This window comes from Eubalaena glacialis, chromosome 14, assembly GCF_028564815.1.
Source record: "Eubalaena glacialis isolate mEubGla1 chromosome 14, mEubGla1.1.hap2.+ XY, whole genome shotgun sequence".
Lineage (NCBI taxonomy): Eukaryota > Metazoa > Chordata > Mammalia > Artiodactyla > Balaenidae > Eubalaena > Eubalaena glacialis.
In genome coordinates, this window is record NC_083729.1 from 89,089,553 (window position 1) to 89,233,731 (window position 144,179).

The following is a 144,179-nucleotide window of genomic DNA, read 5'->3' on the forward strand; positions in this document are numbered from 1 at the left end:
TTTGTCAACCTTCACCTAGAGACAAGACTGAGACAACCAGTTTTCTCTGCTCTTTGTCTCTGGGGTTGTCTTTTATGAGTTCATACTTCTGGAAAGTTTTTATCCCTTCTGTGTTCTATCTTTAAGTGTGAGATGCTTTTAATCTTACTCTTCATCCCATGTGGTTTAAATATTTTTCCTCAGTCTACTAGCAGAGAGGTTCCTGAGTCCATTTGGTGGAAATCCCTGGTCACTGGCTTTTGATATAAGCCACTAAATACATCAATATTTGCATATAGGCATATAATTTATATTATATATGATTATATATATAATTTCAACCTTCTAGCATATAAAATGTTAATGATGACTGAACAAATAGTTTCTTTTCTTCCCACCTCTTTAGAAGAAAGATTTTTAAGGCAAAATCAAGCCAATATTCATTGGCTATTTAAAGAATCAAATGTGAAGAAACAATGAGAGTAAAAGAGTTATGATGCCTGTATGGACAGGGCGAGGGGGAGTTAATAATTGTGCCTGGTGATGAGAGTTAGGGGGACATGTGAGTGTGGAGTGAGTCTGTGGGGGGAGCTGGAAGGGGTGCTCAGGTAGCCGAGTTGATTTTGTGCTGATTCCCCGTACCCTGCTAACATTGGACATACATCTCCCACGTCCTCAGGACAGGATTCTGGCCCACATCCTGCTGTCTTTGACTGCAGGGTTCCTGAAAGCAGGGTTTTCAGAGCTGTATTCTCAGGCCAGTGCAGCACTTGACACCAGTTTGCAATAGAGGAATGTTGAACAACCACAGGGGGAAGTGCCCAGGGGACAGGTAAACTTGTCCTGAGCTGGGACAGGAGCCCGGGCTGGAAATGCAATAGCACCCATCTTCCCGGAGGGGGAGGGTTGAGGCAAAGAGGTGGGAGAAGAGCCTCACTTGACTTGGCAGGTGTGATTCCTGAGGAGTCGTGGTAGCTAGAAGTTAGGAGGAAGATGAGGATTCAGAACACAGAAGGAATGTTCAGAGAGGGAGACATAAAACCAGGGTAGAAGGAGATTGTTCACTGAGTCAAATGTTCCCAAAGGCAAATTTTGTTTTAGTTGTACTTATGCGGCACATTGTTTTTTTTAAATAAAAGAACAAAGAAAGTTACAGATAACTAAATAATTGTATACGCCAGGCACTATTCTAAGTGCTTTACATGTATTATCTCACTTAAAATTCTCCATAACACAATGAAGAACATATAAATATTGTTGCTATTTTATAGATGAAAAACCAAGGCACAGAGAGGTTGAGAAACTTGGTCAGGGCCACACAGAGCTGGGCTGTTTGCCTAGAGACAGGCCTCAGAACAATGACCTCACGTCCTAAACATAGGCCTGAGAAGCAAAGGAATCATAGTCTCTGAATTTCGCAGAACCTCTTTCGGGTCATTTCACCCCATGCTTGCCTTACAGAACAGGGTGGTGGGCATGGGGAGAGGAGCCCTGTGGGTAGCTCATGACTGCTGGTGTCCGGACTGCAGTTAGATCCTGGATTTTTCATTCCAGATAAGGGCCTTTCCTCTCCTGGCGATAGAAAGGGGAGAATATCATGAGAATAGCTTGTACAGAACCATCCCTTTAGACAAGAAGCGCTCAGATTTCTTAGGGAGGCAGAGGGAGGGGCATCAGAAAGAATAACTTGAAAGGAAGCATCACTTAGATCAACTTTGGGGAACATGATTAGTGAGGATTTCTCCACAGTGAGGGGTTTGGGGATGAAGTAAGGAGACTGAACTGACTTTTAAGGAGAAATATTTCTTACAAAAGAACGGGGTTTGACATGGAGTAAAAAACTGAGTATAGCCTCACGAGCCCTTTGTTAACCCATAACTATGTTTAGACCTTTTTATTTTTATGATTTCTATAATTGAAACAATATTTGCAGTAAGCTGGAAAATTAATGTGTTTTTTGCTCATGAAATCTTCATCTAGGAGGATATAGGTCTAATAAACATGGGAAATGATGCTTTCTGGCTACGCACACACACACACACGCGCGCGCACACCTCCCAACGCATTTGATGATAAAGGCTGTTAAATTTAAGTGAATCAACATGCTCTGTTGATTTCCTTGCACTGGATGCAGTGGTGTTTGTGGGCCATTTGAGCATCAGCTACAGAAGGGGCAGGAACACCTGCATGTTCCATTTGTAGTCACTGAGTCCGTAATGTCATATTCTATAGATTTTTAGAGTTTCTATTAGAAAGAATGCATACCTTTGGTAAAATATCTATAACATGCAGAAAAATATAACAAAGAAATCAACCCTGCATTATCAACAGTTCCTTCCTTTCCAAACAATCACTGTGAGTGCCATGGACGTGTTGCCCATCCAGACTTTTATGTTTTATTTATTTATTTATTTTAACATCTTTATTGAAGTATAATTGCTTTACAATGGTGTGTTAGCTTCTGCTTTATAACAAAGTGAATCAGTTATACATATACATATGTTCCCATATCTCTTCCCTCTTGCATCTCCCTCCCTCCCACCCTCCCTATCCCACCCCTCTAGGTGGTCACAAAGCACCGAGCTGATCTCCCTGTGCTATGTGGCTGCTTCCCACTAGCTATCTATTTTACATTTGGTAGTGTATATATGTCCATGACACTCTCTCACCCTGTCACATCTCACCCCTCCCCCTCCCCATATCCTCAAGTCCATTCTCTAGTAGGTCTGTGTCTTTATTCCCATCTTGCCACTAGGTTCTTCATGACCTTTTTTTTCCCCCTTAGATTCCATATATATGTGTTAGCATACTGTATTTCTTTTTCTCTTTCTGACTTACTTCACTCTGCATGACAGACTCTAACTCCATCCACCTCATTACAAACACCTCCATTTCATTTCTTTTTATGGCTGACTAATATTCCATTGTATATATGTGCCACATCTTCTTTATCCATTCATCCGATGATGGACACCTAGGTTGCTTCCATGTCCTGGCTATTGTAAACAGAGCTGCAATGAATATTTTGGTACATGACTCTTTCTGAATTATGGTTTTCTCAGGGTATATGCCCAGTAGTGGGATTGCTGGGTTGTATGGTAGTTCTATTTTTAGTTTTTTAAGGAACCTCCATACTGTTCTCCATAGTGGCTGTATCAATTTACATTCCCACCAACAGTGCAAGAGGGTTCCCTTTTCTCCACACCCTCTCCAGCATTTATTGTTTCTAGATTTTTTGATGATGGCCATTCTGACCGGTGTGAAATGATACCTCATTGTAGTTTTGATTTGCATTTCCCTAATGATTAATGATGTTGAGCATTCTTTCATGTGTCTGTTGGCAATCTGTATATCTTCTTTGGAGAAATGTCTATTTAGGTCTTCTGCCCATTTTTGGATTGGGTTGTTTGTTTTTTTGTTATTGAGCTGCATGAGCTGCTTGTAAATCTTGGAGATTAATCCTTTGTCAGTTGCTTCATTTGCAAATATTTTCTCCCATTCTGAGGGTTGTCTTTTGGTCTTGTTTATGGTTTCCTTTGCTGTGCAAAAGCTTTTAAGTTTCATTAGGTCCCATTTGTTTATTTGTGTTTTTATTTCCATTTCTCTAGGAGCTGGGTCAAAAAGGATCTTGCTGTGATTTATGTCATAGAGTGTTCTGCCTATGTTTTCCTCTAAGAGTTTGATAGTGTCTGGCCTTACACTTAGGTCTTTAATCCATTTTGAGTTTATTTTTGTGTATAGTGTCAGGGAGTGTTCTAATTTCATACTTTTACATGTACCTGTCCAATTTTCCCAGCACCACTTATTGAAGAGGCTGTCCTTTCTCCACTGTATATGCTTGCCTCCTTTATCAAAGATAAGGTGACCATATGTGCGTGGGCTTATCTCTGGGCTTTCTATCCTGTTCCATTGATCTATATTTCTGTTTTTGTGCCAGTACCAAACTGTCTTGATTACTGTAGCTTTGTAATATAGTCTGAAGTCAGGGAGCCTGATTCCTCCAGCTCCATTTTTCATTCTCAAGATTGCTTTGGCTATTCGGGGTCTTTTGTGTCTCCATACAAATTGTGAAATTTTTTGTTCTAGTTCTGTGAAAAATGCCAGTGGTAGTTTGATAGGGATTGCATTGAATCTGTAGATTGCTTTGGGTAGCAGAGTCATTTTCACAATGTTGATTCTTCCAATCCAAGAACATGGTATATCTCTCCATCTATTTGTATCATCTTTAGTTTCTTTCATCAGTGTCCTATAATTTTCTGCATACAGGTCTTTTGTCTCCTTAGGTAGGTTTATTCCTAGATATTTTATTCTTTTTGTTGCAATGGTAAACGGGAGTGTTTTCTTAATTTCACTTTCAGATTTTTCATCATTAGTATACAGGAATGCAAGAGATTTCTGTGCATTAATTTTGTATCCTGCTACTTTACCAAATTCATTGATTAGCTCTAGTAGTTTTCTGGTAGCATCTTTTGGATTCTCTATGTATAGTATCATGTCATCTGCAAACAGTGACAGCTTTACTTCTTCTTTTCCGATTTGGATTCCTTTTATTTCTTTTTCTTCTCTGATTGCTGTGGCTAACACTTCCAAAACTATGTTGAATAATAGTGGTGAGAGTGGGCAACCTTGTCTTGTTCCTGATCTTAGTGGAAATGGTTTCAGTTTTTCACCATTGAGGACAATGTTGGCTGTGGGTTTGTCATATACGGCCTTTATTATGTTGAGGAAAGTTCCCTCTATGCCTACTTTCTGCAGGACTTTTATCATAAATGGGTGTTGAATTTTGTCAAAAGCTTTCTCTGCATCTATTGAGATGATCATATGGTTTTTCTCCTTCAATTTTTTAATATGATGTATCACGTTGATTGATTTGCGTATATTGAAGAATCCTTGCATTCCTGGAATAAACCCCACTTGATCATGGTGTATAATCCTTTTAATGTGCTGTTGGATTCTGTTTGCTAGTATTTTGTTGAGGATTTTTGCATCTATGTTCATCAGTGATATTGGCCTGTAGTTTTCTTTCTTTGTGACATCTTTGTCTGGTTTTGGTATCAGGGTGATGGTGGCCTCGTAGAATGAGTTGGGGAGTGTTCCTCCCTCTGCAATATTTTGGAAGAGTTTGAGAAGGATAGGTGTTAGCTCTTCTCTAAATGTTTGATAGAATTCGCCTGTGAAGACATCTGGTCCTGGGCTTTTGTGTGTTGGAAGATTTTTAATCACAGTTTCAATTTCAGTGCTTGTGATTGGTCTGTTCATATTTTCTATTTCTTCCTGGTTCAGTCTTGGCAGGTTGTGCATTTCTAAGAATCTGTCCATTTCTTCCAGGTTGTCCATTTTATTGGCATAGAGTTGCTTGTAGTAATCTCTCATGATCGTTTGTATTTCTGCAGTGTCAGTGGTTACTTCTCCTTTTTCATTTCTAATTCTATTAATTTGAGTCTTCTCCCTTTTTCTCTTGATGAGTCTGGCTAATGGTTTATCAATTTTGTTTATCTTCTCAAAGAACCAGCTTTTAGTTTCATTGATTTTTGCTATTGTTTCCTTCATTTCTTTTTCATTTATTTCTGATCTGATCTTTATGATTTCTTTCCTTCTGCTAGCTTTGGGGTTTTTTTGTTCTTCTTTCTCTAATTGCTTTAGGTGCAAGGTTAGGTTGTTTATTCGAGATGTTTCCTGTTTCTTGATGTAGGCTTGTATTGCTATAAATTTCCCTCTTAGAACTGCTTTTGCTGCATCCCATAGGTTTTGGATCGTCGTGTCTCCATTGTCATTTGTTTCTAGGTATTTTTTGATTTCCCCTTTGATTTCTTCAGTGATCACTTCGTTATTAAGTAGTGTATTGTGTAGCCTCCATGTGTTTGTATTTCTTACAGATCTTTTCCTGTAATTGATATCTAGTCTCATAGCGTTGTGGTCGGAAAAGATACTTGATACGATTTCAATTTTTTAAAATTTACCAAGGCTTGATTTGTGACCCAAGATATGATCTATCCTGGAGAATGTTCCATGAGCACTTGAGAAAAATGTGTATTCTGTTGTTTTTGGGTGGAATGTCCTATAAATATCAATTAAGTCCATCTTGTTTAATGTATCATTTAAAGCTTGTGTTTCCGTATTTATTTTCATTTTGGATGATCTGTCCATTGGTGAAAGTGGGGTGTTAAAGTCCTCTACTATGATTGTGTTGCTGTCGATTTCCCCTTTTATGGCTGTTAGTATTTGCCTTATGTATTGAGGTGCTCCTATGTTGGGTGCATAAATATTTACAATTGTTATACCTTCCTCTTGGATCGATCCCTTGATCATTATATAGTGTCCTTCTTTGTCTCTTGTAATAGTCTTTATTTTAAAGTCTATTTTGTCTGATATGAGAATTGCTACTCCAGCTTTCTTTTGATTTCCATTTGCATGGAATATCTTTTTCCATCCCCTCACTTTCAGTCTGTATGTGTCTCTAGGTCTGAAGTGGGTCTCTTGTAGACAGCATATATATGGGTCTTGTTTTCGTATCCATTCAGCCAGTCTGTGTCTTTTGGTGAGAGCATTTAATCCATTTACATTTAAGGTAATTATCGATATGTATGTTCCTATTCCCATTTTCTTAAATGTTTTGGGTTTGTTATTGTAGGTGTTTTCCTTCTCTTGTGTTTCTTGCCTAGAGAAGTTCCTTTAGCATTTGTTGTAAAGCTGGTTTGGTGGTGCTGAACTCTCTCAGCTTTTGCTTGTCTGTAAAGGTTTTAATTTCTCCATCAAATCTGAATGAGATCCTTGCTGGGTAGAGTAATCTTGGTTTTAGGTTTTTCTCCTTCATCACTTTAAGTATATCCTGCCACTCCCTTCTGGCTTGCAGAGTTTCTGCTGGAAGATCAGCTGTTAACCTTATGGGGATGCCCTTGTGTGTTATTTGTTGTTTTTCCCTTGCTGCTTTTAATATGTTTTCTTTATATTTAATTTTTGATAGTTTGATTAATATGTGTCTTGGTGTGTTTCTCCTTGGATTTATCCTGTATGGGACTCTCTGTGCTTCCAGGACTTGATTAACTATTTCCTTTCCCATATTAGGGAAGTTTTCAACTATAATCTCTTCAAATATTTTCTCAGTCCCTTTCTTTTTCTCTTCTTCTTCTGGGACCCCTATAATTCGAATGTTGGTGCGTTTAATGTTGTCCCAGAGGTCTCTGAGACTGTCCTCAGTTCTTTTCATTCTTTTTTCTTTATCCTGCTCTGCAGTAGTTATTTCCACCATTTTATCTTCCAGGTCACTTATCCGTTCTTCTGCCTCAGTTATTCTGCTATTGATCCCATCTAGAGTATTTTTAATTTCATTTATTGTGCTTTTCATCGTTGCTTGGTTCCTCTTTAGTTCTTCTACGTCCTTGTTAAATGTTTCTTGCATTTTGTCTATTCTATTTCCAAGACTTTGGATCATCCTTACTATCATTATTCTGAATTCTTTTTCAGGTAGACTACCTATTTCCTCTTCATTTGTTAGGTCTGGTGTGTTTTGACCCTGCTCCTTCATCTGCTGTGTGTTTTTCTGTCTTCTCATTTTGCTTATCTTACTGTGTTTGGGGTCTCCTTTTCACAGGCTGCAGGTTCGTAGTTCCCGTTGTTTTTGGTATCCGTCCCCAGTGGCTAAGGTTGGTTCAGTGGGTTGTGTAGGTTTCCTGGTGGAGGGAACTAGTGCCTGTGTTCTGGTGGATGAGGCTGGATGTTGTCTTTCTGGTGGGCTCGTCCACGTCTGGTGGTGTGTTTTGGGGTGTCTGTGGCCTTATTATGATTTTAGGCAGCCTCTCTGTTAATGGATGGGGCTGTGTTCCTGTCTTGCTAGTTGTTTGGCATAGGGTGTCCAGCACTGTAGCTTGCTGGTCGTTGAGTGAAGCTGGGTCTTGATGGTGAGATGGAGATCTCTGAGAGATTTTCACCGTTTGGTATTACGTGGAGCTGGGAGGTCTCTTGTGGACCAGTGTCCTGAAGTTGGCTCTCCCACCTCAGAGGCACAGCCCTGATGCCTGGCTGGAGCACCAAGAGCCTTTCATCCACACGGCTAAGTACGTGGGGATTTTCTTGCCTTTTGGGAGGTCTGACGTCTTCTGCCAGCGTTCAGTGGGTGTTCTGTAGGAGCAGTTCCACGTGTAGATGTATTTCTCATGTATCTGTGGGGAGGAAGGTGATCTCCGCATCTTACTCTTCCGCCATCTTGCCCCTCCCTCCTATGTTTTATTTTTAAATTTTTTCTTTATTTTTTATTTAATTATAGTTAATTTACAATGTTGTGTTAGTTTCAAAGGTACAGCAAAGTGATTCAGTTATATATGTGTGTGTGTGTACATATATATATATATATATATACACACACACATATATATTATTTTTCAGATTCTTTTCCATTATAGTTTATTATAAAATATTGAGTAGAGTTCCCTGTGCTATACAGTAGGTCCTCTTTGGTTATCTATTTTATATATAGTAGTGTGTATATGTTAATCCCAAACTCATAATTTATCCCTCCCCCCATTTCCTCTCATCCAGACTTTGAAAATGTAGTGTGTGGATACAGTCATTTTTCTTTTTAAATGTAAAATGAAAGCAATAGAGTCAAGACTGTGAAAAAGGGGTAATGTGTCAGAATAGGAGGTGATACGCAGTACCTGGCACTAAAAATGATAGTTATAAAAGCCATGGAATAGCATAAAAAACCACTTGTGATGTAATGTTAAATCAGAAGAGATTACAAAGACATATGTGCCTAGAAAAAAAAGAGTAGATGGAAATATTCCAAAATGCCAACAGTGATGGGAATTCGGCTGCAAGATCATGAAGAATGTTTAAGTCTTTTCTTTTTTCCTTCTTATCTTCTGTATCATGGTTATATTTTCCATAACAAAATATTTAAAAAATCTGTACTCATTGGAATGTTTTGAACCTTCCTACAAACTTAGTGACACTAGTTAACTTGTGTCAAAGAACAACCAAAGACAGTGTTTTCATGTAAAATTTAATGGCACAGTAAGTTGGGCACATTTATTGAGCTGTTACTCATATTTAGAACTTGACACATAGTAAATATATCATCTTACCTTATTAAAAAACAGTGACTTCCACATTCACTGAAAGAGCTGAAAACCGCACCCAAAGTTCACAGATATATACAGTGAGGCTCTGTGAATAGAGTAACCAAGAAAGGTGTTGAAGTTTGCAGATGTGAATTCTAGTTTTGGATTTGTCCCTACTGGCCCTGGTTTCCTGTTTCAGCATCTCTGGGGTAGAGTCTACGGTAGGGTCCCTCGGCCTGATGGCTTCCAGGTGTACAGATATCAATCCCCTCGACCTACGGGCAGGGTGGAGGGCTTGGCTGGTCTTCTCTGGCCAAGAGCAGCCCTTGTTCTCATTTTCTCTGAGTGCCATGGTGGGAGAACATTTGGAAAACATTGCTCTGGAGGACAATCTCGAGAGTGACCGCCCTCCTTGTATGAGAAGTTATGCTTCTACCAGGGCAGCTGAATTCGCAGTCTACCATCACACTTAGGGTTCACAGAGGACATCTTAGTCAATTGAGACCCTGACATTTGTTTGGTTTTGTCCTCCACCCATGCTTTTGCTTTTTGTGTGCCTTGTCCTGTACTTACAAAATGAGGTTTGGGAAGTAAGAATAGGACTTTAGATTTGTCTCTTGTTACATTTCCTATTGTTAGATTTGGCCATGGCTCCATCCTCATGGGATCTTTTGGGATCCTGATTTGCTCACTCCGTGAATTCAAAGTCCATTTTAAGTGCTGGTCTCCCATCACGTGGTGAGCTGGGCCCTCATGTTGTAGAACTCACCCTGCAACTCCCAATTCCCTTCCCAATCTCTGGCTTGGGTTTGTGGCCCTCTGTTGTCCTGCACGCGTGACCCCTGGAAATATTACCACTTCCACACTCTCTGGGGTTTTTTTGCCCATGCTCACTTGGTAATTTTTTTTGGCTTCAGATTTCAGTTTTGCTTTTTAATCCTGAATTTGCTTTTTTTGGCAGGGGGGGGAATATATCCCTTCCAACCACCCTTACCTCCTCTACTCTTGACTTGCTGCAGCTGGAGGGTGACCGTGAACTTGTCCACATCCATCCTAGCTGCCTCTTTCCTGGGGGGGACCAAGTATGGCACCCGAGGTTGTCTACTGGTGACCACTCTTCACATTAACCCATTTGTCATGGAGTATGGGCGTTTAGGAGAGTGTCCAACTCTACTAAGTGTATTCTTCATCTTGCTTACAAGAAAGAGGTTTGAAATGCTTTCATGAAATCCTGATTCATTAAATTCACAGTATTCTGCCTAATCTCCACCTCTCTAACCCCATCGAATACAAGATTAAATGAGCTTCACCAGACTTGGTTCATTCTTAGTCACTTCATGCTTTCTCTTAGTGATCATGGCTTCATTGAGTGCTAAAGACGATCGCTGTAATAATTCATCTAGAATCTTTCCTGTTCACTAATCTGTGCTTGCACAACCCCTCAGACCCAGTGATGGATGTGAGAGCTGTCTGGAGGTAGGCAGTATTAAGGGTTAAGTATTAAGTATTCTCCTAAGAGGCTTGGTAGGAAGCTGGAAGACAGAGTGTGACTTAGTGGTCTGGGAGAGTCATGGAGATGATCTGATCTGTTTATGTGTCATTGCCTGGAACAGGAGTGAAATCAGCCAGATCCTCCCGGGGCATAACCAAAAGGTCACAAGGCAGCCATTGTGTATAGCATGTTAACTCTTTAGCTGAAAGGGACAAGGGTTAAACTAACAAAATGTGCCCCTGGAAGGCACTTCAGAGAACATTTAGATCAGTGCTCCTCAAACTTTACCGCTCACATGAGTCACGTGGGGAATCTTATTAAAATGCTGATTCTGATTCAGTCGTTCTGGGGTGGGGCCTGAGAGTCTACATTTCTAGTGCATTCCTTGATGATGTCTCTGGCCTGTGGGCACACTTTGTGTAGCAAGGATTTAGATTATACTGTATTTTTTTCCAGATGTAGAAACTGAAGTGCAGAGAGGCAAAGTGGTTTCCCCAAAGCCACATCCGTGAAGTTAGAGCAGCCTCTTTCATCCAGGTCTCCCGGGGCCCAGGTCTAACTACAAAATTAATTACCAAATTGCTGGACCTAGTAAAGCAGGGTTTACCACCCTTTCTTAAGGACCCGTAGTATGTGGCAGGACAGGCAAGGTCAGATTCCAGGTATGGACATGCTTGCCTGAAGGCACACACGCAAGCACACACATGCACACATAGGCACATGCATGCACACACACGCACACACACGTTGTATGTGCTTTGCATTCTCTTTTCTCATCGATTATGATGTGTAGGAAACACGTGGATTAAGGAAACACATGGAGCAATGGGTTACAGTCACATTAAAGATATTCTTAAATGCAGATCCATTCTGAATGTGTAAACTTTTCCATAAAAATATTATGGGAAAATATATGAGTTATTTCTGACCTATTAAGTATAAATACAGATGGAGTTCTGCAAAGACCATGTCGCTGACAAAATCGCATCATAATGACGTCTCCTGAGAGTTTCCATGGTAAAAGCTGCGGGCTTGGCTCAGTGAGTGCTGTGCTCCGGACTTTGTAAAGGACATTGGAGTTTGGAGATTTTCCATGAACTTCTGGTACTGAATTTTTATTGCCAACTGTGACAATTTGTTTTCCCTGAACTCTGTCGGGTTGGGGGGGGGGACTAAGCAACTGACAAAACCCAGGCAGGAGTGTGTGTGTGCATGTGTGTGCGTGTGTGTCTCCTTGTTGAGAAGCGGGAAAGAGGAAGGGAGACGTTGTCTGGAGTGGAAAAGAGGGTCAGAAAAATCCTGGAAACAAAATCTTTCCTCTCCACTAAATGTTCAGTAAAGATAAACTGATTAGGGAAAACAAACTCCTATTTTGGGGCAAATACCTAGGGTGGGTTAAGCCTGCTAGTGTCTTGTCCATGGCCTCCCTATCAACTGGGTAGTAAGTTTCTTGGGGACAAAAGCTGGGTCTTCCTGATCTTTTGTTGTTGTTCTTCTTCTTCCAAAGAGCATTGAGAGGGTCTTGCCTTCAGTGGAAGCCAGAAGCATCTTCAGTGAAATATCATTCACCTTCCAGCATTAGTAGCACCTGGCCAGCAACATGGGGGGTGCTAGTGTGTTTCTAAGGATCTAACGGCTCAGACCAGCAAGGCTGCCCCTGGAGCTGGGGGTGGATTAGGCCCCCGAAAGCCTCTGCTACTCCACATTGGAGGAAGGGTGGAAAGTTCTCCCAGCCCCCGACATTTGAGGGTATCTCAGCTTTTTTAGCAGTCTGTTGACGCACCAGATGGCCTAGGCCTGAATAGTCACGTGATAGGTAGGCTAAAAATGTCAGCAAAACCTCTACAGGAACGTTGCCTTAACCTCAAGACCATTCTGCTTATTCTTAATGTTGAAAGTCCTGTCTACCGCTCAGGTGGAAACATTTGATCTCTCAATTAAAGCTCATTAGTCTACCAATTAGTCACAGCTACTTGTAATCATTGGGCATGGGAAAACATTCTGGGAGGCCCTCTGGAAAGGATACCAAGAAGGGTGAGGAAATTGCACTCTCCCTGAGTACATACTCTCTGTTCACAAATATTGATAAGTAGCACAGGTCCCTGGAAAGACTCAAAGAGCAAGGCCAGGTTGGGCTCCACCCTGCCTGGCTGAGGGAATCTTGGGGAAAGTACTTACCTTTTCCATGCCTCAATTGCCTTATCTGTAAAATGGGCTTAAAGAACTTACAGTTCCTAGAAAAACGCCTGATACATAATGAGTGCCCACCCTTGCTGTCTCTCTGTTATTATCATGGAGAGAAGACTTGGATTCATAGCGGGGAGCACCACCCCAGGGTGCAGTAGGGGGCACGCATGAGTGAACCGTGGTGAAGACCAGAAGTGCGGGGAGGGGGACGAAGAGGAGGGGGAGTGTTGTGCGTGTTGTGACATCACGTTCAAGAGGACAAGGGGAGACGGGGCAGGGTGGTGGCTGCAGAGCACGTGCAAACACAGGTTTGAACGTTGTCTTCTGGAGAGAGTGGTGGCCCATCCAGGTTGGCGCGGGGGGTTCTTTTAAAGGGCAGTGGGGAAAGGCGGAAAGGTATGCGGAGGTAGCTGCTGGAGGGCCTTGGATGCCAGGAGAGGAGCTTTGGCCATTTTGGTCCTTGCGCTGCAGACTTTGAGTACGGCTCTGATAGGTGCGGCCCGTGCTGTGTTGAGAACATGAATCGGGATGCCGGGCGCAGGAGGGGCCGTGAGAGAAACAGAAGAGGGATTCGGCAGCACAGTCTCTCGGGGGTGGATCAGGCTGCGGCGAATGGAAGCCAGAGGCTCTGGCTACATTTCCCCGAATCCTCCCTGCCCTGATGGATTTTGAGCCCAGGGGTGACCCTTGGGTCTCCTCGCCTCCAGGATGCTGAGAAGAGATCCCTGCAGTGTCCCCAGGGCACATGGCAGGGGCGGTGGGCACAGTAGGAAGAGGCCCTGCGTCTGAAACATGCAAAGACCTGAATGAAAGGTCCTGCAGCATCGCCAGGAACTCCCATCTGTGGATGTCATTACAAGAGGCTTGGGAGGTTGGCAGAAGAGGGAGGGCATAGGAGACCCCAGGCCTGGCCTGGACTGGTCCAGATTCTGATGACAGGAACTGTGACAGACGGGACGTCTGTGGGCCAGCCTTGCCCAGGTTTATGGCTCAGTCATTTGAGAAGAGAGACACAGCCTGTGAACTGTTAGGAGAGAATGCTCCGTGGAGAGTGTGGTATTTCGAAAGGGCTTGGCACGTTTTCTGAATGCTTCTGGCTGCCTGCCGGGCTCAGAGTTTCCTGTTTCTAGTTCCCCACATGTGTCACAGCTGAGGATTAAAGCCCTAAGAGGCATCACCGGAGCCCACTTTCTCCTTTCTCTCAGCCTCTGCGCAGCTGGGTCTCCTGACAAGCTGTGAGGCATCCCTCTCCTATGTACAGACCAGACCCAAAGCTCTTTGGGAAAGAAAAACGCAATTAGCAACTCCATCCCGGGCTGACTTCTAAATGCACTTTTGTTTTTAATAACCACCTTCAACTCAGCGGGCTCCAACCAGGGAAAGAAACACTGCGGGCTGACCCTGACTTACCACCTCCCTCGGGGCCAGCCGTTCCCAAAGCCTCCAACCATAAGGAAAGGGGACGGTAAGATGATTGATTTGCACTTTGGTTTTCGTTTCTGTATTTTTTTCCCCTCCTTTTCCCTTTGTTTACGTATACACTGATGAAGTATTTAAGAGGGGCAAATGGAATCTGATAAAACTGACAATGTCATGCTGTTTGTTGAGACAAGATTTGAAGGATTTCTTGGAGTTATGTCGCTCTGTAGGCATATTTAAACCTGTGTGTCTGTGAGCCCTATTAAAAGATCACCTATGATTACATATGTTTTATTCCATGGAAGATTTACTATGAAATATGTGGGAGATATATTTTATGACTACATACTACCTATAAGTCATCAATAGTTATGTGTCTTTTGGTAAATCACGAGGTTTAACTGAAGGATATTGTAAAGTCCTTTTAAAATGCTGTAGTAGATGTTAGAATTAAGACATTTTATGACTTTCCTTTATGCTTCTACAGTTCTAGAGGGGCATAACCTGGGCCTGTGTTTGGGTGAAGGCATTGCATTGCTATAAACAGACATCACCGATTGCATTTAAAATTATAATATATTGTATTAGCAAGATTTGTGCATGCTTCCTTCCATAAGAGCTTACAATGGAATCTTTTTTTTTTTTAACATCTTTATTGGAGTATAATTGCTTTACAGTGGTGTGTTAGTTTCTGCTTTATAACAAAGTGAATCAGCTATACATATAACATATATCCCCATATCTCCTCCCTCTTGCGTCTCCCTCCCATCCTCCCTATCTCACCCCTCTAGGGGTCACAAAGCACAGAGCTGACCTCCCTGTGCTATGTGGCTGCTTCCCACTAGCTATCTATTTTACATTTGGTAGTGTATATATGTCCATGCCACTTTCTCACTTCGTCCCAGCTTACCCTTCCCCCTCCCCGTGTCCTCAAGCCCATTCTCTATGTCTGTATCTTTATTCCTGTCCTGCCCCTAGGTTCTTCAGAAACTTTTTTTTTTTTTTTGGATTCCATATATATGTGTTAGCATACGGTATTTGTTTTTCTCTTTCTGACTTACTTCACTCTGTATGACAGACTCTAGGTCCATCCACCTCACTACAAATAACTCAATTTCGTTTCCTTTTATGGCTGAGTAATATTCCATTGTATATGTGTGCCACATCTTCTTTATCCATTCATCTGTCAATGGACACTTAGGTTGCTTCCATGTCCTGGCTATTGTAAATAGAGCTGCAGTGAACGTTGTGGTACATGACTCTTTCTGAATTATGGTTTTCCCAGGGTATATGCCCAATAGTGAGATTGCTGGGTCATATGGTAGTTCTATTTTTAGTTTTTTAAGGACCCTCCATGCTGTTCTCCATAGTGGCTGTATCAATTTACATTCCCACCAACAGTGCAAGAGGGTTCCCTTTTCTCCGCACCCTCTCCAGCATTTATTGTTTGTAGATTTTTTGATGATGGCCATTCTGACTGGTGTGAGGTGATACCTCATTGTATTTTTGATTTGCATTTCTCTAATGATTAGTGATGTTGAGCATCCTTTCATGTTTTTGTTGGCAATCTGTATATCTTCTTTGGAGAAATGTCTATTTAGGTCTTCTGCCCATTTTTGGATTGGGTTGTTTGTTTTTTTGATATTGAAGCTGCGTGAGCTGCTTGTATATTTTGGAGATTAATCCTTTGTCAGTTGCTTCATTTGCAAATATTTTCTCCCATTCTGAGGGTTTTCTTTTCATCTTGTTTATGTTTTCCTTTGCTGTGCAAAAGCTTTTAAGTTTCATTAGGTCCCATTTATTTTTGTTTTTATTTCCATTTCTCTAGGAGGTGTATCAAAAAGGATCTTGCTGTGATTTATGTCACAGAGTGTTCTGCCTATGTTTTCCTCTAAGAGTTTTATAGTGCCTGGCCTTACATTTAGGTCTTTAATCCATTTTGAGTTTATTTTTGTGTATGGTGTTAGGGAGTGTTCTAATTTCATTCTTTTACATGTAGCTGTCCAGTTTTCCCAGCACCACTTACTGAAGAGGCTGTCTTTTCTCCATTGTATATTCTTGCCTCCTTTATCAAAGATAAGGTGACCATATGTGCATGGGTTTATCTCTGGGCTTTCTATCCTCTTCCATTGATCTATATTTCTGGTTTTGTGCCAGTACCAAACTGTCTTGATTACTGTAGCTTTGTAGTATAGTCTGAAGTCCGGGAGCCTGATTCCTCCAGCTCCATTTTTCTTTCTGAAGATTGCTTTGGCTATTCGGGGTCTTTTGTATTTCCATACAAATTGTAAATTTTTTGTTGTAGTTCTGTGAAAAATGCCATTGGTAGTTTGATGGGGATTGCATTGAATCTGTAGATTGCTTTGGGTAGTATAGTCATTTTCACAATGTTGATTCTTCCAATCCAAGAACATGGCATATCTCTCCATCTGTTTGTAACGTCTTTAATTTCTTTCATCAGTGTCTTATAGTTTTCTGCATACAGGTCTTTTGTCTCCTTGGGTAGGTTTATTCCTAGGTATTTTATTCTTTTTGTTGCAATGATAAATGGGAGTGTTTCCTTAATTTCTCGTTCAGATTTTTCATCATTAGTGTATAGGAATGCAAGAGATTTCTGTGCATTAATTTTGTATCCTGCTACTTTACCAAATTCAATGATTAGCTCTAGTAGTTTTCTGGTAGCATCTTTAGCATTCTCTATGTATAGTATCATGTCATCTGCAAACAGTGACAGCTTTAATTCTTCTTTTCCGATTTGGATTCCTTTTATTTCTTTTTCTTCTCTGATTGCTGTGGCTAAAACTTCCAAAATTATGTTGAATAATAGTGGTGAGAGTGGACAACCTTGTCTGGTTCCTGATCTTAGAGGAAATGGTTTCAGTTTTTCACCACTGAGAATGATGTTGGCTGTGGGTTTGTCATATATGGCCTTTATTATGTTGAGGTAAGTTCCCTGTATGCCTACTTTCTGGAGGGTTTTTATCATAACTGGGTGTTGAATTTTGTCAAAAGCTTAAACCATTAGCCAGACTCATCAAGAAAAAAAGGGAGTAGACTCAAATCAATAGAATTAGAAATGAAAAAGGAGAAGTAACAACTGACACTGCAGAAATACAAAGGATCATGAGAGATTACTACAAGCAACTATATGCCAGTAAAATGGACAACCTGGAAGAAATGAACAAATTCTTAGAAAAGCACAACCTTCCAAGACTGAACCAGGAAGAAATAGAAAATATAAAGAGACCGATGACAAGCACTGAAATTGAGACTGTGATTAAAAATCTTCCAACAAACAAAAGCCCAGGACCAGATGGCTTCAGAGGCGAATTCTATCAAACATTTAGACAAGAACTAACACCTATCCTTCTCAAACTCTTCCAAAATATAGCAGAGGGAGGAACACTCCCAAACTCATTCTACGAGGCCACCATCACCCTGATACCAAAACCGGACAAAGATGTCACAAAGAAAGAAAACTACAGGCCAGTATCACTGATGAACATAGATGCAAAAATCCTCAACAAAATGTTAGCAAACAGAATCCAATAACATTAAAAGGATCATACACCATGATCAAGTGGCGTTTATGCCAGGAATGCAAGGTTCTTCAATATATGCAAATCAATCAATGTGATACACCATATTAACAAATTGAAGGAGAAAAACCATATGATCATCTCAATAGATACAGTGGAATCTTAAAAGCTTGAGCATGGTGGTGGTTGTTGTTGTTGCTGTTTGTTTTTATTTTTATTGGGCTCTGAAAACTTGGTCCCTTTGCTGGGCCTAGGGAATCACTCAGACACTAGGACTGGCCATCACCCCCAGAGCAGAGGCCTGTATAGCTCAGTGAGCCCTGGTCAGCCAGCACTGGTTTGAGCATGCTTTTTCAGAGGCTTTGAAAATGTTACATCTGGAGTTGCAAGGAAGACTGTTGGCTCTCAGGGTTTGGTCAACATTGCCTTGTATTTCTTATTGGACACCCTTGACCACCCTTGTCCAATTTCTTATTGGACACCATTGCCTTGTATTTCTTATTGGACACCCTTGACCACCCTGACCTTGTCCTCTTATTGGACACCCTTGACCTCATTATGTCCTATAATAATGTTGTTGTGTGAAAGAATAAGAAAATGGGACAGAATCTGAGATATTAAAGAAAGGAAGGAAGAAAACAAAAATGAGGTTAACCATTCAATTCAATTCAACTTAAAACTTCCTCTTGCTCTTATGCCAAATGTGACTTTGCACTGTGGGTGTGAGGGTGTGAAGGGCTGGATGGTGGGAAGGACATTTCAAAAGGTGCAGCGAGTAACTAACTGGTTTGGTGAATCACCATGTCCACCCACAGGCGACTGGAGGCCACCATGTGTGTGCTGGAGGCTGGGGGGAAATCTGTGCTCACTGGAAACGTGTGGATAGTTGGGGAAAGGGAGGAGACATACCATCTGGAAGGAGTAGGGACACTTCTCGAGATGAATTTGATCTTCCTAATAGTGGTGATGAATTTTATTTTATTTTTATTTATTTATTTAAAAATGTATTTTTTAGAGTTTCTTCAACATTTATTCCAATTTGCTTTATATTATTATACTTCTAATAGTTTTTCACAGTTATTTAAATTTAAAAGTTAACTTATAAATTAGTGCATTTTATTTTTTTAAAAATTTTTATTGGAGTGTAGTTGATTTAATGTTGTGTTAGTTTCAGGTGTATAGCAGAGTGAATCAGTTACACATATATCCACTCTTTTTTAGATTCTTTTCCCATATAGGTCATTACAGAGTGTTGAGTAGAGTTCCCTGTGCTATACGGTAGGTTCTTATTATCTATTTTATATATAGTAGTGTGTATATGTCAATCCCAATCTCCCAACTTATCCCTCTCCCCTCCTTTCCCCCCAGTAACTATAAGTTTGTTTTCTACATCTGTCGCTCTATTTCTGCTTTGTAAATAAGTTCATTTGTAACCTTTTTTTAGATTACACATATAAGTGATATCATATGATAAAAAGGTATTTTTTATTGAAGTATTGTTGATTTAGAATGTTTCAGGTGTACAGCAAAGTGGTTCAGTTATACACATATATCTATTCTTTTTAAGATTCTTTTCCATTATTGCTTATTACAAGATATCCAGTATAGTTCTCTGTGCTATACAGTAGGACATTGTTGATTATCTATTTTATATATAGTAGTGTGTATCTGTTAATCCCAAATTCCCAGTTTATCTCCCCCCCCCTTTCCCCTTTGGTAACCATAAGTTTTTTTTCTATGTAAGTCCATTACTGTTTTGTAAATAAGTTCATTTGTATCATTTTTTTTTAAGATTCCACATATAAGTGATATAATATGATATTTGTCTTTCTCTGTCTGACTTCACATAGTATGATAATCTCTAGGTCCATCCATGTTGCTGCAAATGGCATTATTTCATTCTTTTCTTATGGCTAAGTAATATTCCATTGTATAAATATACCACATCTTCTTTATCCATTCATCTGTCGACGAGTAGTGATGAATTCTAAAAGATGCTTATGGCCTGTCTCTACTCAACATTCAGTTGTATTTTTAAAAAATTTATTTTATTTATTTATTATTTTTGGCTGCATTGGGTCTTCGTTGCTGTGCACAGGCTTTCTCTAGTTGCGGCGAGCTGGGGCTACTCTTTGGTGCGCTGAGCAGGCTTCTCATTGCGGTGGCTTCTCTTGTTGTGGAGCATGGGCTCTAGGCGCGTGGGCTTCAGTATTTGTGGCGCGTGGGCTTCAGTAGTTGTGGCTTGAGGGCTCTAGAGCACAGGCTCGGTAGTTGTGGCACACAGGCTTAGTTGCTCCGCGGCATGTGGGATGTTCCCGGACCAGGGCTCGAACCCGTGTCCCCTGCATTGGCAGGCGGACTCCCAACCACTGCACCACCAGGGAAGTCCCAACATTCAGTTTTTAATCTTTAACCTACAAACCCTTTTGGGCACTGTTAACATGCTGAGGAGAGAAATTCCACAGGCGAGGTCGTGGAGTGGCTATGATCCACTTCTAAAATACAGCCTTTAAAAACGTACACAGACAGCACATGCTCATGGTCAAAAATAAAATTAAAAAAGAATACATAGAGATAAATGAAAAAGGTGAAACGTAAAAACCTAACATTGTGAGATAAATACTGTTAGTATTTTGGTGGGTATGGTTTTCTCTGAACACATTTACAGTTTTGAAAAAACATGCTTGTGCTCTACATGATGTTTTATCACCTGCTTTTCCCTTTCAGCAATGTGCTGTGAGCATTTGGCCATGCTAATGAATTTCTTCCTACAAAAGCTTTTTAATCACATTACACAGATGATTTGTTAAATCGTGTTGGTATATTTGATTTTTTTCTTTTCTATTATTAACATTCCCCAAACTAACATTCCTATAGGGAAACCTATGCATCTCTTCCTGATTATTTCCTTGGAATAAATTCCCAGAGGTCAAAGGGCACGAGCATATTTGAAGCTCTTGCTTCTGTTACTAAATTTTTCTAGGAAAGTACTAGTCATGTATACTCCCTTCAGCAGTGTATGGACATCCTTTTCTCACACTTTCACCAGCACTGGGTTTTTCACCTTTTTTTTTTTTTTCCTAAAGTGTACTAATCTGATAACTGGCCAAGAGTGTTTTGTTGTCTTAATTTGCTTCAAGGACACTTTTTGTGAAACCTTCTGGCTTCCCATTCTGCCCCTTTGGGTTCAGCTTCTTGTATTTTTTTGGTTACATTATCAAAACAATCCTCTCTCACAGTAACTTTTGCCAACCTAATTTCTGAGGCCTTTGACCTCATTTGATGTCTCTCAGCAAGTCCGCCCAGGGTGTGTGGGAGTCGAATTCTTTTGCTCTGACTTCTTAATTTACCATTTGAGCAACTGAGAGCAAACCTCAGTCTTTATGATTTTATCTCCTTTCACCTCTACAATTTAGAGGTAAGGACTGACTTTCCACTCCACCACATGATCCTACTGGGAAGATAAAGAGAAAAGCTAGAGGAATGTTCTTTAAATAGAAAGAAAGTAAAAATACCAAATGGTACTATTACTAGTGTTAATATGAAGTTTATTTATAGCCTCACCTTATAGAGTATCTAGTTTTGGGAGAGCTGGGTGCTGACATTTTGACAATGTCTTCTAATTCTAAACTTGGAAAGTTGTGCGTGTTACAACATGTTTCTTGGTTCCCAGGTTCAGTAGCACATGGACATACTTTAGATTAAAAACAGGTTTTATTTTGTTGCCTATCTATCTCATCTGCACGTGGGATAATATGCCATTCTTCTCATATTGCGTTTTCACCATCCACTTGCTTTACTCTGATCCCCAGTGAGAGCTTCTGAAAGGTAGGGACTGATTTTATGTGTTTCTCTCTCTCCTGGGCCGGGTTTGGGGTCTGACACCCCGTGAGGGCTTGATGAACGTTTCTCGCATGAGTCAGCGGAAGGGAGCTAGGAACCTTTTTACCCAACTCTGCAGGGAAATGAATATCCCTAAAAGGAATTACAGAGGATTTAAAAATGGAGCTTTATCTGGGGCATATTGATTGTTTCCTTGGTTTAGTTTAGTGTGGGTTGGTTTCTGTTTCTACTGAGTAAGACTTTAACGCTCTTAATGGATGTTAAGCAAATGAATACAAACCCAGGGTAGAATCAGGAAAACGGAGATCGCAGCTTTTGTAAGTGCAAGTCCCATGGACTTGGCATGTATGGAAAGCTTTGCAGGAGGTACAGGGTTTCACTCTGACCCTCAGCTCAGTGGTCGGTTGTTAAAATTGGGATCAAATGAACATTTAGCAATGGTTTGAACCTGGTATTGAATAAGTAACGATGATGGCAAATAACCAATAGAGCACTTTCTACGTGTGAGACCTGGTTCTAAGTGCCCTGTGTACGAGGTAGTCTTTATTATTATCTTACTTTGCAGACTAAGAAATGTAAGTGCAGGGATGTGATTTGCTTAAAGTCACATCAGTACTTAGTGCACGACTGGGATTCATGACACGGTCTCATTCTAGGGAGAATAAATGAATAAAAACACATAGTTTGTGTGCTTTTGAATAGATAACGCACAGTTTAAAAGGCTTTAAAAAGGTTATTCAGCAAAGTCTTTCCCTCTTTCTCACCAGTAGGTTGATAGTTAATAGTTTCTTCCACCTCTTTGACACTGTATTAGTCAGGGTTCTCTCTCTGGAGAACCAATAGGAGATTGATATATATGTAGATATGTAGGTATCGATATAGCTATATCAATCTCCTCTTGGTTATATATGTGTCTATCTGTCTATGTGTATCTGTCTAGGAATAGACTTATTATAAGGTGTGGATTGGCTTATGCCATCATGGAGACTTGAGAAGTCCCAGGATCTGCCGTCTACAAGCTGCAGACCAAGGAAAGCAGATGGTGTAGTTAGAAGGTTGAGAGTTAGAGAGCAATGGTGTAGACACCTGTCTAGTCTGCAGGCCTAAGAACCAGGAGTGCCAAGGGCAGGAGAAGATCGACATCCTCACTCAAGTTGTCAGGCAGAGTTAATTCAACCTTCCTCTGCCTTTTTGCTCTATTTAGGCCCCCAAAGTATTGGATGGAGCCCATCCACACTGGGGAGGGCCATTTGTTTTACTCAGTTCACCAATTCAGGTGCTAATCTCTTCCAGAAACACCCTCACAGACACACCAGCTATCTGGGCATCCCATGGTCCAGTCCAGTTGACACATAAAATTAATCATCACACATGCCAATGATGTACACTCATCTGTACCTGGTTCCAAATCTGCATCTAACGAGCTGCTTTTTAACCTTTTGCTGACTAATAAGTTGTTTGCAGTCTTTTGCTATTACAACCAATGTTGCAATGAATAACAAACAGCCATGCCTGTGTCATTTTGCAGAAGTGCTAGCGAGCGTATTTGTTGGCTAAATTCCTAGAAGTGGCACTGCTGGGTCAGAGGCTTGTGTGCACTTGTGATTTGTCCACCCACCTCCTATCAGGTTATAACAGTTAACACCTCTGCCAGGAATGTTTGAGAAAATGTTTCTCCACACGTCTGCCGACACAGTATGCTAGCAAACTGTGTTTTTTGTTTTTTTGTTTTTTTTAGCTTTGGTGATCTTATAGGGGGAAGAGGTTAACTCAGTGTGTTTTCGAATTTTTCATATCTCATATCATAGCTGAGGGGTTTTTTTTAGACTATTTTTTATTTTTTAAAATTTTTATTGGAATGTAGTTGATTTATGATGTTGTGTTAGTTTCAGGTGTACAGCAAAGTGAATCAGTTATACATATACATATATCCACTCTTTTTTAGATTCTTTGCCCATATAGGTCATTGCAGAGTATTGAGATGAGTTCCCTGTGCTATAAAGTAGGTCCTTATTAGTTATCTATTTTATATATAGTAATATGTATATGTCAAGCCCAATCTCCTAATTTATCCACTCCCCCTTATCTCCTGGTAACCATAAGTTTGTTTTCTACATCCATGACACTACTTCTGTTCTGTAAATAAGTTCATTTGTACCCTTTTTTTAAGATTCCACATATAAACGATATCATATGTTTGTCTTTCCGTGTCTGACTTACTTCACTCAGTATGACAATCTTTAGGTCCATCCATGTCACTGCAAATGGCAATATTCCATTCTTTTTTATGGCTGAGTAATATTCCATTGTATACATGTACCACATCTTCTTTATCCATTCCTCTGTTGATGGACATTTAGGTTGCTTCCATGTCCTGGCTATTGTAAATAGTGCTTCAATGAACACTGGGGTGCGTGTATCTTTTTGAATTATGGTTTTCTCCTGGTATATGCCCAGGAGTGGGATTGCTGGGTCATATGGTAGTTCTATTTAGACTTTATTTTTTAAGAGCAGTTTTAAGTTTACAGCAAAATTGAGAGGAAGGTACGGAGATTTCCCATATACCCCCTGCCCCACACGTGTATAACCTGCTCCATTATCAATATGCCCCCCTCCCCAGAGGGATACATTCGGTACAACTGATGAACCTACACTGACACATCATTATCACCCAAAGTCCATAGTTCACCTTAGGGTTCACTCTTGGTGTGGTACATTCTATGTGTTTAGACAAATATAGAATGACGTGTATGCATCATTATAGTATCATACAGAGTATTTTCACTGCCCTAAAAGTCCTCTGTGCTCTGCCTGTTCATCCCTCCTCCCACCCGCCCCCTGGCAACTACCGATCTTTTTATTGTCTCTATAATTTCACCTCTTCAGAATGTCATATAATTGGAATCATACATTATGCAGCCTTTTCAGATTGGCTTCTTTTGCTTAGTACTATGCATTGAAGGTTTCATCATGTCTTATCATGGCTTGATAGCTCATTTCTCTTTAGCACTGAATGATATTCCATTGTCTGGATGGACCACTGGTGATTTATCCATTCCCCTACTGAATGATATCTTGGTTGCTTCCAAGTTTTGACAGTTATTAATAAAGCTTCTATAAACATCCATGTGCAGGTTTTTGTGTGGATATAAGTTTTCGACTCCTTTGGGCAAATACCAAGGAGAGTGATTGCAGGATCGTACTGTAAGAGCATGTTTAGTTTGGTGAGAAACTGTCAGACTGTCTTCCAAAGTGGCTGCACTGTTTTGCACCCCCTCCAGCAGTGAATGAGGGTCCCTGGTGCTCCACGTCCTTGACAGCATCTGCCATCAATGTTGTGGATTTTGGCCGTTCTAATAGGTGTGTAGTGGCATTGAGATTGTTTTAAAACTGGCTGTGATCATAACGATTGTTTTTTGAGCCTCGTGGGTGTCCAGCCATGGGACGCTGCAGTAGGGCAGGGCACACAGAGGGGCCGGGCAGTAGCCCGAGTCGAGTGTGTGATGAGCGTCGTGAAAGACACAGACAGCTGCTGAGACAGTGGCTAAGGGGCTGGGTCTATGTTACCTGGTGATGGGGGGTCCTTGTGAGGAGGCATGAGGTCTGAGGCAGAGGGAACAGCGGCATTTGAGCCCTGCAGGGGGGCAGGAGAAGGTCTGTATGCGGGGGGCCGAGTGAGTGAGAGGGAGCCTGGAGATGGAGATGGGGCCAGATCACGGTGGTGTAGACAGAGATGGGGCCAGATCACAGTGGTATAGACAGAGATGGGGCCAGATCACGGTGGTGTAGACAGAGATGGGGCCAGATCACGGTGGTGTAGACAGAGATGGGGCCAGATCACGGTGGTATAGACAGAGATGGGGCCAGATCACGGTGGTGTAGACAGAGATGGGGCCATGGTAAGGAGCTTGGGTTTTATTCTGAACTTCCCAGTCACAGGCTGGGGAGATGGTGCCAGAGTGTGTACAGTCTTACCTCCCAGACCACGAGTGCTCACCTATGTGATATTAGGGAAGCCCAATGCCTGTGCCCAAGCACTGTGGGACGTCGTTGTATTTACCATGAGAGATGGTGGCAGGGTGGACATTTCCACAGGGCTGGCACGCAGGACACTGTGCTGTCTCGCCCAGCCCTGAATTCCTGGGTGTGTGACAAGCGACAGGTGCTATGCCTGAACGTGGTTGTGGAGACATTACACAGGCATGCGCTCTGCCTCTCCCGGGAATGAAACTAGGTGTACAAAGGGCGTTCTCGCTCATCCCCTCAAGCTTTGCTAAATTAACTGAGGGTTTTGAGAAATGATTCATGAGTGTCCAGTCGGGCTGGGCCCTGTGCTCGGTGCTTCCAGTGTTGAGAGGAGGAGGAGGTGGAGGAGGACGGCAAAACACAGAGGAAGAAAGTGAGCAGCGGCTTCTTACTTTCTTACTTACAGTTTCGAGACAGAATTAATGTCAGTGATCAAAAGGTAGGTGGAGGGGGCAGCAAAGAGGCCCAGCCGCTTCTGGTTCCAGATGAGAACTCGGGCCTTGCAGACCACTGCGGGGACCTGTTTGGTGCTGGGGAGTCCATGGGGCTGGAGCTTCTCTTATATCCTTCTCTGGAGGTGCAGGTAGGGGGTTCCTTCTATCTTTAGAGGTGAAGAATCAAGAGCTTTCCTCAAGGCCACGGGGTGGGCCAAGGATGGAGCTGGGACTAGCCCCTGATTCTGAGCTCTCTGAGGATGCTCTCCAAGCATCCCCAAAAGAGCAAAATTCCTCAGCCTCATCATTGGGGAAGGCCTGGAGGAGAGGCTCTCTCTCTGCCCCACATCCTCTTTCACTTTGGCCCCTCTGGTTCCATTATTATGGGGCTGCTTGGCTTCCGAGCCTGTAGCATTGGCAGGCCCCTGCAGAAGGGCTGGACCACACCCTCACGTGCCTGATGGTTAAGGCTCTAAGCCCAGAGGTGCTTCTATCTTGTGAAGAAACATAGGGGACCGAGGTCAAGTATTGTTGGTTGGGCTCTCAGGCCCCTATCTAGGGCACAACTGGTCATTTGTGGCCATAGCAGAGTGGGGATTAGCGCGCGCGTGTGTGTGTGTGCAGGTGGTGTGCCTGGATGAAGGCTTCAGGACCCGCCGGCCCAGAAGACGTGTTCAGGGATGCAGGTTTCCATGGAGATAGGACCACCTGGGCAGGAAGTGGGACAGCTGTGAGATCAGTTAACACCTCAGCTAGCTTTGCTTCCTGGTCCAGGGAGAAGAGGGCAGGGTTTGCTCCGGAGGAGAAGGGACTCCACAGATGAGTTCCAGATGCTCAACTCAGACAGAGCGGCCCAATCCAGCACAACATGGGGTGGGGTTGGGACTTGTCCAGTGATAATGATAAGGAGGTAAAAGAGGCAGCCAAAGGAATACTTACAAGGCAGCCAAAGGAATACTTACAAAGGAGAAGTCCAGAAACATATTTACAAAACTTGAACGGCATCTATGCTAATTGCAATTAAAATAAATATTTTAGGATTCATAGATTTTCAGGCTCTTGGTTTTCCAATATCTGTGTTCAATCTGTTCATGACAATGACTAACATTTCAGTGAGAATATTAGCAAGTTGGATGTCTGAAGGCTTCAGACATTCTCCGAATCAATGAACAAATGAATGGTGATGTTGCTATAGAACTAGGCGATGGTGTGATTTTGTCTTTTGTGGAGGTTTGCCTTTTTTATCATTTGAGGGGAAATTATTGGAAGTGGACACACTTATACGTGATCCTCTTTTTTCTGAAGATGCTGAACTTCTTGGCTGAGGTAAGCAGTGTTGGTTTTTTTGACTGTATCCACTCAGCCACTTATGCCAACAATATATTCCAGCATGGCTGCAAACCCAACACATTCCACAGCCATGAGTATGACCCCAGAGGTTGATGTGGTTTCCCTCATTCAATTCCTGGACTTAGTGAGAGGGCAGAACTTGACTGGAGATCATGGGACAACTTTTCTCAGACCATTTATTACCTGGATTTCAACTGTTGGCTCTTCGACCTCTTCGCTCTGGGCAGATCTGCTGCCGTCCTGAATGAACCAGGCTCAGCTGTCATCTGGCTGCTCCTGGCGATGTCTGGGTGCTTTACAGACATTACCTGTGCTCTGTACACAGGTTTTACTGTTTTCAATTTGTCCCAAAGGAGGATGGGGGGCAGAGCTAGCAGATTTAGGCAGGTACCATCTCCAGATGGTGGCAGATGGATGACAGAGTCAGGATTTGAACCTGGGTCAGTTGGGCTCCCAAACCTCTTCACGTTTCATTGTGCTGATATGATAACGGGACCCAAAGAAGGGAAATGCTAGTCGATGAATAATTCTTTTTGAGATGTATTTGAACTCATATTTGTATGAGTTGAAAGCTGAAGCTTTCAGAGTTCGTTCACGTGAGGAACATGATTAAGGCTCCCTTCTACCATTTCTTATGGGAATTTATCATCCAAGCTGGCACATGTTACCTGTAAGCTAGTTTTTAAAGAAGGCATTATGTACAAGGGTTATTTTCTAGCCTCTGAAATGGTCTGTAGATAATATTTAAGCTACAACCAATACAATACATATTATAAAGTAAAAATTCAACTATAATAGGAACTCAACAGATATTTCTCTGGAAGGATTAAACATACCCTGCCTGAAATAGGTGGGAGAAACCTAGTTTCACAGATTGTATCATCTATCTCTTAATGAATAATCTGTACATCAATAAAAGAACAGATAACAAATGTTAATGAGTATGTGGAGAAAAGGGAACATTTGTGCACTGTTGGTGGGAAAGTAAATTGGTATAGCCACTTTGGAAAACAGTATGGAGGTTCCTCAAAAAATTAAAAATAGAACTACCATATGATCCAGCAATTCCACTACTAGATATATATCCAAAGGAAATGAAATCAGTATCTTAAAGAGATACCTACACTTCCATGTTCATTGCAGCATTATTCATAATAGCCAAGATATGGAAATAATCTAAGTGTTTGTCAACAGATGAATGGATAAAGAAGATGTGGTACACACTGGACATACAATAGAATACTATTCAGCCATGAGAAAGGAAACCCTGCCTTTTGCAAGAACATGGAAGAAGCTTCAGGGTATTAAGCTAAGTGAGATAAGACAGACAGAGGAAGACAAATACTGTACGATATCACTTATATGTGGAATCAAAAAAAGCTGAACTCAGAGAAACAGAGAGTAGAGTGGCATTTGCAGGGGCTTCGGAGTGAGGGAAATGGGGAGATGTTGGTCAAAAGGTACAAACTTCCAGTTATAAGAATAACAAGTTTGGGGATCTAATGTTCAGCATGGTGATTGTAGCTAATATATTGTATCACATACTTGAAAGTCACTAAGAGAGTAGATCTTAAATGTTCTCACCACAAAAAAAGAAGTGGTAATTATGTGATGGGATGGAGGTGTTAGCTAACACTATGGTGGTCATATCTGACAGTATAAAAATGTATCAAATCAACACGTTGTACACCTTAAACTTGCACAATGTTATATGTCAATTACATTTCAATTAAGCTGGGAAACAAACAAACAAAATAATAACCTGTTAAACAATATGCAAAAAATCACAGCATTTCTTTCCTAGGGGGAAAATATATGATTCTAGTCCGAGGTGTTAGAATGGGTACTTTGACTTGTTGATTTAAAAAATCTCATGTGATACGTGCCATGACAACCTCTTTTGAACAAATTTCCCTCAAGGTTTAAGCACTTCTCTAGATTATCACAGTGGGTTACTGAGCTGACTCATAGGGAGAAGGAGAGGTTACATTTTTGCTATTGTAATAATGTGGGAAATTACACCCCACATCACTCAGCACACTTGAATATTTCTCATCAACCTCGAATTCTGAGATTTATTTAACTGCAAGATCAGAGTTCTAGATTTTCTTTCCCAGTTGAAATGTTTAAGAAATTTAGGTAACGTGACACAGTATATAAAAACTAGGTTCATAGGAAAGTGAAAAATGCTGGGAGGGTGGCGGAGGAGGGGTGGTGGAGACAGACACTTCCTTTAGTCTGGAACTGATGTCTGGATCATGAATTATTGTTCCAGGGAAACCTGCTGTGTGTGAATAAACCCCTGAAGTTGGACTCTCTTCCTCTGCCTGGCCCCTGTCGGCCCAGTCGGTGTAGAAAATGGCGTTGCTGCATTAGGGGACCCACTCAGCTACGTACAAATAGAACAGACGTCTACTGACTATGATCGCCCTCTGTGATCTAGGCCAGCCTTTGTCCATCTTGATTGCATGTTGGAATCACCTGGGGAGCCTTAAGCACTACCGGTACCTGGGCCCCACCGCCCAGACGTTCTGATGGCATAGGTCTGAGATGCAGCAGACCTGGGCAGAGGGATTTTTAAAAAACTCTCCGGGTGCAGGTGGTGTAATGTGGCCTGAGAATCACTGACCCGGGAAATAGACAGCCGTAATTTCCGTAATTTACCCAAGTCAACAAGAAGCTGGCTAGAACAAGGCTGTCCTGAGTGATTGCCAAATCCCTCTGCTGGGGGAATTTAGGTCCATTTCCCAGAAAACTTTGTTCTTGAACATGATCACAGGTTCTCTGTCCCGTCCGTGTGGTCTGAATTTTCTAAGGGACAGTGGGTGTAAGTAGTGTAAATGGAGCCGCTTTCATTTATTCGGCAAAGATTTAAACATCTGCTCTGCTCAAGCTGTGGTCAGTAAGGGAAAGAGCTTACCTTTCAGCATCTGATGAGTATCAAGGAGAGAAGAACTCAGCCATATGGAGTCCGGGGTGCTGGTGCCACCAGGGACGGGGAGGTGAAGCCAAGGGCTCAGAGGAGGTGGAGATAGTCACCCATCGCCACTGGTTGGAGGGGTGGGAAAACCCTAGAATGCCCTCTGAAAGGAGCATACAGTATTGAGGATGGGCCTGGAAGGAGGAGGAAGAAGGATAACAGTCTGGGCAGAGGGAATGAGGGAACAATGGAGAAACTGGCAAGGAGACTGGTATGTGATTTGACCTCAGCCAAGAAGCCTCAAGGCAAGGAGGGGAACTTGTCAGAAAGATGGAGTCAGGGAGGCAAGGCGGGTCTGGAATGAGAGCCAGTGGTCTGGGCTTCATCCAGGGGAGTGGGAGCCCTGCGGGGGTGGGTTCTGACTGCCAAAGCCCAAGCAAAGGGCAAGTGGGGGTTCGCCTAGCACTATTTATCCAGCTAATCTGGATGCTTTAGAAGAAAAGTCTGTGTTGGTCTAACCATCTCATTTGACAAAGTGGGAAAAACACCCACGTAGGTTCCACACGTCAGTTTTGTGTCCACAGGGTGGGTGGGTTGTTGCATTAGGGTGGTTCAGACTTTTCCTGATTGCTGCCTTATTCATCTCTCCTCTTCTCTAGCTTTGAGCACAACTTCCTTTATTCTTCCCCAGTCCTCCTTCTGAGGGGGAAATTGAAGAGCTTCCCACACATATAATCTTGTTGTCTCAAGTGGTGACAGTGAAACTCTGAGTATAAAAAGATTCTCTGATCATTAAGAGGCCTGATGGTTCACACGGTATTTACTTCATTCTTGGCCACATTGACTCTTAAGTAAATATGGTAACTGCTTGTTTAAAAATTCTTTTCACAATACAATAATAACATGGAAAGGTCAGCCAGGTTTTGGCACAAATGGCCAACATGCTTCTGCCAATGATGTTTCTGGATTAATTTTATTGCTTCTAAATGTTCTTCAATGCATTTTGAGAATTTTATTTATAAGAAAGTGCTGTTAGTGGTTCTGTCTAAAAGGGGAGAGGAGGGAGAGCGATTTCCCTATAATTGAGATCACTTTGTCTAAGTCTGATTTTGAATTATCTCAGAGAACAGATTGGTGGTTACCAGAGGCAGGGGGTGGGGAGGGGTGAAATGGGTGAAGGGGTCAAAATGTGCAAAGTTCCAGTTATAAAATAAATAAGTCCTAGGAGGTAATATACAGCATGATAACCATAGTTAAGAATATTACCTTGTATATTTGAAAGTTGCTAAGAGGTTAGATCTTGTAAGTTCTTATCACAGGAAAAGACATTTGTAACTGTGGGTGGTGATGGTTGTTCACTAGACTTATTGTGATCATTTCAAAGTTAATACAAATGTCCAATCATTATGTTGTATACCTGAAACTAACATGTCAATCATATTTCAGTTTAAGAAGTATTTATTTGCATTGTGTTGGACACATTAGAGGATTCCTCCCCTCCCTCCAACACACACACACACACACACACACACACACACACAGACACAGAAGGAGGATGTTTATGGTCCTGAAAACTCTCGTGTTCACTTTTTCTCCCGTTGGCAGAAAAGGGTGAAATCACGTTAGCAGACTTTCTATGCTGGGTCCTAGTGTTTTCTGTATGACAAGGCTAACATTTTTCTAGATAAACTTTGCATGTCTATAGTTTCTCACTTCTGCTTCTTACCGTTCTCACATTAATTCATAACCCCATTGCAATAAGTGTTTGACCTAGTTTGAAAGAATCTGGTTGTAAAGGAAGAAGGAAAAAGCCACTTCTTAAAGGTAAGGCTTATTTATGTGTGAATCTTAGATGTGTGACATAGTCGGGAGATAAAATATTGAAAGGTCTTAGTTTTCAATGTTGGGCAGTGTTGTTTCATATCTGCACCTTTTCTCATCAAACCACAGGTCCAGTTTTGGACTGGGAAGGCATCCTTACTCCAGGCTTGAAACTGTAACACGTCCCCTACCTATCTTGGGGGACCAAAAATAGCAGCAAAAAGCACCTACTATGTGCCAACTACAGCAATAAGCACTTTACCTGTATGTTCACCATCCTGGCCAGGTGGGCTCTGGTTTCCCCATGTGACAGATGGGGAACTGAGGCTGACGAAGCACAATTGGAATGGGTAGAGCTGGAGGCACCTTGAGCCTCTCCTGTCTATGTGTTAATGCTGCTTGTGGCATCCCTGGCACATGCATTAGTGGCATCCCTGGCACATGCTTTAGTGGCATCCCCGGCACATGCATTAGTGGCATCCCTGGCACATGCTTTAGTGGCATCCCTGGCACATGCATTAGTGGCATCCCTGGCACATGCTTTAGTGGCATCCCTGGCACATGCATTAGTGGCATCCCTGGCACATGCATTAGTGGCATCCCCGGCACATACTTTAGTGGCATCCCCGGCACATGCATTAGTGGCATCCCCGGCACATACTTTAGTGGCATCCCCGGCACATGCATTAGTGGCATCCCCGGCACACACATTTTTTTTTTCACACACACACACACTCTGTTTTATTTTTACAAGAGATAAATAGACTGACACCAAGCATTGTAAATGGATGACCACAACAAAACAACAATGATTGCAATTACCAAACACGAAACACACTCCTACTATGTCATAATATTGACATTCAGTCCAGTAATCCTCCACTATAACAGCTCCTTTACATTGCAGTGAAAATTGATTTGTATATTCTTTGCCTCTGAGTCCTTGTGGGATTTTCTTTTTTTAAATTCAAACAGAAAGTCACAAAAATTATAATCATCCTCATCAGTTCACTCAGTCCCATGTAATTAATTTTTTTTTCATCTTGATCTTTTGTTAGCACTTTTATGAGTTCATCAGTTTTTCATTAGAGTTCTGAAAATGCTTATTCATTCACTTCAGCAGTACAGTTACCAGAAACCTGTACTTGTCAGAGTCTTTTCTATGAATTCCTTGAAGATGAACTCCTTTTATAGGAACATATTTGCAAAAGCATCAGAGTACACCCAGAACTGTCTGTAAATGACAAAAGACTTAAAAATGACCACAGTTAAAGATTTGATGAAAGTTCATAATAGTGCATTGACAAGGAAATTTAGTTATTTCTGAGATATACATTTTAAAGTAATAACTAGAATTATGACTTATAACATTATACCAGAACATATAAGATTTTTAGAAATTTCACGTAATGTCTGAAACATTTATATTAACATATTTCCATACAAATAACCCAATGAAAGTTTAGTATTAGTTGTTATGTTTGTTCGTTTTTTTATACTGCAGGTTCTTATTAGTCATCAATTTTATACACATCAGTGTATACATGTCAATCCCAATCGCCCAATTCAGCACACCACCATCCCCACCCCACCGCAGTTTTCCCCCCATGGTGTCCATATGTCTGTTCTCTACATCTGTGTCTCAACTTCTGCCCTGCAAACCGGCTCATCTGTACCATTTTTCTAGTTTCCACATACATGCATTAATATATGATATTTGTTTTTCTCTTTCTGACTTACTTCACTCTGTATGACAGCCTCTAGATCCATCCACGTCTCAGCAAATGACTCAATTTCGTTCCTTTTTATGGCTGAGTAATATTCCATTGTATATATCTACCACAACTTCTTTATCCATTCGTCTGTCGATGGGCATTTAGGTTGCTTCCATGTCCTGGCTATTGTAAATAGTGCTGCAATGAACATTGGGGTGCATGTGTCTTTTTGAATTATGGTTTTCTCTGGGTATACGCCCAGTAGTGGGATTGCTGGATCATATGGTAAATCTATTTTTAGTTTTTTAAGGACCCTCCATGCTGTTCTCCATAGTGGCTGTATCAATTTACATTCCCACCAACAGTGCAAGAGGGTTCCCTTTTCTCCACACCCTCTCCAGCATTTGTTGTTTGTAGATTTTCTGATGATGCCCATTCTAACTGGTGTGAGGTGATACCTCATTGTAGTTTTGATTTGCATTTCTCTAATAATTAGTGATGCTGAGCAGCTTTTCATTGCTTCTTGGCCATCTGTATGTCTTCTTTGGAGAAATGTCTATTTAGGTCTTCTGCCCATTTTTGGATTGGGTTGTTTGTTTCTTTAATATTGAGCTGAATGAGCTGTTTATATATTTTGGAGATTACTCCTTTGTCCGTTGATTCGTTTGCAAATATTTTCTCCAATTCTGAGGGTTGTCTTTTCGTCTTGTTTATGGTTTCCTTTGCTGTGCAAAAGCTTTGAAGTTTCATTAGGTCCCATTTTTTGTTTGTTTTTGTTTTTATTTCCATTACTCTAGGAGGTGGATCAAAAAAGATCTTGCTGTGATTTATGTCAAAGAGTGTTCTTTCTATGTTTTCCTCTAAGAGCTTTATAGTGTCTGGTCTTACATTTAGGTCTCGAATCCATTTTGAGTTTATTTTTGTGTATGGTGTTAGGGAGTGTTCTAATTTCATTCTTTTACATGTAGCTGTCCAGTTTTCCCAGCACCACTTATTGAAGAGACTGTCTTTTCTCCATTGTATATCTTTGCCTCCTTTGTCATAGATTAGTTGACCATAGGTGCGTGGGTTTATCTCTGGGCTTTCTATGTTGTTCCATTGATCTATGTTTCTGTTTTTGTGCCAGTACCATATTGTCTTGATTACTGTAGCTTTGTAGTATAGTCTGAAGTCAGGGAGTCTGATTCCTCCAGCTCCGTTTTTTTCCCTCAAGACTGCTTTGGCTATTCGGGGTCTTTTGTGTCTCCATACAAATTTTAAGATGATTTGTTCTAGTTCTGTAAAAAATGCCATTGGTAATTTGATAGGGATTGCATTGAATCTGTAGATTGCTTTGGGTAGTAGAGTCATTTTCACAATATTGATTCTTCCAATCCAAAAACATGGTATATCTCTCCACCTGTTGGTATCATCTTTAATTTCTTTCATCAGTGTCTTATAGTTTTCTGCATACAGGTCTTTTGTCTCCCTAGGTAGGTTTATTCCTAGGTATTTTATTCTTTTTGTTGCAGTGGTAAATGGGAGTGTTTCCATAATTTCTCTTTCAGATTTTTCATCGTTAGTGTATAGGAATGCAAGAGATTTCTGTGCATTAATTTTGTATCCTGCAACTTTACCAAATTCATTGATTAGCTCTAGTAGTTTTCTGGTGGCATCTTTAGGATTCCCTATGTATAATATCATGTCATCTGCAAACAGTGACAGTTTTACTTCTTCTTTTCCAATTTGTATTCCTTTTATTTCTTTTTCTTTTCTGATTGCCATGGCTAGGACTTCCAAAACTATGTTGAATAATAGTGGTGAGAGTGGACATCCTTGTCTCGTTCCTGATCTTAGAGGAAATGCTTTCAATTTTTCACCATTGAGAATGATGTTTGCTGTGGGTTTGTCATATATGGCCTTTATTATGTTGAGGTAGGTTCCCTCTATGCCCACTTTCTGGAGAGTTTTTATCATAAATGGGTGTTGAATTTTGTCAAAAGCTTTTTCTGCATCTATTGAGATGATCATATGGTTTTTATTCTTCAATTTGTTAATATGGTTTATCACATTGATTGATTTATGTATATTGAAGAATCCTTGCATCCCTGGGATAAATCCCACTTAATCATGGTGTATGGTCCTTTTAATGTGTTGTTGGATTCTGTTTGCTAGTATTTTGTTGAGGATTTTTGCATCTATATTTATCAGTGATATTGGTCTGTCATTTTCTTTTTTTGTAGTATCTTTGTCTGGTTTTGGGATCAGGGTGATGGTGGCCTCATAGAATGAGTTTGGGAGTGTTCCTTCCTCCGCAATTTTTTGGAAGAGTTTGAGAAGGATGGGTGTTAGCTCTCCTCTAAATGTTTGATAGAATTCACCTGTGAAGCTATCTGGTCCTGGACTTCTGTTTGTTGGAAGATTTTTAATCACAGTTTCAATTTCATTACTTGTGATTGGTCTGTTCATATTTTCTATTTCTTCCTGGTTCAGTCTTGGAAGGTTATACCTTTCTAAGAATGTGTCCATTTCTTCCAGGTTGTCCATTTTATTGGCATAGAGTTGCTTATAGTAGTCTCTTAGGATGCTTTGTATTTCTGCGGTGTCTGTTGTAACTTCTCCTTTTTTATTTCTAATTTTATTGATTTGAGTCCTCTCCCTCTTTTTCTTGATGAGTCTGGCTAATGGCTTATCAATTTTGTTTATCTTCTCAAAGAACCAGCTTTTAGTTTTATTGATCTTTGCTATTGTTTTCTTCGTTTCTATTTCATTTATTTCCGCTCTGATCTTTATGATTTCTTTCCTTCTCCTAACTTTGGGTTTTTTTGTTCTTCTTTCTTTAGTTTCTTTAGGTGTAAGGTTAGATTGTTCACTTGAGATTTTTCTTGTTTCTTTAGGTAGGCTTGTATAGCTATAAACTTCCCTCTTAGAACTGCTTTTGCTGCATCCCATAGGTTTTGGATCGTCGTGTTTTCATTGTCATTTGTCTCTAGGTATTTTTTGATTTCCTCTTTGATTTTTTCAGTGATCTCTTGGTTATTTACTAACGTATTGTTTAGCCTCCATGTGTTTGTGTTTTTCACGTTTTTTTCCCTGTAATTCATTTCTAATCTCATAGTGTTGTGGTCAGAAAAGATGCCTGATATGATTTCAATTTTCTTAAATTTACTGAGGCTTGATTTGTGACCCAAGATGTGATCTATCCTGGAGAATGTTCCGTGTGCACTAGAGAAGAAAGTGTAATCTGCTGTTTTTGGATGGAATGTCCTATAAATATCAATTAAATCTATCTGGTCTATTGTGTCATTTAAAGCTTCTGTTTCCTTATTTATTTTCATTTTGGATGATCTGTCCATTGGTGTAAGTGAGGTGTTAAAGTCCCCCACTATTATTGTGTTACTGTCCATTTCCTCTTTTATAGCTGTTAGCAGTTGCCTTATGTATTGAGGTGCTCCTATGTTGGGTGCATATATATTTATAATTGTTATATCTTCTTCTTGGATTGATCCCTTGATCATTATGTAGTGTCCTTCCTTGTCTCTTGTAACATTCTTTATTTTAAAGTCTATTTTATCTGATATGAATATAGCTACTCCAGCTTTCTTTTGATTTCCGTTTGCATGGAATATCTTTATCCATCCCCTTACTTTCAGTCTGTATGTGTCCCTAGGTCTGAAGTGGGTCTCTTGTAGACAGCATATATATGGGTCTCGTTTTTGTATCCATTCAGCAAGCCTGTGTCTTTTGGTTGGAGCATTTAATCCATTCACGTTTAAGGTAATTATCGATATGTATGTTCCTATGACCATTTTCTTAATTGTTTTGGGTTTGTTTTTGTAGGTCCTTTTCTTCTCTTGTGTTTCCCACTTAGAGAAGTTCCTTTAGCATTTGTTGTAGAGCTGGTTTGGTGGTGCTGAATTCTCTTAGCTTTTGCTTGTCTGTAAAGCTTTTGATTTCTCCATCAAATCTGAATGAGATCCTTGCCAGGTAGAGTAATCTTGGTTGTAGGTTCTTCCCTTTCATCACTTTAAGTATATCATGCCACTCCCTTCTGGCTTGTAGAGTTTCAGCTGAGAAATCAGCTGTTAACATTATGGGAGTTCCCTTGTATGTTATTTGTCATTTTTCCCTTGCTGCTTTCAATAATTTTTCTTTGTCTTTAATTTTTGCCACTTTGATTACTATGTGTCTCGGCGTGTTTCTCCTTGGGTTTATCCTGTATGGGACTCGCTGCGCTTCCTGGACTTGGGTGGCTATTTCCTTTCCCATGTTAGGGAAGTTTTCGACTATAATCTCTTCAAATATTTTCTCTGGTCCTTTCTCTCTCTCTTCTCCTTCTGGGACCCCTATAATGCGAATGTTGTTGCGTTTAATGTTGTCTCAGAGGTCTCTTAGGCTGTCTTCATTTCTTTTCATTCTTTTTTCTTTAGTCTGTTCCGCTGCAGTGAATTCCACCATTCTGTCTTCCAGGTCACTTATCCGTTCTTCTGCCTCAGTTATTCTGCTATTGATTCCTTCTAGTGTAGTTTTCATTTCAGTTATTGTATTGGTCATCTCTGTCTGTTTGTTCTTTAATTCTTCTAGGTCTTTGTTAAACTTTTCTTGCATCTTCTTGATCTTTGCCTCCATTCTTATCCCGAAGTCCTGTATCATCTTCACCATCATTATTCTGAATTCTTTTTCTGGAAGGTTGCCTATCTCCACTTCATTTAGTTGTTTTTCTGGGGTTTTATCTTGTTCCTTCATCTGGTATATAGCCCTCTGCCTTTTCATCTTGTCTGTCTTTCTGTGAATGTGGTTTTTGTTCCACAGGCTGCAGGATTATAGTTTTTCTTGCTTCTGCTGTCTGCCCTCTGGTGGTTGAGGCTATCTAAGAGGCTTGATGGGAGGCTCTGGTGGTGGGTAGAGCTGACTGTTGCTGTGGTGGTCAGAGCTCAGTAAAACTTTAATCCACTTGACTGTTGATGGGTGGGGCTGGGTTCCCTCCCTGTTGGTTGTTTTGCCTGAGGCAACCCAACACTGGAGCCTACCTGGGCTCTTTGGTGGGGCTAATGGCAGACTCTGGGAGGGCTCACGCCAAGGAGTACTTCCCAGAACTTCTGCTGCCAGTGTCCTTGTCCCCATGGTGAAACAGAGCCACCCCCTGCCTCTGCAGGAGACCTTCCAACACTAGAAGGTAGGTCTGGTTCAGTCTCCCCCGGGGTCACTGCTCCTTCCCCTGGGCCCCGATGCGCACACTATTTTGTGTGGGCCCTCCAAGAGTGGGGTCTCTGTTTCCCCCAGTCCTGTCGAAGTCCTGCAATCAATTCCCACTAGGCTTCAAAGTCTGATTCTCTAGGAATTCCTCCTCCCGTTGCCAGACCCCCAGGTTGGGATGCCTGACGTGGGGCTCAGAACCTTCACTCCAGTGGGTGGACTTCTGTGGTATAAGTGTTCACCAGTCTGTGAGTCACCCACCCACCAGTTATGGGATTTGATTTTACTCAGATTGCGCCCCTCCTACTGTCTCATTGTGGCTTCTCCTTTGTCTTTGGATGTGGGGTATCTTCTTTGGTGTGTTCCAGTGTCTTCCTGTCGATGATTGTCCAGCAGCTAGTTGTGATTCTGGTGTTCTCGCAAGAGAGAATGAGAGCACGTCCTTCTACTCCGCCATCTTGGTTCCTCTCCCCGGCACACACATTTATGGCTTAGCTCTCCTGTTGACATCACAAAGTAAAGTGCCTGCATATGTTACTGTTAGTTACCTCCGACTCTCAGATCTTTGAACAGCTGTCAACGTTTCCCTTGAGTCACTTCTGCACTCACAGAGCCGCCTTCGATTCTCCATCCTAACTTTCACCTGGCATGTTCCCTGCTTCTTTCTTTCTTTAGGTGAATCTCAGCTTGTTCCAAAAAGGACTTGAGGCAGCTTGTTGCTTGTTTAAATGTTTGTCCAAGTCTGTATGGCCCCTTGGGGATGTGTGATATGGGTTTCTAGGAAATAACGCTTGTGTGCGGGGGACACTACTGGGCAGAAAACATTTACTCTGAGCATTTGAGTTTCAAGAGTTAATCTCATTTATTCAGACCTTGAAAAAGTGTTAAAACTGCTACCTCCTGGGAGTTTTTCATTACAATCATGGTAAAGAATATGTTTGGAAAGTATCAAGAAAAGAAACATATATATATATATATTCTTTTAAAACTATGCAATATATACTGTATATATGTGTATACACACACACACACACACGCACACATACATATATTCTTTTAAAATTGCTCAAAATAAGTATACGGCTCAGCTGGGACCAAAGAAACGTTTATCAGAGGGTAATGGTAAAAGCTGTAACTTTGTGCCATAGTGAGTTTGGAACTTTCTTTCAATAATTCAAGAATATCAGTTAAAACATAAGGTCCTTACTGCACTCCAAAGATATGCCTTTGACCACAGAGGGTTTTTCCTCTCAAAACACTTGTGCTGTCATGCAAAGCTGGGATATTCACTATGGAAGCCAAATTGCACTTCCTTTGATCCGCTGAAAGTTAGAAAATAAATTTCATGCTGTCGGCAGGTTATTGTTTTAAACTTCACTGCATCAGGCTAACTTCTGGAAAGGAAACCCCGATGACACAGTTACACAATGTGATTATAACCTTTACTGAAATGCCAGGTGTTGAGAGAGACACAGGTACACCTGGTGCCAGGTGGCCCTCTCGGCCCTGCAGGAACAGAGTCTAGAGCATCTTAAAGAAATTACATCATGAGAGCAGACCCCGAGCTCTTGATTGTAAACAACTCTCATGGTCATAAATCCCTCCTCAGAGCCTGCAGGGGGCGCCTGTGGGAACTTGGGACCCCCCAAGTGTTGTCCTGAAGTGTCTCAACTGGGACACCCCCCCTACCCCACCCAGGTCTTAAGGCTTTCGTTCCGTTCACCACCTCCGTGTGGTCATATTTTGCCTGGTTGGTTGGCTCCGTCAGCCTGCATCTCTGTCCTGGGGGCTTTAATGTGAAAACATTTCAGCACAGAGACTTGGATGCGTGTGTTGGGTCAGCGTGTGTGTTGTGTGGCAGGTGTTGTGTTTGCTGTGTATGTTTTGTGTATGTTGTGTGAGTGTGTGGTTTTGCGTGTTTTGTGTATGTGGTATGTTGTGTGACTTTTCTGTGTGTGTTGTGTGAGGGTGTATTGTTTGAGCGTGTGTTGTTTGTTGTATGTGTATATTTTCTGTGTGTGCTGTGTAGGTCGTGTGTGCTTTGTGAATGTCTTGTGTGTTGTGTGAGTGCCCAGTGCCAGGCATGCATTTCACTGGGTGCTTGGTAAACATTTATTAAATGAAGGAAAGGACACAGTTCCTGCCCCGTGAAGCCCATAGTGCAAACTCACAGGCTGGGCTGTCAGGTCCTCGAGGACACAGCCTACCTTGTGTTCATCTTTGTGTCCTCAGGGTCCTTCAGAGGGAGGCGAAGCTGGCATACACAAGTGTAGGAGCGCCGGTGGGGATGGATATTGTGTAACTGGACATGGTTTTGCTCTCAGGACCAAACTCCTTGAGGCAGACACTTATTTTCCCGGTTCGCGTCTCACATCCCATGTAAGTCCCTTCTTTGTTATGGTCACAGTTTACTGTCAGTTCACCCCCTGCAGAACGTAGGCTCCACGGTAGGGCTTTTGTCTGATTCGATTTCGGATCCATCCCAAGTACCTAGAACATTGCCCGGCAGGTAGTATGTGCTCCATAAATATTTACTGAATGAATACATGTCAGGATTAATGAGTTCCAGCATGCTTGGTCCAGGTCAAGGTTTTTAGCCCAGTGCAGGCATGACTACGTCCGTCATTGTGTTTATTTTAAATCTCAGTAACTCTTGGGAAATGGCCTTTCAGGGCATACCCCTCCGGCTCCCTCTGGTCCTCTCCCTTAGGTTGGTGTGGCATCTGCAGGGGTTGTGGAGAGGTCCCAGCCTGCCCCCCTCAAGGGGAGATGCCTCATCCTGCCGGGTCAGGTGGTAGCCCCTGTTCTTGGGTCCTTGTGGCCTCCTGTGCCCTGTGTGTCGGCTGTGGTGTGACAGGTCTCACCGGGTGTGGGCCGTGAAGCTGCTCGGTGCCAACAGCCATGGGCCTTGCCATTGCCCCAGATGTGAGGCTCCTGGACTCCAGCTTCCTGGTCCCAGGAGCTCTGGGTGGCTTCTCCCGCTCTGCTGGTGCCCCCGGGCTCTGGGATCCTTCTGTGCCTGGCTGGAAGCCGGGTCTCACTCTGCGCCCACCTTTCTGGGGCAATGGCCACCTCCCGGGCTCCCCCGGGGGAGGAAGCCACGAGCCCAGTGACCATAGGTTTCTACCCCCGCTTCCAGACTTGACCGTCAGAGCTGAGCTCTTGCTTCCTCCTTTTTCTCTTTCTGCGGGCTCTTCCCATCAGCCACAGGCCGTGCCCTCCTGGGCTGGGTGGAAGGCCTCCCTGACCTAGTGCAGCCCAGCTCACTCTCTGGTGTGTGGGTCCACTCTTCCTCCCTGACTCTTGAGAAGTAAAGCCCAGTTTGAGGAGTTCCAAATAAATCCCTCTTGTCTCTCGGCAAAGCCTGGCACATTTTCCACCACATTTTAAGATACATCTTGCAATAGATGATAGGTCATAGTTACTTGTCAGCATTTTTTTTTTCCTTTCCTACTGCACCTATTACAATTAAGGACACTTGGCTTAGGCTATTGTCTGGCCATGGCCTTAAACTCTACTCTGGAGTTTTAAGACAAGCGATACCTTCTTTGTTCTAGCCTCCGTCTTCTTCTCCCCAAGGTAATGGATGCCTCTCCTTCAAAGGTAGGAAGCTACCAGGCAACCAGAAACAATTAAAGGGTGACCCAGAAAGAATATACATTGTTTAATACTTTCAAGAAATATAATTCCCAGTACATAAGATCACCCTTTTAATCAGTATAAATGGCATTAGACCACCTTCATGCAATAGGCTGGCTTCCATGCTATATCCTGGAATACAGCTAAAGAGAAAAAAGAGCCTGAGGCTGCCATGGAGCAAGGCATACGGACTCCTGGACAAATGCGACAGTGCCCACCCCGGCTATGTACCAGTCACAGCTGCTGAGAGGTGCTGATGCACAGTGGGGACGAAGGTCCCCAAGACGGATGCCATTAAACACTGGACCCATCCTTCTGTCTGATTCCTTGATCATTAAGAACACTTCTGATGCTATTGTGGTTTCCCAATGTGTCCTTCCTGGAAGAAGAAAACGTGCTGTCAGTACATAATAATAGCTTGTCCCTTTGGAAGTTATAGCTTTTATTTTAAGCTAAATAGTCAGAGTTCCTTTCTGGACTGACACATCTGCCTCACAAGAACAGTATGCATGTGAAACACCACAAAACCTGAATTCCTGAGTCTGTACAGTGAGAGCCAGGCCCGAGGGCCCAGTGGATCCAGAGGTGAAGGCCATCTTTCAGGACACTTTGGGGTTAGCTGGACGAACTTTTTAGGAACAGGTTAACCTCAAACAGTGCCTTTCTTTGAAAACTTCTATACTTAGGTCAGAGCTTTCTATGTCAGTTCTCTCTCTGTCTCTGTCTCTCACACACACACAAACACACACACACACAATAACGAATGAGTGGACATGAAGTAGAGAGGGACCATATTGTGTAATAACAACCAAATCTGAGAAAAAATTCACTATGAAGAGTGAGATGCACTCAGGTAGATGTTGGTGATTACAAGGAATAGGATTTGGCAATGGCAAGAACCATGAGCTTGTTGAAATGAGCTGCCTTTGCTCAAGCAAAAAAAAAAAAAAAAGAGAAATTGTAGGCAACCTTCAGGGGTGCCACCTAGCTTCCGCAACAGCCTGGGAGGTTGCCTGGCAGAGCCTGAGGAGTCTTTCTCTCTTCTTATCTCCACTTCTTGCTTCTCTCTTTCTATGAAAACTGCCTTTCTTTGCATCTCTGGTTCATATAGAGGAAAACATAGCCACCCCGCATGTCCCAGATGAGTTTCTAAGCAGAATAGCACCTTCTTTGTTTTGACTCCAACCATGACTCATAGGATGTGTGTTTCAGGTTGGATGCAAAATTCTGGGGAGAGAGAAGGTGAATGCTCTAGCTTTGGGCCTAGCAAACGCTCTTGGCCCAGCCAGCCATGGCCCAGGGTATCACCCCTAGGCCCACATCTATAGACGGGAAGTGGGGGAACAGGGAAGTTGGTTCCCTTTCCTGAGAAACAGGGGTACACTGTACACTGAGTAGACACCAACCCAAAGACATTATATAAATGGAGCAAGGCTGAATGCGGCCTTGAGTTAAGTATTCAAGTACATTCAGTCTTTTTCCTTAAGGTGACATTGCATTCCAATCCAAGGCATGTTGATTCAGAGGATTACCAAACGCCAAATTCCATCAATCAAAGACATTTAACCTCAGACGTTTCAGTGCCATGCTATTCTTATTATACGTAAAATTGTATTTATATCTTATTGGGAAAAGCATCATCAGCCCCACTTTGAGAAGCAAGCTGAGTTTTCTCATAAATGCATTTAGCTTTTTCGGAATGAAGTATTCCCAGAATTCTAGGCTTAAAACAAATTTGAGTAAATCAGAGCAGAAGATACCATAAATATTAATGGTAAATGAAAAGGCTGGGGGGAATAGTTATGAATTATATCAATACTTTACATATATACAATGATAAAATGTTACAGTTTAAAATAAGGTACATTGATACAATTCCAAGAAAATATAAAAATACAGGTAGTATCTCATATGGGTCTTTCTTGGTGGATGGAGAGCAAGGAGTGAGACTTGGAAGAGACTGTAGAGGGAGATGAAGAATAAGAAGGAGAGGAAAAGGGGGCAAAGGATGGAAAGAGGAAGGGGGAGAGGAAAGTCCATCTAAGTAAAGCACTCAGATACAACGCCCACAGCTGAGGCAGGAGAGGTTTAGCTGAGGATGGAGAGGAAGATGGCGGAATGGCCACCCTTACAGCTTTGGAGGATGATGGCTGGGACGATCTCCTGGAGGCTCCTTCTCAGCTACTCCCGCCCCAGCCATCTAGAACCCACTGATCATTTAGCAGGCACCATCTTTTCTCTGCAGAACAACTTGGTCGGAAAACCACACTAGAGGATTTTCTCTTGCAACTTCCCTCATTACCTCTGCATGAAGAATAATTCTCAGCTGGGATCTAGTCTGGTACAAACAATATCTCCTTTCCCCCTTGGTCACAGGTCTTGGTAACCTTATTATTGTTTCTTGGACCGAGGGCTTCCCCAGGAATTGAAGGGAAGAGTTTCTGAGGTGCGTTGAGAGCAGTCACATTTAGCAGCCAGAGTGTACACTGTGGCACACAGGCAAGGGGTAGGAGGAAGGGAGGTGCTTAAAAAGGAGAAGCACTAAACGTTAAGAGCTTCTAGCCCCGCTGTGGCACTTACTGCCCAGCAGGGTCAGCCAGTGTGGTTATGTCAAGCCCTCCTTGTGGTCTTGACTGTAAACTGTCAAAGTAGAGTTCACATTAATAAAACCAAGTTCTAAAAAGAAAGCTCACACTATCTGTGCTTCAAAAGGAAAGCTGAGCAAAGCTGAGAGGGTCTCCTGGGGGCCCGTCCATGAATAAAGACCTCTTTTGTGATGCTTGAGATGCTACAAGCATCTGGTTTGTACTGGAAGACTGGTTTGAATTTGAACTGGTTCTACTGGAAGACTTATTACTGAATAGGTCACAAACCTGGATGACGAATGGGATCAAGTCAAGGGTAAACAAGACAACAACAAGGACGAGCCAAAGAAAATAGAGTTTTCTCCTCCAACTAGTAGCTTTGTTCTGAGGGGTGAGTTAAGAGGTTTATGACCATTTTTTAAAATTGAAGTATCATTAATTTACAGTGTTGTGTTAGTTTCAGGTATACAGCAAAGTGATTCATTTATACATATATATCTCTTCTTTTCCAGATTCTTTTCCATTATGTGTTATTACAAGGTATTGAATATAGTTCCCTGGGCTATACAGTAGGACCTTGTTGTTTATCTATTTTATATATAGAAGTGTGTATATGTTAATCCCAACCTCCTAATTTATCCCCCCACCCATTCCCACTATCCCCTTTGGAAACCATGAGTTTGTTTTCTATGTCTGAGTCTATTTCTATTTTGTAAATAAGTTTATTTGTATCAATTTTTTTAGATTCCACATATAAATGATATCACATGATTTTTGTCTTTGTCTTACTTCACTTAGTACGGTAATCTCTAGGTCCGTCCATATTGCTGAAAGTGGCATTATTTCGTTCTTTTTTTATGGCTGAGTGGTGGCTTTGTTTTGAGGGATGAGTTAAGAGGTTTGGATCAGTGGTTCTTGGCCTCAACAGACTTAATGCTCTTTTCCTTAATGCATATTTTATAACATTCTCTTTACTAACTTATAATGAAATTCACTGATAACATATTCTACCTATACATGACATTAAACATGTAACTGTATTACACTAAGCATAATGTGAAGGAGAAATGAAAGCTATTCCATGTTCAGTTCAACATGGACATTTGTGAGCACCACTGAACAGGGAGACAGAAGCCGTCAGGTGTGCAGATACGCACAGACAAGTCTGTAACGTGGCAGCCGCAAAGGCAGACGGAAATAGTCTGTCCCTCTCTGGAGCTTCAGATATCATGCGTGGCGGAGCCATCAGTGACTTTTCCCATGGTGAAAAATATTTTTTTAAATTTCAGGAAGAAAAATTCTACTTCCCCTCAATTTTCATGGTAACTGCATTTCTGCAAAATTCAATATGTAGTAAAACTGCACAAAAATACTTCCTGTTTCTATGAGAAACAGAGTTAGGTTCCAGGCTCGGATTTTACCTACATTCAGGTTGTGTGGGGTGTTTGAAAATTTGGTAGGATGGGGGGCAATTTGTTGTGCAGTGCTGTCCTGGGTGTTGCGGAACCTCTAGAAGCCCCAGCTTCTGTCCACTAAACAAGGCACCCTCCCCAACACAGGCGAACCAAAGTACCTCCACCTCCACTTAAAACTCCCCTGGGCCATGTCCTACCTCTCTGGAGGTCTCAGAGACTTGTAGTCATGGGTCAGAAGGGTCCTTAGTGGTCTTCTCGGCTTGTTGGTTACCAAGGGTTGGTCTAAGGAGCAGTTGGTAGCTCTAAAAACATACAGATTCCCAGGCACCACCTGTAGAGATTCCACTCAGGAGGTAGGACTCTAGAATGTCCAGGAGACTCTGGTGCACAGCCAGGTATGGGGCCTCCTGACCCAGGTATCCCTCGCTCTTATTCACGGGGTCCCCTTCCCATATCTGGGGCCAGTGGCTGTCTAGCCTGGGTTTGAAGGCGCCATGCTTCAGTAAATAGCATCAACAGAGTCAGTTCTCTTCCTAGCCCACTTGTCAGCCCAGGAGGCAAGCCAGGATTGGGAGCAGCTGGTCTGACGCACACATTCCTCCTCCTGGGCCTTTGCCTGCAGCAGCCCTGGAGATGGATGACTGGTGATTCAGACTTCAGCTTTCTCTGCTCTGCTCATTTCCCCACTGAGTCAAGGGTGAGAAACACTTTGCTCCAGGTCTCCATCCTTTGAAGTCCCATTGGCTGAGTCAGCTCCCCGCCTACCTTTAGAAGGATCCAATACAGAAAAGTTGTCCTAACACTCAAGACCTGTACATTCATGGACAGTGCCTGGTGAGACAAAACAAAGACGGCTGAAGAGTCCTATCAGGGCTGTGAAAAAGAGCTGGGCAAGGAAGACAAAGTATTGTTAAATGGAAGGGATGAAAAATACTGAAATCAAGCACAAGAGCTTTCAAAGTGCAGAGTTAAATGATTGGTTCATTTATTCATCTTACATAATGTAAAATGCATCTACTACATATCAGGCTTTCTTCTAGATAATGATAATACGACAGTGAATAAAACAGACCAAAACCCTATCCTCTGGGTGCACACATACTAGTAGAAATAGACGGTTAATAAACAAGATCATGACGGAATATGTACAGTAAGTTAGATGGTGACATGCTGTGAAGCACCAGTAGGGACTTCAGTAGGGTAGGAACGTGTGTGCATGTGTGTGTGTGTGCATGCATGCACATGTGTGCACATGACATCTTATGGCTTGGGATATCTATTTGGCAATGAGGAGCGGAATTTCTTTGACAGTGGTGATTGGGAGTTTAGTTGTGTAGGAAGAACGGGAAAGAGAGATTGCAGTTGTTAAGACAGGAAATGATTCAGGTTTGGGTAAAGCTTTTTAACAATGAGAAATGAAGAGAAACAGAACCACTTTAGCATGGCAATAATTACATTTCTGGGTTTGCGTAAGGAATGTTGAGAAACTTCTGGTTGCAAACCAACATTTTGTTTCCCTGAAGCCCTTCGCGGTCTTTGAGTACTGTTTAGATTTCGGTTCCTTAGAATTCTTCGTGATATTGACTAAATTCACTGTCCTATCACATGGAGACCAAGCTATTTGTACATCTCACACCTGATTACTTTAGACTGGAGTATTTGTGCAGAAAAACCCTGCTTCTTAGATGTGGTTTTGATTGGTGTTTTTGGAATGAGGACCTTATCAGCTGTGGTGTATATACTAGTGTATATAGTCTTTTTGCCAGAAATATTGACCCACTCTTTACCAGAAATATCCCTATTCCAAAATGATATCACATTAAGAGTTTATGGCTAATAATGTTTCAGTAATATTTGCTTATTTGTATAATATATTATTCGGTTAAAAACACTCTCAGGCATATTCATTATCTGTAAGTCTCTCAGTAACTCTGTGGTTATCAGGGCAGGAATGTTATACCCTTTCCATAGATTCAAAGAGGCTGAGCGAGTTACCCAAGTATAGATAATGTATGGCAAATAATGATCCTCTCTACTGTTGACTATGTATGTGTCAGACAGTGTTTAAATGCTTTTTTACATATTAACTCATTCAGTCCTCACAACAGCTCAGTAAAATGGAGACTATTTATAACATCATTTTGCCATCAAGGAAACAGACACAGAGAAGCTATGACTTGCTCAGCCCCACACAGCTCGGATATGGTGGAGCTCAGAACCACCAGTGTCTACACTCCGAACCACCAGGCTATACTCCTTTTGTTCTGGAAAGCAGATCTCCCAGCTCCTAGCTATTCTAGGGAGTTTTTAACTTCACAAACAAAATCACCACAACGGTGACAAATGTTGGAGCAGTGAAGGGCAGCAGTGTGGATGGGAAAGACCATCAATTTTGGAGAGTGACCTGAGTTCCAGTTCCTTTGGTTATTTCGCAGTTGGGTGAGTTCCTTAAGCTCCCTAGAATGTCTGATTCTGTCTATAAAATAAGGGGATAGTGATACCGCTCACAGCGTGGTGAGCATTAAATGGATGTCCTATTAAAGCATCTAACTTACTGTCGGGCATGTAATAGGTGCTTGTGGCTTGTACATTTCCTCCCTACATAAAGGATCATCACTAGGCTTGGGTCGGAGGAACAGTTAGGGACACGGTAGTGAAGTAAACTGTAAATGGCACTGGCTGTTTTGCACACCCTTTGAGAAACTCAGGGTGGGACTTGTGTAACCTAAGAGAGCAGCTCAGATCGCGGTGGTGAGCAAGGGCACGGTTCCTCATGGGTGAGGCTTAGAGGGGCTGCTGTTCAGTGAAATATCATTTCAAAGTCTGGGTAACAGGTGAAGCAGCTGGTGCGGGGGTGATTCTCCCTTCTGACCTCTTGATCTGCCCTTGGTCCTTGCTTCTGGGAAGATGCTTCCCTGAACTACATGGTGGTCTCCATAGGGCTGCCCAAGCTTTAGGTAGAACAGAAGTTCTCAACTTTTGATTTAAGGACCCCTTTCACTCTTCAAAATTATTGCGAACTCTAAAGAGATTTATTTACATGGGTTAACTATTGATATTGACAGTTTTAGAAGTGAACACAAATTTTAAAATGAATTTTTATTGATCATTCAAAAATAATAACTTCATTACCTGTTAACATAAGGAACATCTCTTTTATAAAATGATTAGATTTTTAAAACAAATAGAAAAAATAGACTTTTTTCTGGCATTATTTTACATTGTTTACATTGTTCTGGAAATCTCTTTAATATCTGGCTCAACAGGAGACAGATGAATTCTCATGTCTGCATCTGCATTCAATCTTTGAGATATTATACATCACATAGGTTTTTGCGAGAGAATGTGTGTGGAAAAGGCACAGACCATCTTTGAATTAGTATCAAAGTAGTTTTGACCTTACGGACCCCCTGGAAGGGTCTCAGGGACCTTTGAGAACCACTAATGTAGAATATCTTTTTCTCTTTAAACATCTTTTTTCAGCTGTGGTGTATATACTAGTGTATATACACATCTTTTTTCAGCATTCTTACAATTTCTTCTCAACGCCTCCCTCCTGATGCCTGTATTCAAGTGATCATGATTGATAATAATTTTTTCTTCAGCATTCTTGGGTTTGGCAAGCTTGGAGATAGTGGATTCAGAGGTCTCCCTCCTTCCCTCTCTCCTTTCCTCTTCTCTTCCCTTCCTACCCTCCTTCCTTCCTTCACAACCTGGGGAGTTTTTCTGGTGCCTCCCGACTGGTCTCTGTGCCTCTAGAACCTGACAGTTGCCAGGCTGTGTTTTGCTTGACATCATTCACAATCTGCTTCCTTCCTCAAAGTTCTTGGTCTTGGCTGACTTTTATTAATTCTGGCTTATGTTTTCTAAATATTTCAAAAATGTTTCCAACCAAAAATTTTTTTGAGATGTGTAAAGAATTTGTGGCATGTTCATGGCTGAGGGTAATATCTGCGAACTTCAGAAACTATGCAGCAGAATTCTGCTGCCAGCCAAGACTGAGTCACTGGGCCTGGATTTACTTTCTCACCAGAGACAACAACGAAAAGCACTATATAAAATACATGAAACCAGAGGTTTTAAAGTACTGGACATCAGCCAGTGAAGGACAGTGATCCCTGAGAGGAAAACAAATGAGGTGGACCTTACGAATGCTCTTGGTCACCAACTGAGAGAATTTTCGGGCCATGGGAGGGTGTCCAGCCAATTCCCTGGGGAAGGGGGATCCAGGCAGAGTTCAGCCAACTTCCTGAATGGGTAAGATGAAGCTGAGTGCCAAGGGAGACCAAGGCGGCTACAGTTCACAGAAAGGATGCCAGAGGAGAGGGAGCTGGAACAAGAGAGAACTTCAGATCTGCAGAGGGCCCCCTTTAAGAATCAGCAGAGTACCAATCTGCACATGTATGTGAGGAAATTACCTGAGGCCAGAAAAAGTACCACCCTGAAAGGATTAGATGGTGCAGAAAGCCAGGAGTAATTTCTATTCCTACCAGCCAGGCTGGAAAACCTAATTTGCAGGCATTTGGTAGAGGACTAAGAAGGATCATGCTTCAGCAGTGGGGCAAAATGAACCCTAGACCCAATACTGCTGTGCCCCTGCCTAACAAGGCACAAAGCAGCACCCCAAATCATCAAACATTTCCAAGAACTCAAATGCATCCCAGAACACAAAAATACCCAGCATCCAACAAGTCAAAATCCAGAATGTTTGGCATCCAATAAAAAAAAAAATCACCTATACAAAGAAGTAGGAAAATAATGAGGAGAGAGGTCAATCAGTCAAAACCAGCTAAGAACTAACACAGGTGTTAGAATTAGCAGACGAGGCCCTTAAAGCAGTTTTTTTATAACTGTATTCCATATGTTCGAAGAAGTAAGTAGTGGAATGGAAGATATGAGAAAGAAAGACCCACCTCTAACTTCTAGAGATGAAAGCTACCATGTCTGAGACGAAAATATACTGGATGAGATTAACTGCAGGTTAGACACTGAAGAGAATAGATGAATACATTTAAAGACACAGCAATAGAAACTATCAAAATGAAACAGAGGGGAAACAAACAAACAAAAGAACAGAGCATCAGTGTACTTGGGACAATTTCAAGCAGCCAAATACACATGTAACTGAAGTCGCCCCAAAGGAAGGGAGTGACAGACGAAATATTTGAAATTAGTGACCAGAATGTTCCCAAATTAGATGAAAATGATAAACCCATAGATCCAAGAACCCCAAGAAACATAAAGAAAAATTCCAAGTTTCATCGTAACCAAATTGCTTAAAGCCAGTGATAAAGAATAAAATCTTAAAACAGCCAGAGAATAAACACACCTGCCGAGGAATGAGGACGACACAATGGCAGATTTCTTACAGAAACAATGCAGACTAGCAGACTTTGGAGCCTTATTTATAAAGTACTGAAAGGAAAAAAGAACAAAAACCCTGTCAACGTAGAATTCTATACACAGTGAAAATATCTTTCAAAAACAAAGTTAAACTGTTTCAAACATAAAAGGCTGAATTCATCACCAGAAGATCTGAACTACAGAAACATTAAAGGAAATCCTTTAGGCAGAAGGAAAATGATGATAGATAGAGATATGGATCTACTCAGAGGAATAAAGACCATGAGAAATGGCAATGGAATTATTACTTAAACTTCTTTAAAAGAAAACTGACTGTTTAAACAAAATAATAATGGTACAGTGCAAGGTTTATAACATAGGTAAAAGTAAAATGAGTGACAAAAATAGCACAAAGGCCAGGCAGGGAGAAATGGAAATGTAGTATTGTAAAGAGAAATTTTCATCACAAAATGTCTATTTAGAAAAGCAGAGAAGTGTCAAATCAATAACTTCAGCCTCCACTTTCAGGAACTAGAAGAAGAAACATTACACCCAAAGCAAGCAGAAGATAAGAAATAATAAAGATCAAAGCAGAAAGCAATTAAGTAGAAAACAGAAATACAATAGAGAAAATCAATGACACTAAAAGCTACTTCTTTGAGGTCAGTAAAACTGATAAACCTCTAGCCAGAATGATTAAGAATAAAAGATAGAAGACAGAAATATCAATAGCAGGAATTAGGTGATTATCACTGCACTACAGTACAAATATTAAAATGATAATAACAAAATATTAGGAACAAAATTATGCAAAAAATATTGACACAGATGAAATGGACAAATTCTTTGAATGACACAAACTACCAACCTCACTCAAGAAGCAAGAGATAACTTGAATAGCCCTCTATCTATTAAAGAAATTGAATTTGCAGTTAGAAATCTTTCCACGTAGAAAACTTGAGGTTTAAATAATTTCCCTGGTAAATTCTACCAAACACGTTAGGAAGAAATAATATCAGTTCTGCATAAACTCTTCCAAAAAACTGAAGGGAAGTAAATATTTCCCAACTCACAAGTTCGTCCCAACTCTAAGAAGCTAGTATTACTTTGGAATCAAAACCGAAGTGAGAGAGTAGCATTGACATACATACACTACCAAATGTAAAATAGATAGCTAGTGGGAAGCAGCTGCATCGCACAGGGAGATCAGCTCGGTGAGATCACCTAGAGGGTTGGGATAGGGAGAGTGGGAGGGAGACTCAAGAGGGAGGGGATATGGGGATATATGTATACATATAGCTGATTCACTTTGTTATACAGCAGAAACTAACACAACATTGTAAAGCAATTATACTCCAATAAAGATGTTAAAAAATAAAAATAAAAAATCTTAAAAAAAAAACCAGCACAAGAAAAGAGAGCTATAGATCAATATTCCTCATGAACACAGATATAAAAGTTTTAAACAAAATAAAATCTAATCCAACAATGTATAAAAAGGCTAATACGTCATGGCCAAGCAGGCTTTATCCCAGGAATGCAAGGTTGGCTTAGTATTGGAAAATCAAGAAATGTAATCTACCATATTAATAAAACTAAAAAGAAAAACCATATATCATCTCAACAGATGCATAAAAAGCATTTAACAAAATCCAATGTCTATTCCTGATAAAAATATCCAAAAATTAGGAATACAAGTATACTTCCTCAACCTGATAAAGAGCATCTATGAAAGATCTATAGTTAACATCATACCTGATGGTAGAATACTGAAAGCTTTCCCCTAAGATCAGGAACAAGGCAAGAATATCCACTTTTCTCATTTCTATTCAGCATTGTACTAAAGGATCTAAAAAGTCAAGTAAAAGAAATAAAAGGCATCCAGATTGGAAAAGAAGAAGTAAAACTGTATTTGCAGTTACGATGGTGGTCTATATAGAAAAGTCTAGGGAATCTATTTTAAAAAGCTACTAGAACTAATAAGTGAGTTTTGTGGGCCACAAGATCAATGTACAAATATCAGTTGTATTTCCATACACTAGCGATGAAGATCCAGGATTGGAATTTAAAAGCAATACCCTTTACAGTAGGATCAACAGTATGAAAACTTAGGGATAAATTAGACAAAAGACTTACAAGATCAGCATGTGAGGTGGTAGCCATGGGAGACTGTCCTTCCCTTGAGCCCATGGTGGGCGAGGCACTGCTCTTGTCTGCTGTCTCTGCTCCCTGCCCTCCCTGGCTTATGCCGCTCTCTCTGCAGAGACTTTTTCAAGATCTTTCCCAAATTACTGGCTTTTACCGGGTCTTTCAGGTACCTAGCTCACTTCTTCTATACATGGAGCAGGGAAAACAGAAAAAAGCACTTAATCCTTTTTCAGCCATCACCAATTCATTCCTGAGATGCTTTCTTTTTCATGAAACAGCATAGGGGAAGAAAACTCTCATCCCAGGAAACTTAGGGCTTTCCTCTGCATTCAAAACAGTATGCACTGGGACCCCTTCTTCCTGCTCTTAGGAAAGCCTGGGTTCTAGGTGGGCACCTTCTCTCTGAGACTGTTTCTCTGTGTTATTATTCCCATGGCCAGGTTGAGTTGGGCAACACCAAGTTGCTTGATAAACACATGGTTAATATGTCAAAGCAACAGGAAAGCACTGTAAGTGATTATTATTTCTTAGAGAATAACAGAAAGGAATGACAAAAATATAGAGTGTGGTAAGATTTTTCAATTTCATTTACTAGCATACTTGTATTTAAAATCTTTGGTCTTTTTTTTTTTTAAATTGAAAGGTAATAAATGTTCTGCTGCTGATTTTATGATCCTATGACTAGGGACTACAGGGTTGTCTCTGCTAGAATTCATTGCGGGGCAGTCCAAGTATGGAGTGATACTTGCTATAAAAACTCCTGTACACCCTCCTCCTTAGCTGGTCTGTTGACTACTTCTGACATTCAGGGTATTGCTATGGTTGATATGAGTGTTTTGGGACAGAGTGTGGAGGGATTCCCCTTCCTCCCCCACAAAATACATGGTTTTGTATTTTTTTATTTCTCTAGTAAATATAAAATTTTATATTTACTAGAGAAATAAAAAAATACTTATATTTACTAGAGAAATAAAAAAATATAGACGTGAAATGATTATGGGCAAAGCATTATATTGATGAATGTCAAGTAGTTATAACAGTATACAAACTGAGAACATAAAATATAAAGGGAAGGTGTGGAGAGGTATGGTTGAGCTGAGCCATGAAAGGCAGTCTAAATGATGACCTGGTTGATTGAGAGGAAAGAGGGAGGTATGAAGAGGTTTCTTGCTCAGGTATAGGTTGAAAATGAGCAGATTGTCTATTTTGGATGAAAACCAGCTGGCCAGAGAAGGACCCCCCTATTCCAGAGGCCCTGAATTGTCTAGGCTTTAGAGCAGCAATGTCCAATGGAGTATTTTGCAGAGATGGGAACATTCTATGACTGTGCTGTTCAATATGGCAGCCACTAATGATGTGTGGCTACTGAGCTCCTGAAATGTGGCTAGTACAACTGGGCAACTGGAGTTTTAATGTTATTCAATTTTTAACTATTAAAACTGCTTCATGTTTCTAGAGGCTACACGTATTGGATAGCACAGATCTAGAGGAATACGAGAGGGAATCTTTAGTCCTGAGAGCCCATGCAGAAGTCACACTCAAGGGATCTTCTGTGTCTCCTGCCCAAAACTGGTACCAAGTCTGGATCCTGAATCTTTTATGCCGTTATTGGGAAATTGGGATCATAGGCTTCTACTACTGTCACTCTCAGGAGGACTCAAGGCCCAGTGGCACTGGCCTCCTCTGAGGACAGTACCAGCTACGTTCTTGACCACAGGCTGAGCTCATCAGCGGGTCTAACCATCCCAGAGTTGGGATAGCTCAGCATCCACCATCAAGGCTCTCAATTCAGTGACTTACTAGTAAGGATGCAAGAGGCAAAGAAGGAATCAGTGGTACCAGGGCCTCTTCTCCCACCCCTTGGACACAGCTCTCCTCCTGCCTCAGGAGAACAGTGATTATTATTGGAGTAGTTCACCAGCCTCCGAGTTATTGCCAAATTGTTTGTTCTGAGGAAAGACAAGAGAAAGGAATAGGTGAGTGTTAATATAATCTTTGGACATTAGAGAAATGATTCAACAGCTCTGGCACTCCTGAGTCTGCCCAGATTTTCTTTCTGCTTCTACTGTCAGAAGTCGTGGCCTGCTCTTACTCTTCCAAGTACCTTTGCTGGCAGAGGCTTACTTCCCACGGGTCACACTATTTCTTGGAAAACCATTAAAGAACAACACTAGAAGCTAAATCATTCTTGCAGTTAACATTTGCAAAGTACAAGGTTACTTCTTTTACTCAAAATAGTGTATGTAAAGCTAAACCTATTTGACTATCTCATAACTCTCATTTTTCCTTTATTTGCTGGTGAGACAGTCATAATCTTAAGGAACTCTGTAACTGGGTAGTGTTCAGAGGTGATGCTGGAGAAGGGAGATAGGCGTCATTTTAATGCATAGAGACTTTGCATGCTGGGCTGACTCTACATGGTGCAGGATGGGCCATGGAGAATCAGACCACATTTCTGAGTGTGGCCATTGCTTTGCCTGTCTGTTATTGTGCTACAAACTCAGTGACTTAAACAACAGTGTGTTATTATCTCTCATGGTGCTGTGGGTTGATGGGACTCAGCTGGGTGGTTCTCCTTTGGGGCCTTTCCTGTGGGTGTAGTCAGAAAGCAGCTGACTAGGGTTACTGGCTTAACATCCAAGATGGCGCTCCCATGGCTGGGGTAGGTTCTGGCTGTCAGCTGGGGCTGTGGACTGGGATGCATCCATGTGGCCTTTATGAGGCTTAGTGCTTCTAATAGTGTGGCAGTCTCAGGAGAATGGTACTTCTTACCAGGTAGCTTTGGGCACCAGGAGTGAGTGCTCCAAGAGACACAGAAAGAAGCTGAAAGGTTTTTGATGATCTTGCCTCAGAAGTCCCAGAAATTTCAATTCCACCTTATCCTATTGGCGGGTGTTGGTTAAGTCACTGCTTCGGGGGGGGGGGCAGATTCAAGGGGAGGGAATCTGACTTCGCCCCTTAATTAGAGGAGGAATGAAGAATTTGCAGCCATCTTTAATGTACTAGAGTGATCATATTAAAAGGAAACCACTTAGAGAAATTAAATTGGCAGTTATATTCAGGAAGTATCAAAGAGTTGAGAGGCTGCAACATGAAAATCTGGATTTTGGAAGGTGCTTGGGGAAAAGGGAAAGTGACAAAATTTAGGGATGAATTACAGAAACTTGCAGAGAACCAATGGTGGTGGGACCATGTAGAATTACCAGGAAAGACTGTTAGATTTAAAACTGTGTTTAAGGAAAGCAGTACTTTTGTTACATAGCTTGCATATGACTAAGCACAAAGGTTTCAATTGGCCCTGCTTGGATGACGTGGGAAAGCTGGTAATGGCTGCCTTTTGGATGGTGATGGATGATTTGATCATTGGTGCTTTCAGTATTATGTGTTGAAGCAATCATCAAATCAAAGACAGCTGGTATAAAAGAGAAGGGCTGCCAGTCTGGTTCTGTTAGGTTACTAACGGTTCTTGGAAGTTACTAAGTCTATCGGCCTCTGGAACTTGCTGCGCACTTTCTGTGTTAACATGGGAAAAACCAGGTACAAGGAGCCTCTGTGGTCATTTGCCTTCATTGAACAAGATGAAAGCTACAGTTAGAACTAAGAGTTGGCAGGGCAATGTCTATCTTTTCTTCTTCATAAAGGAGGTTAAGAAATAGTTTATTGTCCGTGGAAGTCTTGTGATATTTTATACTTTCTCCCCAGCTCTCCTCTCTAGTTCACACGTGGCTGTCTGATTGGTAAAGGTCTTACAAAATCAGAGGAACTTGAGCAGAAAGGTGGTCACAGACGCCCACACACGACTGCATAGAGAACGGGAGCCTTCAGCCGATTAAAACTGCGAAGTATTACATGGAAAGAGACATAGGTTTAAAAAGTGATTATTTGGAGCTCAGTGGATGGAAAATGTGTGAAAGGAGCAAAAAACTAGGCCATAGAAGGAAGTCCATCTAGGACAGTGGTTTTTAAATCTATCTCAGGGAACGCTGTGGTTCTGTGAGCAGTTACTGGCAGTTCCATAAATAACAAAAAATAGGCGTAGCTAGAGTCACAGAGGCGCAAGTGTAATTTAAAAAAAAATTTTCCACAACTGAAGTCAACTTAGGTCATGAATCCTCATTTCCATCTGAGGCCAGAAGAAAATCTTGCCAATGCAGAGTTGTTTAGTCTCTGCTGGGTCAAGGCTCCGTCTCTTTGGGGAAACAGCACAATCTATTCAGAATTTTCCCTCTTCAAGTGGCTTTTTTTCTCTGGACGGTAACTGGGGTTCTTCAGGGGTGGTGGAGGTGGAGGTATGGACTGCTTGAGGCCTGTCCTGGCATCTGGATAGGGCTTCTGCCTGCTGGTCAGTCCTCTGGACTTACAGCCCTCAGCTGAGATCCTGCTTGCCCCCTACTGGTCCCCAACTGCAATGGCTCATCTCAGTCCCTCTGAAGCCCCCTTGGAGGGTCTGGGACGCTGAACACTCGAGCATACACTGGACTTAGTGAGGCAGCCTGGCCCCAGGTCCAGGCAGTTCTGCTGTCGGGCTGCCCCTCGGAACAGGCCATGCTGGACCCCAGACTTTGCCATGACATGGGTGGTGTCCAGGGCTACACCAATGGGAGCCCAGGGATGCCTCTCTCTTCCAGGGTCCCCTCAGTCTCTTCTCTTGGGAGGAGGCTAGGGTGTCTCTTGTTTGGTGGTGGCGGAGAATGGGGGTGCCGGGCCCCCTCTCAGCGACCTTCCAGGGTCAGTAAACACCAGGCGTCTCCCCTCTGCTTTCCTTCTCACATGCTGGTTAACTCTGCTCCTTTGGGTGGGAAAAATACCTTTCATTCTTTACATGACCGTACATCCTTCTGAACTCGATGGTTTATGATATAAACTCAAGGCTCAGAGTTCTCCAACACTTTGGCTTTGGGGATTCAAGGAAACAAGCACACAAATGCTCCCTCTTTAAAGCCGTCAAGGCTGGTGTGAATGTTTATAATGGACAATCCTTCAAAGTGTCATGCCTCATAGGCCATGGGGAATGTCTTGTGTTTCAGATCACCAGAGCGTGCTGTACTGGTCAGTGGGGTGCTATTTTGTGTGCATTATTAGATATTCCTCCAAAGAGGGTCATGTGATCTGAGCAGCTTGACAGGTCGGGGAGGGGCTGAAAATCCTCAGGGATATGGTCTCTCTTAAGGAAGGTGGCCCGGGGTGGCAGACAGTCAGGTCTCCCAAAGGATAAGTTTCAGAGGTGGGAGGGTAGTGAGGGACACACACTCCAGGAGGGGTCCCGAGGCTCTGGATGTTATTTCTGTTCCTCGTACGGTTTTGTCAAGCACACCTGTCATCATTTTCATGACGTGGTCTCTGAACTGAAGCACACACCCGCATCCAGAGCATCTGTGCGGTGCTGAGACCAGAGCAGAGGGTGATGTAGGGTGACAGTCTCCACCTCGGGAAGTCTCCAACCCAGGGTGGAGTGAGGCAGGTGGACACACCTGTTACCCAGGAGAGGAAACAGAGGGAGGAGAATCCAGGGAAGGTGGTCAGCATGGCTTTGTGAGGGAGGAGATGAATTCATGGTCCCAGTAGAGCAGTGGCTATAGATGAGAAGGTCAGGTCTTCAGATCCCATCCCTATAATGGGGGGTGTTTGAGGGTCCCACCTGGGTTTAGGGGCCCCGCTGTCTAGTGGAACAGCTGGGGTAGGGGTAGATGGGAAGCATCGAGACCATAAAAGAAAAATAAAAAGAAAGTATAATTTTTTACTTCTACATTATTGCACAAATCACTTTTTCTTTCTACTTGTGAACTATTCAAAAATCTTCATTGTATAAATAGTAAGACAGTTTATCGCTCGTGGGATAGTTCTGCGGTGTCGAACTGTGTTAGTTTCATTCACTGCCACTCGGACACACTCACTGAAGTATTTTCAGGTGGAGGATACAGAGGGAGGGCATCACTGTAGGAGCTTGGACGCACACTTGTTCACAATCCTGCGTGCACGTTGGAATCATCTGGGAGGTTTAAAAACCCTGAGGTTTGGGCCTCAGCTGCAGAGTTTCTGATAGGACTGATCTGAGCATTGGGTGGTCCAGATGCCCTCGGTGATTCTAATATGTGGGCCAGGTTTAGAGAACGGCCACCTAAACAGGAATAAACTAAGAGATGGGACATGTGATGAGTTCTCATAATACTATGTCACCAGCCCCAGATGTGAGCCAGTTCCTCTAAGAGGAACCATACATGCTCTAGAACCAGCTAAAATAAAAAGTGAGAAAATGTCATCATTCGAGGTCACAAGGCAGCATTAGGGCAGAGGTGCTGCTGCTGCTGTATCGTTTATGCTTTTTTCCATCGCAGAATGATCTGGAGCAGCTGAGGCCCAGGTTATCTCAATTCTTGAGTTTCTGATGTGGATATCAAGGGATGGGTTAGGGAAAGGAGTGCCTGCCCAGCCTGGAAGGGATACAGGAAGGGGTGGTGTGTTCTATTAGGAAGGAAACAATCATCATTTACTCAGTGTCTCCTGGAAGGATGGCCTGGGTGGCTCTCAAAACAAGCTAGGGTCCAGTCACTTGCTGGAGGCACGGATTGGACGGGGAAGGGCCGCTTGGAGCCAAGCGCGCGCTGCCAGGACCCCAGCATCCTCCCCTCCCCCCCACAGAGGTCTAGGTGTGACCCATTCATTGCATTCCTCTGAGTTCAAAACGAACTACCAAACGTAAAATAGATAGCTAGTGGGAAGCAACCGCATAGCGCAGGGAGATCAGCTCTGTGCTTTGTGACCCCCTGGGCGGGGGGGGGGGGGGATGGGGAGGGTGGGAGGGAGGGAGATGCAGGAGGGAGGAGATGTGGGAACATATGTATATGTATGACTGATTCACTCTGTTATAGAGCAGAAACTAACACACCATTGTAAAGCAATTATACTCCAATAAAGATGTTAAAAAAAACAAAAACAAAAACGAACCGGTTGGGTAAGTAGGTTTTAAGCTTAAAAGCACACGAGGTCTGGCCAAGAAGTCTGGTATCAAGACTGTACCACTTGCACTGCTGCTTTTCCATTCAGGCGCTTAACTGTAACAATAAAAGTAGCAGGTGATTCGTGTAGTATCAACTCCGCGCCTGGCCCAGGTTTACAGCATTAAATCCTTTAATCGCCCCAACCGCTCCACGAGGTGGGTGCTGTTACGATCCCTTTTCGCAGAAGAGGAAATGGAGGTTCGCAGAAGTTGCGACTCGTCCAAGTTCACAAAGCTCCGGAGGCCGGCCGCCGGTCAGGCTCGGGGACAGAAGGGTGAGTGTCGCTGGAGCCTGGGAGCCGGGAGCTCTGTTAGAAATCGTGCCCAGGGACCCCGCCGTGGAGGGGGGCAACCGACTGGCGAGGTCTCGGTGAGTCGCTCCATCTCAGTCCGGGGGGAGCGCGCGGCAGCCGTCCAGGGTCCCCCGCGGGGATGCCCGGGGAGGGCGGCACCGGAAGGGGCTGGCCGTCTCCCGGTCTCCCGAGTTGGGCGGGGTGGGAGCCGTCCCCGCCCCGGCGGAGCCAGAGCCGGAGCCAGAGCCGCGCCCGCGCTTCCCGGGCGCGAGGGCGGAGCCGGCTGGGAGCGCACAGCCCGGGCCCGAGCGCGGGGATGTGAGTCCCGCCCGGCTCCCCGGGCGCCCCCGCCCGGCCGGCCTCCCCGCTCGCCGCCCGCGGGGCGCCCAGGTAGGAGGACGCTGGGGCGCGGGGCCGGAATTCAGGTGGGTAGGGTTTGGCGGGGGGGGGGGGGGGGGGGCGCGACTGTGGCTTTGGCACCTTCGCAGAGTCCCCTTTCCCTGTGCAGCGCGCAGAAAGCGTCCTTTCTGTTACCCTTGGTTGTCAGTTTGTTGTGTAAGAAGGTGATGGTAGTTTGATTTGTGGGTTTATTATTTTTTTGGCGAGGGGGTTTTTATTCCTGTGTGAAGCAGTAGTAAAAGTTGTTCAAATCTGTCTTTGGGGAACTTGGCAATCTTTCTGGAGGGTTGTTCTAGGGTGTGTCTGTAAATTGCTTCCAGGCGTTTTAATCCGGCCAAATTCAACTGATTTGGGAGTGGCCCTCTTTGGGGTTTAGGGTCAAAAGTGTTGTCTTCTCGAGAAGATAAGGTGTGAATTCCCTAAACACAGTGGGGAAGGGTAACTTGTGGCCCCTTCAGATGAAGGATGATGCTGGGTGGTGAAGCTACGGACACCAGGAAGACACTCATTCACAACAGGCATGTCAAACACTTTACAGTTTATAAGGCCCTTTACACTTTTTTTTTGACTTCAAATCTTTTTATTTGAAAGTATTTTGTATTTGATTTGTGTTACCAACACCCTAAGTAATTTTCTAATGTAAAGACAAGTTTGAAAAGGTACATTATTACATAGGAAGGGAGCTTTAAAAAGATATGGACCAATCCTGAAAGCAGCATGGCATGGAATAGTTATTTGACACTACATAGATTAGCACTTTGTCCATTTTATCCATATATATTATTTATAAGGTGCCCAAAATAGAAGGTTTAAAATTAGGTTAGTGATTATTTGTTTTAATATTTCGAATTTAATTAAAAAGTAGCTACGTTAGATGTCTTTGTATGTATTTAGGTACATTTGCACATCTGCATGTGTCTGAACTATTATATGTATATATACATATATAAAACTCCTGACACAAACCTGAATTCTAGGTGTCAACGCTCCACTTTTTAAACAGGAAGAACCCGGGGCTTGGAGAGAATATGGTGCCACAGAATAACGATTCCAGTCGAGGTCTGCGGGAATCCAGAATCTACTAAACCGCACCACTTTCTTCTGCCATGCCTGGGGGTCACATCCATTCAATGTGGTCAAACACTGTACAGTTCTTTTAGATTTACTTAAAAGACAGATGTGGAAATAGGTAGAACTGGGGTCTAACTGGTGAATAGGGAGATCCCATTTCTGAGCTCACATCTAGCCAGTGGCTGGGAATCCAGTGTGGCCTCGCTTGACCTAGAGGATAGAATTGGGGGGACACCCGGCTGCAGCCCCCAGGGGACTTGGCTGCTCTGCCTGAAGCAGAAACCAGCACATCTGGGGCCTGCAGGTCCGCCCTCTGCTAGGAGCCTCTGGGTTTGTGCTTTTGACACGAGCCTCGAAGGCCCTTTACACTTACTGCTGTTTTATCCTCCCAGCAGTCTTGTGAGAGACATGCAATTATCACCCTCCTGCTTCAGCGGAGGAAGCAGAAGCTTAAACAGGGTGGTTAACTTGTTGGAGGGCTGGCATCCAGAAGGAGACAGAGACCTCTGGACTCCACACCCTATGGCTTCTACTTTATGGCATGATAGTTCCCAGTGGTCCTGCCTTCCAGAGCTTCTGGAAGGTGAATGTGCAAAATGGGACTCTGGGACCGTTAAGAAAATGAGAACTACGGGTGGTGCTGGGGAAGGTGGCTACCATTTCCCCACCCAATCTGCTATGCAGCTACAGGCATCGTTTTCTCTCTGGACTCCTTTTAGCTTCTTATCTAGTATATCCTATTTAGTATTTCATTTAATATTCTGTATTCGTATCCTACCTTAAGTTTTGTGCTAGACAAAAACGTGGGGCCTTTGGGATGGGATTTGATGGAGAAGGGGTGTGGCAGTTGTGTGGGAGCCCTGATTTATTGTGTCTTGTTTGGCTGGGTGCCATTCTGCTGTGTGTGGAGCATCTCCCGCACCTGAATGTCCTCAGGGGGCCTCCCTGCGGTTCCAGAAAGGATACGTGACCTGAATTCTCACATGAATTTGGCAGAGGCAGGAAAAACCCTCCTCGTTTCTAATAGGCTCTACGGGGCCCTTTGTGGGCTTTCTTTTATGGCTCCGAAACACGTAGCATCTTGAGTAATTCCTTCACTGTTGGTGAAACACTATTTAATTTTAGATTCACTTAACAAATGTTTATTGGATGTCTGCTGTGTGCCGGGGACTGTTCCATGTACTGAGGATAGAGCAGTGAACAAGATAGATGCAAATTCCCGTCCTCTAATGGATGGGAGTCCTCTGGATGAAGTCACAGGACATTGGAGGTCTCTCTGCATAATGCGGTTCTTGGAAATTTGCCCCCTTGGACAAGGTGTGGGGAAACGGACTGCCCTCAGGCAGGACATCACTTGACATACTCTGGCTCAGCCATGGCCTTGGACCAGGACAGATGGAGAGCCTGTGGTGGGGATGCATCAGTGGGAGGTGTGTCTACCTGGAAGTAGGTAGAGAGGTTGTGGAGAGAACATGTCATTGATCAAAGTGGCAAAGCTGGACAATTGCAGTGAAGCTACCACAGCATAGCGGGTAGGGAAGCGCAGAGGTTGTTATTATGATGGTACATGATAGACTCTATGTGAACTTGCCGCTTTGAAGGACAGAAGTCATCAGGGGCTCTGCCCCATGATGCTCCCCATCTGCTGCTGTCAAGCAGGCACTTGCTTGCGTCTTCCTGTCGGCCCACCTTTGGATTCGGCGCTGTCCCCTCTTTTATGCATGTGGCAGAGTAACAGAGACAATTTTTTCATTCCTACCTGTTCTGGAAAGGATTTGTAAGATGCTATGAATTAACAATGGGAAGAAAGTAAAACAAGAATGGAGACAAAGAGGAGTCTAGAAATGTATAAAAGGTAAAGCTTGTTGAACTATGTACTTGTTTTTATTGAAGTAGAGTTGACTTACAATAATTCAGGTGTATAGCAAAGTGGTTCCGTTATTCATCTATATAGATATTCTTTTTCATATTAGTTCCCATTATGGGTTATTACAAGATATTGAATATTGTCCCCTGTCCTTGTTGTTTAACTATCTTATACATAGTAGTGTGTATCTTGTAAGGTGACCCAAGCGGGGCTGCAGGGGCGGAGGAAAGCACAGTGCCCGGCCGTGCTGGCTCCTCTGCACCGCCCCGGGGCCCTCCCAGCGCTGCTGGACCGGACGGCAGAGCAACCTAACGAGCATCTCGGGGTGCGCCCGGGCCCTGGTGTTTCTAAAGCCCCCAGGGTGGTTCTAACGAGTAGTCGAGGCCGACAGCAACAACACACTTTCCTGCAGGCAGTGGGAGAGGGGACACCTGGCAGAGCACAGCTGCCCGTGTCTTCGAGATGAAAAGGAAGTCCTCAGGAGATGCAAAAGCATTCCTGGTAGAGAGAAGCGGGAACTCTCTCCTGAAGGTCCCCATTTAAGAGGTACAAAGAGCGAGTTTCAGGGCATCTCTTAAGCGACCCCCGCTGAAAGTGCCGTTTGGTGCATTTCAGCGGGACTCAGCGTGCCGTTGATGGGGGTGGAGGAGCATCTTGGCACGCCGGGCTCTGCCCCTCTGGCTTCCCAAACCAGAGGACTCATGGATCCCTGAAAATACAGCCGATGGCTCCTGACCAAGCGTCAAATTAAGAGTTAGATGCTGTCACTTTAGACCAGTGCCTCTCGCCTCATTCGAAACCCAATACTCCCTTTGAATGCGAATATGGTAAACACCCTTTTACAATTCCAAAATGATATAATAAAACTTACCTACAACATAATTTCCAAATAATCAATATAATAGTAGATGTAAAGAATAAGTAAAGTAATTTGGGTTAAAGTGGTGTATTCTGGTGTGTGAATGCTTGGGCAGAGCCACACCAGGACCTGTGAGGTCAGCGGTGCTTTATGCAGACCGAGTGTGAGGACATGGGGCGCTGCCCGTGATGAGGACTGACTCCTGATCAAGGTCTAAGTGGTGGTCCAGGGCCAGTCCTCCCTCTGTTATCACAGTGGTTGCATCCCCCGGAAAATTCAGAGGGATGAAACTGTGCCAACAAAATATATTTTATCTAAGTGGAGCGTGGAGTGGGGTGCTAGGCTCCCAAAGTGGTAAACGATGCTTCTGTCGCCATGAATGTCTGCAGGACCCTGGAAGTCAAGGAGGATGAGGGACAGGTCTTCGCTGGGTAGGGCCGTTCCTGATGTGTAGCGTCCATTGTCTCCGCCACTAAATGGCTACCCAAAGGGTCCCCTTCCCCACAGTTTCCAAAATGTGCTCCCTCAGGGGAAATGCTGGCCCCATGGAGAACCACTGCTTTCGCTGCATCACTAGGTGGTAAGCGATGAAAGCGCTAACGCAGGTGTGTGCCCTGAAATAGCAGGGCATTCATAGTAGCAGGTGTGAGCTGGCCAGCGGGGTGCGTGCGCGTGAACTGTCAGAGGGTCGCAGAGGAGGTGATAGAAATCAGACCGGTGAGGGCCGCATGCAGCAGGGTTGGGGGAGGGGTGAGTGCTCAGAGGTACCCGGGAACTTTAGGGGGGATGGAAACAGTCTATATCCCAATGGAGGTGTTCCTGGTATATACAGTTGGCACAGTTTATGGAATTGTACACTTAAGATTTGTTGTGTGTTTCATCATATGCATGTTTTACTTCAATTAAAAAAACCCACAGGAGTGAAGACACTGGAGGATTCTTGTAGAGACTGTCTGGTCCTCTGAGACTCACCTGTAGTCGCCACTCTGACAAGCGGGACTGTTCTCAGCTGACCAGAAGGCAGTGCTCGGGGCATTCTGTCTCTCACAGTTGACTTTTTGCAAGTCCTATGTGGCCGGACTCAGTTCAGAGCCTTTGGCAAGTGTCTGGGTTGGGGCTATGCTTCAGGATGAGATTCTGGAAGGGGCAAGGCAGCGCGCTTAAAAGGTCACCAGGGATGGAGACCAGAGTCACTCCCATCACCGGGTCTGGTTTCTCTTGTCCAGGAGCCCAAGGAAGGCAAAGTGGAGACCTTGCCAAACTCCAGCCTAGCGGTCAAGCCCACTCCTGTCTGTAGCCCTCTTGTGACGGTAATCCCTCCCTCTGTGCCTCATTTTCCCCTTTGCCCTTAAAACCCACATGACACCACCAATCTGGTGGCTTTGAGCCGTGTAAGAGCTGAATAACTTAGATTTCCTAGCAACACTGGAAACCTCTGTGGCTATTTTTACTTTATCTTCATGTCCTGTACATTATACCCTTATGATAAAAAAAAAAAAAGCAACTTTCCTTGCCCCGTTTGGGTAAATAAGTCAACTAATTCTGTGAGCTAGGCTTTTGGATCTGTCCCCTGAGAGGAGGATCACCAACATTTCAGGGTTTTTTGGATTTTCGGAGAGGCTAAGTGTTCCTTTTACCTCTGTGGTGGGAGTGGTTTTGTTTGCTGAGAGTTGCGGAAAGCTTTTTCTTGGGGGGGAGATCCGAGACAGCCATGCCGACCACATAGTCGGGGTTCAGGATGTCTGTGTGTTGTTCATCTCTGCAGAATGGGAACAGTCATCATGTCACGTCGGGGGCACACCGTGGCGACCCCCAGGCGGTCACGTTCATGTTCTCCTTCCCCATATGGAGCCGTCCTGGGGCCCCCTCCATCCTTGGGGCTGGGCTGCTCTGTGTGCCTGGCCTGGTGGGTGAGAGTCTGTGGGACCCCAGTGCATCCGTTTCTCATGGTTGGGACGGAATAGAGATGACCGCGGTGCTTACGCAGGACAGTGCCTCTCCGATCTTACCTCCAAAATGCTCCTCTTGGGGAGTGAAGAGTAGATGCGCAACCCAGCACTCCACGGTATCACCTTAAGGGATAGTTCTTTGCCTCATGTTTTTTTTTTTTTTTTGACTGACACCAAGCATTGTACATGGATGACCCCAACAAAAGCAACAGTGATTGCAATTACCAAACACGAAACACACTCCTGCTATGTCATAATATTGACATTCAGTCCAGTAATCCTCCACTGTAACAGCTCCTTTACTTTGTAGTGAAAATTGATGTGTATATTTTTTGCCTCTGAGTCCTTGTGGGATTTTTTTTTTTTTTTTATTCAACCAGAAAGTCACAAAAATTGTAATCATCCTCAGCGGTTCACTCAGTCCCATGTAATTAATTTTTTTTTCATCTTGATCTTTTGTTAGCACTTTTATGAGTTCATCAGTTTTCCATTAGAGTTCTGAAAATGCTTATTCATTCAGTTCAGCAGTATAGTCAGTTACCAGAAACCTGTACTTGTCAGAGTCTTTTCCATGAATTCCTTGAAGATGAAACCCTTTTATAGGAACATATTTGCAAAAGCTTCAGAGTACACCCAGAACTGTCTGTAAATGACAAAAGACTTAAAAATGACCACGGTTAAAGATTTGATGAAAGTTCATAATAATGCAATTGACAAGGAAATTTAGTTATTTCTGAGATATACATTTTAAAGTAATAACTAGAATTATGACTTATTATACCAGAACATATAAGATTTTTAGAAATTTCATGTAATGTCTGAAACATTTATATTAACATATTTCCATACAAATAACCCAATGAAAGTTTAGTATTAGTTGTTTTGTTTGTTTGTTTGTTTATACTGCAGGTTCTTGTTAGTCATCAATTTTATACACAACAGTGTATACATGTCAATCCCAATCGCCCAATTCAGCACACCACCATCCCCACCCCACCGCGGTTTTCCCCCCTTGGTGTCCATATGTCTGTTCTCTACATCTGTGTCTCAATTTCTGCCCTGCAAACTGGTTCATCTGTACCATTTTTCTAGGTTCCACATACATGCGTTAATATACGATATTTGTTTTTCTCTTTCTGACTTACTTCACTCTGTGTGACAGTCTCTAGATCCATCCAAGTCTCAACACATGACTCAATTTCGTTCCTTTTTATGGCTGAGTAATATTCCATCGTATATATGTACCACATCTTCTTTATCCATTCGTCTGTCGATGGGCATTTAGGTTGCTTCCATGACTTGGCTATTGTAAATAGTGCTGCAATGAACATTGGGGTGCATGTGTCTTTTTGAATTATGTTTTTCTCTGGGTATATGCCCAGTAGTGGGATTGCTGGATCATACGGTAGTTCTATTTTTAGTTTTTTAAGGAACCTCCATACTGTTCTCCATAGTGGCTGTATCAATTTACATTCCCACCAACAGTCTTTGCCTCATGTTTTATCTCTTGGAGACTTTTCTTTCCTCTTCATGACATAGCCCTGTATCCTCTAATATAAAAATGATAACTCCCCCTAGAAAAGCTTCACGGAGAATCCTTACCCCTGGACGACAGGCTCTGAGTTCCCTGGCCGTCTGCAGCTTCTCTGGGGGGGATTTGTGGCTCTAGTTTAAAAAAACAAGGACTTGTGTAAACACAGAATTCTAAAGTATTTCTCACCATCGTGTAGTTCCCTGGCTTTATAAGTTCCCCAAACTGACATTTTTGGTCTGAACAATATCGACTGTTTAATAGCTGGTTGAATGCTGGTAACAGGTGAACATCATAATTATGAGCTTCATTTTAATACCGTCATCCATTCCCCGTGCATGTTTCCACTGATTTTCAATAGAACATGTGGGTGGTGACATTTCATGAGCTGAAGAACCTGCCTTATAGTCCTTGCTTTCCCCAGGGGCTCAGCCACTGTACCTGCTTAGTTATAGGTGAATTAGTTGGAGCGTCATTCTCTGAATATTTTCCCATGATGTCCGATATACATGGAGGCCACGTTGATTGATGTTTGGGATGAGAAGTTGTAGTAAATAATGCCGTCCGTGTCTTTACGTGGTGCTCAGTGTGGAGAGTGAGTAGGCATGAGGTGGAAATGTGGAAAGTACCGTTAGGATTTCCTTTTATATTTAGGAGGCGGGGCTCTGCTACTTAAGGTCCCTGGAAGAGGATGGGGCCCCCTAGTGTTGTCATGTCTCTCCTTGGGTTTCTCCAGAAACTTCCCTTAGACCTGGCAGGAGAGATCCCACCCAGGCCCTGTACTTTGGAGGGTTCTGTTCTGTTTCTCAGAGCTGGCTGCTGGCCTCGGCATGGCTAGGAGTCTGTAGGGCCAAGAGGATGGTCCAGGGGCCCAAGAGCCCTGGAATTCCCTGCCCAGATAACCTGGACTTGGATTCCAGGGCATGTGCAACCCTCTTTCCTGGGTTGTCCACTGGGGACTCCACCGCCTGAGGGCCTCCCTGGTCTGCAGAGTGGCCAGGGCCAGACAGGAGGATGTCTGCCTGTATGCACACTCAGGGCCCTCACAACATGGGATGGAGCTGGGGGCAGGCCAGGGAGTCAGGCTTGGAGTTTACTGTAGATAGAAACTGCTCAAGCCCCACTGCCCCCTGTAGACCCTGTGTGGGACGGTGCAGCCTGGACCCTGGGCCCACGCAACAGTGTGTCTTCATGCATCTGGGGTGCATCTGCTGTGCGCCACCTCAGTCCTCTGCCTGGCTTTTGTCCTGGAAGGCAAGAGTCACAGAGAGGGGGAATTCCTCAGAAACAAGAAGGAAATTCCTCAAGAATAAGAAGGCCTTAATAGATGCTCTGTGGCCACAAAGTAGGAGCAAATGCCCTGCCCCGCCCTTCACTGTGGCTCTGGGACTTGAGGAAACCCCTTGGGTTCTCATGACAGCACCCCACCCCCATGTCTCTTTTCCTTTGTCTGCACTGGGTGTGGAACTTCTTGCAGTGACAGGAAGGCACTATGGATAAAGTCAGTCCTTCCCGGAAGGGGGGGTTTTGGTTGGGGCCAGTATGCTCACTGTAAATTCTGATGCTTAATCTCTGTTCTTATAAATTAGCTCACGTTGAAGTTTCTCATTCTGGGTCTAGGAGGAAATTGCTCTATGCCTCACATTTGTACTTTCACTTTGTCTTTAATAAGCCACTAGCTTTCTATGTATGTTCCATGTACCACATAGGCATGCTGTGATTACTAGTTTCCAAACGGTATCATCAAAAAGCAATGGGAGCTGCGCTTGGGGAGCTCACCAGGGCTCGCTTTTGCAGCGAGCGTCGTAGAAAGTCGCGCCTTGTGTTTCCACTCCACGGTGCACTGTCGTGAGCGGGCCAGGCTGCTGGAGGTGGGGCGAGTAGCCGAGGCCTGTTGACCCAGGTCCCCCCACGACGGCCCTGGGTCGGGCAGTGGGGTACCTCAGTGCACTGCTGCACCCCTGCACATCAGCTGGAAGCTGCTATGGAGGGGATGTTAGCAAGTCTGGGAAACTTCGTATGTAGTATAGGCATCACTGCATCGAGGCAGGAAAGGAGGCCGGGCGGTGTCTCAGGGCTTGTTCATTGATTGGGGGAATTAATCGTTTTATGTGGACAGTTCACCTGAAAAATAACACAGTGGAATAATTCGGTGACCCTTTGTTGTCGATATTTTCTAAAAGGACAGTTTGAATTTTATTACAAATCGATTTCAAAACTCACCGTGGACATTGCTAAGTTGTTGCCTCTGGACGCGGGCGGGGGGTGATGCTCACCCAGTATCCCTTCTGGCACTGAAGTGCTCCTCCTGCCGTCCTGCTTCTTCTGCCCTTTCCCGCAGAGCCGCCCTGCCTTCCAGCTGTGAGCCTTTGTCCCGCGCCTTACGAAGTGGTCCACCTTCTCCAGCATGAGTCTCAGCCGGCTCCAGCCCCCAGTGACGGTTCCCCTCGAACTTCTTTTCTCTGACTCACACGTGTACCCGTATCCCATCCGCCCCGCCCTCGATTCCAGGCGGGTTTTGGTCTCTTTTTGGTCTAGTGCAAAGATGGTGGGTGGGTTCCTTCCTTCGTTCCCTCCCTTTCTCTTTCCTTCCGCCCTTTCTCCCACAAGTATTTCTTGAGCTCTTCCCTCGTGCAGGATGTGTAGGAGTGGGCCCTGCTCCCAGGAGTTCGGGAGAGGAGTGGGTGCGCCCTGTACCTTTTTCTCCTGGCCAGGTAGGACAGTCCAGCGACCAGGGGAGCCGTCCGGCGCGGCCACAGCCCTGCGTCCCCGCGCCCACATCTGAGGCACCCGGTGCAGAGTGCCAGGGAGAACCTGTGTGACTTGGTGCTCTTGGCTGTGGAGGAAGGGGGGTGTGTGGGGGCCCCTGGGAGGGACTCTTGATCAGAATCCGCTCAGAGCTGGTTAGAAGTCACAGGAGAAGCCGGCCAACTAGGAAGGGTCGCATCGAATGGTAGTCCTGGGAGGCATTGTGCAGGCACTGAGGACGCAGAAGGGCACAGGCCTTACAGATGCACCAGAGAGGAGACTGCCAGGAAGGTGATGGAGGAGAGGGGGTGGACCCTCATCCCTGGGAGTCTGGAAGGAGGGGCGGTGGGTGCAGCCACGTGCTGCAGAGCCTTCCAGTAAGATGGGGACGGGGGGGGGCCCTTTGCATGGAGCAACCAGGAGCGTGTGGTGGCCTGGGCTGTGCATTTCACAGGGGCCGTGAGACTGGGGGGGCAGAGGGCAGGCCATTCCGCAGTGGATATGAAAATCCTTTTAAGAAGTTTCTGGAGCAAAGAGGAAGAGGGAAAGCGAAGTGGTTAGAGGGCTGTGGGGTGTCCTTCCCTGCAGAAGGTTTCCTGGGCCTTCCAAACAAATCCAGTCCGCTTGCCCATCCACCCCTCCCCCAGTCTGTTAATTTCTCCCAGACGTCATCCACGGGACCGCCATCAGCTGCGGTCATTCTGGGCCACACGACTGGAGGTGGGGAGGGCCCTTTGCTGGGCCTGCAGACGGGACTATCTGGGAGGCTTGTCTTTGATCTCGTGTCCTGTTCTGATTCATGATGACGAGCTCTGACACCTTGATGGGATGCCCTGTACTTTCTCTTAAGTCCAAATTGAATAACAAGGGTGGCATTTAGCAGATTTAGTCTAGGCAGAATGTTTGGCGTTGAATTAGGGCTGTTTTATCCACTGGGCATTAAAAGGCCTTATGCTGAGGCCTTGCAAGCCTCTCGGAGGCCTGAGGAAATGATTCAGACCTGAGAAAAAAATATTACACTCCAAAACACTCAAAGGAAACTTCAAAACCAGGGAATGAATGGTGAAACGTCTAGAGGATGTCACAGTAGGGCATTCCCAGCTCAGCTTTTTAGAAGTTATCTTAAGTTATGTAATTTGGAATGCCAGTGTGTTAATATGCTTGGTGCAAAGGAATAGTGGAGATTCTGAGGGGATGACTGTTATTAAACAGGGCCTGGAAGGTTTTCCTGGCATCTGGTGTGTTTCCCTGAGCATTATTCTCCAGGTGCGTTAAGTGGCCAGGTGCGTTAAGTGGCCCGGTGTGTTAAGTGGTGGGCTCCCCGAGGTGGTTTGACTCATCCCCGTGTGCAGCAAAGTGCCAGGTGTGTGCATTTAATCAAAACAAACTAGAGGTTGTCATATATACACTATAGATACTATGTATAAAATAGATAACTAATGAGAACCTACTGGATAGCACAGGGAACTCTACTCAGTGCTCTGTGGTGACCTACATGGGAAGGAAATCCAAAAGAGGGGATCTCTGTATACGTATAGCTGATGCACTTTGCTGTACAGCAGAAACTAACACAACATTGTAAAGCAACTTTACGCCAATAAAAATTAAAAAAAAAAAAAGGGGGTTGTCAGCCTCTGAATTCTTCACCCCTGACTTGATTTTCTGAAACTGTTTTCTCAAAGGACTGTGGAACACGTGCCCTTTAAACAGGTGACTCATCTTTGTAAGCTTGTTTTGTTGTTTTGGACCCCTTGAGATCTGTGTGGTGGTCGGGGACTTGATGTTCTTTGTTCCAGCTCATGCTTGTATGTGCATTTCCTTCCCCAGGTAGATGCGCCCCCTGAAGATGGTGACTCCTTCCTAAGGAGCAGGTCACTTCCTACGAGACAAGGCCTTCTCCACAGTTACTGGGCTGATTCACCCCAGGGGCCCGCCGGCCTTTTCTCGTCAGCAGCTGAAGTCCTCCACCCTGTTTCAGGTAGTTCTGGACTATTTCCCATTGTATACAAAATATTTTGGTTTTGGCGGTACATTTTTCTTTGGGACCTCTCCGTGGTTTTATCTGATTTCTGAAGGGGTCTGTGAACCCATTAAGAAGCACTGCTCACCCGCTTTCTCAGGGTCGCCTCCCCTTCAGCTTCAGCTGTGACCATGTGACGGTGGCTCCCAGTGCAGGTCTGAGCTGCCTCAATTCCAGATCATCCCGGGTTCCATGTCCGTTTCACTGAATTTCCACCTCACAATCGAATTCTTGATTTCTGTTACATGGTCTCAGGAGACCCAGGCCGGTGGTGCAGTGAGGGACACCCCCAGGCATCTCCTCGGCTGTGTGGGTGCTGGAACCTGCCCTCCTCACCTGCCCTGCCCTTGCTGGTCCCACCTGAGGGAATCAGGGCCGGTGGGTCCTAGACCCCTTCTCTGGCTTGCCTCTGAGTGGGTCTCAGATATGCCCCCTTCTGTCTGTCTGTCACTGCTGGCCGCTCATGCCTGCATCCCTGCTCATCTACAGCCCTTCCCCAGACACCTGCTCTCCCGTTTATATTCCACATGGGTGCCAAAATTTCCTTAAAAAATGAAAATCTGATCGTATACCACTCTGTGGCTTAAAACCATTAAGTGATTGTTTTGCCACCTACAAATGGCAGTCCCAATTGCTCAGCAAGGCTCTTCGTGTCCTGGGCACTTTCCATCTCTCCAGCTTTGCCTCTTGGCACCTCACCTTTTTTTTTTGGCCGCACCCAGCACGGCACGTGGGATCTTGGTTCCCCGACCAGGGATTGAACCTGCGCTCCCTGCAGTGGAAGCGCGGAGTCTTAACCACTGGACCGCCAGGGAAGTCCCGGCGCCTCACCTTTGACTTATGCTCCGGAACATGATGAATCTCCCCCATGCTCTCCCCACCGTGAGGCTCACCTGGTCCAGAAGCCCTCCTTCAGGGCGCGTTAGGCCCTGTCTTCCCTCCTGCCCGGGGCATCTCTCTCCCCATGGACAGTCAGTCCCGCGTTGTGGTGTAACTCCGCAGACACGTCCACTCTCCCTGCTGGCTGGTGAGCTCCTCGAGCCCCTGGGTCATTATTCCTAGTTTTGTTCCCAGGACCAAATGTACTACACACCGGCATGTAGTAGATCTTCAATATACAGTTGTTGATTTGGCAGCAAATGAATAAAGAAATGAATGGATATCTGAGAACATTTTACCAAAACTTACATCTGTCATCAGAGCATGGGGTGACTTATAATAACTAATTCAGAGTGTGACCATTTGCCAGACAATGTTCTAAACCCTTCATGTGTGACAACTCACTTAGTCCCCACAACAGCCTTCAAGGACAAATACTGTTATCATCATCCCCATTTTGTCCAAAGGGGGAACTGCGACACAGAGGCTGAACTTTTATCCAGTGTGCCAGTGATGGGTATGTGGGATGTATTGCGTGATCACATGTGGCTGAAGGATAAATTGTGATCATCTTGAAGAGCAGGTTCTTGTTTTATATTTCACTTTATTTATTTTGAATTTTTAGCATTATTTTTGTCCCTGGCACTAGCATATACAGCCTGGTACACAGGCTGTATATGCTGGTATACAGCAGAAAACAAATGTTGTTGAGGGATTTTCTGATTTGGCCACAGCCTTTCAAGGACTAGCAGGGTGAAGGCTAGTCAGGTTTGCCTTCACCCTTGGAATTTTGTATTGTTTTGGGACATACGGGGGTTTTTGTTCATTTTTTTGTTTAGTTTGGCCTTGGATGGTACGTCTTTACCTGCTTCCTCTACACTGTCCACAGTCATGGCACTCTTAACCCCCATCCCATGGCCTGGAGCCGACCCCCTTGCCCTAGGATCCTGGAGACTGACAGGGATTCAGAAGGTCCCCTGCTGAGGGGAAGGGGCTTCTCTCACCCCCCCTGCTTTTTCCCAGAGCAGTTCCAGGGCAGGCAAAGTAAAACCTGGACCCCTGGGGCCAGGCTCCTGCATTTTATGGACTATTAGATAGGAAGGGGTCTGACATCATCCAGCTCATTGCCAACTGTGCAGACGAGGAAACTGAGGCTCAGGAGGAGTTGTGTCCAAGATCACACTGTCCTTGGACTTGCCATTATTAAACATTGTTTGCCCACAGTTAATTTGGAATTATATCTCCAGACACACTCTGTATGAATTTAGCCTGGCACCTTCCTTGTCTTCTCCCCTGCCCACTCATCGAACAAGCCAGAGCTTGTGACTAAATGAACTAACACCTGGCAGAGTTCAGTTGATTTTGTGGTGTCTTTAATAAATTAATGTGAGTAATGGATTGGCCTGGAACAGGTAATTGGGAAATGTTTTAACCCTTTATTTACTTCCTTCTATCCTAGAAATTTAGAACACACTTCCTCAGGGTTACAGAAATAGTTAATAAGCCAGACTGCAAGACGTCAAAGCCTCCTCTCTTATTTAATAATCTGAATACAGGTTCAAGGTAAATATGATAATAATACTCTTAATCTAGACTAATTTGGGAGAAGGCTAATTTATGTGAGTAAAATGTCAGAATTACAGGACACTAAAGGAATGTGGTCTCATGGCTCTGAGGCAGGTTTCAAGGCTTGAATCAGGTACAAGGATTACTGTCCTCATGCTGGGGGTAAACTGAGGAGAATGCGAATGGGGGTGTCTCTCACGCTTAGATTGCCTTCTTTTTCCCTGCATTTGCAGGCACACCTTGGAGATATTGTGGTTTTGGCTCCAGATCGCCACAATAAAGCGTATATCGCAATAAAGTGAGTCACACGAAATTTTTGTTTCCCAGTGCATATAAAAGTTATGTTTACACTATACTGCGGTGTATTAAATGAGCAATAACGTTATATCCAAGAAAGCAATGTACATACCTTCACTAAAAAATACTTTATGGCTAAAAAATGCTCACCGTCATCTGAGCCTTCAGTGAAGTCTTCATCTTTGTGCTGGTGGAGGGTCTGGCCTGGAGGTTGGTGGCTGCTGACTGCTCGGGGGGGGGTGTTGCTGAAGGCTGAGGTGGCCACGGCAATCTCAAAATAAGACGACACTGAAATTTGCCACATTGACTCTTCCTTTTGCTTGGACACTTAGAGGCCATTGTAGGGTTATTAGTTGGCCTGATTTCAATATTGTTGTGTCTCAGGGACTAGGGAGGCCCAAGGAGAGAGTTGGGGGGACAGCCAGATGGTAGAGCAGTCAGAACACACACAGTATTTATCAATTAAGTTTGCTGTCTCATATGGTTGTGGTTCGTGGTGCCCCCAAAACAAATTACAGCCGTAACATCAAAGATCCCGCATCACAGATGAACGCAAACATAATAGTAAGGAAAAAGTTTGAAATATTGTGAGAATTACCAAAATGTGACACAGAGACATGAAGCGAGCGGGCGCTGTTGGAAAAATGGTGCTGATAGACGTGCTCGATGCAGGGCTGCCACAAGTCTTCCATTTGTTAAAAAACACAGTATTTGCAAAGTGCAGTTAAGCGAAGCGCAATAAAACGAGGTATGCCTGCATTTAAAAAGCACATTGTCACTTTTTTTATACCTTTTAATACCACTTCTTAAGTAGAACATTGTCCAGCTAATATTCAAATGATTGCATGTTATTAGAATCTGGGTTCGTGATGTCTTAGTTAAAATATTTTGTGTTTGCAGTTAACTTACGGCTACAGAAAAGAATACAGGCAAATTTCATCTTCTGTTAAATGAAAAGGACAGCTTTTTTTGAAGCATGAAATTATGCGGTCTGCCCTGGACATTGCCCCTGAGGTCGGGTAGAGGGGATAGCTATTTCTTTAGTTCATTTTTTCACTCATTCTATGAGCACTCATCAAGGGCTTCTGAGTTCCCAGCACAGCGCTGGAAGCTGTGGGTGCAGTGATAGGCGGGTCGTGGTTCCTGCCCCCATGAGGCTCCCTGTCCTGGGGTAACTGCAGTGAAAAGTGCTAAGGCATTCACACAGGTTGCTGCAGGGGCCCAGAGAAAGACGGTCTGGCCAGGCAAGGGTTCTGGGGGCTCCCTGGAGCTGGTGGGAGGAGGGTGACCCCGGCTGAGACCTGATGGGTGGGGAGGTACCTTCACCACCAGGTGAAGGGTGGAGGGAATAGCAAAGGCAAGGGCTGTGAGGTTGGAGAACTGGGCAAGGTGAAGGCTGACGTAGGGACTGGGCAGGGGGAGAGGAAGGCGGAGGGTTGAGTCTGGAGGGAGCAGTCAGAGCCTCAGCACAGAGGACCTGTGTGCTTTGCTGAGGGGTGCAGCCTGTTTGGGGTGCACTGGGGAGCCGGTGAAGGCGCTTTGAACCGATCACTTGGTAACTATGAGTTTGTAAGATCCCTGGATTGAATAGAAGCAGTAAGTCCATAGGCAGAGAGACTGATAAGGAGCTAGTTGGCATAATTAATCCAGGAAGGAGCCGGTGATTGTTGAGCTAAAGAGGCATCAGCAGTGGGTATGAGTGAACCGGGCTGGTTTGGTGATCTCCGGAGCCGAACTGTTTAGGGCTGGTGAGAACAGCTCTGGGGATGGCGGGTGTCGGGGTCACTGAGCCCGGGTCTCTCGTTGGGTGGGTGGGAGTATGGCAGTGCTGTCCTTGTCACTAAGGTGGGGAGCATGGCTGGTGGGGAGAATGAGTTTGGTTTGAGGCCTGTGGAATATTAGGAATTCATAGGTTGTTGAACAGACTTGTGCATAAGTTCACTGGAAGCACGAGATTGGAATTTATTGCATGTAGTTGTAAGGTCCCCCTTCAGGAGCACTGAACAGGAACGTTCAAAAAGGTAAAGGGGGCCGTACTGAACATTAACTTAATTTGGGCTTGAGAAGTTTAGAAAGGTAGGCAAAATGGAGTGTTTTTTTCCTTTTTCAATTGATATTATTTTAGGGATGTTTTATGGATAAGGCCATGGGCGTGCTTTCCTTCCAGCATCAGTCAAGTGCCTAATCTGATTACGCCCCCTGCCAAGTATATGGACAGAGTGTTAGGAAATTGAAATGCTAGGTTACCAGGACCTCAGTTTAATATGTAGCCCTATGGCTGATCAATACCTGTTGTAGCTGTTGCTATGTTAGTGTGGCTTCTAAACCACTCAGGGGAGCTGTGGAGGTTTTGTTTATATTTTTGTTTTTCTTTGTGATAAGATTAATACATGCTTATTATAGAAATTTTAGATAAAAAGCCCCAGTAAGCCCCAGAGAAGGGGCAAACCAACCAACCAGAAGAAGCAACCCAATTTTGATATATTGTTATTATTTCTTTTAGTCTTTCTGGTGCATTTCTATGCAGCTATACCATTTCGTACAAATGGTTTAGTGTCTTACCTTATAAAGTGAAAGTGTGAGCTTTAGCGGGATCTGGCAGTATGGGGAGACTTTGCAAGTGGGTCCTGGCAGTGGGTACATTCCAGGTGGGGAACACATCCATGTAAGTAGAGGCAAGATGGTTTAGGGTCTAGTGGGTAGTCTATTTTGGGTGTAGCATAGATTAGATTTGGGGGAAATTTAAATGGAAATGAACGTTGGAACAGATGATGGAAGTTTTGTTAATCTTAAGTTGTGTGAGTTTGTCCCCAGTTCTGTTAAAAATCTTCATTCCCCTTTTCCCCAGTTTGCATCCAGAAGCATGATCACATAAATGATGTAGGGAGACTAACCCATCAGTGTGACTTGCGGGTAAGGGTGGGACCAGGGGGGGAGTCCGTGTATGTAGTTTTAGACATGTTTTTGGGAATAGTAACATTTAAAATTTTTCTTTCATTCCTCTGTTTCTCTAGGAGAATATGAAAGTATTATTCAGGCTTGTTTGTTTCATAGCTCTACTGACTTCTTCTCTGGAGGCTGGTGAGTTAAGCATTTCCTTGTGTTCCTGTCTGCTAAGAAAATCTGTTATTTAGAATACATGAAGTACCTTGCTTAACAGAGTCATTTTTCTTACATGTGTCTGTGGACGCCCAAGTCACAGAACTGTATTGCTGGATGTCCTTTCAAGATCTTTACTTTTCATTCTCTCATGTATACATTGGGAAACTGAAGCCCAGTCAGGTTAAGAGCCCAAGGTCATGCAGCTAGTTTCAGAGCAAAAGCTATAATCCACATCACCAATGTCTAGTCTAGGCCTCTTCCCACTTTGTTGCTGCTTGAAGAGTGTAATATGGGAAATCCTGGCTTTCATTCAGAAGAGGTGTTAAATGTAGTCTTTATGAACCACAGCTGGCAGTTCTTTGTTTTCTCCATTTATTCATTCTTTCTCTTCCCCTCTCCCTCTCTTGCTGCAAACGCATTTAGCTCCTGCCGTGCGCCAGGCACTAGCTGCTGGGGCTACAGTGGTGAATAATCCAGACAGAAATATCTGCCTGGGGTTTACATTCCAGTAGGGGGAGAGGCAATACATTACATAAGTAAATATATATTATGTCATATGGCAGTAAGTGTGGAGAGGAAAAGAAGCAGAAAAGGAAGGTATACACTTTGAGGATTGGGGTGGGCAGAAGGTTAAATTTTTTGATAGTGTGGCCAGAAAAGGCCTCACTGAGAAGTTGACTCGAGTTGAACCTGAAGGAGGGAGCTATATAGAGATCGGGTTGGGGGTGGGGAAGTATTCTAGGCAGCATGTGCCAAGGCCCTGAGGCCAGGAATACTGGCCTGTTCCAGGCGCTGAAATCTGCTGTGGCTGGAGTAGAGGGAGTGCTGAGGCATGTGATACGGGGTGAGGTCATTCAGGTAATGGGGGGCGGTGGAGGGTTGACTGTGTAGAGAACCTTGTAGACCTTTCTAAGGATCTTGGCTTGTACTCTGAGGTGGGAAGACTGTGTAGGTTCCCTGTTTAAAACCAGAGAGGTGATCTAACTTTTCTTTCTTTTTTTTTTTTTGGCCACGCCATGTGGCTTGTGGGATCTTAGTTCCCCGACCAGGGATCGAACCCGGGCCCTCAGCAGTGAAAGTGCGCAGTCCTAACCACTGGACCGCCAGGGAATTTCCATATTTTAAAGGCTCATTCTGGTTCTTATACTGTGAACAGATCATAGGGAGGCAAAGGGAGAAACAGAGAGGCCAGTTAGGAGGCCATTACGGCAATCCAGGCAAGCTATGATGGTAACTTATTCAAGGGTGACAAGGAGAAGTGAGTCGTCAGAGTTTGGATATACTTTGAGGACAGAGCCAGCAGGATTTGCAGACAGATTGGATGTGGGTGTGAGAAACAGAGAAGAATCAAGGATCACGAAGGGTTTCAGCCCAAGCACATGCAAAGTGGAGTTGCCGTTGATGGGAGGGGGGAAGGTCACGTGTTCAGACTGGACATGTTAAAGTTAGCTGTCCATTAGATGTCTAAATAGAGATGTTGACTAAGCAGTCTGGAGCCAGGGGTTGGAAGTATAAAATTGGAGACCTTGGCAAGCAGCTGCTATTAGAACCCTGAGACTAGATGGGTCTACCTGGGGAGCGAGTGTGGTTAGAAAAGAACAGAACTTCAAGGAGTGAACCCTGCAGCCCTCCAGGGATGGGTGGTCAGGCTTCCATTCATCCAAGAACCAGTGAAAGACTGGCCTGAAATGTAGGAGGAGAACCAGACAAATGTCCTGAAAGCCAAGTGAAGAACGTGTTTCAAGGATGAGAATAACACGTGTCCAATGCAGATGTGCTAAGTAAGATGACGTCCGAGAGTTGTCGATTTGATTTAGCAACTTAAAAGTCATAGGTGACTTTGATCAGAACAGTTTTGATGGAGTGGTGGAGCAAACCCCAGATAAATAGGAGAGTGTGTTGAGCTGAGACCTTAAGGTTTACTCTTTTATCGCTGTTATTGTTACTACTGTTACTCCTAGGAGCTAAATACTTACCAGTCCTCCATCAGTGCAGGTACCTTGCTGAGTGCCTAGCCACTTTTATTTCCATTCTGTTTTAAAATAGCTTTATTGAGGTTATAATAGACATACAATAAACCACACATGTTTAAGGTATACAATTTGATGTGTTGACATACATATCCACCCCTGAAACCATCATCACAATCAAGATAATATTGAATTGAGTATTAATTGGTTTGGAGAGAACTGGGCAGCTCAACAATATCAAGTCTTCTGATCAATGAACAAAGTATAGACGTCTTCATATTTTTAGATCTCTTAAAATTTATTTAAATAAATTTATTTTGTAATTTTCATTGGATCAGTCTGATGCATCTTTTGTCACATTTATCCTAAATTATTCATATCTTGATGCTATTGTAAAAGGCATTTAAAAAAATCCAGTTTCTAATTGTTCTTTGGTAATATATACACACACATTCAAATTTGCATATTCATATTGTATCCTACAACTTACAAACCCTCTAGGTCTTCGGTAGATTTCATAGCATATTCTGTATAGATAATCATGTTTGCAAATAAAGACATTTTACTTTTCTCTTCAATCCGTATGCCATTTCTTTTTCTTGCCTTAATGCACTAATTACATCTTCCAATACAATGTTGAATAGAAGTGGTTAGAGTGGACATTCTTACCTTGTTTCTAATCTTGTATATGATAGCTGTAAGGTTTTTATAGCTGTCCTTTATTAGCTTTAGGAAGTTCCCTTCTATTCCTAGTTTTGTTTTGTTGTTGTTTTTTTTTTTTTGGATGTTGTGTACATCATAATGCATTGTCCTTTTTTGATATATTGTAGCATTCAATTTGCTAAGATATTTTAAAGAAATTTTGCATCTGTGTTCATGATGAAGACTGTTTTGTGGTTTTCTTTTCTTGGAATGTCTTTGTTTGGTTTTGGAATTAGAATAATACTGACCTCATAGAGTGAATTGGGAAGTATTACTGACTCTTCAATTTTCTGGAAGAGTGTGTGTAAAATTGGTGTTGGTCCTTCTATGAATATACCAGTGAAGCCATCTAGGCCTGAAATTTTTTTTGTTGTTGGGAGGTTTTTAACTACACTTTCCGTTTCTTTAATATCTGTAGGGCTCTTCAGGTTATCTATTTCTTCTTCAGGCAGATTTTATAGTCTGTACTTTCAAGGAATTTGCCCATTTCATTTAAGTTGTTGAATTTATTGGCATTAGGCTGTTCATAATATTTCCTCATTACTCTTTTAAAATCATTTTAATGAGAGATGTCACCTCTCTTTTTTTCCTGATCAGTCTGGCAGGAGACTTATCCATTTTATTGATTTTTCTGAAAGAACTAGCTTTTGGTATCTTTGATTTTTTTCTCTGTTGTTTTTGTTTTCCATTTCATTGATTTTTCTCCTGGATCTCTTACTATCCTCTGCTTACTTAGGGTGTAATTTTGTTTCTAATTTCTTAAATGGAATCCGAAGTCATAATTTGAGATCTTTTTTTCTTATACAGACATTTAGTGCTATCAGTTTTCCTCTAAGTATTGTTTCCTTTTCATGCCATACGTTTTGATATGTTGTATTTTCTTTATCATTCAGGTCAAAAGACTTATCTCCTAATCTCCTCCTTTATTTCTTCTTCATTTTTCTTTAAATTGATTAATTTATTTATTTTTGGCTGCATTGGGTCTTCGTTGCTGTGCTTGGGCTTTCTCTAGTTGTGGCGAGCAGGGACTACTCTTCACTGTGGTGCGCGGCTTCTCATTGCAGTGGCTTCTCTTGTTGCGGAGCACAGGATTTAGGCATGCGGGCTTCAGTAGTTGTGGTACGTGGGCTCAGTAGTTGTGGCTCACAGGCTCTAGAGCACAGGTTCAGTAGTTGTGGCGCATGGGCTTAGCTGTCCCGAGGCATGTGGTATCTTCCCAGACCAGGGCTCGAACCTGTGTCCCCTGCATTGGCAGGCAGATTCTCAACTGCTGTGCCACCAGGGAAGTCCCCTTTATTTCTTCTTTGATGCATGGGTGATTTTTTTGTTGGTTGGTTGGTTGGTTGGTTTTTTTTTTTTTCAGCTTTTAAATACATGGGTGAATTACTAGATATTTTTCTGTTACTGATTTCTAATTTAATTTAATTGTCACCAGAGAACATACTTTGAATTCTTTTAAATTTGTTGACTATTGGGTTATGAGCAAGAATATGGTATATCTTGGTAAATTCTTTTGTGTGCAGTTAAAAAGAATGTGTATTCTGCTGTTGTTGGGTGGGATTTTTTGTAAATATTGATTATGCCAAATTGGTTGATAGTGTTGTTCAAATCTTCTATATCATTACTGATTTTCTGTCTAATTGTTGTACTTGTTCTACCAATTATTATGAGGAGACTATTGAAATCTCAGACTATAATTGTGGGTTTCTCTATTTATTTTTGCAATTCTATCAGTTTTTGCTTCATGTATTTTGAAGCCCTGTCAGTAGGTGAGTAAATGTCTAGGATTACTATGTACCTCTTGACAAATTACTCCTTTATCATAATTACATGACTCTTTTTAATCCCTGTTAATATTTTTCACTGTAAAATCTTTGACTGATAATAATAAACATTCAAACTTTCTTTTGATTAGTGTTAACATGATATTTCTCTCCCCTCCCCGTTTTTACTTTTAACATATTTGTGTCTTTACACTTAAAGTGTGTTTATGTGTGAGTTCGTGTGTATGTTAGCATATAGTTGGATCCTTCTTTCTTTATCCAGTCTGACTATCTCTGCCTTTCAACTGGGTTGTTTAGACCATGAAAAAAATATGATTGTTAATATGTTTGGGTTTTATTTTAGGATCTTGTTTTATTTTCACCTTGTACCATTAATTCTTTGTTATGTGTTTTCTCTTTTTTGCTGCCTTTTGGATTAATTGAGAATTTTCATGATTTATTTTGTCTTTTGGGTTGGCTTATATTAATAACTTAAAAAATAACTACTCTAGTGCTTATGGTATCCATCTATGACTTATCACTGTTTACCTTCAGGTGATACTATACCAATTCACAAATAGTATAAAAAACTTAAAACAGTATATATCCGCTTCTCCCTTCCTGAACTTTGCCTTATTGTTTCCATACATTTTACTTCTTTATGTGTTATAAATCTCAAAATACATTATTTTTGCTTTAAACATTCAGTTGTTTTTAAAGAGATTTAAATAATAAGAAAAATTATGATTACCCATGTAGTAAACATTTCTGGTGCTATTTATTCCTTTATGTAGATTCATTTTTCATCTGATACTATTTTCTTTCTTTTTATTAGGACTTCCTTACATTTTTTGGCAGTACAGGTGTATTGGTGATAATTTTTATAGCTTTTATAAATATGAAAAGGTCTTTATTTTGCCTCTATTTCTGAAAGGTACTTTCCCTGGATATAGAATTCTAGGTAGATGATTTTTTTTCTTTTAGTACTTATCTTTATTCTGCCCTCTTCTGGCTTGTATTGTTTCTGGCAAGAAGGCTGCATCATTTTTGTCTTTGTTTGGTGTGCTTTTCTTCATGCTTCTTATGCTTGGGGTTTATTGTGATTTTGGGGTCTGTGACTACATCATTTTCATAAAACCGTGAAAAATTTCAACTTGTATTTCTTCAAATATTTTTCCTGTTCAACCCATCTCTCCTGTTCTTCAGGGATTCTTATTACATGTATTGAAATTGTCCTGCAGCTAACTAGAATCCTGTTTATTTCGTTCTGTTATTTTTCTCTTTGTGATTAGTTTTGAAGAGTTTCTAATGCTATATCTTGGAGTTCACTAAGCTTTTCTTCCTGCAGTGTCAAATCTGCCATTAATCACATCCATTTTTTTTTTAAAGTCAACATTGTAGTTTTCATCTCTAGGGGTTTGATTTAGGTTTTTAAAAATAAGCTCTTTCATTTCTCTACAACATGCTTGATCTGGCCCCTTGAACAAGTGGAACACAGTGATAATAACTATTTTAATTTTTTCCATCTATTCTATTATCTGTGTCATTTATGGGTCAGTTTTGATATGACTGATTTTTTTCTCTTTATATTGGTTTTATTATGCTGCCTCTTTGCATGCCTAGTAATCTTTGATTGGATGCTAGGTATTGTAGATTTTACCATGTTGGGCATTGGATATTTTTTTATTACTAAAAATGTTCTTGAGCTTTGTTCTTTTACAAGGGTGTTACTTGGAAATAGTTGATCCTTTTAGGTCTTGCTTTTAAGCTTTGTAAGTCAGGAGCAGAACAAGGTTTATTCTAGGCCTAACTTGCTCCATCTACTGAGACAAAACCCTTCTGGGTCCTCTACCTGATGCCCCATGACTGATAAGATTGTCCATTCTGGCTGTTGAGAACAGCCACTATTCCCAGCATGTGTGTGCTCCAGGTATTATCCACTCTAATTCTTTTGGCAATTTTCACTCTGGCCTTGGGTAGCTTTCTTTCATGCTTCTGCTAATCGATACTCAGCTGAAAACTTGAGGGAGATTCTGTAGACCTCCAAAGCTTGCTTATTCTCTGTGTAGAGCTGTAATCTCTTTGGTACTCTGCCCTCCACTCTCTTGGTTTACCTGGATTCCCTGCTCCATCTCCTCAACTCAAGAGAGAACACTGGGTTTTGCCTGCATTTCCTCCCAGCAATGTCATGGCCTAGAATCACTCTCTACACAGTAATTTGGGAAAACCCTAGGGCTCACCTCCTTTGTGTCCTTCATTCCCTGATGGTCGATGTCTTGAACGTTGTTATTTCATACACTTTGTGCATTTTTTAGTTGTTCAGGTGGGAGGGTAAATGACGGTTATTCCATCTTTTTACTGAAGCAGCCATCTTTTCCTGCTACCTTATCCCCAATTTTTAGCTGAGTAAAGAGGGGAGGAGAGAGGTTAAATAACTTGCTCAAGGACACAAGTAGTAAGTGACATCCTGGATTTGACTAGAAATCTTTTAGACTTCCAAGATGATTCTCTTAATCATAAGGCTACTAACACTCTCATGTATAACACAAATTAATGTATTTAATAATTGGTGTGTTTATACTTAGATCTTGCATTAAGAAACATTGACAAATTTCTTATAGAAATGACTTTCCCTTTCTCCCTTTTAAAGATAAATGTGAGGAACGTGAAGAGGAAGTTATTTTAGTTTCGTCTGCACGCGAAATTGATGCTCGTTCATGTCCTCTTATCCTAAGTGAACACAAAGGCCCTATAATTTGGTATAAAAATGACGGCAAGACACCTGTATCTACGGAAAGAGACTCCAGGATTCATCAGCACAAAGATAAACTTTGGTTTGTTCCTGCTGAAGTAGAGGATTCAGGATATTACTACTGTGCAGTGAGGTAAGAAAGGAATTAATATGTTACAAACATGTGTTGTATGTACCTGCAATAGTTAAGGACAGAAAAATATTTTAATAAACCTATTTTGATTTATTTTAGCAATTCAACTTACTGCCTCAAAACTAAAATAGCTGCAGAGTTTGTACAGCATGAGCCTAACTTGTGTTACAGTTCACAAGCCGTATTTACACAGAGACTACTGATTCCAGGAGATGGACAACTTGTATGTCCTTATTTGGATTTTTTCAAAGATGAAAACAATGAGTTACCCCAAATACAGTGGTATAAGGTAATTTTATATTACATATGGCATTCTACTCACCTAGCAAGTAAAATAGTTTTCTATCACAGACAATAGGATGAATCTGCAAAGCACTTTTTCATTTGGCATATTATTTTGCTTTTGAGTGGCGAAATTTAATAGGATGTTTTTAAAAGGTGTTAAGACTGTACACATTTAATTTGCAGCTTAACTAAAAATATGTCATTTTTGTTTAATAAGGTAGAGTTGAGAAAAGTGTAGTAGGCATAAAAGATGTTTAAAGATAAGGATGATTATAAATTTAGGGTTTTTAAGAAATAACTATTTGTTACAAAGTATATTATTTTGTGTTTTATTACAAACATTAAGTGGTCCTTGGATAAACTAGTGGTTTCTCTAACTGTCTGAAAGGCGATTGGCCAGTACTCCATGGAATACATCATATTCTGGTATCTTTGATCTACCCGGCTTGTTGAAGCTTACATGGAGAATCATCTTGTAGAGGTTAAAAAATACAAAATAAATAATATCAGTGATGAATGGAAATATAGCATTACTAAGCAACTATAGTGTTCGCATTCTTCCCTCAAATGTGTTTCTCTTGCAAAGTACGTTTGTCTTCACTTGTCTGCAAAGTGCAAGCCTCATAGGCATAAAAATGTAAATCCTGGGAATGTAATTATGACTTTGCAAAAAAATGCAATATTAAAACTTGTATGCAAGGAACCTTTCTATTCCTATACGTACGAATATAAATATGAATAATTGGTTTTCAATACTTCTTCCTCTCCCTCTGTCTAGGATTGCAAACCTCTACTTCTTGACAATATAAACTTTGTTGGAATAACAAATAAACTCATCATCACGAACGTGACTACGGCGCATAATGGGCACTATACGTGTCATGCATTCTACACACACTTGGGAAAGCAGTATCATGTCAGCCGGGTGATAGAACTCATTACTCTAGGTGAGTCAGAGCTCCAATCCTAGGATTTTAAATCCAGGAAGGCCCAGAGACCATAACTCTAATATCACCTTCATTGTCTATGGAGGGACTAAATCCAAGAGAAGCTTGATGACTTGCCAGAGGTCACCTGGCTTTAGTTTAGTTTTTGTTGTTACGTGCTATGTATGTGTTTCTCATTCCTACTTCAGAGGCAGTGCTGATCAAACAGACAAGGATGAGCTATGTGTTCCAGCTGAACTAGGAGGCACGTTCTTTGGCCTGGCTTAGAACTGCTTCTCCAGAGGGTTCTCTGGAGAAGCATTGGAGGAATGACAGTTCTGAGATCCCTCACTTGGGCAGTCTGAGTGTCTAGCAGTCATTGGCGTGATGGATGGATGCTAATGAACTTTGGAACAAGTTACACTCTTGTTAGATCTCTGTTAGTCCAGTCACTTAACTTCTCTAAGGCTGTTTCCTCCTCTGTAAGAAAATTCAAGCTTCCAAGCTTCTTGCAAAAGTGAGAGATCAAGTGTGCTCCGCTTGTGGTCCTGTGCCTGGGGCCAAACAGATGAGAAATGAGTAGGTGCATGATGATTATTCTTGTTAGTTTTCCTGAGGCTTCTATTAACCATATTTCATATTAAAAACGACAACAAAATAAAACCAAGGCACTCCTACAAGTTACCCGGGGATGGGCAGAATGCTCAACCTTTCTGTAAATACCAGGGTTTTCTAAGCTTTCAGTAAGATAAGCATGGAGTTAGTTTAACCAGGACTTTGAAAGTCAAAGCAGTCTCTATCAGTAATTACTCTGGAACAACAGGCATAAACAGGGACTATCCCAGGTAAACCCAGATTATGATCACTTTTCAGAGAGCTATGTTTTCTCAATTCTACAATAATTCATTTTTTTTTCCAAAGGTTAATTTTATTGTCTCAGAATCAATTCCTCCCCTACATCCTACAAGCATCAGTGACGCGTACATTTCGGGAGGCCTTGGATCACAAGCATCTGAGTTCCTGAGCAGCCCCTCTCTGGTCATTGTGTAGCTCTGACTCGTTTTTCTTGGGATACTGCAACCAGACCAGCAGACCAAATTTTAGGGAAAACAGGGCACTACAGAATTTCAAAAATAGGTCAAATGGGTTTTAAATACTTTCTGCCATCCTTTCTGATCCCTTACGTAGACATAATATACTTGATCAGACGTGAGGTTGTATTTTGTTTTCTTCTAAAGGTGGATTTATAAATATTTATTGGGCATCTACTATGTTTCAGGCACTGTTCTAGGTATACATTAGGGAACAAAGGAGACAGTATCCTGCCCTGATGGAGCTAACATTTTTTTTTTTTTTTTTTTGACTGTGGCAGAATGAATACTGGGCATTCAAATTCATAGTTTCTCAGGCTTGGCCCCAGATCAACTCTTGAAGCCAATCATCATCTTGTAAATAAAAGTCAGATTAATTTCTGGAGCTCCTTAGTATTTTTCTGCTTATTTTAATAAATTATGCCAAAATGTTTGGCGTTCTTCAATAATTGTGGCTTTCACTCTTGGGTCATTGTGAAAATTACTAAATACAAGCAGGTCTAGCAATAGATGGCCTTCTGGTTAATAATGCTCCATCCAGGGAAGTCCCTTTCCACAACGACTCGTTTTTCCTGATTTGCACGAAGAGGGGCACTTGTCTGGAGACCCAGGGCCTGGTGATGTGTGTTTTTTTCTGCAGCACCAAACTCTGGGTTCAGAAGGGCCAACTCTGTGGGTTTTGCTGTGGTCTCTGTGTCAGCCTCCTACCTTCACCTCTGGCCTTCTGTCTCCTGCTATATATGCTTTGGCCAGTAGAGGGAATATCAGGCAGATGCCTTGTAGTATATTGTTGGTATATTTTGCCAAGTGTGGTCATCACTTGAGATTCTGGTCTATAAGAGACCTTATGGATGTTTTTCTTTCAGTGAAATCCAGGAACAAGAGACCTGAGATTGTGAGTCCAGCTAATGAGACGATAGAAGTGGTCTTGGGTAAGTGGGCTACAATCAGGATATGCTGGAATCAGTATTTTTTGAACTCGAGATTAAGATAATCTGTACCTTTACTGCACACAACCTAAGCTGTTTAGTGGATATATCTAAAGTTAGAGGGAAAGTGGCACAGATTATGTCTTAAATGTTTCTTTGGATTTCTTGCCTCTTATGGCAAACAAACATCTAGCCATGTGTGATTGGCCCACCCTTACTTTCCTGTGGACACTTATTACTCGTGAAGGCATCAGCCAAAGACCAAGTTCAGGGACTTCCCTGGCAGTCCAGTGGTTAAGACTTCGCCTTCTAATGCAGGGGGTGTGGGTTCGATCCCGGGTTGGGGAACTAAGATCCTACGTGCCTCGCAGCCAGATAAACCAACATAAAACAGAAGCAACTTCAATAGACTTTAAAAGTGGTCCACATCAAAAAAACTCTTAAAAAAAAAAAGAAAAACAAAGACCGAGTTCAATAGGCCTAGGAATAAGAAATGTAATTTATTTGGTGCAGGATGGATTTCTCATGATCAGAGTTAAGCTTTTAGGTAGAAGAGTAGGACTACAGGCCAAAAAGACAGTTATTCTAGAAAATTATTTTTCCAAGTTAGTGATAATGTTCATTTCAAGAATAAAGATGTAACACGATAAGCATTCAGATCTAAGCTATGCAATACGATAGCCACTAGGCATGTGTGGCTACATACATGTAAATTTAAATTAAGTAAATTTATTTAGTTTAATTAAAAATTAGTCCCTCAGTCAAGGGCTGAAGAGCGACATGTGATTAGTTGACTATGTATGAGACAGCACAACCACAGAACATTTTTGCCAACGCTGAAAGTTCTGTTGGAAACCACTGGTCCAAACATAAAAACAGATTTTTGTATCAGAGGATCAAAAATCAGGCTGGCATATAGAATTCTGTAATAGTAACTGCGTGAAGACAAAGAACAATTGTACAGCGATTAGAAGGTCAAATTTGTGACCTCTGAATTCTGTACTTGGCCAAGTTGTTCTTCATGGTGGAAAGTAATATAAAGACATTCATAGATGTAAACAAAGATGTGAAAACTTTAAATATTGTCCCATAGAATCCAGAGCAGTGTTTCAACCCTTTTTTCCCCCATTATTGCTCCCCTGTAGCACCTAACAAGCCATTTGTTCCCTAATCCTCTTTACTTTCTCAGATATTTAATACCCAGATATGCACTATGGCACTTTGAAAGGCCACAAACCATTGCAATAGCTAAGCTTTTCTTGCTGTCCTCGCCAAGAAACACATTTTGCCCTGTTGAAACACATTTTGCCCTGTTGAGAAGGCATGCTCAAGGAATGTATACTTCAGAGCTCTAAAGCCTAGATTTGATCTACAGATCTAAAAATAAGTTTACATTAGGAAACAATAATTTTAATATATCACATTGATCAGAGGCCTGATCACCGTGGCATATGTTTATCCTATAATCAGGCATTTATTTGATAAGATTTCATATTAATTACCAGTAAAATGACTTAGAAAAATAGGAATTGAGGGATACTTTCTGCACTTAATAACATCAATTCAAACCAATCGTCACCAACATTTTTAATGGTGAAACACTATATAGTGTTAAACCTTCTACAGGTCTAGGCCTTCTCATTGAAGTCAAGAACAAGACAAAGATGCCCATATAACTCATTTACTTAACATGTTCCAGAAGTGCCCACTAATGCAAAGATAAAAGAACCAAGGCATGCTGACTGTAGGGGAGAAAAGAACTGTATTATTTTCAGATCATATAATTATGTACTTACAAATATTATTGTATTGGCCAGATATAAAATTAATATTCTAAAATATTAGACTTATTTAGCAAAAACCAAGAAAACAATGGGAAAAGAGATCCTATTTGCAACAGTAAATGCCATAGAGATGTCTATAAGATAGCTTAGCAAAACCTTTAAAAATTATATTGGATTTATAAGGAAGAAAAAAACCAACCAAACAAAAACCCCACAAACTCTGACCTATAAGTCTCAAAAAACTGGGAGATTTAAAGCATACATTCTTAAAGGGATGGGGGGATGTTGTCTGCAATGGGGAGAAAATTGGTTCTTAGGAGGTGAAAAAATCTAAATCAATAGATATAGTGTATATCTGTGGTATTAAAAATTCATGGAGAGTTAGGCAACTGGGATAAAAAAATGCAAAAAAGCTCCAAAGGGAGCAATAATAAAAACAATCTCGAGAAACACAAATTTAAGAAAAACTGTAATAAGGATGTGTGTTTTTCCTATATGAAAAACTGGAAATTGTAAAGGTATGGACTTTCAACAGTAAGTTACAGATTTAATGGAATTCCAATAAAAATATGAATGGGCTTAAAAATTGGCAAGTGATACTGAAATTCACCTGGGAGAATAAAATGCTGAGATTACTAAGATAATACTGGGAAGAAAAGCTAAATGATATGAATATTTACCCTAAAACTGCAATAATTAAGAGTGTGGTACCCCTGGCGTCAGTATACACATTCAGATCAACCTAGAAAGTCCCAAATAAATAATTATATTATAATTCTTACATTACATAACAGATTAGTGAGGAAGAGATTTATTATTCAATAAGAGATTCTGGAATTATCAGTCAACTATTTGGATAAAAACATTAGGTTAAAGCTTTCTCTCATACCATACCCAAGTTATATTCTAGACAGATTAAAGAACTAAAACAGTCAAAACAACACAACAATGCAAACATCATATATACCTGAAAGAAAAAAGTACATGGAATATTTTCCTGATTTGATGGTAGAGAGAGCTTTTCAACAACAAAAAAATAGTGAAAACAGTATAAAACAATTGTAAATTTGGCCAAATAATAAAAATATATAAAGAATTTCCATAAACAATAACAAAATGAAAACAAACTCTGAAAGATATTTGCAGTAGTTTTCATGTATGATAAAGAGTTACTATCCTTGATAAATAAAGAGCTTCCATGCATCATAAGGTTAATAATATGAGAATGCAGTTTAGTAATGGCCATTAGGAATAACAAGCAATTCTTTTTTAATTTATTTGTTCTATTTATTTATTTTTGGCTGTGTTGGGTCTCCGTTGCTTTGCGTGGGCTTTTCTCTAGTTGCAGAGAGCAGGGGCTACTCTTCCTTGCAGTGCACAGGCTTCTCACTGCGTTGGCTTCTCTTGTTGCGGAGCACCGGCTCTAGGCACGCGGGCTTCAGTAGTTGTGGCTCGCAGGCTCTAGAGCGCAGGCTCAGTAGTTGTGGCGCACGGGCTTAGTTGCTCCGCAGCATGTGGGATCTTCCCGGACCAGGGCTCAAACCCACGTCCCCTGCACTGGCAGGCGGATTCTTAACTACTGTGCCACCAGGGAAGCCCATAACAAGCAATTCTTAAAAGAAAGGCAAATGAATACTAAGCTTATGAAAAACATGTTAATTCACCATGAGCTCAAGAAATGCAGATGAAAATTTAAATGGAATTTTTTTCTTCTCTCAATTGGCAATGACTAACCAAAAACACTTGGTATCTGGGGCTTTTGGGGATAAATGACTTGCATACACTGCTGGACAGAGTGCAGACTGGAATAGTCTCCCTTGGGACAGGGCGTTTGGCTTTTAAAAATATGTATCTGTTTTAACTCAATTCTTCCAGATTTTTATTCAGAGTAATACTCCAGGATATGTACAATGTTGATGTACAGGAACATTCATTGGAAGGTTAATCATAATAATGGAAATTTAGAAACAAATTATGTTTAGCAATAGGAAAGGAATTCATCATAGTATGTCTGTATGATGGAATAGTAAACTGCCATGAAATAGCCTATTTTGGAAGGCTAATCACATGAGCCGAAATTCTCAATGTACAATAATTACTAATAGTGGAAAATGACACCCCATTTTAAAAATTACATACGTGCACAGAAAGGTAAGGAATGAGATAGGTAAAGTTACTAATAGTGCTTATCTCTCGGTGGTGGATATAAGGGCAATTTCTTCTTCATTTTGCTTTCCTATAATTTAAAATTTTTGTTCAACAGTCATTTATTAATCTAGATAGATCAGGTAAAAGTCCATTAATGTTATGATTAAAAATACATTCTTTTGCAGGATCCTGGCTCCAATTGATCTGCAATGTTACCGGCCAGTTGAGTAACTTTGTCTACTGGAGGTGGAATGGGTCAGCAATTAAGGAATATGAACCTATGATGATGGAAGAGTTTACATAGTAAGTATGCTAAGAGCCAGACATGCCATAGAGACATTTTGGTATTAAATTCCATGTCATACGTTATATAACCATTATGATTGAATCTAGTGGCAGTGATCAAGTTGGTCATTGATTGGTCCTTAACCCTTTGCTGCCCATATTGAGTTTTGCTAAGCTCAGCAGGATTCATAAGATCTTGTCCAATGAAGGTGACAATACATGTCATTATGGTACAAATTCCAGACCACTTGGAAGGCTTTCTCTTCAATTCAGTTAAAAATGTTGCAGCATTCCCATGAAGCAATTGTCCTGAATTATCCTTCATGTCATTCCATTTTTAAAGTAGTTTAGAAAAGACTCATTAATTGTGGCCAAGAATCAGGCACTCCCCTGCTCAAGTCTCTGAGGGCGCCCTATTACTTCTTAGCATCACTTGCAAACCCTTTCCCATCTGTCCCAATCTACTCTTGTTTCATATATTCTTTGTGCCCCATGGAGACCAGAATGCCTATGTCCCCATTTTCCTTCTTGGAAGCTGGTAATTTTATTTCTCTGTGCTACTGAGTCTTTTACTAACAGTGGTCTTAGGGCTATGAAATATCAGATCAGTCTTACTAACAGCCTGATTCTTATACCTGTGCTTAGGGCTGGTGATTATTTCTGCTGTAACGATAAACCAGGGATGCTTATCGTATCTATAATTGATGCCATTTATACAATTTTATTACTCTTTTGAACAGCGTGCAGAATCCTTTAAACAAAAGGAGGAGTACAGTCATCGCACGGCTTAATATTACAGCAGTGGAAAGTAAATTTTTTCTACATCCATTTATCTGTTTAGCCAAGAATACAGAAGGAAGGAGTACAGCATATATCCAATTAATACATCCAGGTAAACAACACAGCTGTTTATTTGAAGTGCAATTTTGTTTTCCTGTAGTAAGATTTAATGACCTTGAGGTTTACAATGCTATTTCCTCTGCCCAGAATGCTCTTAGATTCCTCTTAACCTGGGGACTGCCATTCCTTTTTTACTTCTCAGCTGAACTATATCTTCTTCTAGGAGGTTTTTCTGTCCTGCTGCCTACTCTGAACCCATCTCTCTGCCCAAACAGATGAGGTGTTAGGGCCTCTGCTATGCATGTCCATATCTATCTTAGTTTTCTTTACTTGAATATAAATTCTGTGATGTTGCAGATAATTACTAATCATTCTATTTCCAGAGCTAATAGCAACTTAAGTCTTGTCATCCTCAGTACCTAATGAATATTTTTAGGTAAACAACTACATGATGAATGCACAGGGGAAGCCTAAATATCCACTTTCCAGACAGAATGTCAGAAGTTACTGGTTTTCATGAATTCTGTAATCAAACACAATAGTGGCAGTATTTGTTTTCCTGCTCACTGATTCATTTTTCTGCCTCATTTATTCTGCCATTGATCCCTTCTAGTGTATTTTTCATTTAAGTTATGGTACTCTTCAACTCTGGTTGCCTCTATATTTTCTAACTTTGTGTTAAAAACTTCTTATAGCTTTTTCCTCTGTGCATCCATTCTTTTCCCAAGTTCTTGGATCATCTTTACGATCATTATATTGAACTCTTTCTTGGGTAGATTGCCTATCTCCACTTCATTTAGTTGTTTTTCTGGGGTTTTATCTTTTTCCTTCGTCTGGAATGTATTCCTTTGCTGTCTCATTTTGTTAACTTTCTATTTGTATTTTTATGTATATGGAAGATTAGTTATGTTTCTTGGTCTTGGAGAAGTGGCCCTCTGTAGGGGATGTCCTATGTGTCAGTACACTCCCCTCTTGCTACCCAATGGCCTGGGACCAGCTGGTCCCAGGGTAGCTTCTGACCTGTTTGTGTACTCAGTTCCACAGGCTGTGGGATGATAGTTTTCTTGCTTCTGGTGGGTGAGGCTGGTCTTGCTTCTGGTGGGTGAGGCTGGTTTAGGGGCTCATGCAGGCTTCCTGGTAGGAGGGGCCAGTGCCTGACCACTGGTGGGTGCCACTGGGGCTTGGCCCTCTGGGGGGGCAGGGCCGTGTCAAGGGGAACGTCTAGAGCTGGCTGTGGGCTCAGGAAGTCTTTAGGCAGCCTGTCTGATGATGGGTGGGGCTGTGTTCCTGCCCTGGGTGGTCTTTTGGCCTGATGCAGCCCAGCACTGGAGCCTACAGGCTGTTGCAAGAGGCCAAGTCTTGGTGTCAAAGACCCAAGCAAGATATCTGCCTCTATCAAGAGTTCATGTAGATGAACACACCCAGATATGTCTGCCACCAGCTTTTATGATCCCAGAGAGAGCCACAGTTGCTGCCTGCCCAGCAGACCCTCCAAACCAGCAGGTAATGACTCCTATGTAGTCACTGCTTTTGCCCTGGGTTTTGGTGTGCACAAGACCTTGTGTACCCTCCAAGAGTGGAATCTCTTTCCCCCAGTCCTGTGGAGCTCCTGCAGTGAAGCCCCATGGGCCTTCAAAGCCAAATGATGTGAGGGCTCTTCCTCCTGATGCCAGACTCCTAGGTGAGGGAGCCTGATGTAGGGCTCAGAGCTCTCATGCCTGTGGGAGAACTTCTTCTGCAATATAATTATTTTCCAGTTTGTGGGTTGCCCACCTGGGTGGTATGGGATTTGAGTATATTGCGAGTGTGCCCCTCATACCATCTCATCATGATTTCTTCTTTAACTCCTTGGATGTAGAATGTCGTTTTTGATAGGTTCCAGTCTTATCGATGGTGGTTCAGCAGTTAGTTGTGATTTCGGTGTGCTCGTGAGAGGAGGTGAACTCAAGGTCCTTCTACTCTGCCATCTTGTGTTTCTTATTCTTAAAAGGCTTCAGTGATTCCTCATGGCCTACTGCATATTTCAAGCCTCTTACAGACTCTTTCAAGTGTTATTCAGCTTCCTCTCCCTCCTCATTTCACTGATACTCTGCAGCATTTGCCAACTCTCCTTAAAATTCTACTCTTTTCTTCTTGTACTTTCTCTTACTTCATTGTACCCTTATTTCCTTTGCTGTCTCCTTTTCTTTTTCATTGCACTAAAATTTATTTTCCTCAAAATTTCACCATTAGTATTCCTTATTTGCTCCATTAATAGTTTGGTCTTGAGACCACTTATTTTCAGAATCATATAGGTTGCTTTTAAAAGTTCAGACTCATCGACCTACCATGGGGCTGCAAAATTAGATTAGGAAGACACAGTGGTGGAAGCCACTGCTACAGAACAGAAAAAAGAATGAAAAATATGAGGACAGTTTACAAGACCTTGGGGACAATGTCAAATGCACCAATATTTGCATTATAGGGGTCCCAGAAGGAGAAGAGAGAGAGAAAGGACCTGAGAAAATAATTGAAGAGATAATAGCTGAAATTTTCCCTAACATGGGAAAGGAAACAGTCACCCAATTCCAGGAAGCACAGAGAGTCCCATACAGGATTAAACCAAGGAGGAACATGCCGAGACACATAGTAATCAAACTGACAAAAATTAATGATAAAGAGAAAATATTAAAAGCAACAAGGGAAAAGCAGAAAATAACATACAAGGGAAACCACATAAGCTTATCAGTTGGTTTTTCAGCAGAAACTCTCTGTAGGCCAGAAGGGAGTGGCACTGTATATTTACAATGATGTAATGGAAAAACCTACAACCAAGAATAATGTACACAGCAAGGTTATTCTTCAGATTTGATGGAGAAATCAAAAGCTTTACGTATAAGTAAAAGCTAAAAGAATTCAGTACCACCAAGCCAGCTTTACAAAACATGCTAAAGGAATGTATATAAGCAGAAAAGGAAAGGCCACAACTAGAAACAAGAAAATTATGTAACAGGAAAGCTCACCAGTAAAGGAAAACATACAGTAAAGGCAGGAAATCATAGACACACAAAGATATGAAAACCAGTAATCATGAGAAGAGGAGAGTACAAATGCAGGATATTGAAAATGCATTTGAAATTAAGAGATCAGCAACTTAATACAATCATGTATATATATAGCCTGCTATACCAAGACCTCATGTTAACAAACCAAAAATCTACACTAGATATACACACAAAAAAGGAAATTAACACTATAGGTAGTCATCAAATCACAAGAGAAGAGAACAAAAGAGGAAAAGAAAAAAAAAAAGTCCTACCAAAACAAATCCAGAACAATTAACAAAATGGCAATAAGAACATACAGACTGGCTGAATGGATACAAAAACAAGACCCATATATATGTATATCGTCTACCAGAGACCCACTTAAGATCTAGAGATATATACAGACTGAAACTGAGAGGATGGAAAAAGATATACCATGCAAATGGAAATCAAAAGAAAGCTGGTGTAGCAATTCTCATATCAGACAAAATAGACTTTAAAATAAAGACTGTTACAAGAGACAAAGAAGGACACTACATAATGATCAAGGGATCAATCCAAGAAGAAGATTTAACAATTGTAAATATATATGCACCTTGCATATAAGGAGCACCTCAATATATAAGGAGAATGTGATCAGATATAAAAGGAGAAATTGACAGTAAGGCAATAATAGTGGGGGACTTTAACACCCCACTTAGATCAATGGACAGATAATCCAGACTGAGCATCAATCAGGAAACTCAGGCCTTAAATGGCACAGTAGACCAGATGGACTTAATTGATAATTATAAGAGCATTCCATCTGAAAGCAGGAATAACACATTCTTTTCAAGTGCACATGGAACATTCTCCAGGATAGATCACATGTTGGGCCACAAAGCAAGCCTTGGTAAATTTAAGAAAATGGAAATCATATCAAGCATTGTTTCCAACCACAACACTGTGAGATTAGAAATCAACTACAAGAAAAAAACTGCAAAAAACACAAACATGTGGAGGCTATATAATACGCTACTAAAGAACCAATGGATCACCTGAAGAAATCAAAGAGGAAATAAGAAAAAAAAACCCTAGAGACAAATGAAAAAAACATGTCCATCCAAAACCTCTGGGATGCAGCAAAGGCAGTTCTAAGAGGGAAGTTTATAGTGATACAATCTTAGGAAACAAGAAAAATCTCAAATAACCTAATCTAATACCCTAAAGTAACTAGAGGAAGAAGAACAAACAAAACCCAAAGTTAGTAGAAGGAAAGAAATCATAAAGATCAGAGCAGAAATAAAGAAAATTGATAAACCTTTAGCCAGACTCATCAAGAAAAAAGGGAGATGGCCCAAAGTAATAAAATTAGAAACAAAAAAGAAGTTACAACTGACACTGCAGAAATACAGTGTCATAAGAGGATCATAAGAGACTACAACAACTAACTATATGCCAATAAAATGGACAACCTAAAAGAAATGGACAAATCCGTAGAAAGGTACAGTCTCCCAAGACTGAAACAGGATGAAATAGAAAATATGAACAGACCAATTACAAGTACTGAAATTAAATCTGTGATTTTAAAACTCCCAACAAACAAAAGTTCAGGACCAGATGGCTTCACAGGCAAATCCTACCAAATATTTAGAGAAGAGTTAATGCCTATCCTTCTGAAACTATTCCAAAGAATTGCAGAGGAAGGAACACTTCCAAACGCATTCTATGAGGCCCCCATCACCCTGATACCAAAACCAAAGATGCCACAAAAAAAGAAAATTACAGGCCAATATCAGTGATGAATATAAATGCAAACATCCTCAAAAAATACTAGCAAACCAAATCCAACAATACATTAAAAGGATCATACACCATGATCAAAGGGGATTTATCCCAGGGATGTAATAAGGGTTTTTCAGTATCCACAAATCAGTGTGATACACCACATTAACAAATTGAAGAATAAAAACCATATGATCATCTCAATAGATGCAGAAGAAGCTTTTGACAAAATTCAACACCCATTTATGATAAAAACTCTCCAGAAAGTGGGCATAGAGGGAACATAACATAATAAAAGTCATATATGACAAACCCACAGCTAACATTATAATCAACACTGAAAAGCTGAAAGCATTTCCTCTAAGATTTCCTCAGGAACAGTACAAGGATGCCCACTCTTACCACTTTTATTCAAGATAATTTTAGGATTCCTAGCCAGAGCAACCAGAGAAGAAAAAGAAATAAAAGGAAACCAAATTGGAAAAGAAGTAAAACTGTCACTGTTTGCAGATGACACGATACTATACATAGAAAATGCTAAAGATGCTACCAGAAAGCTACTAGAGCTCATCAATGAATTTGGTAAAGTTGCAGGATAGAAAATTAATACATAGAAATTTGTTGCATTTCTATACACTAACAATGGATCAGAAACAGAAATTGAGGAAACAATGCCATTTATCATCACATCAAAAAGAATAAAATACCTAGGAATAAACGTACCTAAGGAGGCAAAAGACCTGTACCCCGAAAACTATCAGACACTGATGAAAGAATTTGAAAATGACACAAACAGATGGAAAGATATACCATGTTCTTAGATTGGAAGAATCAATATTTTCAAACTGACCGTACTACCCCAGGTAATCTACAGATTCAGTGCAATCCCTATCAAACTACCAATGGCATTTTTCACAGAACTAGAACAAAAAAATTTGTAATCTCTATGGAAACACAAAAGAGCCTGAATAGCCAGAGCAATCTTGAGAAAGAAAAACAGCTGGAGAGATCAGGCTCTCTGGCTTCAGACTACACTGAAAAGCTACAATCATCAAAACAGTATGGTACTGTCACAAAAACAGAAATATAGATCAATGGAACAGGATAGAAAGCCCAGAAATAAACCCACACACCTGTGGTCAATTAAACAAAGGAAGCAATAATATACAGTGGAGAAAAGACAATCACTTCAATAAGTGGTGCTGGGAAAACTGGACAGCTACATGTAAAAGAATGAAATTAGAACATTCTTTAGGGCTTCCCTGGTGGCGCAGTGGTTGAGAATCTGCCTGCCAATGCAGGGGACATGGGTTCAAGCCCTGGTCTGGGACGATCCCACATGCTGCGGAGCAACTAGGCCCGTGAGCCACAATTACTGAGCCTGCGCATCTGGAGCCTGTGCTCTGCAACAAGAGAAGCCACGATAATGAGAGGCCCGCGCACCGCGATGAAGAGTGGCCCCCACTTGCCGCAACTAGAGAAAGCCCTCACACAGAAACGAAGACCCAACACAGCCATAAATCAATAAATAATTTAAAAAAAAAAACATTCTTTAACACCCTATACAAAAATAAACTCAAAATGGATTAAAAACCTAAATGTAAGACCAGATACTATAAAACTCCTAGAGGAAAATATAGGCAGAACATTCTTTGACATAAATCACAGCAATATTTTTTCCAATCCATCTTCTAGATAATGCCAATAAAAACAAAACCAAATGGGACCTAAGTAAACTTTAAAAGCTTTTGCACAGCAAATGAAACCATAAACAAAGTGAGAAGACGACCTATAGAATTGGAGGAATTATTTGCAAATGATGCATCCGACAAGGGATTAATCTCCAAAATACACAAATAGTCATACAACTCAATAACAAAAAAAAAAACCCAAGCAAAAAATGTGCAGAAGGGGGCTTCCCTGGTGGCGCAGTGGTTGAGAATCTGCCTGCCAATGCAGGGGACACGGGTTCGGGCCCTGGTCTGGGAGGATCCCACATGCCGCGGAGCAACTGGGCCCATGGGCTGCAATTGCTGAGCCTGCGCGTCTGGAGCCTGTGCTCCGCAGCAAGAGAGGCCGCGATAGTGAGAGGCCCGCGCACCGCGATGAGGAGTGGCCCCCGCTTGCCACAACTGGAGAAAGCCCTCGCGCAGAAATGAAGACCCAACACAGCCAAAATAAATTGATTAATTAATTAAAAAAAAATCATTAGATGCCTTTGGTTACATTTAAAAAAAAAAAAATGTGCAGAAGCCTAAATAGACATTTTCCCAAAGAAGACATACAGATAGCCAACAGGCACATGAAAAAATGCTCAACATCACTAATTATTAGAGAAATGCAAATCAAAACTACAATGAGGTGTCACCTCATTCTTGTCAAAATGGCCATCATCAAAACATCTACAAATAATAAATGCTGGAGAGGGAATGGAGAAAAGGGAACCCTCATATGCTGTTGGTGAGAATGTAAATTGGTACAGCCACTATAGAGAACAGTATGGCAGTTCCTTAGAAAACTAAAAATAGAGTTACCGTATGATCCTGCAATCCCACTTCTGGGCATATATCCAGAGAAAACTATAATTCAAAAAGATACACGCACCCCAATGTTCCTAACAGCACTATTTAACAATGGAAGCAACCTAAATGTCTATCAACTGATGAATGGATAAAGAAGATGTGGTATATATTTGCAATGAAATGTTACTCTGCCATAAATAGAATAATTCCATTTGTAGCAACATGGATAGACCTAGAGATTATCATACTAAGTGAAGTAGACCAAACAGAGAAAGACAAATATATGATATCACTTATATGTGGAATCTAAAAAAAAAAAAGATACAAATAAACTTGTTTACAAAACAGAAATAGACTCACAAACATAGCAAACAAACTTATGGTTACCAAAGGGGAAGGGGGGGGGATAAATTAGGAGTTTGGGATTAACATATACATACTAATATATATAAAATAGATAACCAACAAGAACATACTGTATAGCACAGGGAACTATACTCAATATTTTGTAATAACCTATAAGGGGAAAAAATCTGAAAAAGAATATATATATAGGCACAATATATATACATATCTAACTGAATTATATATATATTTTATTTGTATATATAACGAAATCACTTTGCTGTACACCTGAAACTAACATGACATTATAAATCAGCTATACTTCAATAAAAAAATCTTAAAGTGTTTGTGAAATATTTTAAGATAATTTGTAGTTGAATTAAAATACGGCATTTATGAATGTGTACATGGAAGAAAATCTAAAAGAACCTATGGACAAACTATTAGAATTAGTAAATGAATTTAGCACGATCACTAGTATATATGTTTATATATAGTATTTCTATGTATTTCTGCAAATACCAACAACAAATAGAAATTAAGTTTAAAAAATAACATTTACAGTAGCATCAAAAACTATCAAATATTCAGTACGTAGGAATAAATCCAGCAGCAGCTGTTCAAAATCTGTGATACAAACTAAAAATACATTATTGAGATAAATTAAAGACCTAATAGATGGAGGGATATACAATATCCATGGATTGAAAGACTGAAATACTCAGTATTATAAATATGTTAGTTCCCTTCAGATTAATCTATAGATTCAAAACAATTCCAATCAAAATCTCAGCAATATTTGTGCAGATGTGGGTGTGCATTTGTGTGGGCATGTTGTTGTGGGCACGTTTATCCTAAAGATCATATTGGAAATGCAAAGGGCCAAGAGTAGTGAAGGTGGTCTTGAATAAAAACAACAAATCAGGAAGATTTACACTTCAGATATCATGATCTTGTTCAAAGCGACAGTAATTAAGACTGTAAATGTGAACTATCAATTGGGCCAATCAGATATTGATCTATCTTGAGTTCCACTTCATAGCCAGTTCAACTGCAGATGGATCAATGACTGAAATTGGAAAAGCAAAATAACAGAGCTTTCTGGTTGCCTCCTTGGCCCCTGACATTTAGAAGGTTCCTTCTTTCTCTACTCTCCTCCCCCTTACCTCTCCACATGACTCCTCTGCAGTCATCAGATGAATAACTAGCATGTGAAGCTGGGAGGATGTGGAAGTGTGAAACACTGTCTGGCATCCCTAAACCCTTTTCTCCTTTCCCCTTGTCTTCAGCTTTCTCCACCTGACTCTTCTACTTTTGTAGAACTTTTGTAGGCTTTTGAGTGACTCTGACTTTACTCATAGTCCTATGGAATGTTGTATCCTATGGTCTTTGGTATTTTTTCTATGTTATTACATACGACTTAGGTGAAAATTTAATACAATGCACCTTAGTTTTATACAGTATCCATTCTCAATGACTTTGTACATTAGTATTCATTAATAAAAGATGATAATGAATGGGTTAATACTGTCTGGGATTTGGGATTACAGGCCAATCCCAAATATGGTTTCTCTGGGATGATAATGTTTAATTTGCTATGCTCAATTTTTAAATTCTTTGGGTTCTAATATTTTTTCCCCTCTTTTCTGCTGTAGCCCCTGATTTCCAGACGCCCACAATTGGTGTATTTGTCATGTTAACATTGGTAATTACATGCTCTGTTTTCATCTATAAAGTCTTCAAGGTTGACATTGTGCTTTGGTACAGAGATTCTTTCTATGATTTTCTCCCAAAAAAAGGTACAATTTTGTATTCTATGCAGTATTTTCTTGTTGGGATAGTTAAGAGATGTAAAAGCTAACTAGGAGGGGTTTTATTTAAATTTTAAAATGAAATGTGGCATATACAAAATAACAATTATACATAATTATAGTTTCTTAACCAAATAGACTGAATAGTATTATTTTCTAAGTTACTGCTCTGGTGTTCATAATGGTGGGATACACAGGCATTTAGAGCATCTGCTTATAAATCCAGTTATTCAGAAGCTGTGGCTGAGGACTTGCTCTGTGCTGGGTAGAACACAGATCACCCCATGATCTGCCATCAAATGGAAGAAATGATGTAATTTTCATGCATCAGGGAAGCACTCTCTCTTTTGTTTAAACCTCACAAAAAACTAATACTACACTAATATATAAAAGGAAGAATGGATAGAATTCAGGGCTTAGCCATTTGGAGAAGATGAGAACAGTGAGATAAGGATAGTTCCATACTGAGGGGTAAAGAATGTTTGCATATGAGGGGACCATCGAATAATATAAGAAGGACTTTGTAGTAAAACAGAATAAATGTAAACTTGTAAGAGATGAACACTTTAAAAAGGCATTATACTTTTGGTGTTGTTGATTCATACCATTGTACACAAAATTAATAATTCACTATGAAATGCATGTTTGCGATACTGACTTTACCAAATCTCGTTTTTTTTCTTTTGGTTCCAAATATATTGCATTTTCTCTTTAGCTTCAGATGGAAAGACGTATGATGCATACATACTATGTCCAAAGACCCCTGGAGAAGGGTCCACCTCTAACTCAGATATTTTTGTGTTTAACGTCTTACCTGAGGTCTTGGAAAAACAGTGTGGATATAAGCTGTTCATCAGTGGCCGAGATGACTACGTTGGGGAAAGTATGTATGCAATGGAAAAAGTAATAGTCTTGTAAAACTAATTTAATTACTAAACTTGGGTTCCCTCTTTCTGGAAGACTGTGACCTGGGTGTACATATTTGACAATTTTAAGAGCCTCTTAAGTGGTGCATGATGACGATTTTCATATTAAATGCAAAGTATTTACTTTTCTCATATTCTGTTGGGGCAACAATTAACTAAGTTTTATTTCGTTTTGGAAAACTTAACTAGTTAGATCCAGTAGTTACTTTACAACTGATGGTAAAATAGGAGTGATACAGATCCAGTGGTTTAACAAGAAAGTTTATAAATTTCTACTTAAGGTACTCTGACCCCTGCATGAAATACTCACCTTTTGTGGGTCAGTTTTTGATCTATTCTGTAAAATGAGAAACTCCTTCAATCTTAGGTAACGCAAGAAAAAAGAGCATTAGGAGACATAGGCCATGGGGTGGGAAGAACCTTGAGGGGTTTTGGTTCTGGAGGGAATGATTGTAAGTTGAAAGTTTACTTGCTGTGCTTCGTGTTTTTCAGGCATTGTTGAGGTTGCTAATGAAACCATAAAGAAAAGCAGAAGACTGATCATCATTTTGGCCCGAGAAATATCAGGATTCCGCTGGCTGGGGAATTCATCTGAAGACCAGATAGCCATGTACAACGCTCTCATTCAGGAAGGAATTAAAGTTGTCCTGCTGGAGCTAGAGAAAATCCCAGACTATGAGAAAATGCCAGAATCCATTAAATTCATTAAGCAGAAACAGGGGGCCATACGCTGGTCAGGGGACATTAGAGAAGGGTCGCAGTCTACGAACTCGAGGTTCTGGAAGAAGGTCAGGTACCACATGCCAGCCCAGCGGCAGCCGCCTTCAGCCAAGCACAAGCTGCTGTCCCCGGCCACTCAGCTGGACTGTAAGGAGAAACGGCCACTAGAGGTCCACGTGCCCCTCGGGTAGCAGAGAAGCTTGGCCAAGAGTTCCTTGGTGACTCCTGTCTTCAGGCATTGCAGGCGGGGCTGGGCCTCACTGACTTGTACAGTCATACCACACACCTGTGTAGTCCCTTATCCCTGAGGTCACCTAGAATTGGATTGTTAAGGGAGCAGGATGTAGTGACAGTTGCCCTGTGGCCAGGGCAACTCAGAGCAGAGGGCTTGGGAAGTCCTTTAACAAGGCAGCAGATGCCCTGTCTGAATGTTTGAACTGCTGAGAAAAGGCACTGAGGCAGCAAACAAGAGGAATGAACATGCAGGAAATACCTTCTATAGACAGCTTTAGGAAGTCACCCACAGTCTGAGGGCAGGGCTGTGGCCCAGTCTGGGGACAGTAGGGTCACTGGTCCTCGAGTGGTTCTCTTGGACATTGCTGCAGGCACAGTGAGACCCGTACTTCCCAGGGAAATTAGACGCATTCTTGGAGAACTTTCCATTTGCCTTGCATTTCCCATACCCATTGACAGCTGGCAGTCACTTTCCAAAGGTGGAATTTCACTTCACAGACCTTTAAAACTGTCATTTCAATGAACAAAGGAATTCTCCAGTATTAGAAGGGTTTGCAATAACCTTAGCTTTCTGCAGGAGAGAGAGAATTTCGAGAGAAAGAGTTGCAAAGAATTGATCCACCTCTTAATGTCTTCCCCCTGGAATGACCATTCGGTTCCACCTTATTCTTCTGCATTTTACTTGACTCGTCCCTTCTTTGGAAGGACAACTTCCAAGTCACCTCCTCCTTATACTCTGTCATACACACACGGCCCCAGATGAACCATCCTTCCCACGATGCTGCTCTGATCTCATCCTGCCCTGACTAGAATACTTCCACCGGCTCTTCCTGGTTCAGGAGCTAAAGCCCACATTCTCCCACTAGCATCTCACCACCCCAACACAGCTGGACCCCTCTTGGTCCTGCTCTGCGAATCCCAAGTTGTGCACCTTCATACCTGCCCCCAGTGCCCCTCCATCTCTGCCTCTCCTTCCTGTCTCCTCTGACTGGAAATTCTCCTCACATTTTCTCCAGCTGACCAGAATTTTACTGAAACTCAAAATTTACTCCAAGTCACTTCCTCCAAGAGATTTCCCCAAGAAACTGCCCTAAGGCACTTGCTCTCTTTTTCTCAGTCTGATTGTCCTTATTGTTGGCTGTCACTTTATGGGAAGTTTTTTCTGTCTCCAGCTAGGAGCCCTGCTCTCTGCAGGAGAGGTGTGGGTGTGTCTCTTTGTCGGAGGTGCCTTCAGAAGTAATTTGCACATATAACATAGATTTGTGTAGTGCTTTATTGTTTAAAAATGTCTGCAGATTATCTTATTTAATTTTTGAAAATCTCTTTTAAGGTTTCCTCTAACCTCTTCCTTTCAGGCCTTCCCCATTAATTAGATTTTACTGCATTATCTGATGGTAAATTTTTTGTTTGTTCTGGTCAGCCTAACTGTTTAAGTTTGCAAATGCAATGAAGTGTTTCATTTCCAGTTGTTAAAACTGGCTTAGCAGAATTTTTACTTTCCCCCTTCTGCCTCTATTTTATTTGCAGTAAAAGGGTATTGAGCCATTTTTTTCAATGATATTTTTGATAAATTATATTTGCACTGGTTAATGATGAAGGGGTTTTTTTTAAACTTGTTTGTATAATTCTGCAGCAGATACCAAATATTTTTATACAGTAAGATGCCAGATTCATGTACAGCACATATCATTGATCAATGGACTGTACTTATTTTCCAATAAAACTGTCAAAACCTGGTATTGACCGTTCTCCTTCAAATCTGTTTCTTTGCCGGCCCTCTCCTGAGTTTACCTGCACACTCCCAGGTCCCATAGAGAGTGAGGACACCTTCTGCCTGGGGAGGTCAGAGACCATTAGCTAATCAATGAGGGCTGATTCCCCTTTGTAGCCTCAGCTGTACTCCATCTGTTTGCTTGCTCCTAAAATGGATTAAAATGTGAGTCTTCTTATGAACCCTTTACCAGTCCAAAAACTGATAAGGGCAACCACTGTATAGACTTCTACATTTTCACAAGAAGGCCAAGACCCAGCTCTGCCCACCAGTGGGCAGACACTGGCCCCTCCCACCCAGAAGCATGAACAAGCCTCTAGACGAGCCTCACCCACCAGGGGGCAGACACCAGATGCAAGAAAACTACAGTCCTGCAGCCTGTGGATATGAGTCCCCAAGCACAGGTCAGAACCTACCCTGGGACCAGCTGGTCCCTGGCCCTTGGGTGAAGAAAGGGAGTGTACTGATGGGACACATAGGACAATCCCTACAGAGGTCCACTTCTCCAAGTTTGAGAAACATAACTAACCTTCCACATACATAAAAATGCAAACATATTTAGATGAAATGAGAAGGCAGAGAAATATGTTCCAGATGAAGGAACAAGATAAAACCCCAGAAGAACAACTAAGTGAAGTGGACATATGCAATGTACCCAAGAAATAGTTCAGAGTACTGATCATAAAGATGATCCAAGAACACGGGAAAAGAACAGATGCACAGAGTGAGAAGCTACAAGAAGTTTTTAACAAAGAGTTAGAATGTATAGAGACAACCAGAGCTGAAGAATACAAAACCTGAAATGCACTAGAAGAAATCTATAGCAGAATAAATGAGGCAGAAAAACAGTAAGTGAGCTGGAAGACGGGTGGAAATCACTGCCACAGAACAGAAAAAAGAATGAAAAGAAATGAGGACAGCCTAAGAGACTTCTGGAACAAGGTCAAATGCACCAACATTTGCATTATAGGGGTCCCAGAAGAAGAGAGAGAGAAAGGGCCTGAGAAAATATTTGAAGAGATAATAGCTAAAAACCTTCCTAACCTGGGAAAGGAAACAGTCATCCAAGCCCAGGAAGCACAGAGTCCCATACAGGATTAACCAAAGGAGGAAAACTCCAAGACACATAGTAATCAATTTAACAAAAATTGAAGATAAAGGGAAAATATTAACAGCAACAAAGAAAAAGCCACAAACATATAAAGGAATCCCCATAGGGTTTCAGCTGATTTTTCAGCAGAAATTCTATGCCAGAAAGGAACAGCATGATATACTGAAAGTGATAGAAGGGAAAAACCTACAACAAAAATACTCTACCCAGCAAGGTTCTCATTCAGATTTGACAGAGAAATCAAAAGATTTACAAACAAGCAAAAGCTAAAAGAATTTAGCATCACCAAAGCAGCTTTACAACAAAATGCTAAAGGAACTTTTGTAAGCAGAAAAGGCCACAACTAGAAACAAGACAATTAACGAAATGGGAAAGTTGCCTGGTAAAGGCAAACATACAGTAAAGGTAGGGAATCATCCACACACAAATATGATATGAAAAACAGTAATTGTGAGAGCAGGAGAGTACAAATGCTGGATATTTAAAATACATTTGATACACACTACTATGTATAAAATAGATAACTAATGAGAACCTACTGTATAGCACGAGGAATTCTACTCAGTACTCTGTAATGACATATATGGGAAAAGAATCTAAAAAAGAGTGGATATATGTATATGTATAACTGATTCACTTTGCTGTACAGCAGAAACTAACACAACACTGTAAATCAACTATACTCCAATAAAAATTAACGAAAATAAAATGCATTAAAAATTAAGAGGTGAGCAACTTAAAACAATCATGTATATACAGAGACTGCTATACCGAAAACTCATGGTAACCACAAACCCAAAATCTATAATAGATGTACACACAAAAAAGAAAAAGGAATCCAAACAACACTAAGAAGAGAAGAGAACAAAAGAGGAAAGGAAAAATAAGACTTAAAAAAACAAATCCAAAACAACTAACAAAATGGCAATAAAAAATACAAATTGAGGAGCCTCCCATCAAGCCGCTTAGATAGTCTCAGCCACCAGAGGGCAGACAGCAGAAGCAAGAAGAACTACAATCCTGCAGCCTGTGGAACAAAACCACATTCACAGAAAGATAGAAAAGATGAAAAGGCAGAGGGCTATATACCAGATGAAGGAACAAGATAAAACCCCAGAAAAACAACTAAATGAAGTGGAGATAGGCAACCTTCCAGAAAAAGAATTCAGAATAATGATAGTGAAGATGATCCAGGACCTCGGAAAAAGAATGGAGGCAAAGATCGAGAAGATGCAAGAAATGTTTAACAAAGACCTAGAAGAATTAAAGAACAAACGAACAGAGGTGAACAATACAATAACTGAAATGAAAACTACACTAGAAGGAATCAATAGCAGAATAACTGAGGCAGAAGAACGGATAAGTGACCTGGAAGACAGAATGGTGGAATTCACTGCTGCGGAACAGAATAAAGAAAAAAGAATGAAAAGAAATGAAGACAGCCTAAGAGACCTCTGGGACAACATTAAACGCAACAACATTCGCATTATAGGGGTCCCAGAAGGAGAAGAGAGAGAGAAAGGATCAGAGAAAATATTTGAAGAGATTATAGTCGAAAACTTCCCTAACATGGGAAAGGAAATAGCCACCCAAGTCCAGGAAGCGCAGAGAGTCCCATACAGGATAAACCCAAGGAGAAACATGCCGAGACACATAGTAATCAAAGTGGCAAAAATTAAAGACAAAGAAAAATTATTGAAAGCAGCACGGGAAAGACGACAAATAACATACAAGGGAACTCCCATAAGGTTAACAGCTGATTTCTCAGCAGAAACTCTACAAGCCAGAAGGGAGGGGCATGATATACTTAAAGTGATGAAAGGGAAGAACTTACAACCAAGATTACTCTACCTGGCAAGGATCTCATTTCGATTTGATGGAGAAATCAAAAGCTTTACAGACAAGCAAAAGCTAAGAGAATTCAGCACCACCAAACCAGCTCTACAACAAATGCTAAAGGAACTTCTCTAAGTGGGAAACACAAGAGTAGAAAAGGTCCTACAAAAACAAACCCAAAACAATTAAGAAAATGGTCATAGAAACATACATGTCAATAATTACCTTAAACGTGAATGGATTAAATGCTCCAACCAAAAGAAACAGGCTTGCTGAATGGATACAAAAACAAGACCCATATATATGCTGTCTACAAGAGACCAACTTCAGACCTAGGGACACATACAGACTGAAAGTGAGGGGATGGAAAAAGATATTCCATGCAAATGCAAATCAAAAGAAAGCTGGAGTAGCTATACTCATATCAGATAAAATAGACTTTAAAATAAAGAATGTTACAAGAGACAAGGAGGGACACTACATAATGATCAAGGGATCGTTCCAAGAAGAAGATATAACAATTATAAATATATATGCACCCAACATAGGAGCACCTCAATACATAAGGCAACTGCTAACAGCTATAAAAGAGGAAATGGACAGTAACACAATAATAGTGGGGGACTTTAACAACTCACTTACACCAATGGACAGATCATCCAAAATGAAAATAAATAAACAGAATCTTTAAATGACACAATAGACCAGATAGATTTAATTGATATTTATACGACATTCCATCCAAAAACAGCAGATTACACTTTCTTCTCAAGTGCGCACGGAACATTCTCCAGGATAGATCACATCTTGGGTCACAAATCAAGCCTCAGTAAATTTAAGAAAATTGAAATCATATCAAGCATCTTGTCTGACCAAAACGCTATGAGATTAGAAATGAATCACAGGGAAAAAAACGTGAAAAGCACAAACACATGGAAGCTAAACAATACGTTACTAAATAACCAAGAGATCACTGAAGAAATCAAAGAGGAAATCAAAAAATACCTAGAGACAAATGACAATGAAAACACGACGATCCAAAACATATGGGATGCAGCAAAAGCAGTTCGAAGAGGGAAGATTATAGCCATACAAGCCTAACTCAACAAACGAGAAGTCTCAAGTAAACAATCTAACCTTACACCTAAAGGAACTAGAGAAAGAAGAACAAACAAAACCCAAAGTTACCAGAAGGAAAGAAATCATAAAGATCAGAGAAGAAATAAATGAAATAGAAACAAAGAAAACAATAGCAAAGATCAATAAAACTACAAGCTGGTTCTTTGAGAAGATAAACAAAATTGATAAACCATTAGCCAGACCCATCAAGAAAAATAGGGAGAGGATTCAAATCAATAAAATTAGAAATGAAAAAGGAGAAGTTACAACAGACACCACAGAAATAAAAACCATCCTAAGAGATTACTACAAGCAAATCTATGCCAATAAAATGGACAACCTGGAAGAAATGGACAAATTCTTAGAAAGGTATAACCTTCCAGGATTGAACCAGGAAGAAACATAAAATATGAACAGACCAATCACAAGTAAGGAAATTGAAACTGTGATTAAAAATCTTCCAACAAACAGAAGTCCAGGACCAGATGGTTTCACAGGTGAATTCTACCAAATATTTAGAGAAGAGGTAACACCCATCCTTCTCAAACTCTTCTAAAAAATTGCAGAGGAAGGAACATTTCCAAACTCATTCTATGAGGCCACCATCACCCTGATCCCAAAACCAGACAAAGATACTACAAAAAAAGAAAATTACAGACCAATATCACTGATGAATATAGATGCAGAAATCCTCAACAAAATACTAGCAAACAGAATCCAACAACACATTAAAAGGGTCATACACCACGATCAAGTGGGATTTTCCAAGGGATGGAAGGATTCTTCAATATTGATGCAAATCAATCAATGTCATACACCATATTAACAAATTGAAGAAGAAAAACCATATGGTCATCTCAATACATGCAGAAAAAGCTTTTGACAAAATTCAACACCCGTTTATGATAGAAACTCTAAAGAAAGTGGGATTAGAGGGAACCTACTTCAACATAATAAAGGCCATATGTGACAAAACCACAGCAAACATCATTCTCAATGGTGAAAAACTGAAAGCATCTCCTCTAAGATCAGGAACGAGACAAGGATGTCCACTCTCACCACTATTATTCAACATAGTTTTGGAAGTCCTAGCCACGGCAATCAGAGAAGAAAAAGAAATAAAAGGAATACAAATTGGAAAAAAAGAAGTAAAACTGTCACTGTTTGCAGATGACATGATACTATACATAGAGAATCCTAGAAATGCCACCAGAAAACTACTAGAGCTAATCAATGAATTTGGTAAACTTGCAGGATACAAAATTAATGCACAGAAATCTCTTGCATTCCTATACACTGATGAAAAATCTGAAATTGAAATTATGGAAACACTCCCATTTACCACTGCAACAAAAAGAATAAAATACCTAGGAATAAACCTACCTAGGGAGACAAAAAACCTGTATGCAGAAAACTATAAGACACTGATGAAAGAAATTAAAGATGATAGCAACAGATGGAGAGATATACCATGTTCTTGGATTGGAAGAATCAATATTGTGAAAACGACTATACTATCCAAAGCAATCTACAGATTCAATGCAATCCCTATCAAGTTACCAATGGCATTTTTTTTTTTTACAAAACTAGAACAAATCATCTTAAAATTTGTATGGAGACACAAAAGACCCTGAATAGCCAAAGCAGTCTTGAGGGAAAAAAACAGAGCTGGAGGAATCAGACTCCCTGACTTCAGACTATACTACAAAGCTACAGTAATCAAGACAATATGGTACTGGCACAAAAGCAGAAACATAGATCCATGGAAAAAGATAGAAAGCCCAGAGATAAACCCACGCACCTATGGTCAACTAATCTATGACAAAGGAGGCAAAGATATACAATGGAGAAAAGACAGTCTCTTCAATAAGTGGTGCTGGGAAAACTGGACAGCTACATGTAAAAGAAGGAAATTAGAACACTCCCTAACACCATACGCAAAAATAAACTCAAAATGGATTCGAGACCTAAATGTAAGACTGGACACTATGAAACCCTTAGAGGAAAGCATAGAAAGAACACTCTTTGACATAACTCACAGCAAGATCTTTTTTGATCCACCTCCTAGAGTAATGGAAATAAAAACAGAAATAAACAAATAGGAGCTAATGAAACTTCAAAGCTTTTGCACAGCAAAGGAAACCATAAACAAGACGAAAAGACAACCCTCAGAATGGGAGAAAATATTTGCAAATGAATCAATGGACAAAGGATTAATCTCCAAAATATATAAACAGCTCATGCAACTCAATATTAAAGAAACAAACAACCCAATCCAAAAATGGGCAGAAGACCTAAATAGACAGTTCTCCAAAGAAGACATACGATGGCCAAGAAGAACATGAAAAGCTGCTCAACATCACTAATTATTAGAGAAATGCAAATCAAAACTACAATGAGGTATCACCTCACACCAGTTAGAATGGGCATCATCAGAAAATCTACAAACAACAAATGCTGGAGAGGGTGTGGAGGAAAGGGAACACTCTTGCACTGTTGGTGGGAATGTAAATTGATACAGCCACTATGGAGAACACTATGGAGGTTCCTTAAAAAACTAAAAATAGAATTACCATATGATCCAGCAATCCCACTACTGGGCATATACCCAGAGAAAAGCATAATTCAAAAAGACACATGCACCCCAATGTTCATTGCAGCACTATTTACAATAGCCAAGTCATGGAAGCAACCTAAATGCCCATCGACAGACGAATGGATGAAGAAGTTGTGGTACATATATACAATGGAATATTACTCAGCCATAAAAAGGAACGAAATTGAGTCATTTGTTGAGACTTGGATGGATCTAGAGACTGCCATACAGAGTGAAGTAAGTCAGAAAGAGAAAAACAAATATCGTATATTAACGCATGTATGTGGAACCTAGAAAAATGGTACAGATGAACCGGTTTGCAGGGCAGAAGTTCAGACACAGATGTAGAGAACAAACGTAGGGACACCAAGGGGGGAAAACTGCAGTGGGATGGGGATGGTGGTGTGCTGAATTGGGCGATTGGGATTGACATGTATAAAGTGATGTGTATAAAATTGATGCCTGATAAATAAATAAATAAATAAATAAATAACCAAAAAAAAAAAAAAAACAAACTGAAAGAGAGAGAAATTCTTACAAAATTCGATCAGGGTCTGTGATGCAACCTGGATTGACCATATCTAGACCCACAGCTGGATGAGACATAAGGCTGGACACTCTTGAGGCTGAGAGGTTTGGTGAGGTTGGGTGAGCAAATGCAGACCCTTTAAAGTAATACTGCGTGGTACCCATTCCATGGGTCCCAAATCTCCAGGTTCAAGGGAACAGGTGATGGGTATAAAATTGGGTATAAAAATAAACTGATGGGTATAAAAATACACTGATGGGTATAAAATTGATGACTGATTAAAACAAAATCTAATTTGATAAACAAATTAACATTCCTTTCAATGATCGCTAAAAAAAAAAAAAACATATTGATAATGACCTTAAATGTAAACAGATTAAATGATCCAACCAAAAGGCAGACTGGCTGACTGGATAGAAAAACAAGACCTGTACTTATACTGCCTACAAGAGACCCACTTAAGATCTAGAGACGTATACAGACTGAAGGCGAGGGGATACAAAATGATATTCCAAGCAAATGGGAATCAAAAGAAAGCTGGAGTAGCAATACCTATATCAGACAAAATAGACTTTAAAATAAAGACTGTTACAAGAGACAAAGACGGACACTACATAAAGATCAAGGAATCAATCCAAGAAGAAGATCTAACAATTGTAAATATATATGCACCCAACATAGGAGCACCTTAATATATAAGGCAAATGTTACCAGACATAAAAGGAGAAATTGACAGTAAGGCAATAATAGTGGGGGACTTCAACACCCCACTTATATCAATGGACGGAACATCCAGACTGAATATCAGTAAGGAAACTCAGGCCTTAAATGACACAGTAGACCAGATGGACTTAACTGATAATTATTGAGCATTCCATCTGAAAGCAGCAGAATAAACATTCTTTTCAAGGGCACGTGGAACTTCTCCAGGATAGATCACATGTTGGGCCACAAAGCAAGCCTTGGTAAATTTAAGAAAACTGGAATCATATCAAGCATCGTTTCGGACCACAACACTATGAGGTTAGAAATCAACTACAAGAAAAAAACTGCAAAAAACACAAACACGTGGAGGCTAAATAATATTCTACTGAAGAACCAGTGGATCACTGAAGAAATCAAAGAGAAAATTCAGAAAAAGCTAGAAACGAATAAAAACAAAAACGTGTTGATCCAAAATCTTTGGGAGGCAGCAAAAGCAGTTCTAAGAGGGAAGTTTATAGCAATACAATCTTACCTCAGGAAACAAGAAAAGTCTCAAACAACCTAACCTTACACATAAAGTGACTATAGAAAGAAGAACAAACAAAACCCAAAGTTAGTGGGAGGAAATCATAAAGATCAGAGCAGAAATAAATGGAATAGAAACAAAGAAAAAAGCAAAAATCAATGAAACTAAAAGCTGGTTCTTTGAAAGAGAAACAAAATGGATAAATCTTTAGCCAGACTCATCAACAAGAAAAGGGAGAGGATTCAAATGAATAAAATTAGAAATGAAAAAGGAGAAATTACAACTGACAGCACAGAAATACAAAGGATCGTAAGAGACTACAAAAAGCAACTAACTATATGCCAATAAAATGGACAACCTAGAAGAAATGGACACATTCTTAGCAAGGTACAGTCTCCCAAGACTGAAACAGGATGAAATAGATAATATGAACAGACCAATTACAAGTACTGAAATTGAATCTGTGATTTAAAAACTCCCAACAAACAAAAGTTCAGGACCAGATGGCTTCCCAGGTGAATTCTACCAAATATTTAGAGAAAAAGTTATGCCTATCCTTCTGAAACTATTCCAAAGAATTGCAGAGGAAGGAACACTTCCAAACTCATTCTATGAGGCCACCATCACCCTGATCCCAAAACCAGACAAAGATACTACAAAAAAAGAAAATTACAGACCAATATCACTGATGAATATAGATGCAGAAATCCTCAACAAAATACTAGCAAACAGAATCCAACAACACATTAAAAGGATCATGCACCATGAACAAGTGGGATTTATCCCAGGGATGCAAGGATTCTTCAATATTGACGCAAATCAATCAATGTGATACACCATATTAACAAATTGAAGAAGAAAAACCATATGGTCATCTCAATACTTGCAGAAAAAGCTTTTGACAAAATTCAACACCCATTTATGATAAAAACTCTCCAGAAAGTGGGATTAGAGGGAACCTACTTCAACATAATAAAGGCCATATATGACAAACCCACAGCAAACATCATTCTCAATGGTGAAAAACTGAAAGCATCTCCTCTAAGATCAGGAACGAGACAAGGATGTCCACTCTCACCACTATTATTCAACATAGTTTTGGAAGTCCTAGCCACGGCAATCAGAGAAGAAAAAGAAATAAAAGGAATGCAAATTAGAAAAAAAGAAGTAAAACTGTCACTGTTTGCAGATGACATGATACTATACATAGAGAATCCTAGAAACGCCACCAGAAAACTACTAGAGCTAATCAATGAATTTGGTAAACTTGCAGGATACAAAATTAATGCACAGAAATCTCTTGCATTCCTATACACTGATGAAAAATCTGAAATTGAAATTATGGAAACACACCCATTTACCACTGCAACAAAAAGAATAAAATACCTAGGAATAAACCTACCTAGGGAGACAAAAAACCTCTATGCAGAAAACTATAAGACACTGATGAAAGAAATTAAAGATGATAGCAACAGATGGAGAGATATACCATGTTCTTGGATTGGAAGAATCAATATTGTGAAAACGACTATACTATCCAAAGCAATCTACAGATTCAATGCAATCCCTATCAAGTTACCAATGGCATTTTTTTTTTTTTTACAGAACTAGAACAAATCATCTTAAAGTTTGTATGGAGACACAAAAGACCCCGAATAGCCAAAGCAGTCTTGAGGGAAAAAAACGGAGCTGGAGGAATCAGACTCCCTGACTTCAGACTATACTACAAAGCTACAGTAATCAAGACAATATGGTACTGGCACAAAAGCAGAAACATAGATCCATGGAAAAAGATAGAAAGCCCAGAGATAAACCCACGCACCTATGGTCAACTAATCTATGACAAAGGAGGCAAAGATATACAATGGAGAAAAGACAGTCTCTTCAATAAGTGGTGCTGGGAAAACTGGACAGCTACATGTAAAAGAAGGAAATTAGAACACTCCCTAACACCATACGCAAAAATAAACTCAAAATGGATTCGAGACCTAAATGTAAGACTGGACACTATGAAACTCTTAGAGGAAAGCATAGAAAGAACACTCTTTGACATAACTCACAGCAAGATCTTTTTTGATCCACCTCCTAGAGTAATGGAAATAAAAACAGAAATAAACAAATAGGACCTAATGAAACTTCAAAGCTTTTGCACAGCAAAGGAAACCATAAACAAGACGAAAAGACAACCCTCAGAATGGGAGAAAATATTTGCAAATGAATCAATGGACAAAGGATTAATCTCCAAAATATATAAACAGCTCATGCAGCTCAATATTAAAGAAACAAACAACCCAATCCAAAAATGGGCAGAAGACCTAAATAGACAGTTCTCCAAAGAAGACATACGATGGCCAAGAAGCACATGAAAAGCTGCTCAACATCACTAATTATTAGAGAAATGCAAATCAAAACTACAATGAGGTATCACCTCACACCAGTTAGAATGGGCATCATCAGAAAATCTACAAACAACAAATGCTGGAGAGGGTGTGGAGGAAAGGGAACACTCTTGCACTGTTGGTGGGAATGTAAATTGATACAGCCACTATGGAGAACACTATGGAGGTTCCTTAAAAAACTAAAAATAGAATTACCATATGATCCAGCAATCCCACTACTGGGCATATACCCAGAGAAAAGCATAATTCAAAAAGACACATGCACCCCAATGTTCATTGCAGCACTATTTACAATAGCCAAGTCATGGAAGCAACCTAAATGCCCATCGACAGAGGAATGGATGAGGAAGTTGTGGTACATATATACAATGGAATATTACTCAGCCATAAAAAGGAACGAAATTGAGTCATTTGTTGAGACTTGGATGGATCTAGAGACTGCCATACAGAGTGAAGTAAGTCAGAAAGAGAAAAACAAATATCGTATATTAACGCATGTATGTGGAACCTAGAAAAATGGTACAGATGAACCGGTTTGCAGGGCAGAAGTTCAGACACAGATGTAGAGAACAAACGTAGGGACACCAAGGGGGGAAAACTGCAGTGGGATGGGGATGGTGGTGTGCTGAATTGGGCGATTGGGATTGACATGTATAAAGTGATGTGTATAAAATTGATGCCTGATAAATAAATAAATAAATAAATAAATTACAAAAAAAAAAAAAAAAAAACAAAGTGAAAGAGAGAGAAATTCTTACCAAATTCGATCAGGGTCTGTGATGCAACCTGGATTGACCATATCTAGACCCACAGCTGGATGAGACATAAGGCTGGACACTCTTGAGGCTGAGAGGTTTGGTGAGGTTGGGTGAGCAAATGCAGACCCTTTAAAGTAATACTGCGTGGTACCCATTCCATGGGTCCCAAATCTCCAGGTTCAAGGGAACAGGTGATGGGTATAAAATTGGGTATAAAAATACACTGATGGGTATAAAAATACACTGATGGGTATAAAATTGATGACTGATTAAAACAAAATCTAATTTGATAAACAAATTAACATTCCTTTCAATGATCCCTAAAAAAAAAAAATACATATTGATAATGACCTTAAATGTAAACAGATTAAATGATCCAACCAAAAGGCAGACTGGCTGACTGGATAGAAAAACAAGACCTGTACTTATACTGCCTACAAGAGACCCACTTAAGATCTAGAGACGTATACAGACTGAAGGCGAGGGGATAGAAAATGATATTCCAAGCAAATGGGAATCAAAAGAAAGCTGGAGTAGCAATACTTATATCAGACAAAATAGACTTTAAAATAAAGACTGTTACAAGAGACAAAGACGGACACTACATAATGATCAAGGGATCAATCCAAGAAGAAGATCTAACAATTGTAAATATATATGCACCCAACATAGGAGCACCTTAATATATAAGGCAAATGTTACCAGACATAAAAGGAGAAATTGACAGTAAGGCAATAATAGTGGGGGACTTCAACACCCCACTTATATCAATGGACGGAACATCCAGACTGAATATCAGTAAGGAAACTCAGGCCTTAAATGACACAGTAGACCAGATGGACTTAACTGATAATTATTGAGCATTCCATCTGAAAGCAGCAGAATAAACATTCTTTTCAAGGGCACGTGGAACTTCTCCAGGATAGATCACATGTTGGGCCACAAAGCAAGCCTTGGTAAATTTAAGAAAACTGGAATCATATCAAGCATCGTTTCGGACCACAACACTATGAGGTTAGAAATCAACTACAAGAAAAAAACTGCAAAAAACACAAACACGTGGAGGCTAAATAATATTCTACTGAAGAACCAGTGGATCACTGAAGAAATCAAAGAGAAAATTCAGAAAAAGCTAGAAACGAATAAAAACAAAAACGTGTTGATCCAAAATCTTTGGGAGGCAGCAAAAGCAGTTCTAAGAGGGAAGTTTATAGCAATACAATCTTACCTCAGGAAACAAGAAAAGTCTCAAACAACCTAACCTTACACATAAAGTGACTATAGAAAGAAGAACAAACAAAACCCAAAGTTAGTGGGAGGAAATCATAAAGATCAGAGCAGAAATAAATGGAATAGAAACAAAGAAAAAAGCAAAAATCAATGAAACTAAAAGCTGGTTCTTTGAAAGAGAAACAAAATGGATAAATCTTTAGCCAGACTCATCAACAAGAAAAGGGAGAGGATTCAAATGAATAAAATTAGAAATGAAAAAGGAGAAATTACAACTGACAGCACAGAAATACAAAGGATCGTAAGAGACTACAACAAGCAACTAACTATATGCCAATAAAATGGACAACCTAGAAGAAATGGACACATTCTTAGCAAGGTACAGTCTCCCAAGACTGAAACAGGATGAAATAGATAATATGAACAGACCAATTACAAGTACTGAAATTGAATCTGTGATTTAAAAACTCCCAACAAACAAAAGTTCAGGACCAGATGGCTTCCCAGGTGAATTCTACCAAATAATTAGAGAAAAAGTTATGCCTATCCTTCTGAAACTATTCCAAAGAATTGCAGAGGAAGGAACACTTCCAAACTCATTCTATGAGGCCACCATCACCCTGATCCCAAAACCAGACAAAGATACTACAAAAAAAGAAAATTACAGACCAATATCACTGATGAATATAGATGCAGAAATCCTCAACAAAATACTAGCAAACAGAATCCAACAACACATTAAAAGGATCATGCACCATGAACAAGTGGGATTTATCCCAGGGATGCAAGGATTCTTCAATATTGACGCAAATCAATCAATGTGATACACCATATTAACAAATTGAAGAAGAAAAACCATATGGTCATCTCAATACATGCAGAAAAAGCTTTTGACAGAATTCAACACCCATTTATGATAAAAACTCTCCAGAAAGTGGGATTAGAGGGAACCTACTTCAACATAATAAAGGCCATATATGACAAACCCACAGCAAACATCATTCTCAATGGTGAAAAACTGAAAGCATCTCCTCTAAGATCAGGAACGAGACAAGGATGTCCACTCTCACCACTATTATTCAACATAGTTTTGGAAGTCCTAGCCACGGCAATCAGAGAAGAAAAAGAAATAAAAGGAATGCAAATTGGAAAAAAAGAAGTAAAACTGTCACTGTTTGCAGATGACATGATACTATACATAGAGAATCCTAGAAATGCCACCAGAAAACTACTAGAGCTAATCAATGAATTTGGTAAACTTGCAGGATACAAAATTAATGCACAGAAATCTCTTGCATTCCTATACACTGATGAAAAATCTGAAATTGAAATTATGGAAACACTCCCATTTACCACTGCAACAAAAAGAATAAAATACCTAGGAATAAACCTACCTAGGGAGACAAAAAACCTCTATGCAGAAAACTATAAGACACTGATGAAAGAAATTAAAGATGATAGCAACAGATGGAGAGATATACCATGTTCTTGGATTGGAAGAATCAATATTGTGAAAACGACTATACTATCCAAAGCAATCTACAGATTCAATGCAATCCCTATCAAGTTACCAATGGCATTTTTTTTTTTTACAGAACTAGAACAAATCATCTTAAAGTTTGTATGGAGACACAAAAGACCCCGAATAGCCAAAGCAGTCTTGAGGGAAAAAAACGGAGCTGGAGGAATCAGACTCCCTGACTTCAGACAAAGCTACAGTAATCAAGACAATATGGTACTGGCACAAAAGCAGAAACATAGATCCATGGAAAAAGATAGAAAGCCCAGAGATAAACCCACGCACCTATGGTCAACTAATCTATGACAAAGGAGGCAAAGATATACAATGGAGAAAAGACAGTCTCTTCAATAAGTGGTGCTGGGAAAACTGGACAGCTACATGTAAAAGAAGGAAATTAGAACACTCCCTAACACCATACGCAAAAATAAACTCAAAATGGATTCGAGACCTAAATGTAAGACTGGACACTATGAAACTCTTAGAGGAAAGCATAGAAAGAACACTCTTTGACATAACTCACAGCAAGATCTTTTTTGATCCACCTCCTAGAGTAATGGAAATAAAAACAGAAATAAACAAATAGGACCTAATGAAACTTCAAAGCTTTTGCACAGCAAAGGAAACCATAAACAAGACGAAAAGACAACCCTCAGAATGGGAGAAAATATTTGCAAATGAATCAATGGACAAAGGATTAATCTCCAAAATATATAAACAGCTCATGCAGCTCAATATTAAAGAAACAAACAACCCAATCCAAAAATGGGCAGAAGACCTAAATAGACAGTTCTCCAAAGAAGACATACGATGGCCAAGAAGCACATGAAAAGCTGCTCAACATCACTAATTATTAGAGAAATGCAAATCAAAACTACAATGAGGTATCACCTCACACCAGTTAGAATGGGCATCATCAGAAAATCTACAAACAACAAATGCTGGAGAGGGTGTGGAGGAAAGGGAACACTCTTGCACTGTTGGTGGGAATGTAAATTGATACAGCCACTATGGAGAACACTATGGAGGTTCCTTAAAAAACTAAAAATAGAATTACCATATGATCCAGCAATCCCACTACTGGGCACATACCCAGAGAAAAGCATAATTCAAAAAGACACATGCACCCCAATGTTCATTGCAGCACTATTTACAATAGCCAAGTCATGGAAGCAACCTAAATGCCCATCGACAGACGAATGGATGAAGAAGTTGTGGTACATATATACAATGGAATATTACTCAGCCATAAAAAGGAACGAAATTGAGTCATTTGTTGAGACTTGGATGGATCTAGAGACTGCCATACAGAGTGAAGTAAGTCAGAAAGAGAAAAACAAATATCGTATATTAACGCATGTATGTGGAACCTAGAAAAATGGTACAGATGAACCGGTTTGCAGGGCAGAAGTTCAGACACAGATGTAGAGAACAAACGTAGGGACACCAAGGGGGGAAAACTGCAGTGGGATGGGGATGGTGGTGTGCTGAATTGGGCGATTGGGATTGACATGTATAAAGTGATGTGTATAAAATTGATGCCTGATAAATAAATAAATAAATAAATAAATAAATAAATAAATAAATAACCAAAAAAAAAAAAAAAACAAAGTGAAAGAGAGAGAAATTCTTACAAAATTCGATCAGGGTCTGTGATGCAACCTGGATTGACCATATCTAGACCCACAGCTGGATGAGACATAAGGCTGGACACTCTTGAGGCTGAGAGGTTTGGTGAGGTTGGGTGAGCAAATGCAGACCCTTTAAAGTAATACTGCGTGGTACCCATTCCATGGGTCCCAAATCTCCAGGTTCAAGGGAACAGGTGATGGGTATAAAATTGGGTATAAAAATACACTGATGGGTATAAAATTGATGACTGATTAAAACAAAATCTAATTTGATAAACAAATTAACCTTCCTTTCAATGATCCCTAAAAAAAAAAAAAACATATTGATAATGACCTTAAATGTAAACAGATTAAATGATCCAACCAAAAGGCAGACTGGCTGACTGGATAGAAAAACAAGACCTGTACTTATACTGCCTACAAGAGACCCACTTAAGATCTAGAGACGTATACAGACTGAAGGCGAGGGGATAGAAAATGATATTCCAAGCAAATGGGAATCAAAAGAAAGCTGGAGTAGCAATACTTATATCAGACAAAATAGACTTTAAAATAAAGACTGTTACAAGAGACAAAGACGGACACTACATAATGATCAAGGGATCAATCCAAGAAGAAGATCTAACAATTGTAAATATATATGCACCCAACATAGGAGCACCTTAATATATAAGGCAAATGTTACCAGACATAAAAGGAGAAATTGACAGTAAGGCAATAATAGTGGGGGACTTCAACACCCCACTTATATCAATGGACGGAACATCCAGACTGAATATCAGTAAGGAAACTCAGGCCTTAAATGACACAGTAGACCAGATGGACTTAACTGATAATTATTGAGCATTCCATCTGAAAGCAGCAGAATAAACATTCTTTTCAAGGGCACGTGGAACTTCTCCAGGATAGATCACATGTTGGGCCACAAAGCAAGCCTTGGTAAATTTAAGAAAACTGGAATCATATCAAGCATCGTTTCGGACCACAACACTATGAGGTTAGAAATCAACTACAAGAAAAAAACTGCAAAAAACACAAACACGTGGAGGCTAAATAATATTCTACTGAAGAACCAGTGGATCACTGAAGAAATCAAAGAGAAAATTCAGAAAAAGCTAGAAACGAATAAAAACAAAAACGTGTTGATCCAAAATCTTTGGGAGGCAGCAAAAGCAGTTCTAAGAGGGAAGTTTATAGCAATACAATCTTACCTCAGGAAACAAGAAAAGTCTCAAACAACCTAACCTTACACATAAAGTGACTATAGAAAGAAGAACAAACAAAACCCAAAGTTAGTGGGAGGAAATCATAAAGATCAGAGCAGAAATAAATGGAATAGAAACAAAGAAAAAAGCAAAAATCAATGAAACTAAAAGCTGGTTCTTTGAAAGAGAAACAAAATGGATAAATCTTTAGCCAGACTCATCAACAAGAAAAGGGAGAGGATTCAAATGAATAAAATTAGAAATGAAAAAGGAGAAATTACAACTGACAGCACAGAAATACAAAGGATCGTAAGAGACTACAACAAGCAACTAACTATATGCCAATAAAATGGACAACCTAGAAGAAATGGACACATTCTTAGCAAGGTACAGTCTCCCAAGACTGAAACAGGATGAAATAGATAATATGAACAGACCAATTACAAGTACTGAAATTGAATCTGTGATTTAAAAACTCCCAACAAACAAAAGTTCAGGACCAGATGGCTTCCCAGGTGAATTCTACCAAATAATTAGAGAAAAAGTTATGCCTATCCTTCTGAAACTATTCCAAAGAATTGCAGAGGAAGGAACACTTCCAAACTCATTCTATGAGGCCACCATCACCCTGATCCCAAAACCAGACAAAGATACTACAAAAAAAGAAAATTACAGACCAATATCACTGATGAATATAGATGCAGAAATCCTCAACAAAATACTAGCAAACAGAATCCAACAACACATTAAAAGGATCATGCACCACGAACAAGTGGGATTTATCCCAGGGATGCAAGGATTCTTCAATATTGACGCAAATCAATCAATGTGATACACCATATTAACAAATTGAAGAAGAAAAACCATATGGTCATCTCAATACATGCAGAAAAAGCTTTTGACAAAATTCAACACCCATTTATGATAAAAACTCTCCAGAAAGTGGGATTAGAGGGAACCTACTTCAACATAATAAAGGCCATATATGACAAACCCACAGCAAACATCATTCTCAATGGTGAAAAACTGAAAGCATCTCCTCTAAGATCAGGAACGAGACAAGGATGTCCACTCTCACCACTATTATTCAGCATAGTTTTGGAAGTCCTAGCCACGGCAATCAGAGAGGAAAAAGAAATAAAAGGAATACAAATTGGAAAAAAAGAAGTAAAACTGTCACTGTTTGCAGATGACATGATACTATACATAGAGAATCCTAGAAATGCCACCAGAAAACTACTAGAGCTAATCAATGAATTTGGTAAACTTGCAGGATACAAAATTAATGCACAGAAATCTCTTGCATTCCTATACACTGATGAAAAATCTGAAATTGAAATTATGGAAACACTCCCATTTACCACTGCAACAAAAAGAATAAAATACCTAGGAATAAACCTACCTAGGGAGACAAAAAACCTGTATGCAGAAAACTATAAGACACTGATGGAAGAAATTAAAGATGATAGCAACAGATGGAGAGATATACCATGTTCTTGGATTGGAAGAATCAATATTGTGAAAACGACTATACTATCCAAAGCAATCTACAGATTCAATGCAATCCCTATCAAGTTACCAATGGCATTTTTTTTTTTACAGAACTAGAACAAATCATCTTAAAATTTGTATGGAGACACAAAAGACCCCGAATAGCCAAAGCAGTCTTGAGGGAAAAAAACGGAGCTGGAGGAATCAGACTCCCTGACTTCAGACTATACTACAAAGCTACAGTAATCAAGACAATATGGTACTGGCACAAAAGCAGAAACATAGATCCATGGAAAAAGATAGAAAGCCCAGAGATAAACCCACGCACCTATGGTCAACTAATCTATGACAAAGGAGGCAAAGATATACAATGGAGAAAAGACAGTCTCTTCAATAAGTGGTGCTGGGAAAACTGGACAGCTACATGTAAAAGAAGGAAATTAGAACACTCCCTAACACCATACGCAAAAATAAACTCAAAATGGATTCGAGACCTAAATGGAAGACTGGACACTATGAAACTCTTAGAGGAAAGCATAGAAAGAACACTCTTTGACATAACTCACAGCAAGATCTTTTTTGATCCACCTCCTAGAGTAATGGAAATAAAAACAGAAATAAACAAATAGGACCTAATGAAACTTCAAAGCTTTTGCACAGCAAAGGAAACCATAAACAAGACGAAAAGACAACCCTCAGAATGGGAGAAAATATTTGCAAATGAATCAATGGACAAAGGATTAATCTCCAAAATATATAAACAGCTCATGCAGCTCAATATTAAAGAAACAAACAACCCAATCCAAAAATGGGCAGAAGACCTAAATAGACAGTTCTCCAAAGAAGACATACGATGGCCAAGAAGCACATGAAAAGCTGCTCAACATCACTAATTATTAGAGAAATGCAAATCAAAACTACAATGAGGTATCACCTCACACCAGTTAGAATGGGCATCATCAGAAAATCTACAAACAACAAATGCTGGAGAGGGTGTGGAGGAAAGGGAACACTCTTGCACTGTTGGTGGGAATGTAAATTGATACAGCCACTATGGAGAACACTATGGAGGTTCCTTAGAAAACTAAAAATAGAATTACCATATGATCCAGCAATCCCACTACTGGGCACATACCCAGAGAAAAGCATAATTCAAAAAGACACATGCACCCCAATGTTCATTGCAGCACTATTTACAATAGCCAAGTCATGGAAGCAACCTAAATGCCCATCGACAGACGAATGGATGAAGAAGTTGTGGTACATATATACAATGGAATATTACTCAGCCATAAAAAGGAACGAAATTGAGTCATTTGTTGAGACTTGGATGGATCTAGAGACTGCCATACAGAGTGAAGTAAGTCAGAAAGAGAAAAACAAATATCGTATATTAACGCATGTATGTGGAACCTAGAAAAATGGTACAGATGAACCGGTTTGCAGGGCAGAAGTTCAGACACAGATGTAGAGAACAAACGTAGGGACACCAAGGGGGGAAAACTGCAGTGGGATGGGGATGGTGGTGTGCTGAATTGGGCGATTGGGATTGACATGTATAAAGTGATGTGTATAAAATTGATGCCTGATAAATAAATAAATAAATAAATAAATAAATAACCAAAAAAAAAAAAAAAAACAAAGTGAAAGAGAGAGAAATTCTTACAAAATTCGATCAGGGTCTGTGATGCAACCTGGATTGACCATATCTAGACCCACAGCTGGATGAGACATAAGGCTGGACACTCTTGAGGCTGAGAGGTTTGGGTGAGCAAATGCAGACCCTTTAAAGTAATACTGCGTGGTACCCATTCCATGGGTCCCAAATCTCCAGGTTCAAGGGAACAGGTGATGGGTATAAAATTGGGTATAAAAATACACTGATGGGTATAAAAATACACTGATGGGTATAAAATTGATGACTGATTAAAACAAAATCTAATTTGATAAACAAATTAACATTCCTTTCAATGATCCCTAAAAAAAAAAAATACATATTGATAATGACCTTATATGTAAACAGATTAAATGATCCAACCAAAAGGCAGACTGGCTGACTGGATAGAAAAACAAGACCTGTACTTATACTGCCTACAAGAGACCCACTTAAGATCTAGAGACGTATACAGACTGAAGGCGAGGGGATAGAAAATGATATTCCAAGCAAATGGGAATCAAAAGAAAGCTGGAGTAGCAATACTTATATCAGACAAAATAGACTTTAAAATAAAGACTGTTACAAGAGACAAAGACGGACACTACATAAAGATCAAGGGATCAATCCAAGAAGAAGATCTAACAATTGTAAATATATATGCACCCAACATAGGAGCACCTTAATATATAAGGCAAATGTTACCAGACATAAAAGGAGAAATTGACAGTAAGGCAATAATAGTGGGGGACTTCAACACCCCACTTATATCAATGGACGGAACATCCAGACTGAATATCAGTAAGGAAACTCAGGCCTTAAATGACACAGTAGACCAGATGGACTTTACTGATAATTATTGAGCATTCCATCTGAAAGCAGCAGAATAAACATTCTTTTCAAGGGCACGTGGAACTTCTCCAGGATAGATCACATGTTGGGCCACAAAGCAAGCCTTGGTAAATTTAAGAAAACTGGAATCATATCAAGCATCGTTTCGGACCACAACACTATGAGGTTAGAAATCAACTACAAGAAAAAAACTGCAAAAAACACAAACACGTGGAGGCTAAATAATATTCTACTGAAGAACCAGTGGATCACTGAAGAAATCAAAGAGAAAATTCAGAAAAAGCTAGAAACGAATAAAAACAAAAACGTGTTGATCCAAAATCTTTGGGAGGCAGCAAAAGCAGTTCTAAGAGGGAAGTTTATAGCAATACAATCTTACCTCAGGAAACAAGAAAAGTCTCAAACAACCTAACCTTACACATAAAGTGACTATAGAAAGAAGAACAAACAAAACCCAAAGTTAGTGGGAGGAAATCATAAAGATCAGAGCAGAAATAAATGGAATAGAAACAAAGAAAAAAGCAAAAATCAATGAAACTAAAAGCTGGTTCTTTGAAAGAGAAACAAAATGGATAAATCTTTAGCCAGACTCATCAACAAGAAAAGGGAGAGGATTCAAATGAATAAAATTAGAAATGAAAAAGGAGAAATTACAACTGACAGCACAGAAATACAAAGGATCGTAAGAGACTACAACAAGCAACTAACTATATGCCAATAAAATGGACAACCTAGAAGAAATGGACACATTCTTAGCAAGGTACAGTCTCCCAAGACTGAAACAGGATGAAATAGATAATATGAACAGACCAATTACAAGTACTGAAATTGAATCTGTGATTTAAAAACTCCCAACAAACAAAAGTTCAGGACCAGATGGCTTCCCAGGTGAATTCTACCAAATAATTAGAGAAAAAGTTATGCCTATCCTTCTGAAACTATTCCAAAGAATTGCAGAGGAAGGAACACTTCCAAACTCATTCTATGAGGCCACCATCACCCTGATCCCAAAACCAGACAAAGATACTACAAAAAAAGAAAATTACAGACCAATATCACTGATGAATATAGATGCAGAAATCCTCAACAAAATACTAGCAAACAGAATCCAACAACACATTAAAAGGATCATGCACCACGAACAAGTGGGATTTATCCCAGGGATGCAAGGATTCTTCAATATTGACGCAAATCAATCAATGTGATACACCATATTAACAAATTGAAGAAGAAAAACCATATGGTCATCTCAATACATGCAGAAAAAGCTTTTGACAAAATTCAACACCCATTTATGATAAAAACTCTCCAGAAAGTGGGATTAGAGGGAACCTACTTCAACATAATAAAGGCCATATATGACAAACCCACAGCAAACATCATTCTCAATGGTGAAAAACTGAAAGCATCTCCTCTAAGATCAGGAACGAGACAAGGATGTCCACTCTCACCACTATTATTCAACATAGTTTTGGAAGTCCTAGCCACGGCAATCAGAGAGGAAAAAGAAATAAAAGGAATACAAATTGGAAAAAAAGAAGTAAAACTGTCACTGTTTGCAGATGACATGATACTATACATAGAGAATCCTACAAATGCCACCAGAAAACTACTAGAGCTAATCAATGAATTTGGTAAAGTTGCAGGATACAAAATTAATGCACAGAAATCTCTTGCATTCCTATACACTGATGAAAAATCTGAAATTGAAATTATGGAAACACTCCCATTTACCACTGCAACAAAAAGAATAAAATACCTAGGAATAAACCTACCTAGGGAGACAAAAAACCTGTATGCAGAAAACTATAAGACACTGATGGAAGAAATTAAAGATGATAGCAACAGATGGAGAGATATACCATGTTCTTGGATTGGAAGAATCAATATTGTGAAAACGACTATACTATCCAAAGCAATCTACAGATTCAATGCAATCCCTATCAAGTTACCAATGGCATTTTTTTTTTTACAGAACTAGAACAAATCATCTTAAAATTTGTATGGAGACACAAAAGACCCCGAATAGCCAAAGCAGTCTTGAGGGAAAAAAACGGAGCTGGAGGAATCAGACTCCCTGACTTCAGACTATACTACAAAGCTACAGTAATCAAGACAATATGGTACTGGCACAAAAGCAGAAACATAGATCCATGGAAAAAGATAGAAAGCCCAGAGATAAACCCACGCACCTATGGTCAACTAATCTATGACAAAGGAGGCAAAGATATACAATGGAGAAAAGACAGTCTCTTCAATAAGTGGTGCTGGGAAAACTGGACAGCTACATGTAAAAGAAGGAAATTAGAACACTCCCTAACACCATACGCAAAAATAAACTCAAAATGGATTCGAGACCTAAATGTAAGACTGGACACTATGAAACTCTTAGAGGAAAGCATAGAAAGAACACTCTTTGACATAACTCACAGCAAGATCTTTTTTGATCCACCTCCTAGAGTAATGGAAATAAAAACAGAAATAAACAAATAGGACCTAATGAAACTTCAAAGCTTTTGCACAGCAAAGGAAACCATAAACAAGACGAAAAGACAACCCTCAGAATGGGAGAAAATATTTGCAAATGAATCAATGGACAAAGGATTAATCTCCAAAATATATAAACAGCTCATGCAGCTCAATATTAAAGAAACAAACAACCCAATCCAAAAATGGGCAGAAGACCTAAATAGACAGTTCTCCAAAGAAGACATACGATGGCCAAGAAGCACATGAAAAGCTGCTCAACATCACTAATTATTAGAGAAATGCAAATCAAAACTACAATGAGGTATCACCTCACACCAGTTAGAATGGGCATCATCAGAAAATCTACAAACAACAAATGCTGGAGAGGGTGTGGAGGAAAGGGAACACTCTTGCACTGTTGGTGGGAATGTAAATTGATACAGCCACTATGGAGAACACTATGGAGGTTCCTTAAAAAACTAAAAATAGAATTACCATATGATCCAGCAATCCCACTACTGGGCACATACCCAGAGAAAAGCATAATTCAAAAAGACACATGCACCCCAATGTTCATTGCAGCACTATTTACAATAGCCAAGTCATGGAAGCAACCTAAATGCCCATCGACAGACGAATGGATGAAGAAGTTGTGGTACATATATACAATGGAATATTACTCAGCCATAAAAAGGAACGAAATTGAGTCATTTGTTGAGACTTGGATGGATCTAGAGACTGCCATACAGAGTGAAGTAAGTCAGAAAGAGAAAAACAAATATCGTATATTAACGCATGTATGTGGAACCTAGAAAAATGGTACAGATGAACCGGTTTGCAGGGCAGAAGTTCAGACACAGATGTAGAGAACAAACGTAGGGACACCAAGGGGGGAAAACTGCAGTGGGATGGGGATGGTGGTGTGCTGAATTGGGCGATTGGGATTGACATGTATAAAGTGATGTGTATAAAATTGATGCCTGATAAATAAATAAATAAATAAATAAATAAATAAATAAATAAATAAATTACAAAAAAAAAAAAAACAAAGTGAAAGAGAGAGAAATTCTTACAAAATTCGATCAGGGTCTGTGATGCAACCAGGATTGACCATATCTAGACCCACAGCTGGATGAGACATAAGGCTGGACACTCTTGAGGCTGAGAGGTTTGGTGAGGTTGGGTGAGCAAATGCAGACCCTTTAAAGTAATACTGCGTGGTACCCATTCCATGGGTCCCAAATCTCCAGGTTCAAGGGAACAGGTGATGGGTATAAAATTGGGTATAAAAATACACTGATGGGTATAAAAATACACTGATGGGTATAAAATTGATGACTGATTAAAACAAAATCTAATTTGATAAACAAATTAACATTCCTTTCAATGATCCCTAAAAAAAAAAAAATACATATTGATAATGACCTTAAATGTAAACAGATTAAATGATCCAACCAAAAGGCAGACTGGCTGACTGGATAGAAAAACAAGACCTGTACTTATACTGCCTACAAGAGACCCACTTAAGATCTAGAGACGTATACAGACTGAAGGCGAGGGGATAGAAAATGATATTCCAAGCAAATGGGAATCAAAAGAAAGCTGGAGTAGCAATACTTATATCAGACAAAATAGACTTTAAAATAAAGACTGTTACAAGAGACAAAGACGGACACTACATAATGATCAAGGGATCAATCCAAGAAGAAGATCTAACAATTGTAAATATATATGCACCCAACATAGGAGCACCTGAATATATAAGGCAAATGTTAACAGACATAAAAGGAGAAATTGACAGTAAGGCAATAATAGTGGGGGACTTCAACACCCCACTTATATCAATGGACGGAACATCCAGACTGAATATCAGTAAGGAAACTCAGGCCTTAAATGACACAGTAGACCAGATGGACTTAACTGATAATTATTGAGCATTCCATCTGAAAGCAGCAGAATAAACATTCTTTTCAAGTGCACGTGGAACTTCTCCAGGATAGATCACATGTTGGGCCACAAAGCAAGCCTTGGTAAATTTAAGAAAACTGGAATCATATCAAGCATCGTTTCTGACCACAACACTATGAGGTTAGAAATCAACTACAAGAAAAAAACTGCAAAAAACACAAACACGTGGAGGCTAAATAATATTCTACTGAAGAACCAGTGGATCACTGAAGAAATCAAAGAGAAAATTCAGAAAAAGCTAGAAACAAATAAAAACAAAAACGTGTTGATCCAAAATCTTTGGGAGGCAGCAAAAGCAGTTCTAAGAGGGAAGTTTATAGCAATACAATCTTACCTCAGGAAACAAGAAAAGTCTCAAACAACCTAACCTTACACATAAAGTGACTATAGAAAGAAGAACAAACAAAACCCAAAGTTAGTGGGAGGAAATCATAAAGATCAGAGCAGAAATAAATGGAATAGAAACAAAGAAAAAAGCAAAAATCAATGAAACTAAAAGCTGGTTCTTTGAAAGAGAAACAAAATGGATAAATCTTTAGCCAGACCCATCAACAAGAAAAGGGAGAGGATTCAAATGAATAAAATTAGAAATGAAAAAGGAGAAATTACAACTGACAGCACAGAAATACAAAGGATCGTAAGAGACTACAACAAGCAACTAACTATATGCCAATAAAATGGACAACCTAGAAGAAATGGACACATTCTTAGAAAGGTACAGTCTCCCAAGACTGAAACAGGATGAAATAGATAATATGAACAGACCAATTACAAGTACTGAAATTGAATCTGTGATTTAAAAACTCCCAACAAACAAAAGTTCAGGACCAGATGGCTTCCCAGGTGAATTCTACCAAATATTTAGAGAAAAAGTTATGCCTATCCTTCTGAAACTATTCCAAAGAATTGCAGAGGAAGGAACACTTCCAAACTCATTCTATGAGGCCACCATCACCCTGATCCCAAAACCAGACAAAGATACTACAAAAAAAGAAAATTACAGACCAATATCACTGATGAATATAGATGCAGAAATCCTCAACAAAATACTAGCAAACAGAATCCAACAACACATTAAAAGGATCATGCACCACGAACAAGTGGGATTTATCCCAGGGATGCAAGGATTCTTCAATATTGACGCAAATCAATCAATGTGATACACCATATTAACAAATTGAAGAAGAAAAACCATATGGTCATCTCAATACATGCAGAAAAAGCTTTTGACAAAATTCAACACCCATTTATGATAAAAACTCTCCAGAAAGTGGGATTAGAGGGAACCTACTTCAACATAATAAAGGCCATATATGACAAACCCACAGCAAACATCATTCTCAATGGTGAAAAACTGAAAGCATCTCCTCTAAGATCAGGAACGAGACAAGGATGTCCACTCTCACCACTATTATTCAACATAGTTTTGGAAGTCCTAGCCACGGCAATCAGAGAGGAAAAAGAAATAAAAGGAATACAAATTGGAAAAAAAGAAGTAAAACTGTCACTGTTTGCAGATGACATGATACTATACATAGAGAATCCTAGAAATGCCACCAGAAAACTACTAGAGCTAATCAATGAATTTGGTAAACTTGCAGGATACAAAATTAATGCACAGAAATCTCTTGCATTCCTATACACTGATGAAAAATCTGAAATTGAAATTATGGAAACACTCCCATTTACCACTGCAACAAAAAGAATAAAATACCTAGGAATAAACCTACCTAGGGAGACAAAAAACCTCTATGCAGAAAACTATAAGACACTGATGAAAGAAATTAAAGATGATAGCAACAGATGGAGAGATATACCATGTTCTTGGATTGGAAGAATCAATATTGTGAAAACGACTATACTATCCAAAGCAATCTACAGATTCAATGCAATCCCTATCAAGTTACCAATGGCATTTTTTTCTTTATAGAACTAGAACAAATCATCTTAAAGTTTGTATGGAGACACAAAAGACCCCGAATAGCCAAAGCAGTCTTGAGGGAAAAAAACGGAGCTGGAGGAATCAGACTCCCTGACTTCAGACTATACTACAAAGCTACAGTAATCAAGACAATATGGTACTGGCACAAAAGCAGAAACATAGATCCATGGAAAAAGATAGAAAGCCCAGAGATAAACCCACGCACGTATGGTCAACTAATCTATGACAAAGGAGGCAAAGATATACAATGGAGAAAAGACAGTCTCTTCAATAAGTGGTGCTGGGAAAACTGGACAGCTACATGTAAAAGAAGGAAATTAGAACACTCCCTAACACCATACGCAAAAATAAACTCAAAATGGATTCGAGACCTAAATGTAAGACTGGACACTATGAAACTCTTAGAGGAAAGCATAGAAAGAACACTCTTTGACATAACTCACAGCAAGATCTTTTTTGATCCACCTCCTAGAGTAATGGAAATAAAAACAGAAATAAACAAATAGGACCTAATGAAACTTCAAAGCTTTTGCACAGCAAAGGAAACCATAAACAAGACGAAAAGACAACCCTCAGAATGGGAGAAAATATTTGCAAATGAATCAATGGACAAAGGATTAATCTCCAAAATATATAAACAGCTCATGCAGCTCAATATTAAAGAAACAAACAACCCAATCCAAAAATGGGCAGAAGACCTAAATAGACAGTTCTCCAAAGAAGACATACGATGGCCAAGAAGCACATGAAAAGCTGCTCAACATCAGTAATTATTAGAGAAATGCAAATCAAAATTACAATGAGGTATCACCTCACACCAGTTAGAATGGGCATCATCAGAAAATCTACAAACAACAAATGCTGGAGAGGGTGTGGAGGAAAGGGAACACTCTTGCACTGTTGGTGGGAATGTAAATTGATACAGCCACTATGGAGAACACTATGGAGGTTTCTTAAAAAACTAAAAATAGAATTACCATATGATCCAGCAATCCCACTACTGGGCACATACCCAGAGAAAAGCATAATTCAAAAAGACACATGCACCCCAATGTTCATTGCAGCACTATTTACAATAGCCAAGTCATGGAAGCAACCTAAATGCCCATCGACAGACGAATGGATGAAGAAGTTGTGGTACATATATACAATGGAATATTACTCAGCCATAAAAAGGAACGAAATTGAGTCATTTGTTGAGTCTTGGATGGATCTAGAGACTGCCATACAGAGTGAAGTAAGTCAGAAAGAGAAAAACAAATATCGTATATTAACGCATGTATGTGGAACCTAGAAAAATGGTACAGATGAACCGGTTTGCAGGGCAGAAGTTCAGACACAGATGTAGAGAACAAACGTAGGGACACCAAGGGGGGAAAACTGCAGTGGGATGGGGATGGTGGTGTGCTGAATTGGGCGATTGGGATTGACATGTATAAAGTGATGTGTATAAAATTGATGCCTGATAAATAAATAAATAAATAAATAAATAAATAAATAAGTTACCAAAAAAAAAAAAAAAAAACAAAGTGAAAGAGAGAGAAATTCTTACAAAATTCGATCAGGGTCTGTGATGCAACCTGGATTGACCATATCTAGACCCACAGCTGGATGAGACATAAGGCTGGACACTCTTGAGGCTGAGAGGTTTGGTGAGGTTGGGTGAGCAAATGCAGACCCTTTAAAGTAATACTGCGTGGTACCCATTCCATGGGTCCCAAATCTCCAGGTTCAAGGGAACAGGTGATGGGTATAAAATTGGGTATAAAAATACACCGATGGGTATAAAAATACACTGATGGGTATAAAATTGATGACTGATTAAAACAAAATCTAATTTGATAAACAAATTAACATTCCTTTCAATGATCCCTAAAAAAAAAAAAATACATATTGATAATGACCTTAAATGTAAACAGATTAAATGATCCAACCAAAAGGCAGACTGGCTGACTGGATAGAAAAACAAGACCTGTACTTATACTGCCTACAAGAGACCCACTTAAGATCTAGAGACGTATACAGACTGAAGGCGAGGGGATAGAAAATGATATTCCAAGCAAATGGGAATCAAAAGAAAGCTGGAGTAGCAATACTTATATCAGACAAAATAGACTTTAAAATAAAGACTGTTACAAGAGACAAAGACGGACACTACATAATGATCAAGGGATCAATCCAAGAAGATCTAACAATTGTAAATATATATGCACCCAACATAGGAGCACCTTAATATATAAGGCAAATGTTAACAGACATAAAAGGAGAAATTGACAGTAAGGCAATAATAGTGGGGGACTTCAACACCCCACTTATATCAATGGACGGAACATCCAGACTGAATATCAGTAAGGAAACTCAGGCCTTAAATGACACAGTAGACCAGATGGACTTAACTGATAATTATTGAGCATTCCATCTGAAAGCAGCAGAATAAACATTCTTTTCAAGTGCACGTGGAACTTCTCCAGGATAGATCACATGTTGGGCCACAAAGCAAGCCTTGGTAAATTTAAGAAAACTGGAATCATATCAAGCATCGTTTCTGACCACAACACTATGAGGTTAGAAATCAACTACAAGAAAAAAACTGCAAAAAACACAAACACGTGGAGGCTAAATAATATTCTACTGAAGAACCAGTGGATCACTGAAGAAATCAAAGAGAAAATTCAGAAAAAGCTAGAAACAAATAAAAACAAAAACGTGTTGATCCAAAATCTTTGGGAGGCAGCAAAAGCAGTTCTAAGAGGGAAGTTTATAGCAATACAATCTTACCTCAGGAAACAAGAAAAGTCTCAAACAACCTAACCTTACACATAAAGTGACTATAGAAAGAAGAACAAACAAAACCCAAAGTTAGTGGGAGGAAATCATAAAGATCAGAGCAGAAATAAATGGAATAGAAACAAAGAAAAAAGCAAAAATCAATGAAACTAAAAGCTGGTTCTTTGAAAGAGAAACAAAATGGATAAATCTTTAGCCAGACCCATCAACAAGAAAAGGGAGAGGATTCAAATGAATAAAATTAGAAATGAAAAAGGAGAAATTACAACTGACAGCACAGAAATACAAAGGATCGTAAGAGACTACAACAAGCAACTAACTATATGCCAATAAAATGGACAACCTAGAAGAAATGGACACATTCTTAGAAAGGTACAGTCTCCCAAGACTGAAACAGGATGAAATAGATAATATGAACAGACCAATTACAAGTACTGAAATTGAATCTGTGATTTAAAAACTCCCAACAAACAAAAGTTCAGGACCAGATGGCTTCCCAGGTGAATTCTACCAAATATTTAGAGAAAAAGTTATGCCTATCCTTCTGAAACTATTCCAAAGAATTGCAGAGGAAGGAACACTTCCAAACTCATTCTATGAGGCCACCATCACCCTGATCCCAAAACCAGACAAAGATACTACAAAAAAAGAAAATTACAGACCAATATCACTGATGAATATAGATGCAGAAATCCTCAACAAAATACTAGCAAACAGAATCCAACAACACATTAAAAGGATCATGCACCACGAACAAGTGGGATTTATCCCAGGGATGCAAGGATTCTTCAATATTGACGCAAATCAATCAATGTGATACACCATATTAACAAATTGAAGAAGAAAAACCATATGGTCATCTCAATACATGCAGAAAAAGCTTTTGACAAAATTCAACACCCATTTATGATAAAAACTCTCCAGAAAGTGGGATTAGAGGGAACCTACTTCAACATAATAAAGGCCATATATGACAAACCCACAGCAAACATCATTCTCAATGGTGAAAAACTGAAAGCATCTCCTCTAAGATCAGGAATGAGACAAGGATGTCCACTCTCACCACTATTATTCAACATAGTTTTGGAAGTCCTAGCCACGGCAATCAGAGAAGAAAAAGAAATAAAAGGAATACAAATTGGAAAAAAAGAAGTAAAACTGTCACTGTTTGCAGATGACATGATACTATACATAGAGAATCCTACAAATGCCACCAGAAAACTACTAGAGCTAATCAATGAATTTGGTAAAGTTGCAGGATACAAAATTAATGCACAGAAATCTCTTGCATTCCTATACACTGATGAAAAATCTGAAATTGAAATTATGGAAACACTCCCATTTACCACTGCAACAAAAAGAATAAAATACCTAGGAATAAACCTACCTAGGGAGACAAAAAACCTCTATGCAGAAAACTATAAGACACTGATGAAAGAAATTAAAGATGATAGCAACAGATGGAGAGATATACCATGTTCTTGGATTGGAAGAATCAATATTGTGAAAACGACTATACTATCCAAAGCAATCTACAGATTCAATGCAATCCCTATCAAGTTACCAATGGCATTTTTTTTTTTTTACAGAACTAGAACAAATCATCTTAAAATTTGTATGGAGACACAAAAGACCCCGAATAGCCAAAGCAGTCTTGAGGGAAAAAAACAGAGCTGGAGGAATCAGACTCCCTGACTTCAGACTATACTACAAAGCTACAGTAATCAAGACAATATGGTACTGGCACAAAAGCAGAAACATAGATCCATGGAAAAAGATAGGAAGCCCAGAGATAAACCCACGCACCTATGGTCAACTAATCTATGACAAAGGAGGCAAAGATATACAATGGAGAAAAGACAGTCTCTTCAATAAGTGGTGCTGGGAAAACTGGACAGCTACATGTAAAAGAAGGAAATTAGAACACTCCCTAACACCATACGCAAAAATAAACTCAAAATGGATTCGAGACCTAAATGTAAGACTGGACACTATGAAACTCTTAGAGGAAAGCATAGAAAGAACACTCTTTGACATAACTCACAGCAAGATCTTTTTTGATCCACCTCCTAGAGTAATGGAAATAAAAACAGAAATAAACAAATAGGACCTAATGAAACTTCAAAGCTTTTGCACAGCAAAGGAAACCATAAACAAGACGAAAAGACAACCCTCAGAATGGGAGAAAATATTTGCAAATGAATCAATGGACAAAGGATTAATCTCCAAAATATATAAACAGCTCATGCAGCTCAATATTAAAGAAACAAACAACCCAATCCAAAAATGGGCAGAAGACCTAAATAGACAGTTCTCCAAAGAAGACATACGATGGCCAAGAAGCACATGAAAAGCTGCTCAACATCACTAATTATTAGAGAAATGCAAATCAAAACTACAATGAGGTATCACCTCACACCAGTTAGAATGGGCATCATCAGAAAATCTACAAACAACAAATGCTGGAGAGGGTGTGGAGGAAAGGGAACACTCTTGCACTGTTGGTGGGAATGTAAATTGATACAGCCACTATGGAGAACACTATGGAGGTTCCTTAAAAAACTAAAAATAGAATTACCATATGATCCAGCAATCCCACTACTGGGCATATACCCAGAGAAAAGCATAATTCAAAAAGACACATGCACCCCAATGTTCATTGCAGCACTATTTACAATAGCCAAGTCATGGAAGCAACCTAAATGCCCATCGACAGACGAATGGATGAAGAAGTTGTGGTACATATATACAATGGAATATTACTCAGCCATAAAAAGGAACGAAATTGAGTCATTTGTTGAGACTTGGATGGATCTAGAGACTGCCATACAGAGTGAAGTAAGTCAGAAAGAGAAAAACAAATATCGTATATTAACGCATGTATGTGGAACCTAGAAAAATGGTACAGATGAACCGGTTTGCAGGGCAGAAGTTCAGACACAGATGTAGAGAACAAACGTAGGGACACCAAGGGGGGAAAACTGCAGTGGGATGGGGATGGTGGTGTGCTGAATTGGGCGATTGGGATTGACATGTATAAAGTGATGTGTATAAAATTGATGCCTGATAAATAAATAAATAAATAAATAAATAAATAAATAAATTACCAAAAAAAAAAAAAAAAAAACAAAGAGAAAGAGAGAGAAATTCTTACAAAATTCGATCAGGGTCTGTGATGCAACCTGGATTGACCACATCTAGACCCACAGCTGGATGAGACATAAGGCTGGACAGTCTTGAGGCTGAGAGGTTTGGTGAGGTTGGGTGAGCAAATGCAGACCCTTTAAAGTAATACTGCGTGGTACCCATTCCATGGGTCCCAAATCTCCAGGTTCAAGGGAACAGGTGATGGGTATAAAATTGGGTATAAAAATAAACTGATGGGTATAAAAATACACTGATGGGTATAAAATTGATGACTGATTAAAACAAAATCTAATTTGATAAACAAATTAACATTCCTTTCAATGATCCCTAAAAAAAAAAAATACATATTGATAATGACCTTAAATGTAAACAGATTAAATGATCCAACCAAAAGGCAGACTGGCTGACTGGATAGAAAAACAAGACCTGTACTTATACTGCCTACAAGAGACCCACTTAAGATCTAGAGACGTATACAGACTGAAGGCGAGGGGATAGAAAATGATATTCCAAGCAAATGGGAATCAAAAGAAAGCTGGAGTAGCAATACTTATATCAGACAAAATAGACTTTAAAATAAAGACTGTTACAAGAGACAAAGACGGACACTACATAATGATCAAGGGATCAATCCAAGAAGAAGATCTAACAATTGTAAATATATATGCACCCAACATAGGAGCACCTGAATATATAAGGCAAATGTTACCAGACATAAAAGGAGAAATTGACAGTAAGGCAATAATAGTGGGGGACTTCAACACCCCACTTATATCAATGGACGGAACATCCAGACTGAATATCAGTAAGGAAACTCAGGCCTTAAATGACACAGTAGACCAGATGGACTTAACTGATAATTATTGAGCATTCCATCTGAAAGCAGCAGAATAAACATTCTTTTCAAGGGCACGTGGAACTTCTCCAGGATAGATCACATGTTGGGCCACAAAGCAAGCCTTGGTAAATTTAAGAAAACTGGAATCATATCAAGCATCGTTTCTGACCACAACACTATGAGGTTAGAAATCAACTACAAGAAAAACACTGCAAAAAACACAAACACGTGGAGGCTAAATAATATTCTACTGAAGAACCAGTGGATCACTGAAGAAATCAAAGAGAAAATTCAGAAAAAGCTAGAAACAAATAAAAACAAAAAGGTGTTGATCCAAAATCTTTGGGAGGCAGCAAAAGCAGTTCTAAGACGGAAGTTTATAGCAATACAATCTTACCTCAGGAAACAAGAAAAGTCTCAAACAACCTAACCTTACACATAAAGTGACTATAGAAAGAAGAACAAACAAAACCCAAAGTTAGTGGGAGGAAATCATAAAGATCAGAGCAGAAATAAATGGAATAGAAACAAAGAAAAAAGCAAAAATCAATGAAACTAAAAGCTGGTTCTTTGAAAGAGAAACAAAATGGATAAATCTTTAGCCAGACTCATCAACAAGAAAAGGGAGAGGATTCAAATGAATAAAATTAGAAATGAAAAAGGAGAAATTACAACTGACAGCACAGAAATACAAAGGATCGTAAGAGACTACAACAAGCAACTAACTATATGCCAATAAAATGGACAACCTAGAAGAAATGGACACATTCTTAGAAAGGTACAGTCTCCCAAGACTGAAACAGGATGAAATAGATAATATGAACAGACCAATTACAAGTACTGAAATTGAATCTGTGATTTAAAAACTCCCAACAAACAAAAGTTCAGGACCAGATGGCTTCCCAGGTGAATTCTACCAAATATTTAGAGAAAAAGTTATGCCTATCCTTCTGAAACTATTCCAAAGAATTGCAGAGGAAGGAACACTTCCAAACTCATTCTATGAGGCCACCATCACCCTGATCCCAAAACCAGACAAAGATACTACAAAAAAAGAAAATTACAGACCAATATCACTGATGAATATAGATGCAGAAATCCTCAACAAAATACTAGCAAACAGAATCCAACAACACATTAAAAGGATCATGCACCACGAACAAGTGGGATTTATCCCAGGGATGCAAGGATTCTTCAATATTGACGCAAATCAATCAATGTGATACACCATATTAACAAATTGAAGAAGAAAAACCATATGGTCATCTCAATACATGCAGAAAAAGCTTTTGACAAAATTCAACACCCATTTATGATAAAAACTCTCCAGAAAGTGGGATTAGAGGGAACCTACTTCAACATAATAAAGGCCATATATGACAAACCCACAGCAAACATCATTCTCAATGGTGAAAAACTGAAAGCATCTCCTCTAAGATCAGGAACGAGACAAGGATGTCCACTCTCACCACT

General features: G+C 40.7%; 1 protein-coding gene and 1 non-coding gene across 6 annotated transcripts; one reads left to right on the top strand and one right to left on the bottom strand.

The window, feature by feature from the left end:
• Positions 1-13,923: 13,923 nt before the first annotated feature.
• On the top strand, positions 13,924-108,248 carry IL1R1 (interleukin 1 receptor type 1). 5 transcript variants are annotated; one of them, XM_061211363.1, is made up of 13 exons: positions 13,924-14,182; positions 73,631-73,781; positions 76,162-76,265; positions 79,580-79,646; positions 86,753-86,987; positions 87,087-87,276; positions 88,051-88,219; positions 90,156-90,221; positions 94,336-94,453; positions 95,176-95,327; positions 104,588-104,731; positions 105,459-105,626; positions 106,162-108,248. In XM_061211363.1, the coding sequence occupies exons 4-13, from the start codon at positions 79,586-79,588 to the stop codon at positions 106,578-106,580; spliced, it is 1,722 nt and encodes a 573-aa protein (XP_061067346.1). In that variant the 5' UTR covers positions 13,924-14,182; positions 73,631-73,781; positions 76,162-76,265; positions 79,580-79,585; the 3' UTR covers positions 106,581-108,248. The 5 variants fall into 5 exon arrangements, with proteins under 5 accessions (XP_061067346.1, XP_061067347.1, XP_061067345.1 ...); XM_061211364.1 differs by lacking the exon at positions 76,162-76,265 and adding an exon at positions 76,502-76,566; XM_061211362.1 differs by lacking the exon at positions 76,162-76,265.
• On the bottom strand, positions 17,932-18,015 carry LOC133074832 (small nucleolar RNA SNORD86). Its single transcript, XR_009697239.1, has one exon. It is a non-coding gene; the product is annotated as a small nucleolar RNA SNORD86 (small nucleolar RNA).
• Positions 108,249-144,179: the final 35,931 nt, after the last annotated feature.

Excerpts from the sequence above, each read along its gene's own strand:
- IL1R1 (XM_061211363.1), top strand. The coding sequence starts at position 79,586 with ATGAAAGTATTATTCAGGCTTGTTTGTTTCATAGCTCTACTGACTTCT. Across the intron at positions 79,647-86,752 it reads GACTTCTTCTCTGGAGGCTG|ATAAATGTGAGGAACGTGAA; the intron begins GTGAGTTAAGCA and ends TCCCTTTTAAAG. Across the intron at positions 88,220-90,155 it reads GATAGAACTCATTACTCTAG|TGAAATCCAGGAACAAGAGA; the intron begins GTGAGTCAGAGC and ends TTTTTCTTTCAG.